At 43.2% G+C, this 144,179-nt stretch overlaps 1 protein-coding gene and 1 long non-coding RNA gene across 2 annotated transcripts; one reads left to right on the top strand and one right to left on the bottom strand.

The window, feature by feature from the left end:
- The first annotated feature begins 6,229 nt into the window (after positions 1-6,229).
- EPHA4 (EPH receptor A4) lies at positions 6,230-105,469 on the top strand. The gene is made up of 18 exons (XM_035544722.2): positions 6,230-6,353; positions 6,503-6,570; positions 10,369-11,032; positions 44,100-44,255; positions 58,166-58,504; positions 78,278-78,402; positions 79,578-79,737; positions 80,795-80,906; positions 86,087-86,145; positions 86,955-87,068; positions 87,249-87,434; positions 91,253-91,314; positions 91,857-92,066; positions 94,622-94,771; positions 97,173-97,366; positions 99,807-99,962; positions 100,250-101,145; positions 103,177-105,469. The coding sequence occupies exons 1-17, from the start codon at positions 6,263-6,265 to the stop codon at positions 100,362-100,364; spliced, it is 2,961 nt and encodes a 986-aa protein (XP_035400615.1). The 5' UTR covers positions 6,230-6,262; the 3' UTR covers positions 100,365-101,145; positions 103,177-105,469.
- On the bottom strand, positions 75,049-77,523 carry LOC118247047 (uncharacterized). Its single transcript, XR_004778282.2, has 2 exons — positions 77,407-77,523; positions 75,049-75,377 (listed from the first exon to the last, which is right to left on the bottom strand). It is a non-coding gene; the product is annotated as an uncharacterized LOC118247047 (long non-coding RNA).
- Positions 105,470-144,179: the final 38,710 nt, after the last annotated feature.

The raw sequence follows: 144,179 nt of genomic DNA on the forward strand, positions 1-144,179 counted from the left end.
TGGTTCCCCAGTATATGCATTTTTAAATTCCCTGGCAATCTCTTTTTATTTCCATGTCCAGACAAGCATGTGGGTTTCTTAGTGCCAACAAAACATAGAAATACGGTTTGTATGTAGATTTAGCCAGGGAAGGATATTAGACTGAGCTGGCTTTTGGTAGGAAGCCATTCTGGCTTTTTTTTTTTTTTTTTTTTTTTTTAGGAAAACTCTAGAGATGTTTGAATAATCCTTATACTAACAGATGTCACCACTGGGAATCTGTTTTACTTTTACAGCTCTTTATTGGAGTGACTTGCTGGCATTTTTGGATATTTTTGAACAGTGGGTGAAACTCAAACAAGTCTGCATTGTCTTGTGCTTTGATCTGTCCCAAAGATATATTATGATGAAAGTTTCTGATAGAAATCAAGAAAAGAAAAAAACATACATTTCACCACGCATGCTCCTTTTGTGCAGAAGCATTGTTTTCTGCTTCTATAAAGAACGGACAAAAAATTTACCAAGGGTCCTTGGCTTTTGTTTCCAACACGCTGCAAATGGCTGTTTTCCTGGTCCTGGGCAAGCCCCTGAAATGGGGGACAAGGGATCGCAATGGGTCAGGGCAAACAGTTAGTCACACTCCTCCTTAGAATTGAGCCCATTGTTCCAGTAGGTTAGGCGAGTTTTCCACTGCTAATTTTAGCTGATGTGAGGAACTGTGGCCAGTGTGGCAACGTGAGTAAAGATCGGTGGTGGTGGTGAGCATGGGAGGTTGCCGAGGGGAAGGGTGGCAGTTTTGTGCCGTACCAGCCATAGCAGTTGCACATTTCTCCCCAGAGATGACATTTTTGCTGTCTTCCTCAGGGTACTGTGAGAGAAAATATTTTGGAAAAAAAATGTTGTTGGAAATACCAGCTACATATGTATTAGGAAAGTGTGACAGTAGAGTGACTCAGTAAAGCAATACCGGTGAGTGATTTCTAATGGAAAGCTAGCCTCGGGGTCGAGTCCAGAGACGTGTTCCTGCACCCTGCTGCTGATATGGACCTGTGCACAGGAAAATCTGCTGGGGTTTGGGGCTGACTTCCACTGACGGAATGAGGTGGTTACTGCTAAGGAAAGCTTGGGGCGGAATGGGACTTGGCAAACAGTGTTGCAACCAAAGAGAAATTGTTTGATGGTTCCAGTGGTGTAGGAAGTCAGAGGGACTAATTTGTATGTCATAAATTAGAAAAATTCTTCAAATGAGGTCCATGCCTGCGTAACACAGGATGCAGGTACAAACCTGAGCATTTCTTTTGTTCTAATGCTACAGGGATGCTCAGCTCCCTAAGAGAAGGCTTGAGATGTGGTTGCGCTAGAAGCTGTACAAGAGTATCTCCATATATGACAAGAGCCAGCAGATAGGTATAAATAAAAAGAGAACAAGGAAATGTAGTGGCTGTGTTGCCAGCACAACAAACTTATTCTCTGAACACTTCCAAAATCAGTGGCAGTACTGAGGAAAATAATGGTTGCCATTTTTTTGATGTAAAATCATTTTTTTTCCTTTTCATTGTCCTTCTTGCAGGTTTTCATTTCTATATCTTGCTTCATATGAAGTTAATTTAGAATTCGCAATATTCCGCCATAAAATCAGTGTAAATATTGAGCTAGAACACATGCACATGCATGTACTCACTTTCCTCAGCTAATGGTTCCCCTGGAATACAACAAATCACTTCTTAGATAATAAATGACCATTCTTTGGTACCTGCAGCTTCTCCATAACAAGGACAGAGAAATGCAAGCCATGCGTCAGATTGAGATGAGCTCAGCATTATTGCTTTCAGGTTGGCCAGCCTACAGACCATGGGTATAAGGTCCCATAGTGCCTTATAAACGTTACTGAATGAAGCTGTACTTCTCCATCTTCTTTGCAAGAGTGGAGCGATGCCTGCAGATCTCTCTGACCTGATATTTATTTAGCATCTCTGTTTTAAGGCAGGCATTTGAGGTAATCATCTCCATCCAACTTCCAAAGTTTTGCTGTAACGGCTGCTTACGATCTCTCAAGGAATCTGTCCAAAAGTCAGAGTGCAGCCCTTCTCCTGGGTGCAAACTCCCAACCTTTATCTTCTCTTGTCCTGGGAATGTATCAGTCGATCCTACATTCATGGCAGAAATGCACAAATGCTTTCCACTTTTTAGAACAAAAAGCAAGGGTTTTATATTTCCTTCTACAGAAAGACAAAGACTCCTCCTCTGCCCTACTACTAAAAAAAAACACAGTAAAAAACAAACGATCAAAAAAAAGCAGTTGTTTTTATTTCTTACTTTACACACAGAAACAATTTCCTTCTATACGGTTGCAAAAAATTTTGTTCTTCATAATGGGTGGACTTTCTGAGAGAGCGTGGTTTACTTTGAGTTAATTAGGATTTACACTCTCTTAGAAGTGCCAGAAATCTTCAGGGCTCTGTAGGGAACCTGTCTCTGGTACAACTTGATTGGTACCATTATTGCATAAATAATCTCTGAAAAGATTGCTGTCTACAAACACACAGAATAACCATGAATTAGAGCTCTGACATGCTGTTCTTTAGAATATTTTACCAAAAAGACGATTCAGAGACTTTGCACTAAAACTATCTTTACGTCTGAAGGCATGTATACAGAATGTTTACTGGTACAATAGAAGTTACCCTGTACTTTTTTTTTTTCTTTAATAATGCCTGCAGTAAAAATGGTTAAAAAAAAATAAAAAAATAAAAAAATAAAAAAAGAGATCTCAGTATGAAAACAAATCTAGAACATAGTTGTTTTTCATTTATATTAATTTTAGATTTATTATGTTCCACACAAAGGGCCCAGTTCTGCCTACCTACGAAAGTTTCATAGCCAAACTACTACAAAAATTGGACTTCACCTTAGAACAGGCCAGAATCCAGTTCAGAAATCTTAAACTGTGACCTTGTTCTTGTCAGAGGAAACCCATGTCCGTCTGACTCAGTCCTTTCCCACTGCAAAAAACGGGTGTGAGCTTTTAAACTGGTCTGGATGTAGTTTGCAGTTCCCTGTGCTTAGACTCCAGCTTTACCCTTCACGTTCAACCAAGGTTCCTCTGAAATGGCTGCAGACCGATGCCCTGCACTGTTTGGCCCGGGCTGTTCAGCTCACCCTTGTTCTGTACGACTAGAGCAGCTCTTGCAGCCGCCCCATGGCGCAGTGTGAGCAGCCTCCTCCACAGCCTCCCCGGCGGGTGCCCTGCTGCCACCAGCCCTGCGCCTTCACCCCGCAGATTCCACGGGCGGGACACTGATGCTGCGCCCAGACGGTTGAAGATGAGTGCGGAGTGCAGCTGCCGGGGGCTGGCAGCACAAAGCTGGGGATATTCGAAAGCATTTTGTAACAATTAAGGTATCTGCAAACCGCCACAGCTTTAAATAACCTTTCAATGAAACGTGCGTGCGCTCATTCCTCTCCGGGTTGCCAAGCATCTGCGCTAGCACAGCAAACAACCGGCAGGGCCGTGCAGTTATTTGCACGGCTTTATTGGTCACACTTTTCCATGAAAAAACTGCAGTGTGCTGCCTGCCTCCTGGTCTTAATGAGGCTGGCAGCCGCAAGGAGCTAAGCCAAGCCTTACCTTGCGGAGCTGGGCACTTGTATTTACAGTGTTTGGTCTGCTTATTAGGTGAAAAGCTGGAATACCTTCTTTGACATTCTGGGGCATTTCTTTTTTTTTTTTTTTTTTTTTTTTTCTTTGCTAGGTCTCTGCTGCTTTTCAGGTTTTACGTTTTGCCAGTGCCCTTTAATGCTTGTTTATGTTCAGAAGCATGAACTGCATCATAAACACTCCTGTTTTGTAAATATTTTTGGTGACGGGATTTCCTTTCAGGGACCTGTAATAGCATAGTGTAAATTTTAGACTAACTGGGAGACTTGATTTATGTTGTAAGGAGCAGTGTAACAACAGCTCCTGCTTCAATTGTCATTAAAATCCTGTTACATTTCACTTATGTTTATCTGGCTTTCCTTGGCGGTGTTGGTTAGAAAAGGCAAAAAATCTATGTGTCTGTCTGTCTCTATATTGTCAAGTCGTCACATGTGCCTTGTCAGAATAAATACACTGTCACAGTCCCTGTAATCAGCATAAAGGCAGTAATAAATAGCAAACTATTGTGATGATGATCGTGGTTAAGAAAAGGAAGTGTACGTAATTTGCAGTGCCTAAAGCTCACTTTTTGCAGAGTGGATTTGCAAATGAACTACAAACCTGATCCTTTCCTTACTGAGGTCAGCTGCAAAACTCCTGGTAATCCCACCCGAAACAAAATCGTTCGGCCAGCTCAACGCGTGTAGAAACGCGTATTGCCTTCCCCTAGCTGGTCTCCTGGTGCGGCTTTTTGCATTACAGACCGCAGCTCCAGCTAACACAAACATCACCTGAGTGAGGAACCAAATCTCGCTCACGTCGTGCAACCAGCTGTTATTCTCCAAGAGCTAAAAATGAATTTTGTCAAGCAATTTATCTGCAAATGTTTTATACTCACAGGTGCGCTAAGAATTGCTAACTCCGGGCAGGGAAAGGCTGCCCCCCACACCTGCAGGGGCCAGCCACGGCCGCTGCTCTCGGTGCCCAGGGGTGTGTGGTGCCCTTGGGTGCCCAGGCCGAGCGCCTCACTGCCCACCCGACTCACCCTCTTTTCCAAAGAGCTGGCTGCAGCCTCAGCCGGGTGGGAGCAGTCAGTGGGCTCGCATTTTTTGTGGGAAAATGCTTTTCAGAGGAGCCAGGTGAATTTTTCCCCGCAGGCTGTGGAGTTGAATGCTAAAGGAAGATTGTGAGCTGCCTCCCCCCGCTGCTTCTTTGTCCTCCTTTTTTTTTTCCCCATCTCAACCTAGTGCTGGGCCCCAGGAGGCCCACGAGCACACAGAGCTTCCTACTGAGGTTGTCACTTGACTGACAGCAGAAAGCTTCTGGGGAGATGGACGAGCACGAGTGGGTGGACATAGGAAAATGGAGAAAGAAAAGAGAGAAAGGAGCGGTGTCCGGCAGAACCCCAGCCCTTCTGGGCAGCGAGGCATCGCAGTGTGCGTGCTGGGTCGGCGACTGGGCCAAACGTAAAGCAGCTACTGGTGCACAACGTGTGTGTGAAACAATTCTGTCCAGCAGAAACTGCTGCTAGAAATGCTGTTGGCTGCGGGGATGCGCTCAAGACAAACCACGTGTGCCAGTGGCCAACTTTTGGTACGCTCGTCTATTCCCTTGGTGTTTAGGGATCCAGTAGGATCCAACGCTCAGCCTGGCGTGGCACGTGCTGAAGGCGCAGATAGGTTCACATAGGCTCCAGGATGACAAACAGACGAATTTCTGTCCTTGGAGCTGTGCTGAATTGGCCCTTGGCGTGGTGTAAGCGGGAGCGTGGTGTGTGGAGGTCGGGTCAGTCCCCGTGGCAGCTCCCTGTGCCCGCAGCGGGTGGGCAGCGGGACGGCTGCGCCCTTCGGGGCCGTTAACAGAACGTAAGGGGTCTGGCGGCTGAAGGAGCGATTTAAGGAATAACTTTTGATGTCGGGTACTTCGCTGCAGCGGGGAGTTACTTGGTGAAGCTGCGGACAGAATTTAGGCCGAGTATCGATGACATCTGTCGAAACCAAGCTGCGCTTTTACGATCCGTTGAAATGACGGAAAGTATGGAAATTGTGCTTACTTTGGCAAGGCTTCTTAAAAGATCCTTTTCTTAGAGCCAAAACGTAGCGGGTTTAGTAGAATTGTGAACGTTTCATTTATTACATTTGCAGCTGATTTACTTTGTGTTTATTTTACGTGAAAAATTTTAACCAGTTAAAATCGCATCGATATACCAGAGATATTTCAAAGGGTTCCAAATATCTCGAGCTTTACGACAGGTGACTTCCCTGGCACGGCGACCACAACAACCTGGCCCCAAAAAAGGGACTTCTCGGGGCTCCGCAGCGCTCAGGGGCCGCGCCAGGGGGCGGGCCGGGACGCCCCTCACAAGATGGCGGGCGGGCGGCGCGGCCCGGCAGGTGGCGCTGCTGCCAAGCGGTGGGTCCGGGCGGGGCGGGGCGGGGCGGGGCGGGGCGGGGCGGGGCCGCTCCCGGTGCGGGTGGGCGGGGCGGGGGGCGGGCAGGGGGCGGGGCGAGCGGCGCGGGGCGGGCGGCGATTGGCGGCGGGGCGTGACGGGCGGGCGCTGCCCCGCCCCCCGGGCCATGCCGTGCCTATGCCCGCCGCGCGGCCCGCGGGCGGCGATTCCGCTGGGAGGGAGCGGGCGGCGGCGGCATGGCGGGGCTCCGGGTCTGCGCCCTGCTCCCGCTGCTCGTCGGCGTCTGCGGCGCCGTCACCGGCTCCCGGGTGTACCCCGCCAACGAAGGTGAGGCGGCGGGGCCCCGCTTTGCCGGCTGGAAAGTTGGGGGGCGCGGTTTGGGGTCCCGCAGCGTTGCTTCGGGGTCCCGCAGGTTGCTTCGGGGTCCGTGGGCGGCCGGGACTGACCGTGTTGTGTTTGTGCCTCCCTCTCCGCAGTTACCCTGCTGGACTCCCGCTCGGTGCAGGGCGAGCTGGGCTGGATAGCGAGCCCCCTGGAAGGAGGGGTAAGTCCCGCGGGGTACGCGGGGGGTTGGGGGGGTCTGGGGGCGCCCCTTGTGGGCGGCGGTCGGGTTCCTTCTTCCCCGGGCTCCCCAGGGAATCGCTCCTTGTTGGGGAAACTCCACGCTGCCCTGGATGGCTCCGTCAAGAGCCGAAGGGGCAGAGGAGGGGCTTTGGGGTTAGCAGAGCGGCTGAGGCGGGGGTTTAGGTGCCGGTCTGGACCGAAATGCCGGCGGGAACGCCGTCCGCCCTGCAGTCATCGCATCCCCGGGCCGGGCTGCGTCCAGCCGGGGCAGCGGGACCGGTGCCCGCAGAGCTCGTGGCCGGCCGCGCAGGTGTCGCGCCGGGGGCTGCCGGCAGCCCGTGTTCCCCCGTCCCAACGGGCAAACCCAAGCGCCCAGAGCTCGGCGGTGCAGCACTGGGGTCTCCTGTTACGTGCTTTTGTAAAGAGATGATTCGTAAGGGGCTGCTTGAATTCGCCGCTCGGTTGCGATGGGATGCCGATAAGGCTCATGCATAGGTGGCTGGGGCTTGGAGCGGCTTTGAGGGAGCTGCAGACGAGGCAGCTCCGCTAATTTCGCCCCGTGTCGGTGTCGGGGCACCTCACTGCCCTGTGCCCCGTCCCGCGGGGTGCCTCCGTGCGAAACTCCTGGGAGCACCGGGCTTGGACGGAGCTGGGGGGCCCGGGGGAGCCTGTGCTGCCTGGGCTCTCCTGAGGCTTCTTAATAAGCAATTAGGAAGGCTTGCTCTTCCTTAAAGTGAATGATTTAAGAAAAATGCCAGCAAAGCACCCTAAACGGTAATTTAAAAACAAAAAAACCCACCCAACCAAGTAACAAAAACTCAAATCCTTTTAATATTAAATGAATAAAGCAGCTTAGTATGCTCAAGGGAAAGTAACTAAGTGAAGCTGATTGAAAAATAAGTGCTGAGAGATCGGGACCCGTGCACAGCAAAGCACTGGGTTCTTCAGGAAACCTGCAAATTTAGTTTTGTGTGTGTGTGTTCCCACTTGTAATTAGATGGAGAGCTAAGGAAACAGCAGCGGGTGGAAGGAATCCGACGTTGCGTTGGCTGGTGATGCATTATGCATAAGCTCTGAATAGCCATAACATGGGAGAAAGGGGGATTGTTCTGCTCCCCCATTGTTGTTCTGCATGAACTTGATACAGCCCTGGCTCGGCAAGCCGCTCTGTCCCCAGACCTCGGCGTTTGACAGGGGACTGGCAGGGCCGCTGCTGGCAGCAGGCGTTTGTCCTTGTCTTCGGATGGGGTGGGAAGGTGCAGCCCTGCCCTAAGGAGAGCATCCCTAATCCTGTGCCCCCAAAAGGCCAGGCATGAGGACGGGCTCTGTTGTGGGGCTCTCCAAGGGATGCCCGTCCTATACGTCAAAACAGGACCCGGTGTATAAGTTTTATTAAGTCAGTAGCGAATAGATGACCGGGGACAGCTGTATATTATTAATAGCTGTTGGTTTCTCCCTCCCCCCCCCCCCCCCCCCCCCAATGCTTCCTCTGGAAGCTCCATGCAAGCTGGAGAAGGAAATGTGTGCTCTTCTTGTGGACGTGACTCGTTTCACTAAACCTACATACGTGTGTTCTATTTTTAAGCCAGTAGTGAAAAATTTAAGAGTACATGGTCTGTCTCTGAGATGCAGTGCTTGGAAAGCATTTGCTTTGACTTCATATGCTGCAGATTTATTTCAAGCAGCAGCAGTGAACTCTTTTCTTTATCTTCCCGGGAAGGCTCTGTCCTTTGGAGCCAGTTTTTCTTGAGCTGCATGCACCTTTTTGTGTCTTACAAAAGATATTTTTCTAGATCTGTATATACCAGGCGGTTCCTGCGGTGCGAGGGTTGTGTGAATAAGAAGGGCTACAGATAAACGTAGTCATTTAGCAGTGACTAACTGTAATCAAATATATAGGAGCCCTGGAGGAATTAGTGAATTGCATTATAAATATAATTAATGATTTACTCTTGCATTTCACAGTTGAAAAGCAGGTTTTGTGTCCAGAATGTTTTATTCTGCATCATTAAACCGTGGGAAGAGTTGAATTATAAAAGTTAACTTTTTCTTTCAAGCTGAAATTACAGCTCTGACCACATACTTAGTTACAAATCATTTGCAGTGGCTGGAAATTTTGGGGCTGTGGTCATTTTCAGCTCTGGCAATACGATGCGCTCGGGTTTGGTTTGTGTATGTGTGCTCCCGAAATGCGAAACGCTTCTGCTGGGAGTTGGGCGTGTTGAGAACCCGATCCCAGACTTGCTGAATTTAGTTGTAGCCTGCCCATTGACCTCAGCGGTCTCTATTGAATCCTAGAGCGGCATCCTCCATTGTCTGAACGTAGCAAAGGAAATCCCATCAACAAGTATTGTTTCCCTCTGCTTCTTCCTTTCCCTAGTACCACACACAACAGAGGTAGCGTGGACAGTCCGAAGATAGGCGGAATGGCAAGTGATGGATCATAAGGACAGTGCTGTAGCAGTGAGCTCCGCTGTGGCAGCTGTAAATTAAACAGCTCTGTCCTCTTACTACAATGTGTTGCGCTTTACATTGATAGATGACTTTTTAAGATTTGTTTTTTCCTTTTTCTGTGAAAAGGAGTGACACGCTATCGAGTCCCCCCCGCTTTTGCTTTAATTTGCAGTTATCTCGAGGCAGTAAATAAAATATTGTTCTCTCTGCTCCTAGTGACTCATGGTGCTAACTACTGTCATCCTATAAACGGATTCAGCTAAGCTGGAATCTTTTTAAGTAAAAATCACTTGCATAAGAGCAGTCCTTGTGAGAAGAATGCAGGATATTATACAAGAAGCCCCTTAATGTTAAGAAGGCTGCTGTTTATCAAAGCCACGGCTTCAGTAGTTCTGAAAGGCACTTCTGGGAAGACTCTCCAAAGTTACTGCTGTTTTTTTCAAGGATAATTTTTATATGCTTTATTGTATAGCTTGCAAACCCAGGCAGTATGTAGTCATTCTCCAATACACTTTTTTTAAAAAAAAAAAAGTTTGTTTTTTTTTAATACCAAAGCACTGTGGGGGTTTTGCTGGAAAGCTCTGTCTCTCTTGCTAATGGCCCTACTGCCTCCTTTCTTCTCACCCCAGGAAAGCACTGTAGTAAACTTTGCTTGATAATACTAAATACAAATAAAAATAATTTAAAAAAAATCAAAGCTTTTGTTTTTGTTTTCTTTCCCTTTATAAGTTCCTCATCCTGAAATGCTGATTTAGGGCCAGATGTCTTCTTTGCATACCTTCCTTGGATTGCTGTATTTTTGTTGTGAATTTCCTGTTAGTTTCACACTTCTGAAGAAGGTGCCTGAACTTGATTGAGGGGTGCAAGAGTTTGAAAGCATGCTGCTATCCTTGAACCTTCTGGTTTGTTTTAAGAATATAAATTTGATGGTATTTACTGAGACTTCTTGAGGACAAAGGTGTGTCCTTCTTTTCGCACCTTGCCAGTAATAAGCAGCTTTGTTTGGATAGCAGTGCTATGGCAGCGTGCTGGTAGAGCAGTGGTGTGGTCTCCTTGCCCATCCTTCCACCCACAAGTGCCACCCAGGCCAAGGACCTGGTTCTTCAGAGAGCTGCTCGGCCCAGCTCCACAGCAGAGGCTGCTCCATCTGCGTGCCTGGGATGTTGCTAGCCCAGCTTTGGAAGGTTTCAGAACTAATAAGGGGTGGCTTAACAGCTTAAGATCCATGGTAGCGATGCCAGAAATGTGGACGTTAATTTTGCTGTGAAGCTCTGTTACTCCATTTAATCCTGATGTATTTTTCTTCTCCTTTCCCTCTTCGCAGTGGGAGGAAGTGAGCATTATGGATGAGAAAAACACTCCGATCCGCACCTATCAAGTCTGCAATGTGATGGAGCCCAGTCAGAATAATTGGTTACGAACTGATTGGATTCCCCGTGAGGGGGCTCAGAGGGTATATATTGAAATCAAGTTCACGCTGAGAGACTGCAACAGCCTGCCAGGTGTCATGGGAACTTGCAAAGAGACTTTCAACCTCTATTACTATGAATCAAACAACGATAAGGAGCGTTTTATTCGAGAGAGCCAGTTTGCCAAGATCGACACCATCGCCGCTGATGAGAGCTTCACCCAGGTGGACATTGGTGACAGGATCATGAAGCTGAATACAGAGATACGGGACGTGGGACCTCTCAGCAAGAAAGGGTTTTACTTGGCTTTTCAGGATGTCGGAGCCTGCATTGCTTTGGTGTCCGTTCGTGTTTTCTACAAGAAGTGCCCGTTGACAGTTCGAAACCTGGCACAGTTTCCAGACACCATTACCGGGGCTGATACATCCTCTCTGGTGGAGGTTCGCGGCTCCTGTGTCAACAACTCGGAAGAGAAGGATGTGCCAAAAATGTACTGCGGGGCAGATGGTGAATGGCTGGTGCCCATTGGCAACTGTCTGTGTAATGCTGGCTATGAAGAGCGTAACGGCGAATGCCAAGGTAAGATGAGCCATATTGTCCTTTTCATTAGGGCTTAGTAGAATGCATAATTGAATCGGAGATGAGAGTAAATGGAATAAAGCCAGTAATTAGCAGCCCCTACGGGATGCAGTGGGACAGAGGGGCTTAATGAAGAAGTCCAGTAGCTCCAGGTGGCAAGGCAAAGAATCATACAGTGCAAAGCAAATGATACTGCCGTAATAGGCAGAAGGCAAAATGCACTTTCTAGCAGGCACCTCAATTTGAATTGGCTCACAGCAGTCACCAAAATGTGAATGACTGCAAAAACAGCTCAGCTGAGCTGCTGTCCTTTAAAGAGAGAACTCTTAAGTTTTATCTGGAGTGAGCTTTGTTAAGCACAGGAAACTCTGACAAAGTTTCCCTTGGATAATGCAGTGGGTGAGAACAGAGTCGGGATGGGGGAGTGGAACAGGAGCTTTAGCTGGATTACTTTCCCATTTTAGGAAGGGGAAGTCTTTGGTGTTTTACTTGTTGCAAATTTTTTGAGTGCTAAATAACCTTTTGATATTTGACACCGCTGCCTTTGTTAAATATTTTAATTTCTCAGAGGGTCTCCATTGTTAGCTTAATAATAGAGGTGCTAGGATACTCTTAAAAATGCAAAAAGTCCCCCTCCCTCCCCCTATCCTGTGCCCTGCTGAATTAGGGATTAAAGTTTGTAGAAAACACAGATTATCCTAAAAAAGAAGGGGAGGCAGAACAACACCTTAAAACCTATGTTCTATTCACTTCCCCTTCCTGGAAAAATAAATAGTAGAAGGTTAAGGTAGGAGAGAAGAGTTTATAAATAAAATATCTTTGGCCTCAGCTTCTAAACTCTTGCTTGTGTAAGCATAAATTAATATCAAACTGGAATGGCTTCTTGCACAGTTCAGTGGCCTTAACTTTCCTGGGTACTGAATTGAAGGTACTCAGCTCCTTAATGGATTTGAACCTGTTTTTTGTTGTTGTTGCTTGTTTTTTTGTTTGTTTTTTGGTAAAGGTGTTTTGGATCCCAGTGTACCAAATGTATTGGCCTCACATCCTCTTGGTGCATTTTTCGCAGGTCATTGACACAGAAAGAGGTAGCAAAGCAAGCAACTGACCGCCTTTGTGCTAGACTCCCAAGAGAACAGAGCCTTTTGAATGTTCTGCTTGATTTCTTTTAAATGATAATTTACAGTCAATATGGAGTTCCCTATTACACGTTAAAATTAAGCTTTGGCAGGAAAAAAGCACCAAGTATAAACCTCAGCCTCCATTTGAGCAGGATTGCCATGGGCTGTAGTGAGAGCTGAAAAATGAGCAGCGCGATGAGGGGGCATCCTGTTTGGCTTAAATTACTACCTATGGAGTCCTGCGAGACAGAAGCTTGAAAAGAAAAGCTGTGTACGATGAAAGATGCAAATCCATGGACGTGGTACTGAATGGGTGCTGCTGAGGAGAGCCATGGGTGGCTGAGGAGGTGTTGTTATCCTCAAATAGATCCGTAACTTCCAGCAAAGCTTCTCCACACATTTACAGCCTGGGAAGTGAGAGGAGGAAGTGAACGGGGGGATGTGTTTTGGTTTATTGCTCGGAAATTGTCCTGCCTTCTCCTGAAGGCCTGTTGGGTCAGCCTCGGTCACGCTGGTTGACACAGATCTAACACTTCTCCTCTTCAGCGGCCTGGACGTGATGAGCTAATTGCGCAGCAAGCGCTGCCATGTTCAAGGGAAGGCACTCGGGGTTTGCTGGTGGGCAGAGGTGATAGTGGGCTGCTTTTTCACTTATTCTTTTCTGTTGTTGAACTGAGAAATGAATGTGTCAGGTCAGGTTACCTGCCGGCCCTTAGCTGCAGCCGGGAAGGCTGGGGCTCAGGAAGCCCGGCGGTTGGGTTCCCAGGCTGGAGGCAGATCAGGTGGCATCGCTCCTAGAGCAGGGGAAGAAACTTTGTCTCTTGGATTCATTCGCCGGAGTGGAGCCGGCCTGTGCCAGCTCTTCTCAGAGGATTCGAGCCAGCAAGTAATTGGAAAGCGCTAAGCCCATTTCATCAGTGGTTACTTGCGGTTTTCTTTTCCTAACATCTGCCGTTCTCCAGCCAGAACGGCTCACCGGGAAGCTCCTCGAGCTCCTGAAGCCGAGCAGAACCACGCGGCTGGCTCGGGCCTCCAGCAAGGTGGTGACGGCAGGGCGGCCTCCGACACCGCGGGGTGAGCCTCCCCTCGCCCTGCGCCCTGCCCTGTGTCACGGCGGAGCCAGTGTTCTGCTCTGTAGCCTGCTGGAGGGAAGCGAGGAGGATTCCTGTGGATTTGGAGCACGGACGGGGCGGAGGAAAGAGGCTGAGCCTGTGAAAGGCTGTAGAAGGGTGCCGGGCTGGGCCCGGGGCTGGTGAGCAGGTTCCACCCCAATTGTTTTTCAATAGGCCGACTGCGGCAGGATGAACACAAGGAAAGGTCAGAGGTTGTCCGTTCCCTCATCCATCTTCCCCTGTGATCCTCGGGTGGGAGTTAGGATTGATTAAGATCTTAAAAGTTTGACAAGAGCTTGGTGGGCAGGAGTGGTTGGGGCCGGAGGAGCAGGGGCTGTGCTCCCCCTGCTCCCCTGGGACCAGCCTCCAGCTGCGCAGCCCCGCAGGCCCCGGGTGGACTCGTTCCACCCTCTGAGTGCTGTGTAAGGAGTGCTGTCCCTGGAGCTGCTTTTGCTTAATTTCTGCTGTGTGTAGGAGAAAAATAATGGGAAGCACTTCACTTCTGAAGTGGCTCCTGTAGTGGGCATTAATGACTCTCTGACCTTGGCGAGGATTTATTTAAAATAAAAAAATAATTGTGTGGTATGGAGGTGTTTGATTACACAAAGCCTGTCCTTCATTCAAACAACTGCTGTTTTTTTTTTCCAGCAGACTTTGATCATCTTACTGAACATCCGTGTATCTACATCTATATGCATGTGCATATATATATGTGCGTGGAAAAGCAGAGCGGGAAGGGAAAGAAGCAAAGTATTTAATTCATATTTATTTGAGAAACTTCACAGGTGTAACAAGGGTGGTTCCGTAACATTGTCTCGATAAGTAAAAATGCCAGATGAGCACTGATTCTTTTCTTACAGCTGCATTTGTAGCTGTGAACTCAGTACAAAAAGAGAGCTTCCTATTGTTCTCTTTTTTTTCCTGTATTTTTTTTCCCAAAAATTCTCGTGCTAATGGCTGTCCATTCAGGAGAGCGAAAATGTGGAATAGTGTTGATCGAATGAGAAACTATCCTGACTGGCGACACATCTTAAGGCTAAGGTAATTAGTGCTTTAGGGTAAAGTTGAGACATGAAGTTATTCTAAAATTTGCTTGTATGTATCATTGTTATGCAGATTGTTTTGTTACACATTAATATATTGTGGTTTGCATTTAGTTATGATTTCCTCATGATAAACTGCATATCTTTTTATCTCAAACATTGAAGGGGGAAACAAGCAGGAAGGGAGAAAAGACAGATTAAAGAAGCAATAGACTGTAGCCATCTGTGATGATTTTGATGCTGTGAAATTACAAATCTCAATTTTAGAGCTGCCATTTAGTATAAATATGTGAGACAGTTGAGATTTTTACTGTGATATTGTAAAGGTTATGAGAGCCAACAGCTTTGTCTTCATCTACACTTGCTTTTTTGAGTTGTGAATTGGCCAATTGGCAGAAAATCCAGTGTCATTTAAAATATGGCTCAATCCCGTTCTCATATCACTGCTGTTTTTAGAATTTTCCTTCTAACTTTGATAAAAGCATCCCTAAGAAGTAATAATTTGAATGATAAGATTCTTTTTATCTCAGAGGCTTTGAAGAGTGACTGTGATCATTGAGAGCAGCAGTTCAGTTTATATCAGAAGACTACAGTCTAATTATATTCTTTTCTGTGATAAGATTTTTGGATGGTGGGTTTTGTCAGGGTGGGGAAGTGAAGCAATTTGTGTGTGCTTTCCCATTTTAGTCATAGACAACTTTTTTTGTCAGAATAACACTGATGAACAGTCTGGCTGCACAAAAGGGTAATCAGAAGGGTGACTAAGACTGTACTGATTTGAGATTCCAGAAAGATTTTTGTTTTTTTGGGGGGTTGATTATTTTTGGCAGGGGGGAAAAAATGCACAGACTCAACATGTTAAGCTTTAAATGGAGCTGAGAAGAAGGAAGCTACCAGGAGGGGCATGGGAGCAATACTGAAACACAGTCTGTCTGAAACAAATTCAGCTGGTGCTTCTCTCTTCAAGAAGTGATTTGGTTATATTATGTTCTGGTGGAGCTCAACAGATCTTCCAAGGGTTGCTCCTTCAGTGATTTATTTTCTATTTTTTGTTATCAACTAGGGTATGTTATGATCCTTCATTTAAATGTCCTGCAGGTTCTGTAATGCTTTTATTCCTCGCCGGCCCCTTCAGAAGTCAAGCCACTGTTGTTATCAAGCAATTGTTCCTTTATATGTTTCTTGGAGAAAAGCTCATACTTCTTATCTCTGAATTGCTGACAAAATTGCTGCTGCTGCATAGGAGAGCAACACCTGCTCATTATTCTGCACGTTTTTGGTAAAGAGGCAGCTCACTCCTCACTATTGAAGACAGATGAGCTGTTGTAGTATGAATTTCGTGGTAGTTCTGGGTAGTCCTTGATGGGGCATATGACAATGTTTCTTTTGGTTGTTGTTGGATTTAAAAAAAAAAAAAAACAAAAAAACAACAACTTTCCAGACAACTTGTCTTGTGTGTGGTGACTTCAGGATTTAGATCTTGGCTGTGTAAGGGTTATTATCTGTCTAATAACATGCTCCACTGAGCTTGGTCTTTATTGCATTTGTGAGAAATGATTAAAGAAATGCTCATCAGTACACTTCAGTCTTTGGAGGCTGCATCAAAAAGCCCCCCAAACTTGTGAGATGAGTATCTTATCAGGTTTCGTGCCATTATGCCACATCCTTTTGATATGTTTTGGGGAGCAGGTGAGGTCACCCAGTTTTGTGAATCAGAGACAATTAACACTCCCACGACTAAATGGACACTTTATGAATATTCAGAGCCTGTTTCACCTCCCTGGGAAGCAAACACTTTGGTTCCCTTCTCTTTCCTCCGGCTGGAGACTGAGGAAGCTCTCCCTGTGAAGGGGGATTGGCAGCTGTCAGGCCATTTCGTCTTTTGCATGCAAGCAAACTCCTCATTTACATCTTTTGTATACACCCTCATGCAAAGTAGCACACCCATTTCCCCATTTCACAAAGGAGATAAGAGCTTCCTTTGGAAACGCCAGCCAAAATCTCCTTCTGTTTATGCGAAGCTCAAAGATCTGGATTTTATGCAAATGGCATTCCGTTTTGATTTAAATTCTTTGTTTAAGAGAGAGTGTAATACTTGCACAGCGTGCTCCTTGTGTCCCGGGTCTCCTCCCGACTATGACGGATTGTCGCTCTTCCCCCAGTCTCTGCAGCCCGCTTCCAGCCGGCGTGTGGGAAAGTGCCGTGCTCCAGCGCCCTGGGCTTGTTTGGGAAACGATTGCTGGAGGTGCCAGCAGCGCTGTCTGTCATGGCTGGTGGGGCCGCGGGCTTCTGGCTGTGATCCCCTCTAGCTGCTTGCCGGGAACCACAGGGCCCTTCTGTAGCTACAGCCTCAGCCGGGGGAATGACCCACATCAGGCAGCAGCATCCCTCCTGCCCCAGAAGTGTGCACAAACACACATAACGCCCCAAAAGCATTACGCTTCACGGTCTTTTCTGTGCCTTGGATCGAGGCTCGGCTCAGCCCTGGTGCGGTGCTGTTCATGTGGCTGGCCTGGCTGCAGGAGCGGGCTTGGCCCGTGGTGGTAGTCTGGTGCACAGGGGACGAGGCGGCTGGTAGCACTTGGGTAAACATGCACAAAGGAAGCTGCTGTCTTTATTTATCGCACAAAAATAATCTGTGAGAAAAGTTCTGCTTTCCTAAGCCTCATGATTACACAAGAACCCATGTTTTGTTTTATTTTTGGTTTTAGTGGCTTTCTGTTCTTTTTAACTTTTCTTTATTTCAACTTTACTGAAAATTGCCTTTGGCTTGAAATAAAGCTGAGGCTCATTAAATGCTCCCAAAACACAGGCTTGTTCAGAACGGATTTGTTGAAAGGTTTATTGATATAAGCTAGAACACATGCTGCATGAATGTACTGTATTTCTTTAAAGTACTAGTTTTCATTTTGTGTCTTTATAAATCAGTGGTATGAAATTAGGACCTTGATTGTGTTGGGGCTACATCCTATAACAAACCAAAGGGAAAAAGAAGGTTTGGGGGGGTGGTGGTGTTCTTTCTTTCCTTTTTTTTTTTTTGATGCCCAATTAGTGTTTAACTTGAAGGTAATTTCACAGGAGTAGTAAAGGGTGCAGTGTGAAACCTGGTGGCATAATTAAATGGAGGAAAGGCTCTTTAAAACAACAAAGGAACGTGCAAAAACTTTGGTTTTGCCCTAATAGTCACCCAGAAGGGGAGACCATGCTGTTTAAAGTACAATATGGATGGGCTATTAAGTTTTTTTTTTTTTTTTTAAAAAAAAAAGCCAGACTGTACAGTTATTTGCTTTAGTTCCATTAGTATGGTCTGTTTTTGCTTTTGTATTTTTGGGGGTGGGTTTAAATCTCAGTGGGTGTATGTAGACCAACTTAATTTCAGAGATCTGTGTAGCGGAGGGGGTGTATTTACTGGAGTCCTGCTGCAGGAAGGCACGTGTTGCAGAGGTCGTGCTTTCAGCAGGCTGGGCAGGGGTGGCACTCCTGGGGAGGAGGAGGAGGAGGATGATGACTGATGGTCTCCTGCTGGAGGTCTCCTGCTGGAGGATGGAGGGAGGAAGGTGAGGTGCCTTCCCCAGAGGCACATGGGGTGGCTGTGGCTGAGACAAGGCCAGAGGGAAGCCTGTCTGGTTCTGCCTAGACACAAGAAAGCTTTTTTTTTTTTTTTTAATTTTCTTTTCCCCCCTCCTCACTTATCAAAAGGATTTGGTCACCTTCTCCTCATAAGTTGCCAGTCTTGCATGCTGGAACTCCTTAAAATGCTGTTTAAATAAGGCAATTGATAACTATCATTTCTCCTTGTATATGTGGATACTTTGTACAGCCACAGTTCAAAGCTGCAGTACAGTGTCTTAATTACCCAGATAATCCTGTTTGCTTGTATTTTTAAACTATGAAGCGCTGGGTAATTATTCAATTCTTAATAGAAGGCAAATGGCAATGTAAACAATAATTAGGATGTTAGACTAATGCGCTTCAAAGCAAATTGGATTTTTTTTCATACCGTTCAGCATGAAGTCCCATAAAGCTAACAATTTAGTGGCAAGGAAACAAGTTCCATTTTGTTCATATTTTATGGCATTATCTCTCCGCACTGCGTTCCTGTGAGTAACTGTCTGCGCTAGCACGGGCTGGCCTCCTGCTGCTCCGTGCGGGCCCTGTGGGCCGAGGCCCGGCATCCCAGCCACCCGCCGAGCTCCCTGCTTGGACCCAAAGTCAAGCTGGAGCTTTTTGAACTTTGAAGGCAGGATCATGTGCCATGGGTAGAGCTACAGCCTCTTGTCTCCAGCTTGGAGGGCTCTCCTAGTTGTCACAGCTTGTCTTCGGTTTTGCTCGGAGAGTAATGCAGGCTGCAAATGCTGACAGAAAATACTTGATTACTTGAGATACTTGTCTGTGGATGTACCAAGCAAGATATGTTCCTTCCACAAGATTTACAGACAGCTAATTAAATCCTGTTGTATCCATACCTGGCACTGCATGTAGCTGGTGATCGAAGTCTGTGTGATGGTAGCAGAGGCCTCAGTCAATACCGCTGCTGCTTTCCTGAATATTTCCCTTAATATTTTAATAATGCCTCTGTCATGCAGAGGGCTTTGTCTGGCCTCTGCTGTGCCTCCTCATTGCTCCGAATGGCTTCAACAATCAGCATTATTTTCTTCATTGTCGACTTTAAGAGAGGCCAAAACGTTCTTCAGCACTGATGCTGGAGGAATTGAATTACAGAAACTTAATTTTTCAGTAGACTTCATTTTTATTCTGAGAAGTGAGCGAGTGGGGGGGAAATCAGTGGAGTACTTGAAGAGGTTTTAGTTGCATTTTTTTGATACTAATGCAGGCTATCTTTATTATAAAGTGTTACTTAAAGGGTGTGGATTTCTTTATTTTAAGTCCCAGAGGCCTCTTGCCAGGCCACATTGTAATAGCATTAATTAACGAGTCTGTCTTTCCGTACATAAAACATCTCTGTCTGGGGAGCTGAGGAGCGCTGTCAACCAAGGCTTCTGTGAACTTGGTGCTTGAATTCATTTGTTTTTGGGTTTAAGTGTTTTCTGTAGTTGAAAAAGACATCTCTGCTTTGAAAACAGTTTCCTTTTGAAGCTCCTGGCCCGGCAGCACCTGGAGCAGCCGGTAGGCATGGTTGTGTGTTGAAAGGACTGGATCAATACCTTCCTCTCCAGCTCCTGGGCTGGGCAGCACTGGTGGCTCTGGGCCCCTGCCCCAGCCTGTTTTGGGGCACCATCCATCACAGGGACACCCAGCTGGGATGGCGTGAGCCAGTGCCTGGGCTCTTTTGAGGGTGGCCATTGGAAAATGGATCTGAGGAACTGACAGCTTCGGAAAAATCAATTTTTATTTTTTTTTACCTTTTTTTTTTCTTTTACTGCTCATGCAATTCTGGAGAGGATTAGAGAAGAAGGAAGGGAGGGCTAGGAGATCAATAGGAGGGCACAAGTTGCCTGAACTACTCTTCAGATGTTGGAGTACTGCGTTTTGTTGTACTTAGCCAGAGTGTGTAGAAGATATCTTTTGGGCTTTTTCAAGAGACAAGTAAACAGAAATTAAGAAGGTGTGTGAGTAGTCCCTACTGTTTCAGAGAGATGCTTGGGGGCAGCGGCTGCTGGATAATTACAGCAGGAGGTGCTTAGATGCAACTGTGTTTGCTGACAAGCTGAAGAAGATGGTTCTGGCTTCCCCAGCCTGGTGTGTGCGCCTTAAAACCCACGCTGGTACCTGCTGGTAGCTGTGGGTCAGCTCCTCTGCCCCTGCCCTTGGCTCTCTGGTCCCCAAACTTGTGTGTGCTGACAAAAGCCTTTCCAAAGCTTTTGGGCATTGCCCCAAGACTGTGACCTGGGTGCCCTCCTGCTGGCAGAGACAGACCCTCCTCGAGAGCTGTGGTGAGAGTCCAAGACTCCTCCTGTATCCAACAACGTTCAACCAATGAACAAATGATTGCAGTGCCCCCAAATTGCACCTGAGCTATTCTGAAGAGGAGACAATTTCTTGGGAGGCTTCCTGTGGTCTCGCACAGCAGAGATGCTAGGAGATTAGCTAAACTCTGTTGTTGTTTCTTTTTAGTGGCTTTGGTATTTGCATTTTGCACACCTGCCAACCTCCTCTTAATCTCTGAAGTACCATAACACAGTTATTAGGTTGACACATTTTGTCCACTCGTAATTAGTTCTTGGATTTCCTCGTTTATTTTTGTGGTGATCAGAAGTGTCCAGGGTAGAGCTAACAAGACAGTTGAAATCAGGACAAGGTCCCTGTACACGCTCCACCTGCTCATTAATCAAGGATTCTGCAGTTAATGAGTACTTTCCAGGTAATATTTAATCTCAGAGTAGCAATAGTTACATTTAATGTGAAGTAACTTATTTTTTTTTTTGCAGTTTTCTACTGAAGTCATTCCCATGGCACGCTAGAAGCCATCTCCTGCACTGATCCCAGATATCCACTCCTGTCACGCTGACTCAAATTTAGATGACTTCTGAAAATGCGTGCCAGTTTAACTATTGGTTCCAGTACTGAAGGCTGGACACGACATTTTTGTGAGTGCTGGGTGAATGTGCATACACATAGACATGGCTGATAAAGTACATTGTTCAGTAACACTTTGAGGTTCAAAGGCCTGTCTAGGTAGGGGGAAAGTTGAAAGGAATCAACAAAGATGTGAAGGCAGCATGTATAGCTTCAGGTGCGTCATTAATCACCCGTGAGAGTATTTCCATTCTTTTGGCTGAATCTGCCTGTGCGCAGATGCTTTATCCATCTAGGTGATTCACCTTAAAGTTCTTAGTGCATCTTTGAAGACGAGCGCTTGGTACCTGGTTTTAATGTACCCAGAATTAATGTACCCAGTGACCTTGAATTCAATGCACCTAATAGCTTGGGAAATTGAGCTCAAAGGGTTTTGGGCACTATGAAAGCACCCATTCATAGTTTTAGGGTGGATAAAGGACTTTCCTTTGTGAGAGAAAGGAGAACAAAATCCTGCATGTCACCTGCAGCGGAGCTCGGAGTGACAGCAGAAGGGACAGGAGCACTGAGCAGGCAAGAGGCACTGACGGCTGGGAGCGGTGAGCAGCGCTGGCTCCCAGTGGAGGCTGAAGCAGGTGCACGGCAGGTCTGATCCAGCGCTGCAGGGCCACAACTGTGGAGACCTGCTCTTGTTTTAACATGATTGGTGCAGTCCCAGAAGCAGTATGTGGCCTTACTGAGCATCGTGTCTCCTTCCTTCAAGGCTGCACTGGATCAGTGACTGTGCAGAGCTGGTCTTTTGGGTTCAGGATGAGCTGTAATTGGTGTATGGAAGTGTGAGGTAAGGTCCCCTCTCCATCTTGCCTGTTTCGTTGGAGTTTGGTTTGTTCTTTAATGCAGTCTGAGGAGCTCTGTAGCCATGACTTGCACCGAGTTTTTAGCTGCTGCCTGCTCACTGTGGGTATGTTCAGGAGATGGAGCTCTGCCTACCATGTTGGTTTGCTTCTTAAAAGGTCACTATTAACTCCTTTCTTGTGGTTGTGCATTTAGCTAACCTTCTGCAGGGATCATGGTAATGTGACCTCTCTATATACCTGTATTAAAGTTTGAGTTAAAAATGCACTGTAGCAGAGCAAAAACCAGACATTTTTCCGTGGGATTGTTGAGCTCTTTGCGAATGCCAAATGGCTAAGTTAACTCTTGGGCAAACACTGCCTTTTATTTGACTTTGTAGTTTGCCCTTTGAAATACATATTTGTGTCAATCAGCAAGTCTCTCTTCCGGACTTCTGGTTGACCCTGCACAAAGAAATGTGACTGTGCAATTATTAAAGGTGAGGCCTTCGTTTTAACAAATGCTGAGTAATTGCTATTCAGTTGTCTCTGTGCCTCCGTCATAAATGACAGCAAACTGCCCTTCAGCCAGCTGAATAACAAGGAAGATAGGTGTTTGGAAAGAATAACTCTTCAGAAATTTGCAATATGTCATAAGTATTGTGTCATAGTAACTTGTGGGTAGGGCAAAGACAAAGCTTGCCTGTCTCAGCTTAGAGTGTGAGAGCCTTATTTGGGCTTTAAAATGTAATGGGGTCAAATATTACACCTTCATCTCTTGGACGGATTGATTGGGGGTCATCAAAGTACAATGGAGGGTGGGCAGAATTTGCCCATTATAATACGATCTGAAGCAAACACGGAAATATAATATCCTAGCACTCCTTACGATAAAAGAGGCAAAATCTTGCTATGCTCCCCTGCCGCAGTATTGGAGCATTAGCAGTTATTGGGGAGAAGAAAGCTTTAAATATTTCCCAGGAGTTTTTCTGCAGTCTGTAGACTTGGAGCTGGCTGGTGCTAGCACCTTGATGGATTCTGTAGTTGTCAGCTGCAGAGGTGAGGATATGGATAAGCTGTATGAAGCAAGCACTCAGAAAATCACACATCACAACCATGTTTGGAGAATATCCCCTTGTCCTCTTACAGGTTTTTAGTCAAGATCCTTTGAAGAAACGCAAGCTTGGTATAAAATTAATTTTGAAGTGTATGCAGTCTGTAGACTTACTGCCAATATTGTCCAGTGTTGCTCTGACCTGCCTTTTCTTTCTGTGTTAGCTGTTAATTCCTGTATCCTTCTTTCAGCCTGTATGTGATTTCTCAAAAGAAACTGTTTAATGCCATGAATTCATCAGTCATGAGTCTTGCAAGTAGACCTTTGATAACAGATAAATACACATGATATGGGGAACCTAATTTTCTTTAAGGGACTACTTTCCTTTTTGCTACTCAAAGTTTTTTTCCGAAGGTAGTGAATTCTGATTTTCCTATTCACATCACCTAGAATGTTTTTGGCTTTATTCCAGGAGGAAATACTTGAAATACTAGGCGGTGTCTTTAACTAGTTCAGACCTTGATTCCTGGATACACGGGCAGAAAGGCCATGAGGGCTATGTTAGCACTTACTGTTCAGATCTCTTCAAGGAGTTGGAGGTTCATACTTGCTTAGAGCTGAAGAGATCTTGAAATGCCTCTCTTCTTCAAGCAGAGGTGTGTATGAATTGGCTATGAAGAGAGCTGGTAATGGGGCAGGAAATAATGGGCTTAAATTGCAAAAAGAGCAGGTTAAGCTAGACCTGAGGGGGGAAAAAAAATCATAATTGTAGAAGTTTGTATTGCCAACACAGGTTGCCCTGGGACATGGAGGGATCTCTACACTGGAGGATTTTCAGAACAAGACAGCTGAAATCTGGTGGCATGGTTTAGGTACATGTTATTCTCCTGTGGGGCAGGAGAATAGACTAACTGAGGGGCTCACCTGACTTCTGCAGTAAATGCTCTTGGACAGTTGCTATGGGATCACCATCTTCTTGTAGCTGACATGTAGCCCTCAAGCTCTGACCTAGAAATAGAGACCTGGTCTCACTCCCTCATGGCTTCTTTCCTCCAAGAGAAGCTGTTTCGGTCTGACGAGGTCTCTGGGCTCTGAGAGCTCAGTCCCCACACTTCAGTTTCCAAGTTTGCTAACGAGGTGGTTCCAGCTAACCAGGGCTCGTCAGGCACCTGGCAGTGCCCATGCCTCCATCATGTTGTTCAGACGTGGTGCCGTGTGCCTTGCTGTGTGAGGCTGTGCTGTGTTTGGCTTAATTTTCCATTCCCTCCCACGCAGCTCAGGTATTTGGCAAATTTCTCTCGGCTTGTTGAAAGATGGCCTCCTGCGTGCAAATGGCGGCCTTTTCTTTGCATCCAGGTTGGTTTTAATGGGTAGCACATGCTCACTTACAAGCTGAATAAACAGGTACCTCCTAAGGAGATACTGGCTGCTCAGGTGCAGTCCTATATCTGTTGGGGTATGGAGAAGGGTGTTAAAATTGTTTACGAGGTCAGAGCTATAGTGAGCTTTACACCACCTTTGAGTTACGATATCATTACCTGAGCTGTGGGAACCAAGAAATAAAACCTCTTACCGTGAAATATGAGGAGTGCTTATGACTTTGAAGTATAGAGAAGAAGAAAAATGCACACTACATTCTAGCGCGTTTTTTGTTCTCTTGCAGTGGGGTTGATTTTGTTTACTGGTGACACGTATAGAATAGATATGGCATTTGTTAATAGCATTTTTGCTACAGAAATGCTCCTCTTACTAGTTTATTTCGTTTTGGGTCATGCCAGGAAAAATGTTGCTTTCTAACATGAATAAATTATTCAAGCTTATTTAAATAAACATGGCATTATTTATCTTCCTGGTACCTGCATTTGTGCAAGCTCAGTCCCTTGTTTTATTTTACCACGTTCTGCTTCCCATCCTTCACTTGAACAGTATTTCTGCCCTGTTGTAGAGGGCATTGTTATGTTTAAGCCAAATGAGAAGATGCATTAAAACATCGATCGGATGGAACATAGATCACAGAAGCAATATTAAGCTGATTATTCTCAAATAAACTGCTAGCTGTTCTGTCTGTTTTTGTCAGGAAAGCCACTAGTAGTTTTTCAAAGACCGAAAGCAGTTGATATCTGTATGCTCTATAGTTAGCGATCTATCAAAACACATTTTGGCAGTTTTAATGTTGTCCTTTACGGGTACTTGTCTCATAAGTCCCTTTTGTGGAATTAGTTAACACTATTACAAAGTTAGGTATCTGCAGAGGGAGAAAGAATGTAAAAGCCGTCAACAACAGAGAAAAATGTGTAGGTGTAAAAACTGGAATGAATGTGGGGTATCCAGATAGAAAGAAGCATTGCAGACAGCAGGAGATGCAGCAAGGATTGTTCCAGATGAAGCTGGAAGACAACTGCCATGACAAAAACCAGTAAATCAGCATTTATCGATGTTAATGTTGAGTTTCTTCAGAAAATGAATTTTGTGGTCTTGCTGGTCTACTGTTATGTCAATAACTTGCATCAAAACTTCCTCGAGTCAGAACATCTGTTGTGGCCAATGGAAAGACTCCCCTTGACTTTAATGTGCTTTGGATCAATCCCAAAATGCAAATAGTTTTTCTCTCATCCTTTGAAGTCTTTAACATTTCATGGACTCCCTTATGTTATTGGTAATTTGCACCAGAGGTATTTTGCATGCAAATGAAATTTCAGCAGTAGCAACAACTGCATTTGTGAATATGCATGTAAGCACGCACACACAAATATCAGTAAAGCAGATTTTACTGTTCAGCACACCAAACTTGAAATTTCTTTGTAGTAGTGGATTGTGCATAGTAACTAGAACTGCAATACAATGTATCGACAAATACATATAAAAGATTGCATAAAAGTGCCAAAATACTTTTTGATAAACCTGCATAGAACCAATTGACTTTCTTGGTAGCTTGTGCATGTTAATGCATGTTTTCTATATCAAAGTGGCATTTGTTGCTAACTTGTTACAGTACTGTGGATGTCATATGTTTAAACACTATAATTGAACCTGAATTCACTATGGATTTATTTCCCAGATCAAAGAGTAACTTCAGTCTACAGCACTCATTTTGTTTGGTAGCATAAACTCATGAGCTTAGTGAAGTGCCAGAGAAAGATTATTCTTTTGAATTAAGTGAATTCTAGCAAATGATAGGGCTTTAGTTTTTAATGTGCTGGTAGCGTATTTTGTAGCTGGCAGATCATACTGATTTTACTATGAACATTTTAAAGTTTCTTAACTCATAAAGACTATTCTAGAGTTCTGAACAGGCTCAATGTGTTATTTGCAATACCAGAGCAATGATAGATGACGCAGTTACAGTGACCCTGTTTACCTGACAGTAAAACCTCACTCTGTTCTGTGTAAATGTGAAGGGCTGAAGGTGCTTTGTGCTGAGTGCTTCTCCCATTAGTGCTGCCTGAAAACTCCCAGACACCGTCGGGGACAGCATGTAGACCTCTCAAGTTTTCTCCTGCCCTGCCTGCTGCGATGTTCTTCCTTGCATAAGCCCTCCTTCTTTGCCTACCTGTTCGGTGCCTTACTAGCCCTCCTGCCCCAGCTCCCACGTGCTGGTTAATATTGGTGGATCCTGCAGGCCACTTTTTCTGGGGACTCCTGAGGTGCCCCTCACCTCTGTGGTTGCCCCAGTCAGCCTGGAGCTGCAGGATGGGAAAGGGGAAAGCAATTTGGGTTTCTGATTGCCTGAAGACATTGCTAGAAACACCCTTCCAGAGAAAAACATCAGCAATGCAGAGTGTTGCGGGAAGGGATTGCAAGCGCTGTTGCGTGTTAGGGGATCTCCATGTACAACATGAAACGTAAAGAATTAGTCTGTTCTGTGCCCGAGGCTGTTCTTGGGAGCTCTTGCTGGGAATTTCATTCCTACAAGGAGGCAGTAGCAGGAAACGAGGGCTGGGGTCGGCAGGGGAACCTGCAGCAGCGCAGAAGGCCTGTCATGGCGGTGCCAGGCCTGAGCCTTGGCCGTGGGGCAGGTGCCAGGAGCGCAGCACTCACAGCCTGAAGTGTGCATGTGGGGGCCTGGCTCCGTCAGCCAGGAGCCCTCGCCTGCCTGTGGGCATATCTGTTTGTTTTCCTAAGAAAGGAGTGTGTAAATAATGGAAAACTGAAAGGGGACTGTTGTAAACTGACGTATGATTGCTCAACTCTAAAGAACGTTAAGTCACCAGAAATATTTTTCTGCTATCAGCAGAAAGTCTTTAAAGGAAAGAAATGTCTCTCTGGTTCTTTGCATTTATTTTGCAGTGACTAAAAATTTCTCGTTGAGGAGCGAAGACGAGGTATGGCTGTGAACACATGAGGGGGTAACATTGCAAACGCTGCATGTAGCTGCTGGCTGTGCTGGGGCAGTACCAGCTGAGCAAATTGTTACAGATAGCAAAGGTATTTGGCTGACACTGGTTTGGTCCAAAAATCCTGAAAGGCAGGGAGGGAGGGAGGGAGTAGGGCTAAGGACCAGATTTTGATAAGCACCAGATCTGGCAGCACTGTAAGACCCTGTGTCTACCACAGGGCTGTCCCCCACACGCAGCCCCGAGCGCCGCAGGGCCAGCACCTGCAGCCCCAAGGCTCGCAGGCTGCCGCTGCCCTCAGCAGGTTTTCTGGTCTGAGAAGCCAGTGCAGATGAGCACAGACCAGGAGGAGCCTGAGGCCGCTTCCTTTAATGCCTGGAGCCTGGGGCTCCTTGAGCAGCCCCTGACTTCAGAGGTGCTGTGCTTCCTCCTGCTTGGCCCAGCTCTGCTTCCTCAGCTCGGGGTGCAGCCTCAGGGAGGGCAGGTTGGAGCGAAGGAGGGGTGCGCAGCCTCAGCTGCTCGCTTCAAACCCCAGCTCTGGAGGCTTTCTGATGCATGGGCTACAACATTTGCTTAAACATCCTGCCTGCCTTCTCTGAAGGCAAGCGATGCCCCAAATTACTGCGTAGCATGGACTCTTTAATAGCATGAGTTTGAGGGCTAACTTTGATATGGGCTGCGTAAGTGATGAATAATAGCTGCTTCATTCCTGGCAGAGGCTTTGGTGACAGGTATTGACAGAGCATTTAGTTAATTTTTGAACTCTCTTCCTCCATCCAAAGTTAAAAGCTGATCTCAGGCGGTCAGTGACATCCAGCAGGTAAGCTAGATTGTAAAATCTCAACCTATCAGCTTGCTTTATGGTTCAAGAGCACTGCTCAAACCATACTGTGGCAACTAAGCGTGCTCGAAATTCACCCTGCAAATGCCCCCATTATGTTCCTCCTTCACTGGGAGTTAGCAAATGGCCGGTCAATGCAGTGAGAGCCAGGGCCTTTCCACATTAAAAACAAACCAAAACCCACAGAAACGTGAGGCAATATACCCTGTCTTATCTAAGATCGTGAAGAGCCTCTCTTGTGAGGGCCAAGGTTGTCTTTATAAAGAAGCATTATAAAGATGTCCTTAAATACGCATAGAATGTTTATTGATAATTTTAAACACCTGAAAAAGCCTTGCTTTTGTTATCTAGGAGGTGAGGACAGATGTATTGTATTCAGACTTGCAACATCTTTGAAACTTTAAGTACAGAAGTAGAATTATTTTTCAAGTCTGAGTTGTACAGAGCAAGGTGTAAGCAGTATCACTTGCCAAATGCAGAAAGGGGAGCAGAGCAGGGGAGGGCTCTCCTCCCTAGTAATGAGACAGATTTAAAGTACAGAAATAGGAAGTTTACATGCTGTTCTGTCCCTCCCGGCCTTGTATTTTCCTGTTGTTTTTTATTTTTAAACCCACTGGAGAATATTTAGGCTGTCATTCCATCTTTTTTTTTCTCTCGCTGCCAGGGAGGATGTGCATGGACTCTTAAATGAGAGTGACAGTGCCCACTTAATTGCCTTCAGACAGATTTTGATAATGCAGCACCTGCTGCACAGATCTTGCAGCACGCTCCTGATAGCTGGCCCCTAACCCATGCAGTGACATGTAGCACAGCCACTCTGCGATATAGTGCGTTGCACAAATCTGATTTCGTGTCAGTCTTCTCTGTGCACAGCCCTTGGGTCTGATTCTCCTGTCTTACAGCTTTTACATCAGTGAAACTCCATTAATTACGAGAATTTCAATTTGCTACTTAAATTTATGTTGGTGTCGATGTGGAGAGACTCAGACCGTATGTTATTAAGCTGGTTTTATGAGAGTAGTGATCAGGCTGTTGAGTCATTACATCCATTTTACATTTTGAATTTTAATTGGTTTATGGAGCTTGTTAATTTTTGTTTAGTTTGTTAGTAGCTTATAAATGATTATCTTCTCTATCAAAAAATGCTGCCAGTTCTTTCATCGCTGCTTCTGCACGGTACGACATCTCTTACAAGTATTCAGGAAGGATTTTATTCTAGATAACTGGATATTGTAGCTTCAAAAATACCGTCAGTTTTCTTTTGGTTTGTTTTCTTCTCCCTGTTACTAGGAACAGATATAACACTCAAACAATGTGAGTAATGATCAAAACTTCTCAAACATCAGCTAGTGCGGGAGATAAAACTACCCAGGTGACGAATTTATAAGCGCAAGCATATAAAGCCATATGAGAAGTCATTATGTCTACCTTTTAAAATCATTTGTTGAGAGGTGTTTTAAAGTTTGTTTAAATACCCTTAGCGTAAAGCTCCTGGGAATACACAGCCACAGTGTGGTATGCAAGTGACTCTGCATGGGGTTTTCCATAGGCAGCTGTTCTGTGACCTTGCCCTACATGAGAAGTTTAAGACTTTCATTTCTGGATTACTCATTGCCCCCTCTGTATCACACGTTCACCTCAGCTTTCTAAAAATGCTGTGGCAAATCACATTGCACTAATGGAAAATGCTGTGGCCTAGAAAACAGCTTTTACTGCTGACAGAATGGGCTGACGAAGTCTGGGCTGGTAAGGTATGCTATTTTCGACTGTGAAAAGTGTCATATTCTAAAGGTTTGCTGAATGCGGTAATGTGATTTCATGTTCTTCTTTGTTAGTCATCGCTAGCTGCTGGTGATGGTAATGGGGATGTTGTTAATGTTAAACATTTAATCAGCTGAAGTATGTCTTGCTTTTCTTTCTCAGAATTTGAGAGGATTGTTATCAGTTCCGTATATTTTCTAAAAAGTCAAAAGCAGCACAGAGAAGGTGAACAGAGATCTGCTAAATCCATTTGAGAAACCCATGAGTGCAAATGAGTGATTATGTGAAAAGAATTTGTTTTTTTTTTTCACCAGCTAAGGAGATGCCTGCAGTAACCATTGGCTTGTACTCTCTTTCTCCAACCTTGCTGTGACCATTTAATGAGGTCTGATTCAGACTAATTCCCACAATCTGTAGGTTTTATTCCCTGCTGAGGCTGGAATATTTGGATGTCTGCTCAGACATATATTTTTCTTTTTAATTAGCACATCTGATTTTTTTTCCAAGGCCACAACCTCTGTCCCAATCCAGGCAGGTGAAATTTCACAAGCACTTTATCATTGCTCATACCTCAAGCATCCGGACACACCTTTCTAATTGTCATTTGTATCCGCCTGTCATTGCCTCTGGCATTTGCTGAGTTCACATTTCCATGTGATTTACTGCAAAACATTTTGTTTAACAAGTCACTAACACACATTGACAGGGAAGTCCCCCTCAAGAAGCTGAAATAATGCTCGCCTTCATATTTGCTTTCCTGAGAGAGATGGTAAAAAATCAATCTGTTGGGATCGGTGCTTTAGACTCTGCACGTATGAAGAATTCTTGAGACTGGAAAACTCTGACCTTGAATCTGAGTGCTTTGATTTGCGAATGCTTTCTGTTGTCGGCTGCGCGTGTAAGGAGGTGGACGAGCTCGGAGGCAGCGCACCTAATCCCTGATTGCAGAATTCGGAGTGCCGTTGGCTCCTGAGTCAGCGTCAGCTCTGCCGGTGTTCGGTAACTATTAAAGTGGATGCTGAGGCTGCTCCTTTGCAGCAGTTCTGGGAACGCTCTTGGTGCAGCAGGCAGCTCTTCTGTCCCGTGTACTCGGTGTCCTTGGTCGGTGTCTGGGTGTCCTGTGCGTTACAGGGGTAGAAACTGTCCTGGGTCACCCTTGCCCATGGGATGGGGACATCATGAGCTGGTTTTTAAGGCCAGGGATGAGCCCAGCGTGACTGCTCCCATGTGGGAGCAACTTTCCCTGTTGCTTGAAGGCAATCTGGGGTAGGGGACTTCTAGTTTAGATGTGTCATTTCCTCTCCTTCAGTTACGTGTTCAAACGTCATACCCTTCTGAAGCCCTAAAATGACTGCACTGAGGAAAAGGCGTGTTTGTGTATTTCTGAGTAATGTCACCAGGCGTTCGCAATGTCAAAACCCACTTACTGTTGACAAAGGTGATTCATAGGGGTCTTTCAAAAGATTGCTTATGTACCATGATGAGTTGGGCACAACTTAAAAAATAGCTCTCTTTAAGTGGCACATCTACAAAATGTAAGCAAATGCATAAAAATAAAATATGGTGAAATATCCATCTCCCCCCTCCCCCAGCTAGTGGCTGATCTCATGCATTCGGAGCTCTGCCTGGCACAGTGCAAATTTACTGGCCCATTAGTGGCTGCTGTTTGACTGCACCTTCACAAAGGAAAAATACATCTAGGGAATAAACCTGACACATCAGACACGCCACAACCAATGCATTGCAGCCGCTGCTTTTCTTCACTCTGTGCTGCTCAACTGCCCCAATTTTTCATTATGAACAAATTTCTCGTTTTGGTTCTGTTAGAAAATCCCAAGTTTGCATGTTTGAGTGTATATCTCTTAACGAAAGAATGCAGGCAAGAAAAGGTTTGAAGTAATTGCAAATAATAAACAAGGAAAATTATTATACTGGTCTGAGCACTAGCATTCAAAAGTACAGATTCTCCTGTGTTTTCCTGATAGGCTAAGGCAGATTTTGGTCGTCTCATGATGCTGTGTTTGAAAATTCACGCAAACGGCGGTCCTCGAAGGAGTTCTGCCTGGGGAAACCTAACAGATTGACAGTGACTAGCTATTGGGGTCAGAGGCAAAGTGCAGGTCGCGCTGCTGTGGGGTGGGCACAGGGGAGAAGCCCTGATGGCCATCGATGGCCGCGGGGCTCTTCTCGAGGACTGTTCATCGGGAGTTGCACGCATGAAGCCTGACAGTCACAGGCGTACCAGGAAGGCAGCGAAGCTTTTCAGCGTGGCGCTCTCTAATTTGAGATGCGCTGACTAATAGCTGACAAAGGGAGAGAGAGAAAGGGGAACGTTTCTGCTCGGCTGAGGTTTGGAAGCAGAGGTTACTCGGTGTGATTTTGGGACCTAAAGGAAAGTGAGATGTGTGTGCTGAAAGGAGACGGCCTTGGCCTTGCAGACCCGCATGTCTTTGTGGAGCAGGTGTGAGGTTCCCTTACTGACGGTATTTTTAAAACTTCGCTCTCTTAGACGATCCAAAATGCAGTTGGGATACTACTGATAGCACCCTGTGTTAACTGTTGAGGCAAAATTAAGTCTCGATATGGTATAGTGCGTGAGATAAGTCGTGCTCATAAGAGCCGGGAGCTGATAGCGCTTATCGCAGCAGGAGGAGCGCGGGGCAATCGGCGAGGATGTGAGTCACGCGCCGGCGCGTGAGGCTTCGCTGAGACTCGGGGCCAAATTCCTTTCCTAGGGTGAATTTTTGTGGCCTGGATTGAAGTCAGTGGTGCTTTTGGCCATTTCTAAATAGCTGTTGCTTACCACAATTAATTTCTTTGTTTATTATCTTGCACTAATATATGTATCATGTAGATATTTGAATAAATAGATCCATCGTGTCAGCTATGAGGGCTTCTGAGCCAAAAATGTGATGTTATTGTCAGGCTTATCTGCCAATAGTTTTGTAGGAGATGCTTTTCCAGATTACAAGCAAAATTATGTTTGTTTTGCAACTTTCTCCTAATTAGCAGCCACATGACATCATGCAGGAATGGGAAAGGAAGCTTTTCTTTTACCCCATTGCCGGGTAGAGGACTGCTCACCCGGGGCCAGCCGTGTCCCAGCCCTGGGTTGTGCCCTTGCGGTCCTCCAGGGGCTTGGTGGTGCTCTGTGGTAGCTCCCCCAGGGAAACGAGAACTCTTCCCAGAGGGGAGAAACCTCCTGTTCTTCATCGCAGTAACCCAGACACCTGAGTAGTCTTTGCTTTGGTGACTGGGTCAGCTACGTGCGTCTAACTGCAGCAGGAGCTACTCGCCTAGAAATGCTGTTGGCCTGCCTTGGTTTGTACGCTTCTGTAAACACCCGGACCGTGAGCTCCATCTCCCCTGGGAGCAGCAGACACTGTCACCGTGTAAGCTTACGGTCAGGGTGGATTTGTTCAGGCCGGGCTGGTTCCTACCCAAGGTGCTTCACCTGGAGCGAGCCCAGGGCCCCTGCCACCCGGCTCCTGGTTCTGCATTCCCCCTGGCTCTGGCGGCTGCTGGGCAAAGGCTGTGCTGGTGGAGAGGAGACCCATCGCAGCGTTCATTGTTCATGTCAAACATCAGGTTCTGCAGTTTGTTTCCCTGAGATTTTGTTGAATTTCATTTACTTATATGTCTTATACAAAATGAAGCTTCTCTCATCCCAGAACTCTTGAAGAAAAGCTTGGCTTAAAGCGTTCATCGAATGGCTGCCTCCATTTCAACGAACAAACAAAAAAGCTTTCAAATATTACCGAGCAATATGCCTGCTGAACAACTGGGCCAAATCCTGTGCTCTTCGAGTAGCAGCTGCGCTGTAAATCTGTGGGTTATCTGGACCCTGAAGATGGATGGGCTGCGTCGCAATATGAAGATACTGTACATCAGCTAAAAAGAGTTAGCGCCTGGTCTGTCTCGTGAATTCAGGATAGGAGAGGATTTAAAAGCGAAGTTCGGCTCATGCTGTTATTTTCCTTATCCAAAACTCCTGGCAGCCACCCATAAAACCAGAGTAAGTCCGGTTATTCTCTTTCGGAACTTCATTTTTGCTGGGGCCATTAAAGCAGGTCCTGCAGGCCAGCCCGAGACTTGCAGCACCCGTCTCAGCAGGAGATGTGATGGTGGGAAGGGGTGCTGGCTGCAGACCCCTGCTCTGGGCACAGTGAGCACCGCAGCACTGCGGTCGTGGCGAGCTGGAAGCCATCCTGCGGCACGTGCCCGAGGCTTGAGCACACTGCTCCATCGCTCTTCCTCGCTGATCCCTCGGGGTGTCGCGATAGAAAGCCCTGCGCTGCCAGTCGGGACCTAACGCTGGGCATCTGTGCTCCGAGGGATGTCTTTCTCTGCAGATAATTCCCTCTCTTGCGTTTATTTATTGGTGATAAAAGACTGTCACAGATAAATAAGCGTGTTCGCACTTGACTTGATAATTTACATGGCATTGCTGAAGGTGATTTATAATTTATACACGGAAAGGATTTGCTGATCTCATTAATAACTTTCCAAACACCCAGATAAACGTGCTATTGCTCTAAATCAAGTGAACTTGAAACAGCCAAGGTATTCACCTGCAAGGGCTTTTGGCAGTCCGCTCTTTCCCAGACAAGAGACGTTTGACAAAAGAATGTGGGAACTGCCAAAATGTGTTTCCCCTCGCAGCCACCCAGATCACCCTAAGGTGGGAGATTATCTATTCCTGCTAAATTATTCTCTATTGAAAGGCTTGTTGACAGGAGCAGACTCACGGCTCTTTTGATTTTTAAATAGGGACAGTGTTTCACAGCTCGGAGCATTCAGCCCATGCTGGCATTTCTCTGCCTTCCTCCCGACGATCCTGCCAAAGCCTGTGATGCAAAAGAGCAGGTAAACAACCTCCGCGAGCTTCCTCTGCCGAGGCTGGAAGAGGAGAGTTGAGACAGCCCTGGATATTCCCTGCTGAGTCTGCCAGGCTGTTGCCATGAGATTTTGTTTCATCAGAAGTAATCACCTCCTCTCGTACGGGCGCCTCGTTATCTGGAGATCTCCGAGTGCTCTGTACGCACTTATTGCTTAATTAAACCTCACAACAGCTTTTCAACGCATCTATTGTGAATTTTATTGCCACTTTGTAAGTGAATAAACTGAGGCAGGGATACTGAAGTTTACGCTCTGGGTGTCTGTGCAGTTGCTCCCTTCAAATCAGGGGCCCCAAGGAACAGCCCTGCTTTCCCTTCTCTGCTCTCTGCTGCTTTCCTGCCACTAACTCCAGTGGGAAGGGGTTGTCCGCACCCGACGTCCTCAGGGAGATGACCTGGAGGTTACTGAGCAGAGGCTGAGGCCAGACCAGCTGGAAAGAAAAAGAATGGTTTATCCTCTTCAAACCACCATACTCGCCGGCCCCACGAATGTGGACGGGGAAGGTTAGGCACACTGTCCTCAGCGTCTGACAGAGCCAGGAGTTAGACCAGGGGGACCACCAAGGTGCCCCCATAGCCACGAGATCTCACCTTGCTGCGAGGCATCAGGCTGCAATGAGAGCAAGTGCAGAAGGACAGCTTCCAGATGCCTCCCTGAGTATTTTTGGTTTTGTGAATTAGACCAGTGTGGAGCAAATCTGCAGCCTCGCTTTCACATCTAGGCTAGAAGTGTGGAAAAAAGAGAAGCGGTGGGCGGTTTGAGTCATTCTCCTTCGCTTTCAGAACATCTTTGGTGGAGAACGCCAAATCTAAACAAGCGTGCACCTGCGCAGCCCCGTGTCGGGCACCTCCTCGGAAAAGGTGCGATCTGCATAGAATAAAGAAACCTACAGCTTGGGGCGTCGAAGGAGAAAAGGACAAACAACTGAGCTGCTGTTTTCCTCTCTTGTTGAAATTAAGCTTCATGATGATCTTTGCATTAGTAATGAACTAAAAGTGGTCATGCACTCCAAATAGCAAAGGGCAAAGAAGAGAGAAGCAACTCATCAGTGTATGACCCTCTCTAAAATGTCATGGGTAATCAAGTGTGAAGTACTTAATGGATCATGATTTGCACGCCACCATTTTGATTGATGTACTACTTAGTAGAGGATTGATAGTTTTTTACAGTGATGTTGATGGGAGGCTCCCAGAAGTACCTCTGCCTATTTTCTCTAAAGCTGGGCAGAGCCGACGCAGCGTGCGTTTGAAGCCATCGTGTTCCAGGGTCTGTGTGAGACGGTCAAAAATAGTGCAGTTGTTATCTTGTTGCATACACCCTGATCTCACCAGAACTGTCTATATTTAGGCATCTTCCAAAACCTTTGTGTCAAGCAATTCTCCGGGGAGATAAAAATAGCTTTTCTTTCTTTTTTAAGTCGCGTGGCACAGCCATTTAGAGAGGATGTGACGATTAAACCATATTAAGGCATCTTGCTGTAGCTCCAGAGCAATCGGCTTGAACTTTGTTCCGGACGGTTCCCAGTTAACCCAAGTATAAGAAGGAAGAAGCCGCATGCGTACGCAGATGTGTGTGTGCACTTGCAGAAGCAGCTAGTTTCTGGTTTGCTGGCAGGACTTGGCTGCGTCGCAGTGGTGATACAAGTTCAAACAGTAGCAGAAAACATCCCAGCTCTGCTGCAGTGAGCGGCATTCCTCTTGCACAAAGGAAACAGCATTAAAGGATTTATAGGCAGGATGAATCCACAAATTCTTGTCAATAGACAATTCCCTAGAGGGGATTAATGTAATAATTACTCGAGGCAAATTGCAATTCCTCATTAGCATGTATAAAGTAAGGGCACTTTTAAAATAACCGAAAATAACACGTTGGATGCGCTTTAACACCTTACCAGCACTCATTCTTTTTTAGCACAAGACTTCAGATGTTGACAGCTGATGCCCGGGTTAGGAGCAAACAGATGCATTAAACAGTAATGTTGGGGTTCTGTGTTAATAGTGTTAGGTCTTTCCATTTCAAGCTGCTACTACGCTGTATCGCAGGCTTTATCTAATTTAGGAAGTTTAATTGCCTTTTTACAGAGCTGTTAAAATTCAGGAGATGAGAGGTAATCCCAGGCTGGCCGGACAGTGCTTTGAGATAGAGATCTCTGCTCCCATCAGTGCTGGTAGGCGGCTGGGGAGAGGAGCTTGTAAGCAGGTCTCCTGACGAGAGGATTAGGGTTTGTTAATGTGGAGATTTAGCACAATTAATCAGCTTTCACTAGAGTATATTGTAAAACTTTAGTAATAATGTGCTTTTTTTTTCTGTAAAATTTAGTTTCTTAGCAGAACAAGAAATCCATTATTTTTCTGTTTCTTAAAAAAAAAAATCTTAGATTGGCTTAAAAATCTGTTAGAAATTCTCCTCTTGCTGCTTCTGTTCGGGGGAAACTGTCAACTTGTTTTTCTAACTGAGTAATTATTTGAAACTGATTAGTTGACTCATCTCCTAAACCTCACAGCTCGTAGAAAGGTGATTAAACTTTCAAAGTTAGATGAAGTCTGTGCCAGAGCACGGCGACAGCTCGCGCAGAGACGCAGAGCGTCCGAGGGCTTGGCTCAGCAGCCTCCCGACGATGCTCTCAGCACCTGCACGCGGCGTTAGCAGCACTTCCTGCTGGGGAACAGCAGCCCTGTGTCACCTTCTGGGACGAGGGGACTCACCACACCAGGGCTTATTGCTTGAATACACATTTAAACAACGTCTTAGCTCTGTTTTTATCGGATTAATAAATGAATGAGAATATTAATTCTTACGAAAACCGTGGAGGTGGTGAGCGCCCAGCGCAGCAGCACGTCCCTATTCATTGAGCTGCGTAAAGGCGCTGAAGTTGTTGTGCGTGCTGTGCCGCCTGGCCTCTGCCGAGCTGCGTGGGAAGCTGCCAGAGGGATGGGACACCTGCAGGTGGCCGGAGTGTCGGCCTTCTGCCTCTGCCACCGCTCCTAGCAAGCATCTTCCTGCAGGGAGCAGAGCAGCGTGGGATTTTCCTTCTGCACGGAAACTGCTGCCTTCTCACTGGGAAAGGATTTGTGTGTTTTTGTCATTGTTGTTTTTACTCAAACTGCAGATCTTTGGCTAATTTTTTTTTTAATTTCAGACAAAAAAATAAATGCGGCAAATATTAAATCCGGGGGCTGCTTTTCCTTTTACAATGTCTTGATGATGGAGCCTTTTCAGCCAAGCCTCCTAGCATGGGGCTGGAAGCAGCTCGTGCAGGCGGTGTTGACGGTGCTAATGGAAGATCAGGGCGGTATCAGAGATCAGTAGCGATCATGATGTGGAAAACGTCCAACTTACAAAGCATAGCAAGTAGAATACAGTAATAGCAAAGATGGGCGTTGCGTATGTAAGCTATTTTTTCTAATTCATACAAATATGGTATTTTCAGTGTGTATATTTTTGGAGAGGTGTTTTTTTTTTAGCAGTTGATCTATCAACTGCATGGCAAACTTAAGAATAATTCTTAATAGTTTTTAGAATAAAAGCTAACCCTTAATCTTTTAGTTTCTCCATGTATCTGCCTATTGAATTTATTTAACACATGAATTACATATATGTTTAATTCTTTCTTTTATGCTTTTGACGAGCACATTTCCTTAGAAAACGGTGACTGATAGAAGCAAGTAGGTTTCATAATTATATTTTTCATAATATTATATTATATTTTTTATATTATATTATAAAATTATATTTTTCATAATTATATTTTGTTTCTATGAGATACAAGTTTGAAAATTTTCTGTAGAGGGCAAGTGTAGTGTCAGTAAAAACCAGGAGAACTGATACGGCCTATGAAATGCAAACTCTGTCCCTAAACCACAGATGTGGGACTGTAATGATGCCAGTGATGCCCTGTCCTGCTGTGCTCGTGCACTTTGCTGAGCTGCAGGCTTTTCCTTTCCCCCTGTTTTACTTCATTGGAGTTCTTGCATATTAAAAGAATTAAAGCCCTGGACTTCATGAGATTTGTTCAGGACTTTGCTGAAGTAAGGAAAACCAAAGCTTGGCTGGGGTTGGACCTGGCGGGGGATGTGAAGGACACCTGCTTGTGCAGACACCAGAAGGAAGGCTGAGGAAAAGGTCGTCCCTCTGCTCAGTGGCTTAGTGACCCGGGGCACGGGAAAGGCTGAGGTATGCTGGATGCTTTGTTTTGCCGTGGTTTTCCTGATCGGGTTGGCTGCCTGGCCCTCCAGGTCCAGCAGAGTCTGTGCGAGTGAGGTGTTACAGGAGGCTGAGCTGAGGGGCACCCGTGTAAGTTCGTGGGACGTAGGCAGGTCTGTGGGACCTGATGGGATGCGCCTGAGGGTGCCGAGGGATTTGGCTGATGTCAGTGCAGGGCTGCTGCCCAACGGCTTTGGAAGGTTGTGGCAGTCAGTGGCGTGCAGTTAGCAGTCAGCGCCTCATCCTTTTTCTCCCGAGGATTCAAGAAGGGATCTTGGAAGGTGCCAGTGGTTCATTTCCCCAGGGAAGATCTCCCTAGTTCCTTGCTCCTCGTGTCTTTTTGCTTGTGCCACACAAGTAAGCAGTTGAGCTTCTTGTTCCCCAGGGGCAAAAAACATCTGGCCGATCATCGATCAGCCTCACCACGGATGCCAACCAGGCTGAGGCAGTGCATCGCTGGACTGCTGAAGGCTTCCACGTGCTGCTGTGACCCCCTACAGCCGCTGCACTTTCTGTGCTCGGGACACTGCCGCCTTCTTCCGCATCCTGCTGCCTGCAGCCAAGCCTTTCCTGCTGGCCGAGGAGCGGTAGCAGGGCCACCATCGTTCGGCACAGCTCCGCTGAGTCCTCCCGCGGTGCCTCGTGAGGGTGCTTGGGCGGGTGAAGGTGCCTCTGAAGCTCTGGTTAAGCCTCTCCCAGGTTTGCACCCAGTGGAGTAAAACTGCCCCAAAGTCCAACAGTCGTCACTCCCTAGTGGGGCTGCGTTTGTGTTCCCGCGTGGCGTTAGTGCCACAGAAATACAGGCTCAGCTTTTCCCATTGGAGATAGGAGTTAAAGACGTGGAGCTCATTTTAATTGGTAGAGATCATACAGTCATTATTAATAGGAGGCAAAATAGGGGGGTAAAGATCTTCCAGTATGAACATCAAAGGAATCTGACTTTACTTGGAAACAGCGTTTGGTACATCGCATCTAATTCTGCAACCTGACTTTTAAGAAAGAGAAGGCGCTTTTTTTTTTTTTTTTCTTTTCACCCGCTGGCTTCTAAGGATCTTTATTTATCACCCTCAGGGGCATTACAGTGAGTAATTAGATTGGACCAGGAGAACGACTTAATTTTACAAGAAACTCATTAATTCATCCTATTTAAAATCTTCTCATTTCACCCAAAAACCAATTATGCTTGTAGTGGCAATGATCTGGAAAGGCATTGTCTCGCAGGCATGAGGGGGGCCACTGGGACTCCCATGGTATTCATGTCGGGGAGACAAGGGTGACTCCCTTTCTTTGACTTTTAGGTCAAAAGAACTAGTCACTGGGACAGCTTGACAATTAGAAAACCCTGATGAGCATTTGGAACTAAAACAGCTGTACAATAACAGAGGGGTTCATGGTTCGGGGCAGAAAGCTCATCAAAAGAGGCTATCCAAACAATTGAGTTCTATAATTAACACACAAAAATCTGCTCAGAAATGGTAATAACAGTAAAAGAGAGCTGAGAAGATGCTGCCTACTTATGTGGCAGATGTGGTTTTGTTACAATCTGAGAGAGAAAATCCATCCTTTTAAAGAATAGGAAGAACATTAGGCGGGGAAAATAAAACTAACTTTTTATTCCTAAGGGTGCAATTAAAACAAGAGCTTAAAATGCTTTCACACGGGCAGGAGCTGTAGAAAAAGTAACCACTGATGAAAAACATGTAATACGCTATCAAAGTATTTGACGCACAAATTTCTTTTCTCGATGAAATTTATGAGCTTGACACTGACATATCTGTTCTTAAATTATTTGTTTTGTCCTTCAGTTAACCAAGAATATTATTCTAGGGTTTTTCATCAAAGTTGGCTACCCTCGTTGACTTTAAACCCACAGATTGTTAGCTGTGTTATTCGCTTGCCTGTGATAATAAATGTTCTTAGTGGTACGCTGGTTCCTTCTGGGCAGGGGGGCGCCACGGGAGCCCATTTCTCATTCAGTTCTGCTCCCACCCTGGGCTCCATCCAGGCTGCGGGCGCGTCCCTTGCAGAACGCGTTTGGAGGTCGCAGATTCGGCATAGTGATTGATAAGGGGATGGCTCTGCAGCCCGGGCTTCGTGCGCCCAATTTTTTTTTTTTTGAACAATTTTAAATATGCAAGAAGAATGCTTTTTAAAGGTTTTTTTTCCCCAAATCAGAGAAAAATCAAAGCCTATTTAAAATGGGTTTACGATTTATTTAATACTTAGATTTTATTGTAGCTATGACTAAAATGTGACTAGGACTACACCCATTATGAGATAGGTTTTTAAATTCTGAAATTGCTGACTGAAATTTTCTAATGGAAGATTCAGCATTTGGCGAGAGCAAGCAAGCAGACTTTCCAGCCCACACATGCATTCTTTTTTTTTTTTTAAATAAAACCATAAGAGTCAGAAAATCAGCTTTTAATGAGAAAATAGAGTTTGAAAAACAGCTTGAGGAAAAATTTGCATAGAGATTTGACTGAAGCTCCATGATTCTTTGGAACAGTTTTTGCAGTTAGAACATGTATCACCGGTAAATTAAAAAAATAAAAATAAAAAATCACAAAGTGCTGACCAGCAATGTTTGATAAATCCTGTCTCACTTTAGGAGAAATATAAATTAAACAGATTTACGCATTGGAACTCAAAGATACCAGCGTAATTACTTCATGCTGGTGTCCATTTAGAATCAATGTGGTTTGTTCTGAGAAATAGCCGAGAGCTTTCTCATATTGAAAATATTTTTGTTTGAGAATTTTCCTTGGATATAGTGCAGATGGTTGTAACCTTGTTATGGTTGTGGGTGATCTGAATGTGAGAAAAGATTTGTTTTGTTTTTTTTTTTTTAAGCTAACAGAAAGAACTAATTAAGGCAAAGCTAAGGAATTGAACTCAAAGTTTGCATTGCACATGTGAACTAATCTTTTTACAATGGTATCTTTCGAAAGCTGTGTAAGGACGCCATTCATGCCCTGTCTCACCCGGCAAATCCTTCCTAGAAAAGCAGCAGAATGGAGATTTGTCCTGAGCAAGCCGTAAGGAATTTCAGGGGACGGGTTCTGTCCAGGCTGCTTGTTTGCCTGCTGAACCAGTAACCTCCCCAAAAGCCTGTCCGCAGCCTGAGCAGAGCGAAGCTCTTCATGCGAAGAGCTGCTCCTCCAGGATCAGTTTCAAGTTTTTAAGTGACGGTACCACGGAGGTCTCTTGGTTTAATGCACCATGTTCTCTAAGGCTGTTTTGTGCCACGTGCTGACATGGGCACACTAAAATGAAGACGGCGAACTGCTCAGCAGCCGCTGATTTTGTACAGCTGAAGCAAAATGGCTGTGTGCGCTCTAGGAGCAGCCCCTGCCTTCAGAGAGCTTTCTTCAGGTCCTGAAATATTAATGATCTTGGCTTAATATAGTAGAAAACAAAATACAGCGCATGAAACAAAGGGGAAAAAATCCTTGGATTAGAGTCTGTTGACCTTGCAGTACCCACTGTATCCATCTGGTACCTGTAAAGAAGAGGGGGAGGAATGGTCCCAAAAACCTGTGACATTTTTCTCTCTCTCCAGTAACACATTACAGCCAGTGCTGAACCTTCCACTTTGTGCAGGGTTGTTTGTCTCCGAGTACTTGAATACTGTGAAAATGCAAAAGGCGGCTCATCATTTAATAATTTCTGTGAACTGTCATGCTCATGTTCAAAGTAATGTTAGTTTGCGTGTTTTATTTTAAAAAACTTGAATAATGGATGGGAGCAGTTAGCTTGCTCTCCTCTTGTACTGTTTTTTTCCCATCCCTTCTCTTTATGCGTGGCCGTAGGATCCCATCCATGGGTATCTGCTCCGGCTGTGCACGGGCCTGGCCATATTTCTGATCTGAGCTACAACAACAAAAACTGGGAGGGAGGTCTCAGATCAGAACCTGCCACTCGGCTGCTGCTGTTCAGCCAGTCACAGGAGGACATGTAGCGATAGCACAGCTCCTTCTCCACATATTGCAGTCATAGGATAAAAGGAAAGGTAATTGTCCTCCCCGCAATTCCTCCCTCCAGCGCTCCCCTTTCTGTTTTTCACAGGATCCCCAAGGCCATTGGAAGCGTGGCCAAAAAGCACCTTGCGTGTTGAACCTGATCTGATTGTGTGATGTATATAAACTCTGGGAGCATAGGTCCTAAGTGATGTGTTTCTGTAAGATCCTCTGGTCCAGGGGCAGCCAAAGCGGGTTGATGTCCCAGCGCTTTTACGGGTGGCGCACGGCATGTCCTAAAGTCAGGGCTCGGTAAGGAAGTGCCAGAAATGGCTTTGGGTAGCGTGCGAAGGAACTTGCCTCTTCATAAACGTATTCCTGAAATCCCTTCCCGTTCCCAGTTTGGACAGCTTCATAAAAAAAAGAGGGAAGCAGGAGAGGGGGCCCAGGGTGGGCACAGGGCAGGTGGGAGCTGCGAGCTGCGTCTGGCGAGCCCTAAAGGTACTGTAGGTGATAAGTGGCAAGAGTGAGTCATGCAGCGAATGCTGAAACAACCTTTCCTTTTTGCACGATTGCGTGCTCACGTCTTCTCTGTTCTCCATAGCGCTGAACGCCAGTGGTGATGGTGGGCTTTTATCTGTAGCCAAGGGGGTCGTTTCTGGGATGACATACCTGTTAGCCGCTATTAAAAATGTGTTATTAGTGATACTAATGAGTTTTTTTCCAAGTGATGTAGAAGTAGCCATCCGTGTAAGCATTGCATTTATGAAGATGATGTCACGGAAAGCTTGCCAAGCCGCACATGGGTCCTCGTGCCAGTGGTGCAGTTACTAATGGGCCCTGGCTTCGGGGAGGGAGAGCATCACTGATTTCCTCCCCGGGGGGGAAGGAGCCAAATGAATCCTGCCTTGCCAGGAGGGAGACGAGCCATTTCCGGGCATGGCAGGCTGAGGGCCTCGCTGCCACTCGCTGCCAATCGCAGTGGGTTCCTATCCTACTCCCTCTTCAAAATTGGCAGTGTTTGGCTGTCAGCTGCCATTCCTTAAGTGGTCATAGAATAAAGCAATTGCACCCCTTTTGTTGTGCACTCTGTGTGTGTGAATGCAGGTGGACATGGGTTAAGCGATGTGTTAACTCCATGGTAAGCACAAAGAGGCAGCTGATTTTCTGGCCGTGTCAACACAAGACCGTCATTTTTTTTACCATCTCCAAGCCAGCTTTTGGAATGGCTCTTCTTGGAATTAGAAATCAGTATATCCTGACATAGGAGTACTCATTAAGAGTGTGATGATTGTTAATTCTTCACCTGGGGCTAAGAGGACATCATTAGATCTTTTTGAAATGTCTCCTTCCTCGATTTTGAATAAGTAAGCCAGCAATTTATGATCGCATCCTGGGCAAGTAACACTCTCCCTTCCTGTTCCTCCCTGTAGCTTGCAAAATCGGATACTACAAGGCGCTTTCGACAGATGCTGCGTGTGCCAAATGCCCGCCTCACAGCTACTCCATCTGGGAAGGCTCTACCTCCTGCACCTGCGACCGGGGCTTTTTCCGAGCTGAAAATGATGCTGCATCCATGCCCTGCACTCGTAAGTTGGTCTTTAAACAGTCTTTTTCCCTTTCGTCATCTATTTCCTCTGTCTTTCTTCAAATGTGCATGGGTGACACATTGCCTGGAGAGCTATGTCTAGGAAGTGTCCAGCTTCTGACAGCAGTGTTCACTAGCGCCTGCAGTCCTTTGCAGTTGCAGTCTGCATTTTGGATCATCTTCTGGGAGAGAAAACGTTTAGTTTTCAGCCCAGAATTCCTAACAGTGACATGATTGCACTGACCCTTGAGAGCTTACAGTCTAAATAAATGAGGAGCTGCAAGAGGAGTGACTTGCAGACGTCAATAACAGAGTTGGGTCTAATTACAGGTCTAATTTCCAGTCTGAGCACCTGTCCCATAGATCACATCACCTTTCATCTTCTTAAATGTTGATATTTCTAGAAATTGTGACAGGTTTTCTCATATTACATAGGGTAAATATATAATATTTATAATTTCATTAAATACCTAATTTGCTCAAAATGTTGCTGGTGATCCTTAGGAGCATAAAAGCGTTCTTCTGAAAAGAATGGTAATAATAAATCTTAAACCATAATGAAACAAACCCAAAAAAGTAGGGTTTATTTTATCCTTTGTATATAAATACATCGTGCACAGCAAATGGAATTATGCTTTAGTTCCACCAGAACGTTTTCAGTATGGGGAATAAGAGGCGTAGCGTGCTGAGCACACCCGCAGAGTTACTGGAACAGCTCCTTGTCCTCTATGTCAGCTAATGGTTTAGGCAGCCAAAGACCTGGGATTCTAGACATGCCCTGGTGTTAAATCGTGATCATCTAGAGCTTTGGTTTTTGTTTCTATAGGAGTAGAGCAGTTTGAAACAATAAGTGAAAGGGTTGTGTTTTGCTATGGGATATCCATGTGTGGCTTTCCCTGAAAGCCATTGGAAATGCTTCCAGATTTTTGGAGCTCAGCTGTATATTTATGTAGTGTGTGTGTGTGTGTCTGTGAGGGAAGGCTGAGATATTTCTTTTGTAACGTTTTAATATATTCCAAATTCATTTTAGAGGGATGACTCACATTTGTTTAAATCTTAATTTCTCCCTTACAAGGGAGAAACAAAGCATGTCCATAACTCAGCAGCACTCATGCCTTCCCCACACCCCCTTGATTTGAGCTCTTCCTCAGCAATCTCCTTCCTTTCAGCTGTAAGCTCTGATAGGGTGGTGGTTAAGCAGGTCTGGGCATAGCCAGGAGCAGCTGCTTTTGCTTAGCAGGAAAGCAGAGAGGTCCCTGTAACCCTTGCCAAACGTTGACTGGGGATGGAGGTCTAGCTGTGTTGTGAAACCTCGCTGAAGTGGGTAAGATCATGCTTTTTATAACACAATTTACACTGGAAGATGTAAAGCCTGACAATTTTGTTAGGGAAAATGTCTTTTTGCAACAATAAAACCGTTGTCAGAAGATACATCCTAAATAACATTTTACCAGCAAAAGTTTCTCATAAAGCCCCGGTTGCAGTGAGTGATATCCTGACTAAACCAAAATCAAATTAGTAATCAGCTGGTTGGATTTAACTAGGCATGTGCAGGGACCGAAGTCTGAAGAGAGAGCAAAACACTTCCAGATGGGGGAATTGTGAACAAATGATATGTATGTTTGCTTGCAGCATGTTCTCCTGCAAGCTTAGCCCTTTTTTGTCAAGTCTTGGGCCTGCTTCTGGCAGCCTTCCCCCCTCTGGTCTTCGGAGGTCAGTCAAAGTTGAAGTCCCCGATCTTGGTCTTTTACACTGCAAATATGAAGAGTGAAAAAGAGAGGGCAAGGGCCACGGTGCTGCTCTCAGTCTTCATCTCTGCAGCAGTCTAGGAGGACTTGGCACGCAGAGGCAGGCCGACAGCATGATCCCACGGCCGTCTGGCCCTGGGAAACAGGCCTGTCTCTGGAGATCCCATTTCAGAGCTTTGAATTCGCCAGCAGCTTAAAAGCTGCTTTATCTGTGATCCAAGGTGAAGGAAGATCCAGAAGTTATTTCTGAGCTGGCTCGTGGGGGCAGCTTTGCTCCCCCACCCACTGCTTTGCTCACTGCTACCTTCTCTTTGAGGTTGCCTCAGCAGAGCTTGAACGTGGCTGTGGTGGTAGTACCTGCACGGGCACGACACAGCCTGTGTGGCGCAGGCCCAAGGTGCACAAGGACCTGGGGGGCCGCTGCTTGCCATGCTCCCCGCACCAAGTGGCCATCTCCCAAGTGTTTGAGGCAAGTGACAGAAACCGTTTAAAGGGCTCCTGCTGAAGGAATCACCTCCGGAAGAAACTCCCCGTTTGTCCGCCTTTCCTGACAAGATGTGGAGACAGAAGGGAGCATAAACATCAAAGGTTCATTCAGACGGATTCAGACTCTAGTCAGTTCTTACCAGTTGGTTAAACCAGGTGACAAACCCAATTCCCTTGTGCTGACAGCCATAATAATCAGGCACCTTCTTTGTTCATTATGCTCTCTTTAACCCTGGTATTCTCATTCAGCCCAGCATTTAGTAATCACTCAGTGTGACGGCACACTAATGAAGAAATAAAACGCAGTACCTGAGATCCATTCTTCTAGCAAAAAGATAGACTCTGCTCCACTGGCCTGTAAAATCAGGTTTCTGTTCACTTGGAGAACTATTTGACCAAGTGAATATAAGTAACATCAGGTAATTTGGGGAGAGCACCTGGAATAGACAGAGGATTGATACTTTCTTTATTATTTCTAAACAGTTTTGGAGATGAAGAACTTCAGGCTTCTTAGGATGTGTTTGTGTAGAGCTTTGACCTTTGGCTATTGATTTCCTTTAGTAATAGACTGGCTGGCCTCGTCACTTATCTAGCCTTGTGGGTTGGGGGAGGAGGACTGTTAGGACTTCCCATTAGCCTGACTGTGCTAGTGGATGAAGGGGAATTGGAGAATTCCCTTTCCTTTCCCTTCTCACAACTTCCACGGTAAGTACTGAGCAATACCCACTTCCTGATGCGCTGGTCAGAAGAGGTGCTCCAGCGTTTTCCTGCTCCTTAGCACCACGATCTGACATCTCTGTCCCTTGTTGAGTTGTAAAAACTGTACCTAACCTTCAGTTAAGCCAGGCATACAATCTCAACAAATAACTCGTGCTCCATTTTTAGCATTCTGCTCTATTTATCTCTGCTGAAGTGAGTGGTTATGTCTGCCTTAAATCTCCTACGAGAAAGGGCAGAACATGGCTGGATGTGAGCATAGGAGACAGTGGGCTGTGTCGAAAGGCCGGGCATAGAAACCCTGACATACACATTTACTGATGCCTCTTTTCCCTCACTCTTGCCTCATGGGGATATTCATCATTGTGTCTGTCACCACTGAGGAGCAGAGCCGCCCTGGATCTGCCTCATTGACCTAAGTCGGGAATTTAGACTGAGTTTTGAGACACAGTGGGCTTGTCAGCTGTGTGCTTGGGCATGGAGGTGGTATGATTGACCCGTAGTACACTCGAGCACAAACTGTGGAAAACACAGACGTTTTTCCCTTCTGGAAGCACTGCAAAAGTTGCATTAAGACAAATACTCAGACCTTCGTTATGTTTCAGTGCTTGCTGAGAGGATGGGCTTTTCATAGAGTTAGCAATCTAATGGGGAATAAATTGCCTTACCAGCACACACATCCCCAAGGCTGATGAACAATCAGTCTCAATCATGGTCTTCGTTCCCAAGTTTCCTTCTCCGTAAGGATGCGGGTAGGAGACTCTCTGAATCGCAGCCTGGTGCAGGCAGGTGCAGTTCCTGCCCAAGCTAATGGGCGTTGGTCCCACATCCCCACCATTAATGAGTCGAGTTCTCAGACTGTTTCTTAACAAACAATGCTCACATTATGAGCAAGTACGGGATGGTTTTGTATTGTTTATATTGTCCGTTTGATTCCGATTATTAATGATTTTTAATTGGAAGCCCTTTACAAAAGAGAGATTACCAGCACAGGCTGTCCAGCTTGAAATTTGTCTCAGTAAATGACCCTGAAAAATTTAGTCCGTTGTGCCACCCAAACAGTGACCGGTTGATTGGTATTTTGGCGTGGCCTGAAATATTTCTGAAACGGTTGCATTTAAGACAGTTTATATGAGAGAAGCTTAGAGATAATGAGGGCAAATTCAGTGAGATGCAAGAGAAAAGTGCCTGCTTTAAAAGGTCTTTCTCCAGTTTAGGTTATCAAGAAATCGAAGAGCCTGACTTGAAACAGCAAACGTCACTTAGTTGTCTTTACATTCGCCTCTTCTAATTGAATTTAGTGCACTGCTGTATTTCCTCCAGAAAGTATATTGTTTTTAAATTACCATTTCAGTGCTGTTACTCAAGGCCCCTGCTTCTAATGCTTTCTGACAGTTATCAGCATAATGAACCATAATGAAATGATGAGCAATCTACAGTGGAAACTCGATGTGGATTCCACTAGAGCTGTGTGACTGTGTTGTTAAAATTTGAATGCACATTAAAATAACACTGTCCTTATTTGTTTCCAAGGTCAAGGTTTTAAAAGAGGTCTGAAAGGTCTAAACACTTCAATTTCGTAAATATTACACTCTAATATATGCCCTTAGCTCAATCTTGTGTTGCATTTAATATATCTCGGAGATAAATATTTGACCTGCATTTCCAAAAAAGAGTGAATTTACCTACCTAATAACTGTGCTTGCAAATGAGTAATTACACGGGAGCCGATTATTTGAGCATATGTTTATTATGATTGCTTAGACTTCTAAATAAACAAGTGCGCTCTTTTTCCTTCAACTTAACTTGTGCCTCTTCTGAATTTCCAGACAGACGCTGATTATCAGTGCTCTGGCTTTTAGAAGAGTAAGAACGTAGGATACAGCACAAGGTCGTATAATGGCTGGTATGCTGTAGGTAGCTTTGCACTGGCTTTGCCTTGCTTCCTTTGCAGGGCTTTGCACACTTGTTCTGGCCCTGGTTCTATAGGAGCCCCCTCTCTATAACGTGAACTATCTGCCAGCACAGCCCCTGATCTTCAGAAGTGAAATGTACTGCGTAATAATTCTTCTGCACCTTTCTGTATGTCCATACCTCTAGTAAATGATTTTGTTCTTAAAACATCCTATAAGGTGGTTCGTTGTGTAAACAGTATGTCAGAGTGCCTTGTAAGGTGCAGTATGGCAGTTGCAACGTGAGAGAGAGCAGTGGGTGAGCGGAATGGAAAGAACAATTTTTCCAGGTAGGTTGGGAAAATAGATCCTCCATCGCTGCCAGACCGAGGGAAAGGGCTGGGATTGTGACTGACAGGTATCTCAGAGGAGAAGGCTCTGTCCTGTCGTCTGTGGAGACAGACTGAAGGAACTGAGTAAGAAGGGGAGTGGTTATGGCTTTAAGAGAGGAGACGGGCGTAATTTGACAATGCGTGTTTATAATCAGTAGATTTAAAACCATCATTCCTTTAAATACAGCAACTGTTTATTAGCTGTCTTCTGATTTTCTCTGTTCAGAGCCTTAAATTAACTGAGACATTTACTCAATTAAGTGGGGGCTTTGATTTGGTTAGTCAGGCCCCAGTTCTGCAGAGTCATTGGAGTAAATTAGAGGACTAACAATAAGAAATCCAGCAGTTGGGCCAGTGACAGAATGACATGTTTCTCTGGTTGGATTTCTTTCCTGTCAAACTGTCAGATAACCTTCTGGTATTCACAGTGGAATTTTTCTTTTTATCTTGCAAGAATGAGTGGACACATGTGACGTTGTCTGCAGCACAGCATATTAGAGAAGATGTAATGTGTCTTAGCATATGTGGCAATGCAAAGTGTTCCTGTTTGGCAGTTTTGGGGAGAGAAACACAGAGCCCACAGAGCAGCACCTGCAAGCATCAGTTTTCCCATACCTCTGCCAGCGGTAACTGGACCTCTTTGCTTAACTCCCTTTGCCTGGATAGAAGAGGAAATATCAATTGCATTGTTCTCCAAGTAAAGGAAACAAAGCCTATTGTGAAGCTAGTAACCAGGGTTCTTTGGCAACTAAATAGGAAATCGTACATGCCAGTGAAATGGGCATTTTATCACTGGCACCGGCCCAAGATCCCTAGCTTGGCAGAACTCCCGCTGAAGTCAAAGGAGTCTTGCCCGAGTAAATAAATTAAGAATTGTTTACCAAATCAGATGCCTTATTGAAACCCCATTGCAATGCTAACCATGCACAGAAAGGAGGGAGGGGGAAGCAGATGACTGATACTTCAAGTGGCTGCTGCATCTTGCAGACTGTTGACTTTAGTCTCACCAGTTGTAAAAACACATGATCTATAAAGATAAATGGTCAGGAGTAGCCAGCCAGACAAGAAGCGAGGGTTTCCCCAGCTGTCAGCACTTGTGTAAACTGGCCCACAGCAACAGGAGACCTGTCCACAACTGCTGAAAGAAGCAATTAGTGGCCACAAGATACACAACTGTCACAGGAGAGCGTGGGCTTTACTTCTGAGCTCAAACTATGCAGACCGCGAGTTTGCTCTGCATTATAACTTGTCTTTCAGATAGGTAGAGATCAACAAGAAAGGTTTATCTGAAGGGCTTCACATCTCACATGCTGAAGCTTTATTGACAGCACAACAGTTGTCCATGTTTAATGAAGCTTTATGAAACGGAAAGAGGAGGCTGAGGTGCTTTTTCTTGAAGGCTGTGCCTGGCACCGCTTTGCCAGACATTTCAGTAAGGCAACTTAAAGAGTTTAATTGATTATTTAATAATTACTTTCTTTGCATCCACTCCAAAAATAGTAAACTATTTCACACTCAGCCTTGCCTCCAGGGAGACAAATGTTCGGCTCATGATTGAGTTACAGTATTGATTAGAATTGTTAAAGGCTTGCTGTGCAGTAACGGCATCGTGAGGTCCATGGAGAGAGCAGCAGTGTGGTCACACTGACAAGGCTGACAGGACAGCAGAAAGCCCTCGTGCAGCCCTATTGCCTCTTGGAACCCCGGCTAACCCCTTCAAAGGGACGTGATGTACTTCACGTCACATTTCATTGCTCTCTGTAGATATGCTCCAGAGATCTTTGGAGTTGTTCGTTGTATGGATCCTTTCTGCTGCACACCTCTGTATTTGTTCTCTTTATTCTTGCTGTGTTGTACACAGAAGCTGGCTTTCAGATCTTGTATAGCAGAAGATGTGCTGAACTTCTCACTGTTTCTGATACTGCATTTCCAGTTAGGTTTTCCTGCTATTAGGTAGTTGGAAGCTTACTTCCAGGTGCCTGCTGTTCCTGTAACTTATCAAAGACTTAACTTTTGACTGCATGTCTGTAGTATAACCAAAGCCAAAGTTGCTGATTCAAATCAGTCCAGTTCATACTAGGCTGCTTTTACAGTACAGTGAGTCATAGTAGTCTTCCCTGTTGTACGAATCTTGTTTATTATATAGCAAATTAGCTCAAGATTTCTGAATACCCTGAGTTCCCTTTGAAATTATTGCAGACGAAGAGGGTCAGCTTCTCTCTGGTGCAGGCTCGTAAAGAGGATCCTTTTGTCAGTCCTGGTCTGAGGCCCATTGTAGCTTACTTGTCCGTCTGATTGATTAACAAACATATAATTGGCACTCTGCTGCACTTAACAGTACGTTTATAGAGTTTTCTCTGTTTGAGGGTGAAGTTAAAAAGCTTCCAACTGCAGCAGGCTATCATATTATTTTAGTGTTAGAGTAATTTTTAATCCTTATCAAGCTAAGGTCTGCTTTTTCTGCCTCAAAAAAGGGCTGATATTTTCCTCAAGGAGAGTGCGGGAATGGTTAAAGAAGATTAAAGTCTTTTCTACATGCTTGAGGTTTTCTGATGTCTGGTGGGAATTGCCAATGAAGCTTCCTTCCGATTTCACACTGTCAGGCAAACGCAGCCTGAATGCAGGGTGACAACCCACTTGAAAATAATTATCCATTGCCCTGGCTGCAGAGGCATCCGTTACCTGATAGAGAAATGTGCTTTTACATGCACATACAGACTAAATTATTTTTTTAATCATTTTCTCCTTCCAGGTCTGAAAAACCTCATCCTGCTTGTTACTCAGCCGCGTACCTAGGTTTTGAAAGCATCTTTCTTTTTTGAAAAGAGCCTGCACTTTAAATGCACTGATCTGGTGACTGACAGGATGCTCATAATGAAGTCTTGGCTTCTTGAGGGTATATATTTGAAATATCTCCATTAGCACTTCCGTGGAGAGTGTGGGTTTCAGCTTGCGTTTTTAATAGATGTCCTCCCACAGATATATCTTTCAAGGTAATAAATATTAACCATAACATAGGTTAATAGTAACCAGATGTGGTTACAGTCCAAATACTGATAAAATCTACGTAGTCCTTAATGGGTAATGTTGCTGCCAAAGTAATCCACTACCACCATCGGTGGTTGAGGACGCAGTCAGCACAAAGAAAGGAGCTCCTGGTGCGGAGCCCTCTGCCAGGGGATGGGCTGGGACAGCTGTGGGTGGCTGGAGAGAGCCTTACTTTCAGTGCCATCACAGTGGGTTTCTCAAAGTCCTGAATTCACTTTAAGTCGGTAGTGTCAGAACCTTCTGCTGAAGTGCTTTCTGGTTTGTTTTGTGATGTTTCTGTTTTTCAACCTGAGAAAATAGCTTGTAATGGTTACTCAGGTCCATTAAAATTGGCCAGGCCAAAGCCTTGCAGCTTTGTTGTCTTCAATGCTTTGTCCATGGGACCTCTGGGAAAAGAAAAAAAAAATTTTTTTTAGTCACATACAGCTTTGGTGAACAAAAGTTGTTCGTCACCATTGCACCTAACAGGGGATGAAATCTGCTCTGGCTGCTCTAAAGGCCTGACCAAAATATGGGGCTGCTGGTTGTCAGCGTTGGCGTTCTGACTTCTGTCAGCCTGGGGCAGCACAGGACCCAGCTGCAAGTTCTTCCTCATGTCTTGTTGTTTTGTGGGACAGCAAAGTCACTTGGGAGGTGTTTTGCCTGGAATCATTTATTTCTCGTCTCCTTTCACTGTCCTTTAATCCACGCCTTCTAACCATACACTGTTGCTGAACTAAATTAACTGGTTTAGTGAAGACAGTATTCTCTATGTCAAACAAGTCTGTCTGGTCTGGTTGTAGAAAACTGTAATTGAATTTACTGCATACACCCACAGAGGCTTTCAGAGAAGCACTGTGCTGGGCAGATCAGTAATAATAAAAATAAAAAAGCAAGATGTAAAACCGGTGATATTAAAACCTTTGTTACAGCCATTTAAATGCAGTCGCACAGCACATTTACAGTTCTGCCCTCAGATCCTAGGGCAGTTCTTTCCACAGGTATTTGTCAGTTGCCCAGGTTCGCAGCTGCAGGAAGGGCAGGTTGTGCCTGGCTGGCTGGCTGGGGGCCCTCCAGCTCCAGCACCCCCTTCCCCACAGGTCTGTGGTACACCCAGTCTGCTCAGGAGGAGGCTTTCTCCTTCGGGCTCAATGCTTAGCAAGGTTTACTGAGTGCTGGGGCACCTGTGGCTGCTCCGTCCCGGGGCGCACTGAGGGTCCTGTCCTGTTGGCACCTTCCCTTCGCCACGCTTGGAGGTCTGGGCGAGACGGATCCCCGAGGGCAGGAGGAGCTTTCACTCGGTTGCTGCTAATCTTGTTTGTGCTGTTTGCCTTTTGAAATTGTTTGCTGCGTTGAGGATGGGCTTTCTTTCCTGCCACCTCCACTGGGTTGAACCTCCCGTGGCTGTGCTGTTGTTTGGTGGCAGGAAGAAAGGGGCTTTGGGGTGACTTCCTCGGCAGGCTGCTATCTGAACAACGGGCACACCTTGAGCCTGCAACCTCTAGCGGTCCTGCAACGTGTAGGGCAGCTGTCTTAAAGGCTAGACATTATTCTCGTGCAAACAAACAGCTTAATGAAATGTCCTCATGTCTGCACGCTGCTTCACTTGACAGCTGTGTCCGCGCTGCAAAGGGGCTCCTTCAGTCCTGCAGAGCGTGCCTGGGGCTTCTCTGGGGAAGCTGTCAGTCCCTGGCACAAGGCAGGGGGCTCCTTAAGTTAGCTCAGGGAGACCTGTAATCCACAAAGATGGCTCAGATAAGGTAGCACAGGGCGGGAAGGAGGGAGCTGGTCAGGTGATGATTCGTGTCTTTGTCACGGATTTCAACAGCCTCTTATCAGCCTTGCAGCGGCTTGCAGGAGGCCTCTGACTGGGAGTGGGACCTTAGTACGTTGTAGGAATGGAGGGAGAGAAATAGCGGTGGATAGAAATGTTAAAATGCAGGTAAGACTGTGAAAACATATCCTTAGTGCAAGTCAGTGCTCATGCTGTTAACTCCTTAAAGACTCTAGTCTTCCTGAATATTCATTTGACATGGGGTACGTGTCCTTAAGACAGACGGATCCGTCTATCTGTGGATGAAAGAGAGATAAAAAGATATAAAGCTTGTAGCTTATTGCAGCAAGGGAAAGCCATACACAATCTGCATTGCCCAATACATTTAAGTAAATCTAATAGGAGGGTTGAGGAAGATAGCAAGATTAGCTTGACAAAGATTATTTGTTGCTAAACAGACTCTTCGGTGTTTCCCTGAGCACAGGCACACAGCGAAGTTGCTCCACCCAAGGCCTTTCCATTTGCTTCATGGCTCAGTTGATTTCGATGGGTTTATTGTGAAGCAAGATTTATGGAGCCCAAAGAAGGAATAAAATTAAAAACTTCCGTTCCCCCGTTTCTGCTCATGGTGCTGCTGAATAGGTGGGTGAGGGATACTGCTCTCAGGTCCCGTGGTCAAACCGGGTCCTCTTTGGGGTCCCCCCAGTGCCAGAGTGGGGCGGCTCCGCAGGTCCCTGTCTCGGTGCCCCCGTGCTGGCGTTTCCAGCCTCCCACGGCCATGAAAGGGTTTTCCTCTCCTCCAGCAGCAGTGGCTCTGTTGTCAGAAACAAAGCAAATCCTGATCACCATTGAAGGAGCAGATACGCCCTGTGTTTCAACATCTGAAACCAGGCCCATCAATCTGAAACTATTCCCCACTCCCGGTGCCAACAGCTCCATTAACAACTATGCTCCAGAAAGAAAGGAAATTGCTTTTCCCCTCGCTGCAATGTCAGCCCACCATTTGGAAACCCCCCCGCATCTTCCTTTTCATGCTGGAGGTGGTGCGCTCATCTCTGTGACCTGCAAGCATCTGCTTCCCTGGTTTTCCGCTTCGTTGCATCTCTGTTTAGACACTGCTCTGCCCTGTCCCACATACTAATTACTGACTTTTTGCTTCTGAGGAGCTTGATTCATTCTGGCACATTTTCCCACGTGAAACTGGACCTAGAGCCTTGGAAAATATCTTAATGGACGTCAGAGCAAGTCTGAGATTAACCCCAAATCGGCTGCTGTCTGTGAGCTAACGGGCACATCTTCTGGCCGCTGAGCAGGGCCGCCCTGGCAGGGGCCTTTGGCCCCACGCTGTCCCAGCCCTGGGCAGTGTGATGCGGCCAGGTAGCACTCTGTAAGAAAAAGCTATTTGCTTTTTCCTCTCAGGGTCTCACTGTGCACTAGCTGACCCTTGGGTAAAAGGATTTTGTCCCTAGGAGTCCCGTGTGCTGCCAGTGTATAAACCAAAATCCAGGCTTGCAGCCCCGTGGTGCGGCAGGCAGGAGGAGTCCCTGTTGCAGGGCCTGGCCTGTGCTCTGTCTTCTTGTGGCACTAATTCTGCCTGCCAGCTCTGCTTAGCCCAGAGACTGTGCTTCAAAGGTTTGGCAGGAAGGGAGGATTTCCCTCCTCTCAAAATGAATATATTAATTTTGTATTTGTGAAGTTGAGCACAGAGACACAGTCCTTGCTCAGCCACTTTTGCAGCAGAAGCCTTTCATCTAGGTGCCGAAGATACGTAGGTACATTTGACCTCTGTGTCATTTAAGACTTTTTTCCTTACGTAACTGCTGCTTAAAAAATCCAAATACTCTTTGTCCTGTTGAACATCTGTTACGTCCTGGCAGCTTCAAGCACAGACCCCAGGACACGATGCAGCCCTCAAAACCTCCACCTCTGCAGCGTGCTCAGATCTCAGCCTTCCTTGTCGAGGCCCTGATGAATCCAGGCAGCCAAAATTCATCTTCAGCACAGTCACCTTTAGACGGCTTAACCTCTTTGCTGCTATACTTCAGTCACTTCATGGTTTCAGCAGAATTTCACCACAATTTAATCAGTTATCCCAGCTTAGCCTGATGGGTGCTTTTGTACCTTTGGCATACGAGAGATTAAGATTAATTTATTTATATGCTTAATGAAGCTATTGGTGCTGGCTGAATTGTTTTTCAATTTCACAACATTTAACAAATAACAAGAATGAAAAACCTGGAATGAAACTCGTAAGAACTTTATCTTTCCTTCCTTTCTGCCTGCAGATCTAGTTGAATGTTTTTGAATTCCAACCATCAAATATATTTTGGGAAATTTAAGAAGCGTTCATAAGCTCTCCTGTGTCTTGAATAAAAATTGAATTTGTGACTTCCTACAAAATCATTTCCAGTATTTTGCCAGTAATAACATCTGTATTTAAAGCTCTAGCCATGCGTGATTACTAAGGACTGCCATTTTCACTGCATTCTGGTTTGGATCATTACATTTTGCATGCTTCATTCTCACTGCTTCATTTCTGTTCGGGACAGGACACAAGGTAAAATATTGTACCTCAGTATTGTGCGTGTAGTCAGAGAGCCATTGTGCTCAGCCCCAGAAGTGGCTGCGTTTTGATGATCAGTGAAGCTTTTTGTGTTGTATAAAATCCTTCATCTATTTCATGGGGTTGCTATGAATCATTCCTGTTAAATTTAAGGATAGAAAAAGTGTGTCTCACCTCAGCTGTATTGAAATTAGATTAAGGATCACAGGATTAGCTCTTCTGCATTTTTGATGTGCATATTGGTTTGGCGCCTGCGGGGACTGGAGCATGTAAATACGGTTTCTGCCTGTGCTTTGGCTGCGGAGCGGGCAGGGCAGTGCTGGAGGCAGTGTGCCTGGCTGGGCAGAGCCGACCGTGAACGTGACAGCAGGTTCCTGACGGGCAGCGAGGGGCTGCCGCCCTTGCCCTGCGCCCAGCGTAGCCCTGTCTGGTGTGGAGGGAGCCTTGCTGGATTCCTGCCTTTGCCTCTCTGCCCCAATCCCCCAGTCCCCATGCTGGGGCCAACTGGCAGCTACTGGGCAGCATGCTGGCAAGGCACAGGCCTCAGTCTCCTGTCTCTGTGGTGCCAGAGCTGATCTCTCTAAGGCTGTATCTCTGATGCAGCCTTATTTCTGAGCCTTCTGTATAGTTTCCTGTTCATTCTCGTTTTCTTATTTCAGCTCTTCTTTCACTGTGTTTTCTCCTCCATTCTTTAATGTTCTCCAGCACTGCCCTGTTGCAGCCTCCTCCCTCCTTCAGAGCTGTAGTTCTCTTTCTGCCCAAGTCTTCCTCCTGCATCCCACAGGTTGTATCTTGTCAGAGCGCCATGTCCAGCTCTTTGCTTGGTTGGCTTCAGTATTTGTTGAAGGTGATCCGACATCAATTTGTCTGGAAAATATTGCACTTCTATTGTTAAGAAAAGAAAAATATTGGGAGATCAAGACTTTCAGTGGGTGTATGCCTGTATGTAATGGAGGACCCTGAAGATTTCAAATAAAGTAGGAGTTTTGTGCATTTAATGCTTTGCTTGAGAGATCATGAAAACTGAGTGTAAAGTAGACCAAATACATTTTTAAGATTTCATAAGTAGTATAAATAGTGCAAGTAAAGAATACAGTTTTTGTTTGATTGCAGTACTGGGCTTTCAGGTTAATTTAGAGCTGGAAAATACTGTTACTTCATGAAGAGATTAGAGTTTGACTCACTAGTTAATTTTTCATCTTCATGAAGAGCACAGAAGTAAAATTCTGCGTAGTCTCCGCTGTCATTGACTTCATTGGGATTGTACACACAGTCTTTCCAGTTACTAATGATGTGGACATTTTCTTTCTAGGCCCTCCGTCTGCTCCCCAGAACCTGATTTCCAATGTCAATGAGACATCGGTGAACTTGGAGTGGAGCCCCCCGCAGAACAAAGGTGGTCGGGAAGACATCTCCTACAACGTGGTGTGCAAGAGGTGCGGTGTGGGTGACCTCAGCCGTTGCCGGTCGTGTGGCAGTGGTGTGCACTTCAGCCCCCAGCAGAACGGCTTGAAAACCACCAAGGTCTCCATTACTGACCTCCTGGCACACACAAACTACACCTTTGAAGTCTGGGCGGTGAATGGAGTGTCCAAGCACAATCCCAGCCAGGACCAAGCTGTGTCAGTCACTGTGACAACTAACCAAGCAGGTAGGAACCTAAATACAAATTTTATTCCTGTCTCTTTTGCCTGTTTATAGGAAAGCTGTGGTTTCCATTAAATTTAGCACGAGCTAATGAACACAAGGATGCATAACTGGGTCAAACCCTTATTTTCTAGGTTATTTATATGGATAGTTTAAATTCTGTAAAGCTAGAAAAACCGAGGAGGGTTTGACTAGCGTAGCTGGTTGCAGAGCTGCGCTGCACCACACTGTGAGGACACTGGGAGGCATTCTGCAGAAGCAGAACAGCACAGCTGCCGTGGGCGTCGTGGAGGGGACAGAGCTAGAGCCACTCAGCAGCTCTGCCCTTTGTCAGGGAGACGCTGCACGTGGACATGGACGTGCCCTTGGAGTTTGCAGAGGGACAAATATGTGGCTGGGGAGCGCAGCATTGTGCTTCTGCCTGCTCCCAAACAGCGCTGTGTACGATTCAGAAAGAAGAATGAGTCGGTTCTCGCTTGCCTGCATGCTGGCGCTCTTCTCCCTGCAAAGTCAATTAGATTCTGTCCTGTTGTTAAATAAATACCTCCTTAACCTGCTGCTAACAACAATTCAATTGATCAGACCTGGCATTACTTGAGAAATCCCATATGAGCTTTCATCTTCATGCTGCCTGATTTTTACATTTCGCTCATCTGGGAGAGTGAAACACTATTTCTGTCTATACCTGATTATTTCAGATACCCTAAATGCTTCCAGTTTTTTCAGTTCCCTGTGTTTGACCTAGCAAAGGCTGCAGCAGAATGGGGTTTAGTTTTGATGATCACGTCTTTTTTTTTTATTTAATTACATGAAAGCTTTTATTGTTTGCAGATAGCTAGGATTTCAAGCACAGGGTTCCGGTTCAATTTTTAATTTAATGCACAAAATTATGTACGTTTGAATATGACACTCTTCTATATGCAAATTAGATATCCAGACTGTCAGACTGGCTACAAGACTGTCAAACCTGTTATCTAATCACTTGCAGCACTGATTGCCTTCAAGTCCCATAAACATTGCAGGCATTCAGCACCTTAAAGCGTAGCTTGTGGGGTTATCTTTTATCTGTGGAGTTCTGGTGTATGGGACAATATGAATATTGTATGTTCTGAGAGTACTGGACTACATAAATACTGTGAGTTCTGTTTCCTAGTAGAAGCATGTGAAAAATAGGTACGCATAATCAAAACTTGCAAATCCTAGCTCTAGTCCACTGCACTTCAATATTAACCATGAGAGGTGTGTTTAATTTTGCAGTCACAGTTGAAAGTAAAATTGTAAAGTCCACATTGAAGCACCTTTGAAAATCTGGTCCTTTTCTTGTTTGTTTTTGTTCTTTACGCATACAGATGACAGTACAGTGATACAGTATCCCTTTTAAATTATAATTCAAAAATCCAAACTACTGTTTTGCCCGGTGAAAAGATGATTAATAGAGAACAGAAACTATTACAGAGATGTAGGAGAAAGCTCCGGGAGAATGCTGTCATATGCTATATGAAAAGAGAAAGTTGAGAACAGCAGCAGGGACAGTGTTTTTGTGCTACGAATGCCTAGCAAAGAGAGTATTTCTGACTGATTTTGGCATGTGTAAGGATTAGTGGATGCATATATGCATGAATAAGTGAGTGGGATCCATCTACCGTGTGAAAATTCTACCATCTTACGCTTTAATATGCAAACCAAAATCTGATTGAATATGCAAATAAGAATTGATTTTGTTTATTATCCATGAGTAGCAGTTCTTCACATCAGGAAATTTGTATTTTTGCCAGCATTTCCAATTATGAGACATGCCCAGTCTATCAAATGCTTCAGAGGGCTGGAGAGAGCTGTACCGGTACACATGAAAATTAACTTCAAGGTGCTGGTGTTCTCCTGTTCTTCATACATCTTTGTGTATTCTGCTGCATAGAAGATCTAAATAGAAATGTGTGATCTAAACGTATAGATCTCAACTAAGATAAATAGTCCTTACATATGCAAATAATCCTATTGATTTCAGTGAAACTACTTGGCTTGAGTATAGGTTTATAAAGTTGGACCCTTGGGTTTTACAAGTACTGATCTGTTTAATCATAGTAAATGTGTGTCTGGGGTGCAGTAAAATTCCAGTGCCACTCATTTTCTTTCACTATATTTCATTATAAAGAAATCATGTCATGATAGAGCACTGCCATAGGTATGATTTCGATCTTGCACCTTTCTCATTCTAATGTAAAGCTACCTTGGTTTCATTGCAGCAGTTTTTAATTTAAGAAAGATTAGGGCCAAACTCCTCCTTTAATAAAATTCTTTCCCTCTTTTGCTAATAAAAACAAGGCTACCAACACTGAAAATCTATAAACTGCTCTACTGTTCTTGCTATCTATGGTTGTGCTTTCCAACATTTGATAGAAATGAAATGTTGTTAGCATGGTTCTTTAGTGATGTGAGCAGTGTTTTTGGGTCATATCCCGGGGAATTGCTTGCAAGAGGTGCGTTCTAGAGATAAAATCAATAGGGATGATTGGGACTAAAAAATGCTTCATCTTACATACAGTCTCAAGCTGACCTCCCAAATACGCAACCATGTAATCTGAAGAAAATATATGGAAATTTTAGAACACAGTTTTTAATGTTGGAATCGGAAGTCCTATTATTTGTATGTTTGCTTGCATTGGTGCCAGCCCCTAAAGAAGGCATGCGTTTGGAGGCAGACAGAAAACAATGAGAAATCAGGTACTGGTGTATTCAGCATGAAATTGAAGAAATGTGTTGCAATGACATAAAAGGTGCAGTTGAAAGGCACAGGTGCTTTTTTGTTTGCTTTTGCCACTTTACTCCTGGAGATAGTGAAATGAGGCTGTTTACTTTCCACCTTTGTTTAGAAACTCTTTTCAGTTTCCAATTCTGTAGAAAAATGTTTAAATGAAAATAAGCTTTTGCCATTCAAAGTGGGATCAAAAAGCATTTGAAAAAGTATTTTTCCTGCTTCCTTTGAAAAGGTCCTGGTTTTTATAGTTTGTTTTTCTTTTTTTAAGAGAATCTAAATTTCAGGCTTTGAACCAAGTAAAAATTTCTATCTCTTAGTGAAACACTTCAGTGTTGTGACATTTTAAGAATTGTGAATGGTGAATTCAGCTCGCTATTATGCATGTTTAGTATAATAATTTTTTGATTTTTTTGAGATGGGAGCTGCCGCTCTTTTCCCATGTAAGATTAAAACAAAATTAAAAAAGCAAAGGATGAAGCGCTGAGCTGTGGAAACTTGCAGCTAGCACCTCATCACAGTGAGTACTGGGAAATACTGATACTGAGGCTCCCTACTAGCAGTGGTGGCTTTTGTGGCTGGCTCTTTTTGCTCAAATGAAATCAGCACTTTGCCCATCCCTTACAAATGTGAAACGACTTGTGGAAGAGATGCAAACCAGCAGTTCTCATATGGTGCTGCGAAGAGGCTGGTTTCAATGAGAAACCCTGCCAGGCAGCTGACTGAACAGTTCAAAAATCTCCAGGCTCTTTTTTTTTTTTTACCCTACTAAGGATAATGCTGCGAAGCTGTTCAAAATTAAAAGTAAATCTCTCAATAAAGAGACCTTGTTCACAGCAAGCAGGAAGCTATTTTTTTTTCTTTGCCTTTTTTTTTTTTTCCCAAAGAGGCACTGCACACTTTATATTTTAATAAAGACCACAGCCTGACTTCTTAGGTGTCCAGCCAGGTTCGCTGTCAAGTGAGCCGCGTGCGTGTCCGAGGGTGCCGCACAGCAAGGACCACGTTTCTGTACGGATGCTAAAGGAGTTGATAAGGCAGGGGAGCAATGGTGGGGGGAAACCTACACAAGCTCTAAATGAGATTTAAAATCCAAACTCATTCTGCTGCTTTCTTTCCTCCCTTCTTTTTGTTTGTGTTTTGTGAGGGATGGGCTTCCTTCTTGCTCCTTTCGTGCAGGAGTTAAACGCTTGATGTTTCTGAATAAAAGGCTGCCTGGTGATTTGTTGCCTTGTTAGGTACCTTGGGCTCGGTGGTCTTTAAGTAGACCATCTCAGCTAGGCAGAGGAAGGATGTGCCAATTAGGATGAAAAAAAGAGGATAAATAAATAAACTTCCTCTTTCTCCCCCTGCATAAAACTAGCAATGTTTACGCTGCCTGTGCTCAGGTTCAAGAAGGGATCTTTCTTATGAATATTTCAGGCTCCCCGTCCCATTTTTTCCTCTTTCTCTTCTCGCTTCCCTCCCCACTCCTTTGTCTCCGATCCCCCACACCTTGCCTGTCTAGCTGTCTGTTCGCCTGTCTCAGAGCTGCTTCATCTCGGCGGCAGAGCAGCGCGGCTGGCTGTGCCGCAGTCCTTCCCCCTCTTTTGTATGCTCCCCTGGTCCCTCACTGTCACTCAGAGCCCTGCGGTTGTTCAGCAGCCACTTCCAGGCAGGAGCTAAAGTGGGTCACGGTGCCACCAGGACCCGAGCCCCGCTGAGAAGACCCACGTGAATCCCGTGTTCTTCTGGGACAGGCGGCGCTTGCGATGACAGAGCTGCGGTGAACCCGAAATGCGGACATTCAGTGCAGGGAAGGAAAATGTCAACTGCTGCTCGGGTTTATTCGGCCTTTAGGCTTGCTTGTTTGTGGACCTTCTTAATTCCATTGGTAAAAACAACAAATCCGAACCCCCCTTGATGCTGATCGTGCTTTAAGTTAGAAATGAGGGGGGAAGAAGTGGGAGCTGCTTGCTTCCAGATGACCCGCAAGTTCCACTGGACCCGTTGGTAGGGGAATGTATTCCCATTTTGCGTTTCGGTGGGTCTTTGAAAGCCCACGTTCCCTTTCAAATGTTGATTAGCATTCCTCACGTGTTGTGCCGAACGGCACGGAAAATGCATATAAGGTCTTACATGCTGCCAGCGTGGTTTAGCCCGTGCAGAACTGAATTTGCAGTCAGTAAAAATTCATGGCCATACATTGCCCTTGGTCAGTGCGCACTGCATATATCGACAAAGTAATAGTTGCTCAGGCAGATCAAAAGCAAAACATGCCAAAGCCAGTAAACCTCAGGCTTTCGGTATTTTTTTTTTAAATGTGTTACTTTCCTAGATATTTATAGCTTATCTATAAAGAACTGCTATATAGCAAAACATCAAAAGCCATTGTTAACTAGATTTCAAGTGCAGAATTTTCTTTGTGTGACTGCATGAATACTATTAAAACTACTACTAGAAAAGAGAAATTAGCAGATAGTCCGAAGATCAATCCGTCCATCTGATTGTCTAAACTCCATCGTGTTCTTTGAGTACAGTCCTGGTTTCAGTAGAAATAACAGCAAATAATTTCTTTACCCTGAGAGGGAATATAAAATTTTTTGATTTTTTTACGGTGGAGGACAGAGGCAAAGCAGTGTCGAGCTATTGATACCTACGCGCATCTTGAGAATCTTACCAGCAGGGAGGTGGTCCAAGAAATTAATTTTGCTTGCAGAAATAGCAAGCTCTCTAGTTGTTCAGAGTCCTGCAGTTTTACGCTCAGCCCTTGCAAAGGTTTTCCTTTTTTCCTAAGAAATCCTGGGCGCTGCCAAGGGTGGGCGAGGGCCCCCGCTGCGGGGCAAGGCGATAGCTGGTCCCGGAGTTGATGTAATTTTCCTCAAAGGACTTGCTACCAGCACGGTCCCACCCTTTCCAGTTCCTTGTTCCCTGCAGCCAAAGGATACAAACAGCCTGTTCCAGGAGGCCTTTCCCCAGGCGCACAACCCGGGGGGGGCTCCTGGGGCTGGTGTCTGGGGTGTGTAAACACTCGCAGCGCCCTGGCTCCCTCCGTTCCCCCAAAGCCTGATTTAAAATAATCTCTTGGCAAACAACGGCGTATGTGCCAGATGTCCAGAGCTCTGCATGTGTTTGATACTTCTGGCTGCTGTGGTTTTTTTGCCTGCAAAACGCCAGGCTAATGGAAAAGGGGAGTTGCAAAGGGGCGTTTTTATTTTGCTTTAAAGGTGTTTGTACTGAGGATGATGGATCAGCAATCTCCTTGTTCCTCAAATGGAGCTGTGTCAAGCATCTATTCAATAGGTAAAGAGATTCAAAACTCGTAAGCAGAGACTTAAAAAAGGGGTGATACGTGAGCGTGACACTCCGGGTGATTTGTTGCAGCATCTTGCCGAATTCCGGGCTAATTGTATGCAACTTTCTCATTTTGAATCTCAACCGGTGTGCTTTCTAAGGCTTTGCACTGATCTGCTAGACATAATTAGCAACCGCTCCCCTGCTTTTCCAGCAGAAGGGCTGGGATGAGCTGTCAGCTGCCGTGGGGTTTCACCTGCCACAGCCAGCGAGGCGAGGTGCCAGTGGCGCAGGAGGACGAGCGGCCGTGTCCGAAGGAGCTGAGCTGTGCCTTCCCTCTGCAGATTTACATCCAAGGGAGTTACCGCAAGGGCTTCTAAAGCAAACCAAATAATGTCTTTTGGGAAGCCACAAACCTTTCAAATAGAAACGTGGTGGGAGATCCACAAGGAAGATAAGTGATCCCAGCACAGGAAATTTGGGAATTGCGTGGAAGCAAACGGTCGGGAATACTTCCAAGTCGGAAGTTTTCAGTGTTTAGTGTGAGATTTCTTAGTGTCTCGGGGATGTCAAGTGTTGACCATTTCAGATTTCTCCTCTTGCACGTTTAATTCCATGTGTAAGATAATGTTTCTGAGTAAGGAGCTTCTCCAAGCTGGCAGATGTAAGTGGGAGTTTCTTATTAACGACTCCGTGTTCTTGGCCAGGCTTTAGCTGATGGCCTGTAATAAATGCCTAGCTGTAAGTATACGTGCTACTGTCTTCAAAACAAAACCGGGAAAACTATTGTTGGGAGGGATTACATTATTATTTTAAGGTAACTGCAGCCTTCCACAAAGAAATAATAATTAAAATAACAACTGCCTGCTTGCTGGCAAAGCTACCTGCACCACCCATTTCCATGAATTTGTATTCAAGGTGGGGAATACAAGTCTTGCTCGGAAGGAAAAAAAAAAAAGTGCTTTCTAAAGATCCTTAGTAAATAACCAGCTTCAGGGTTCAGTGAGCAGCTTAGACAAGTTGCGTGTCAGAGAGTGCCAAGAAGTAATTGCAGCGTTTAAATAAAAGTTTGGTCACATTTTTAAAAGGATCTCATGGTTTGCTGTGGAAAATAGGGCTTGTTACCTCAGGAAAAAGGTGTTTAATTTCAGGACTGGTTAGCATTGAACATGCTTGTAATTATATAAATTAACTTTTAAGAGGCATCAAATCCGATCAAATTCTGGTCTCAGTTCTGTAGGTACAGATGAATAGTTACTAACCTGACAGAGATCAAGGCATGGTCCTGGAGCTTTCATTTGCAGTGGATTATTTAACTGCTCGTTTCCTTCCACCGGCAGCAGGCTGACATTTCGCATTCTCCCAGTTTGCCATGCAGCCTGAGCGCTCCTCTTAAACAGTTTGCAAGGAAATACTTTCATACGGAAGGAGGCTTCGCCTAGGAGTATTTGTGGCTACCAAATGTTTAGCTGGGCTTCTAACTTTTCTAGTTCTTTTTGCAGCTGACTAAATTAATTAGTTGGAAAGCAGCCAGAAAGACAGCAGAGTCCAGTCTGTAGTTGAGCAACAAGAAAAGGCTTCGGAGAACTTTATCAAAGCTTCCATTAACCCCCTGCTGATGTCCTCAAACAGGATTTTTTTTGAGAGAGTGGAAATACAAAAGCTAGGCTGCACAACTGTCCCTGTGCGTCCATTCCAAGGTTTTAAGTCCGCACAGTTACTAATTAAAATGCCACGCAGAGTAGCACAAATAAACACAGCTAGTCCCCGAGCGCCCAAGTTTCTGCCCTGGCGCACGGTTTGAAGGGCAGGATGCTGAGCTGGCCTGGCAAGGGTGGTACAGCAGCCTCGGTCGGTTCAGATATTCCGTCTTTGTACAAGGAGTTGCAAAAAGTGTGTCAAGCCCATCCATATGCATGAAGCCCTATTCCCAGAATGCCATCCCAAGGCAGCCAGTGATTTTTTATTTATTTTTTTGCATAGCATTGCGTTGAGCCATGAGGACTAAATAGAGCTGTGGCATGTCTGCTGGATCTCTGTAATCATGTTTGCCAGGTTTTGGCGGACATCAAAATGCTGAGCACACGAGTGAATACTGCTCCTTTCATTGAGAAATGTCACTTCAGATTTAGCCCCACGTGTGAACTGGCGTGCAGGGAGCACTTTATTATTACGGCAAGGCTCCACTGGGCTTCCCCTCCCAAACAAAGCAGGCAAATGTATAGACTCTGTCTGCAGCTACTTGAAGGATTTCATGGCGTCTCCTTAGATTAACGTAATCTGCCCTCATTACTAAATTCAAGAACCGGGATCCCAGCAGTCTTACAGTGCACTCGAAAAACAGGTTCAGGGTCTATGGAAGCTGTAATTTGTGAACTGCTAATAACAAAAGTTACGTGGTTTTAGATTTTTTTAATACAGTCTAGAGAGGCATAGGAAGCTACAGCATCTGTATTTTTATCCCCTAGGTCATTTACATTTTAAACCATCCCTTATAGAAAAATCCCTTATGAACTTAAAAGGAAATCATAAGTTCTTTCTCAGCTCTCTGAACTATTCCTCTAGAATTTATTAGGATTTTTATCGCTGCTATCGAGTTCTATCACCTAGTCTTAAAAAGAAGATTGACTGATTCTGATTTTTTATTAAATGCTTTTATTGTGCAAGAAAATCTCTTTGGTTTTGTCTACATTAAAATCCATTGAAAGTATCCATGGATTATTACAGAGAGAAAACCCCTTAAATTGTAATGTGCTGTGGATATAAATGTCTTTCAGTTCGGAAGATTTCTGAAGACTAAAAGGAAAGCACTGAAGTTTTTAATTAGCTTTTTATTATTTTTAATTTTCTATATGCTATTAAATGGTCACATCAATAAATAATAGGACAAGACAGTTTTGGCTAAGTAAAATAGGAAGGAATAGTGGGCTGGAAAAGATACCTCCTCTGTGAATTGAATTTTGTGTGGTGTCCATTTATTTTAGCTAACAAATAAAGGCATGATCTCGAGACAACCACTACAACAGCTCCCTGGGAAGATTGCACTTGTCTAGATAACATAGTGCGTTCTTTAAATCTGTCCTCTGAATCAGCCTCCATTTATCTTTCTTAGCATAAAAGGGAATGCAGATGGAATGGCTGCATCCTTCCCTCTCGTTTATCAGGTCCCGTGCGTGTACATAAATAAGGCAGAAGGTGAGTGCAGCATGCGAGTGGCTGCGTGTCCAGTCCCGCGGCTTGGGAGCTCGGTGGCGAGGTGGCCAAGCGCGGTCCTGGGGAGCTGCAGAGATCTGCGGGCTCTCCGTCATACTTCAGGCAGGACATGCAGCCCCGGCGGTGTGTTTCCAAGAGCATTTCAGCCGCTTGCTTTCACGGCTGCTGATGCTGGAAGTCAAAGCTGTGATCGTGCACGTGCTGGGAAGGACTGGTTTTGAAAGGAGTGGACTGGGCTTGGAGGGAGGCTTCGTTAGCTCTGCTTGCAAATGCACAGTTTGTCTTTAACCGGAGAGTATTTTTGTACACGGAGCTGCAAGCATCACTGGCAAGAGGGGCTCTGCAGCACAGGAGTTTCCTAGCTTATTTAGAGTCAGAATGATCCTTAATGGAGGTTATCAGCTTGGCTTCATCTGGATCAAGTAAGAAGATAATCAGATTTGTGGACCTGTAGATGACAAAACAGACCTGAAAGCAAAAGGATGAGCCTTACAGGGAGGGCACGCACAACACTGAAAAGTGCTTTGCATGCTGTCAGAGGAAGAAATTACTTCTGAATTTAAGATTTTGGGTGAAGATTGTACTTTTCATTGCAATCCCCATCCTGGCCACCTCTCAGTTGCACCCCATAAGTACCCTCCTGAGCCCTGCCTGCCCCAGCAGCGCCCCAGGGCTCTTCTCACCAGGAGCCGGGGAAGGCTCTCGGGGTCCTCCTCCCACTGTACCACAGCTTTGGCACTAAAAATGAGAGTCCCGACTCAGAATACAGAGCTGTCTGTGTGATGGCTGAGTTAATCTGAGATTAGTGTTTTCACAGGCTTTTATTTGCCTGGCGTACTCAGTACTCCTCTAGGAAATAAGCGTGGCAGATCTCTTTGTAGAACCCCAAATCTTCATAACCTCCTGAGGTTGATTATTTTTTTATTCCTTTTTTTTTTCAGGATTGAAACTGTTCAGACTTTGTAATGGCACTTGCATTGCACAGGAAGTTTTACCAGCCGTCTTTCTGACCATTTTCCACTGAGGCAGCCACTTTTAATATTTAATTGCTTACTCCACTTGGGGTTTTTCCAATTGACACAAGTTTTAAATGAATAATGCACTAGTTTTCAGTATCCGGCATAAACCCAAAATAATGAAACCCCTATGTAAGTTTAATTATGTGCCACCTATGATGTAGTCAGTTACTGACATCATGAGCTAAGATTTTAATTTCAAGGCTTGTGTGTTTCAGGAAGCTTAAGGCTCTTCCCCAGTTTGTCCCTCATCACATTATTTTTTTTTTTTAACTGCACAACAAACTTCAGGTAGCTTTGCTTTTCCAGCAGCACTGTGAGCAGAATATAGTTCTCTCTCTCAGCAGCTCTATTTAGGATTTTTAATTTCCTGAAGAAATCTGCCTGTTGCAGATGAAGGAAAATGGGCTTAATTCACTTTTGATGAGAGGACCTGTGAGAAGAGCTGTGGTTGGGAATGCCCAGGAGAACGTGGTGTGCTGCTCTCTAATTCTGATACTTTTCCAAAAGCATGAAGTATCTTCTTTTTCCCACTCAAGAAGAGAGGATATTTGGTGGCACAGAAGGGTTTGTTGCTGTATGTAGAAGAGCTGTGGGTCTCCAAGTGCTGTCAGAGCAGTGTCCTTCACAAAGTGCTACCGATGTGAGCACAGAAAACCTAAACCTTGATTCAATCCTGAGAGCCCACAGCCCAGAGACGGAGGTTGTATTGTGTTGAATCCATCTAACTTCTGTACTGAAGGTGCTTTACCGGAGTTCCCGTGAACTCTCTGAATGTCAAACATAATTAAAATGTACAGGTCATCCAGCTGAAAGGTTAGTGCAGAAATGCTTGGTGCTTCTGCACCAGCTTCTTCTGTGTGATGGACCTTAAAGTGAAGTTCCTTATCTTTGGTGACTTCAAAACAAGTTATTACACTCAAGTGTTAAAATGGGAATTATGTTTTTTATTGTCAGGTGAGCCCTGGGTTTTGGTTCTTTCAGGTGCCACAGGCTCAGGAGGGCACGTTTGAAACCCAGCCTGCAGTTGCCACTAGAGCCTGTCACTTCGGTGTGTCACCGTGGGAGGAAAATGTTTCTGATTTTATTATCTTTTCTTCCTCCAAGATTCTTGGCATTTCTGATGTTGGGTGATTGATCTGAGAAACCCAAATGGCAAAGTCTAACTCTCTGCTATTACTGAAGCACTTCAGAAGCCAGGATGAGACAACATGGCCAAATCTATTTATTAAAATAGCAAATGCTGCTTTGGGAAAATGAGTCATAACATTTATTTATTTATTTTGTTTAGAAGATGCTTCAATATTTCCAAAGCATGTAAGTGAGTAGGGACAGAGGTTTTTATTTGTCAGGATTTCAAAGAGGCTTTTGAGCAGTTCTTTTTACAAAACCTCATATTCTTAATGCTGTGAGTAAGTGACAGAGGAAGTTATTTAACAGGTGTATATCTAGACATTCATGTTTCGAGTAAATAAAAAGGAACCATGTGAGAATGAAGGAGACATGTTGCCTTAGGTACTGAATCCCCCATCTGCCCCTCGGTGGATTAAGCTTGATGCCATAACTGTTGAGGAAACTGCGTGCTCAGGTGGCTTGGGATAAGAAAGGACCAAGGAGCAGACGTGAGTCTTTCTCTTAACAGATGCAGGCATGAAGCATCAGAAGAGAGCTGTCCTTTGCAATGTGAGACAAAGGGTTGTCCCTTTGGGATAGTAATAGAGCAGAGTCAGTATTTTCAGTATTGTTTCATTGATTGTTGATGCATTATCGTAAGTGGTTGAACAGCTGCACGCAAGGAGTGGTTTGCAGGGCACAGAAACAGCACGACACTTCGCTGGCCCTGTGGAATTTAAGAACAGCGGTACCCCCACTGTCAGCTAACTCACGGAGCACGTGCGGACGTGGCCCACCTCCTCTGTGGGAGGACGGTGAGGAGGAGTAGCTGGGTGCTTGCTTGACTCGAGGAGGGGCTGGGGACACGGGCATCATTCGGGGGCACCTGGTGCATCTTCGAGGGTAGCTCTGGTTTCCTTGTGGAAGGAGCTGGAGAGGAGGTTGTTCTGCAAAGACAGCTCAGCAGTCCCCTCCTGTGCAGCACTGCAGAGGTGAAGGGCAGGCTGGTTCTGGGGAGGAACAGCAGCCTGGTGTGGGTGAGGTGGAGCTGCCCTGTGGGGGTGCTGGTAAGTGGGTCAGATTGCTCTGGACTGCTTGCTTTGAGAGGCTGGGGAATGCCCTGCTTCCAACAGCACGATCTGTTTTAATAACAGGAGGTTATGGTCTCCAGTCCTCCTTCTGCTTCCCCCAGTGCCGCTGCACCCCGGGGCGATGCACGCTGTGTCCCCGCCAGAGGCTTCTGGAGGTGCTTGCGGGCTCAGCCTCTGGGAAGTAGCAGGGTGATTACACTGTGTGCTTCCCAGAAGTTTTCAACCCAAATTTGGGTTGTGGGACCCTGCCTACAGCTGCAACTGCTCCGGGCCCTAAAGGAGGGCTCTGAGAGCTCCAGCACACTCCAACCGGACTGTGTGGCCCCTTCTCCCTGCGGCTCTCAATTCAGCGTAAGGCAGCGGAGCATCACTGTTAGCTTCTCTAGGCTAAAGGATTTATTTTTGTTTATGCTGCGTCAGGGTCTAACCTCAGCTGGAAGGAAGGCTAACGGCCGTGACCTGCTTTGTGACCAGCGGCTCTCAACCTGCTCAGGTCAGAGAGCTGCTGACTAATTCCAAATCTTAACAAATTGCTTACAGCAGTAGGATTTCTTAGAGCAATTTACAGCACTAAGTACGTTCACCCTCCTTGTGTTAATCATTCTGGTTTAAGCATTTAGAAATGTTTCTATGCTGATTTGTAAGTGATTGTAATGTTCAGACAGATTTTTATAAATTGCCTTCCAACTGAAAGCCTTGTTTTCCTGTTTGTTTTAAACTGGCATTCATACATACAGGAAATACACACACAGTATTATGCCATGTTTCTGTTGGCAACTATTGAGTTATCCTTGTCAGAACATGCCAACAGGATTTCTTAGCAAGCTAGCAGAAAGAAAACAAGCAGTTCTCAGACTAAACAGACCCCGTGCTTGAGCTGTAATAAGGATCTCTTGCTAAATGTTATGTAGATTCTTCTGCTTTAAGGCAATCCTTGGGATTGTGGGTTGCAGATTCAGATCTCTGGAGTTACTCCAGACGTGCATTGCATTAGCTGACATCACGATGTGGCCTTCAGAATTGGAGGGCCAGTACCTGAAAGCGATATATCGGTGTCAAGAGCTGGTCCCCAGAAATGGGCAGCCGGGGTGAGCCGTCTCCTGGGTGTGCAAAATCTTCTTCGTCACCCTTGTCTCATTGCAGTTCCTGATGTGAGCCATGGGGAGCTGTGGTCAGACCTCAGCTCCTGGATTGGGTTCGGTCTAAATGAGGGCAGTTTTGGTATGCTGAAGCAGTCTGTGCTAAAACTGACGTGTACAGCCCAGAAGATGCCCAGGCTCTTTGTGAATCCTCAGCAGTTGCTGCATGTCTCCAAGAGCTAAAGCTGGAGTAGGATGGTAAATATAAAGTACTCTAATAATCCTCAGCTACTACTATTCGTTGCTGCTAACAGCCTGTTTTTTTCTGCGAGCTTTTGATTTGATGCAAGTCAGAGCCAGCTTTTGTGGTTTGGCAAGATTTGCAGTGCAGGTTCTTTTGGGAGAGGCAAGAAATGAAAACTTTAAAACAGAGGAAATGTTTAAAACATAATAATGCAGTGTTAACAGTCTTTAAAATCTCATTTTCAAGCCCCTTCCTTTATGAACACATCGTTATAAACATAACTGATGAGGGCTGGTCCCTGGATTTGAGAGCTTGTCCCTTGTTTTTCTTAGAGCTCATAGGCTCTGGATTGTGGGCCTGGAAAGAAAGGAAGGATGCTGTGTGCTGTTCATTTGGGGATGAAGATGTCATGTGAGAGTATTCCTGGCTGAGCTGGATCTTTTCCTGAGCAGTGCAATTTCTAGTAACAAGGAAAGAAAGTTGAGTTGCAGAAGTGTTATGACTGACTGGAAGGACTGAGAGAAGCAGACCACGCTCAGCTGTCACACTGCTTCACGTTGTGTTGCCAGGATTTTCAAATGCGGGTGAATAACCTTAGGCGTTTTTCTCCAGTGGTGTAGACTTAAAGTCTGTGCTTTAAATGCTAAAGCTTGAAAACACTGGCCTGAGTCTTGGCGCACCTCCATTTCCAGGCTGGGAGATGTTCCTCGCCAGTTGTCCCTCCTTGGGGAGGGAGAGGCAGACGGTGGGCAGACAGCGGGCTGGGGAATGTCTTGGGAGCCTTCCAGGGGCTCGGTTGAGCAATCAGGCTTCTGCGTCCTTGTCCAAGTCCTGTCCCGGTCCAGTTATCACTGGGAGAAATGTTTGCTCCTCTTATTCGCAAAGATTAATGAAAAAAATTGAAGTGTGTGCACTGTTAATTGCTGAAGTGCACGGCCAGTCTGCAGGCTCGTGCCGGCCCCTAGGAGAAAGCCGTAGCTGTCGGCCTGGCGGCGAGGAACAGGAACGCCAGGTTCTAGCTCCGTTCCTCAGATGTGCGTCCGCATCTAAACTCTGTGTGCAGATAGGTTCACAAATGCAAAAACCTTCCATGTGCTTGTCCTTGGGCGCGCATGTGGGTTACACGTATGCTATGCGTATGCTTGGAAATTTGGTCATGGCAAAACGCATTCCCCTTCGTTTGCAAAGTGGGTTGCTGGGAGTACTTGGAGCTTGGGATGGTGGTACCCCAAAACGGGGGTCCTTGAGCAGTTCGATTTTTTCTGGGCAAGAGAGAGGTGTGGGTGTATGGTGCAGGGACTGAGAGTCTGGTACGTGCAGCTCTGTGGGGCTGGATGCTTCGCCCTTCACTTGAACTCAGCACAGCAGTTACTGGAGTAGGTTGCTCTCTTACGTGAATAAAATTATCAGGATCAGGCCTGGAGAATGTTGCCTTTAGAAATTATTAAAAGCATATTTGATTCCCTGTGTTGTATATCCTTTTCCTGCTGTGAGATTATTTGATAATATAATTTACAAAATGCCACGTAAAAAACCCACAATATTACAAGGTAAATATTTAAAGAGAAAACTTGAAATGTGCCAGGTTTCCCTAAATGTGTTTTGTTCCAGTTAATAGAAGATCTTTTATTTTCTGGTTTGGATTTCCAAAAGGACTTTTTTTCAGTGTTAGATTCCCAGAAATGTTCTTTTTTTCTTTCTTTCTTTTTTTTTTTTTAAAGTAATTAATAATGGAGCAAGCTTTTAGTATCTACCCTGGAAGGTAAAAACCCTTAATCACAGTAACATCATTAGTGCTTTCAAGCATTTAATTTTGATGCTTGACAAAGCGCATAGCCATTGATAAGAACAAATAAGTGTTGTTGTGTGCAATTGAGGGAAAAAAGAAAAGCATGAAAACCCCTAAGCTTCAAGTAATTAAATTTAAATATGTTATTTGAATTTAGCTGAGATAATGTACAAACTGTGGGCATATTTTTCAATCAGTGAAAGACCCCTTGAGTAAACATGATCCATTTAAATTCAAATCATGGGGAGTGGAAAGTAAACCCTGCTGTGGTTAAGAAGGCATCTTCACTAAAACACTGGGCATTGTGTATCTTCCATAGCCGAGTACTGATGTTCCCTAGTTTTATAAAGGGCTGTTTTCACTCATGGATGCCTACATGCCAGAGACTTTATTGCATCTATTTATTTCCTGTTTTTTTCCTTCTCTCCCCCCCCCTTAATTTGAACCAGTAATGAAAAACTGACACTCTGCCTCTGCCATCCTTTAAAGTGCCTCAAAACTGTTATAATTCAGCACTTATTAGCCTTGGGATATGGCTTTATGGCATTTGGGTGAAGTTTTTGTAGTACATCTGTGCTCCTTCTCTCTCTGTACGCCACAAGCTCAGAACTGCAGTAATAAAACTACTAGTAGGTGTTTAATGGTAGGTTATTGAGGAAGTAGATAAAAGAAAATTGCAACATTCACATCAGTAGGGAGTGAAGTTTTTTGAGGGAGAGGAACTGCTGAGCTTTGAACTAAGAAAAGTTTCACTCAGTGCTTTTGTTCAAGGGGACCACTTTTTAAACACCAAGAGGCCTCGTCATTCTCACCTGTGAAATGGACTGTTCTGGTGGGACTTGTACATGCTACCTGTGTGCGTGGGGCAGAAGAACTTGTGGGTACTCGGTTGTGCACGCTAGTCTTTGGGTCAAGCCATGCTCAGTATGTTTTCTGCAGGAACGCATGCGTATAACGAACAGCTAGCCCACGCGTGTATGAGAGACGTTTCTGCCTTTTATTCTGCTCGTGATCAAAGAGTCATTTTACAATCTGCTACATGTTTATCTTCACATCATCTCTGAGGCAATATAAAGGCAAAAGGCAGGAGAAAAAAGAACATAAATACTGTGCGCAAGCTCACGCAGGAGGCTGTCCCTGCCGGCTGGGTTGCTGTGAGAGCTGGCACGGTGATGCCCTGTCTGGCCAGCACTCTCCTGCCTGGCTTCTTCGCCCTTCTGCGTGCGGATGACCAAGGAGACCCAGACCTGATGTTCTCTCAGAAGCCCAGCCCTTCAACAGTAATTTTTACTGGTCACCTGGTAGATCTTGGAAAACACACAAACAAACAAACGTGAGTTGCAGGGCTATTTGCAGATATCAGAGTTGGTTAAGGAGGGTTTTATCCACACACTGGGATAGCTGTAGTACTCCCTGTGGCTGACAGTCCAGTTCCTTGAGGTCCACAGAGGTGTGGATAATCATCCTGTTGCATAGACCCCTCTAGGTTTGTGTTGCAGAAATGCTAAAGAGCTCCCAGACTGCTTCATGTCCTTTTGGTACTTTGTCCTGTACTTGGACTTCAGCACTCTGAGGATTTCTGTAGTGCGTGTGGAGAGGCAGGATATACAGCCAAAACAAAAAAATAGGTAGCAAATGGTCATCCGCACAATAAGAGGCAAAAGAATAGATTTAAAGTTAAGTAGCACAAAGTTGCGTAATGGTTAGTATTTGACAGGAGGGGTAAAACTAGGGTTGTTCTTACAACTCTAATAGTAAGAATTAACAAAGGAATTGATGTACAAGTACTTTCCCATCCTGGAGGCAAGGAGCAGGTCGTTTATTCCAGTATGAAGTAGTGCCTGAGATCAACTGTCTATTTTTGAGAGACCTGAGAAAGCACTTTTGAAACTGTATAAAACCGAGCATCTTCCACAAGGGCTGGAAGTTAATGCATATTCTGCTGCTGCAAATAGCCATTTTACAACAGAGGAGAAATGCGTTTCCATACAGCACTTACCAGCCCAACTTTGAAGGACTCAGTAAATTCCGATATAAATGCCTGAAGAAATGAAATGGGATACCGAGGAGGTTAAAAAGAGGATGAAGGAAGGAAAGTGAACTTTCTCTCTGCAATTCTTGAGGTCAGACCAGCGTAAGTGAAAGATTCTCAGTAAAATGAATTGCCTGTCTGCCTGGCATGAGGCATGGATTAACTAAGCAGATTTCTCTCTGGTTGGTTTATCAGTAACGTCATGTATGTTTTAGGGTAACAAATCTGATCTGTAATTTATTATCTGTGTGGCATTCTTACTGCGAAGGGGAAAAAAAGTCCTATTCTCTGTTGAGGAATGGTGAGGTTATTAAGCAGGTTTTCAGTCATGCCGCAGATACAACTTGATGGAGCACACCTGGATCCTCCCGTTGGCTGTGTTTATAGTCTCCTCTGTCATCCAGTATTTGCCTTTGCATGTGAGAGACAGACAGGGAGAAAGAGAGAGGTTCTGGAGGCATTTCTAACAGAGATGCCAAACTGTCAGATAGTAAATCAGGAAGCAGCTCCCTGATGGTTTCACATCAAGAGGAGACACCCTTTTGTGACTTTGTGGCGTCTACTGGTTATTTTCACTTCCATCAGAACCGTCTGATATGGTCAAGTAGGTTTGAGGCTTTCAACATTCAATTTTCCTTTCATTTATTGTGACTGTTTTATTTATTTGTCTTTCTTGGTAGTTTTCAAGGATATGTTTCAAGGATACTTTTTTCTCTCTTTAACGCTTTCATGGATCGTCATCCCAAAGTTAAGGGTAGAAAAAAGCAACAAAAAGAAAGGGAAGGAGGCAAAAAAGAGCAACATGTCTACAGCTTCAGGGGACAAAAGAAGAAATATATTCAATTTAGGAAGACCTCTAATCTCTGGTTATACAGGACAGCTTTGTTAGATAAGATTAAAAATTTCATGAATGTCCCTTTTTATCCCTGGAGACTCCACCATTTATTCCAGCTATTGTCAGCATCAAAAGAGCTTGATAACAGCTGGCTAGAGACGTGACCACACAGTAACACAACAGCAAGAAAGGGGCAGCCGGGTTCATAAATCTTCAGAAACCCCGTTCCTCCTGCACTGCCATGAATCTGCTGCTATCACAGTCAAAGGGAGAACGCATTGTCCTCCAGCCAGGCAAAAACCTGAACTTCAGCATTACCGGGGGCTCTATTGAGTAGGGCGCACAATGAGATGCTTCCCGTTATCTTCTGCATTGCAGCCCTTATTACTGCACACAGATACAGTTTAAAGGATCTTTGCGTGTAGCTTGTTGCCAGGTCAAGTTTTTCCCAAAACTAGGCAGCCCTTACCCATGGCAGCGCAGTCCTGCTTTTTCTGTTCCTCACATCTGTACAGCGCCACATGGGACAGGGTCTGGTTATGCCAGTTCGGTGCACAATGGGCCAGTCTCCGGTATCTCCTGGCTGGGAAGGAGCTATCAAAGGCAGAATCTGGCCCTTGGGCGCTGAGCTTCCTCATTCTCCAGGCACTGCTCACAGACATGGGCGGGTGTAAGCAGGGCAAGTTAGGAAGCACAGATTGGCTCAGACTCCTGAAATACATGTTTTCTGGTTTTCATGGGAGAGTCCCAGTTCATATGTATTCAGCTTTATTCTGGTCTTACTTAATTCAGTGGCAAAGTTTTCTCAGCTTTAGAGAAAACCAGATTGGTCTGTCAGGAATTTCATAGTTCCTGTAGAGTGAATAGCTGATGAAGTAACACCAGTTAATTTTAGGACATGGAAGAAAAGAATCATTATGGACCAAAACATAGGGACAAGTCTGTGTGCTGTGTCTAACAAAGGTTTAAAAACAAAACAAAAAACAACAACAACAACAACAAAACAGAATCTGTTAGTGTCTTAGCCTGTTGTGAAGGTTTGTACCTATGCATTATGAACATTATGGTGTTTAGGAAACTGCAGTGTTACTCCAAATCCTACCTGTCTAGTATGGCCCAGCATCTAAGAACAACCTTTATTAGAGAAATTAAATGCAAATTTGTTAGAGAAAACAGGAAAAACACTTAATGCTTCTAACCCCCGCACAAGAAAAACACAATTTCTGAAAGTGCGTATGTTGTGCTGAAGAAAAAAAAGTCTTATTAAAACTAAATTATTGCTTATATCTTTTTTTTTCTCTCTCTTTTTTTTTCTTTTTTTTTTTCTTTTTTTCTGGCAGCTCCATCCCCGATTGCATTGATCCAGGCTAAAGAGATAACGAGGCACAGCGTTGCCTTGGCCTGGCTGGAACCTGACAGGCCAAATGGAGTCATTCTGGAGTACGAAGTCAAATACTATGAAAAGGTACTGTTCAAAAATGGACAAGTGACGAGCTTTGTTTGAATTTGGGAAGAGTTTTTTACTTCATTCCATTTCAGTTTATTTCCAGATAGCATTCCATCATTTGAAACTGAACAGATTCAGTTTAATAATATCCAATTAAGGATTTCATGCACTTGAATGGTTGTTTGAAATAGTAAGACTTATAGGCTATTCCAGCTGTATGGTAGGAATTTATTCTGCTATTTTTTTCTTACCTAGGAACTGAGCTTTTGTAGCAAGCATATTTATAATGAGAATCAATAATGTTGGGCAGAAGTGAGTCATTAGCTTTACATCATAGACAGAAGTATAATAATGAAGTATATAATACGGTAATCAGATCTGTTTGCCAATAGCTTCTGCTTAGAGTAATGGTGTGGGCTGGATGGCTTTTAATAGAGAATAAGGAAAGAAAATTACATTCTTCATACTTGCCAAGTTACACAGAGATGTTATTCCTACAAATAACTTCTCAACTATGGAACTATGAAGAAAGCTATTTTCTTTGAAGGTCCTCTGCAGAAATGGACAATTACTTGGTCTTGCTTGCACACTCTCTCATGTATATGTGTACTTTTTTTTTTTTTTTAATAAAGATAATTGTGTATTTGCTTCCCTAGCACATACAGAAGAAGGCAACCGATTTTTCAGGGAAACTAGATTAATGCGTTTTCTGATGCATTTTCCAGCCGAAAATAGAAAAATTTTAAAGATTGGGTTCGTGGAAGACATTTTCTGAACATTTTCTTTTTTGAAATACATTACCATTTTTTTGATACAGCTTCTGGCTGATAGGAAGAAAAAGAGTGCCAGCATGTGTGAGTAAAATGTTTGTTCATCAGGAGGATCATATTTGAAGGCTTGGCTATTTTCCAAAGGATTTCATTGTGTGATTTCTTAAGTAATCAGTGATATATGAGCATCATACCTACTGTCTCACCACCCTTATTTGGCTTGCTCAGAGCTCCATGCAGCGTTCAGCGCTAGGGGTATTGAGCAAGGCAGAGAGCAGAAGCCCTCGGGACGTATTTTGAGAATTCCATTGTTGTTACTCATCTTCTTTCATCATAACAGTTTTGGCAAGGAAGTGGGATTTCATGGTTCATGGTGCAGTGAGGCATTTTTACTTGATCACTACAGTGTTCTTCTCTTGTTAGGACCAAAACGAGCGCAGCTATCGCATTGTGAAGACAGCCTCCAGGAATACTGACATCAAAGGTTTGAACCCTCTGACTTCATATGTGTTTCATGTGCGGGCCAGGACAGCAGCAGGATACGGAGACTTCAGTGGACCATTTGAGTTCACAACTAACACAGGTAGTAACATGCCCTCTGATATCTTTATTTTCTTTGAGTGAGGAGTGAAAATGTAACTGAGCTGTGTGTTGGGAGTCTCCCGTTGGTTAATTGGACTGTGGTGTATCTATTCTGGGAAAATGTTCCTCCATGGCTGCATGACTATTAGTGGTGTGATAAACCTGACCTTAGACATCTATGTTATGTTCTAGACACTGACAGTGAAAATACTTCAGAATGGCCTAAGGAGACATACAGCTTATAAATACTTGGAAGCTACTGATGCTTCAGAGATACATGTGCCTATTTTGTTTAATGTGTGCACATGGTTTTTGGAGCATGTCATTTGCAGGGGAATGGAACCCTCTTGCTCTCCTTTGCAAGCTGTTGACATAAATCACTTAGGTGTCCTGCATCAGCTCAGATATTTGCACTTTCCCTTACATAGTCATATAAAGACAAAATGTTTGAACTTTGTTGTTAGTACAGCTTTTCCCTTTGTTCAGGGTAACATGCAAATTTGCCCCCAAAAATGTTTGCTTTTCAGTGGTAGGAAGGTGATGTGACCAAGCCTGTTTTATTTTGGACATAAAAGTCTGTTTAAATCAATTTAAGGTCATGCCAGTCAGTGGCAACATCCTTCAGGATGCTAACAGCTGAAAATAATCAATCCAGCAGGAAGACGGAAGACATTTTAAAATGACTTACTCTTTGTGTCAGTTGGGGAGTGATCATCTGGCCCCACTGAGAGAAAATGAAAGAGGAAAGAAGAGTGGAGAGCAATTAGGAAGGTGAAAGAAATAGCCATTATACCCTCTGAGCAACACTGAAGGGGAGAAGGAGAAGGGAGTCCTTGTTCCCAGTGAACTGAAGTTCCCCAAGTCATTATCAAACATCATGTCTTCAGCTAATTAGGGCCCTCTTGGAAAATTGTGTGAAATGACTATATAATAAAGGCCTGAAAGTAGATTTGAGCCCTACTCTAAACTACCTTCACAAGCCAGAAAGCCTCATTGAGTGCTGCCCAGGTTGATATTTTGAGGGTGTCTGACGCTAATGCTCTCTTTTCTGTTTCCAGTTCCTTCCCCCATCATTGGCGATGGTACCAATCCCACAGTGCTGCTTGTTTCAGTGGCTGGCAGTGTTGTTCTTGTGGTCATTCTCATTGCAGCCTTTGTCATCAGCAGGAGGTAAGAACTTAAGCTTCTCTCCCCCCTTCTCTCTTTCATGAGGGAGCTTTTTGTCTCCTCCAAACAAAGCTAAATTCTTTGATTAGCATCATAAACAGTGCATTTGCATTACAAGCCTTCTCCCATGTAGCTTTGATCTTCTCAACATTAGTACCACAGCAGCATGTGATGTAATGGCAATAGTTCCAGCTCCATTTGCCCTTGAAATGCAAAGCTGGTTCCAATAACTGGCACTGAGAATCAAGCCAGCTAGAGATTTGTGGTTAGTGTAATTTGAAGTTAAGTTTAATGGGTATGGGTACAGTAGATTTTCTTGGACTGACTCCTGATACACAGGGAATAAACAACCACACTGTTACAAACTAAGCTATCAGACTGCTGTGCTTGTGATTTTGTCTTAGTCTGTATGAGTCTGCATTAGTCTTTGGGTTAGTCCTTCCACTGTGTGTGGAAATGACTGTAAAGCAGAAGCTGCAGTCATTCAGCATCATACACAGTAACGCAGCAGAATGGGTTGATGGTTATTTGATCAAAGCAGAACCGTAATCTTCTACCAAGTACTTGTTCATTCCCAAATTCAACCAGTGCATCAGGAGCAATCGTGCAAATGGGAGGACAGTGTAGCAGAAACACAGTGTGAGTGTTTGTCTTCAAGTTTATGCTCAGTCTCATTTAAAAAGATCAGCATGATTTTGCCTCAGTGTAATTCAGAGATAAAATTGGACGTATCGTTACTGCATCTGAGGCATGGGACCTGAGGGATGCAAATTTCCTCAATCTCTGTTGATCAGTTTAATGGCATCAGCCATAAATGCACACAAATTTTCTTGATTTACTCCCTCACTTTAAATTGTCTTAAAGAGCAGTTAAGTCACTATAGCTGTAATATCTGGAAAGTAGTCAAGCATTGTTACAGTTTTCTGTGGGTGTTCACCTCAAAGCCTCCATGCTGGCAATAAGAAAGAAGAACAGGCCATATGAAAATGTAATGTGGAGAGACAGGTTTATTAAAAGCCATTGCAACAGAAAATAGCATCACTGAGCTTGATGACTTAATCTCCTCTCCTCTTTTATTGATCACTTTATTATTTAAGGCAGGATTGATAGCAGGATGCATTGGATTTCTAATTATGAGTCGCCACCTTGGAGAATTGAGCCTGTCGAGTTGCTTTGAGATGATTCCTTCCCCTCCTCCCCCTATAAAAAAAATGTCACTTCCCAAGGCTGATAAACACTGCTTGGTGATTGGCCCTCAATGGATCACTTTTTAGAAAATGAAATGTCAGCCCCTTGCCCTCATATTGATTCTCTTTAGTATCAGCCATAAAGCTGTCAAAGGAAAGGCTGCCTGGAGCCAGGTAGCTGACAGACTCGCTGGTGTGGGTGCCTGCTCAGCCAGGTCTTCTCCCAGCTCAGGTTGTCTGTTCAGTTATCTCTGCCCACAAGTGTTTAACTTGGACCGAGTTTAAAAAAAAAAAAAACAAAAAAAAACGGCAGGTGGGCTGTATGGACAAGAGGTTGGTCCAAGCACTGGTGGGAATGGAGGTAGAAGTAGTCTGGTGGTAGTGGGTTCAGAGATGCCCTGTAGTTCCATACTGGTAGGTCTTAGGGAAGCTGTGGAAGGGGAAAGATATAATAGCAAGATGAATGAAATACCAGGACAGTGAAACTGCTCTGTGCATACTAATGCATGTGCCTTGTTAATTAGCAGCCTTCCTCAATACACAGCTCTCCAGTAGCTGGAAGTAGTTCTCAATAAACAGAATCGACTTTAATATTCACTATTACACAAATGATTTTAACCACATCACCAATGTCATTTAGAGGTGTGGGCTTTGGGGATATTTCGTGATGTTCCTATACCAGCTGAAGTTAATAGCAAAATAATTATACTTTGTTCCAAAATTACTTCAGTTGAGGAAATGCTTCTTTGTCCATAGAGTCCCCATGAGGAGGTTTTGTAATATAGCTATGACCTAGAAGTCATATTTATACAATCAAAACTGTGCTTTGGCCTGTGGACATGGCCTCTCTGCATCCATGAGCCAAGTGTGCGAACTGGACATATGCTGGCGGTGCCCAGTTTTGAACTCTAGGTTGTTATTACTAATTTAGCATTATGTTTTTTCAAGTCATTATTCAAATCCCCAAATTCATCTTCTCAACAGAATTTGTCAACAGACTTTGCCTTCAGGCAGCTCAAGCTGTTTGGGTCTGTCCTGCGACCATGATGTTTGTGTCAATGTGAGAACTAATCTGCCTAAATGTTAGTTTAAATTTACTGAGGTTAGGACAGGCATAACCATACAGCAGGATGCAGTAGAGGTAGCAGGAGCAGGAGGTAACAGGACCCTACCCTGTAGGAGCACAGAGTAAAATTACAGTGACAGAGTTTGAAAAGATTTGAGAAAATGTAAAACAGTAAGCTGCTTTCTGGAGGGGTTTGGCTGGAGTAAGTTGGCCCTACAGATTCCTTTGGTCATCCAAGAGTTACCGTCAGAAATTCTTCTGATTGATAGATTGCTTTACCTTCTGCTCCATACAGGAAGCTGAACACGCTTCTGCTCCCGGTTGTGGCTCAGCACGCCCCACCAGCTGGGTGCCCGAGCACTGCAGCACCCCCAGCCCTCTTCTTTGGGGTGGAGAAAGTGGCAGCATGGGCTGTGGGGGCGCGGGCTCCATGCTGCTTCACCTCAGTGTGTGCTAATACCTTCTGCCGTTACCTCCGGCTGGGCAGAGACCTTCCCCTCCTTATCTCCAGGCCCCACCTGTGGATTTCCCTATGTCTCTGACCCCTGCAGCTTCTGAAAGCTTCTGTGTTCTTTTCCTGAATACGGCTATTTAATCACTCTTGCCCAAATCCCTGTAATTACGGAATTCAAGCCTGTGACAAAGGCTCCCTTCTGCCATTCAGGTGAGGTGCCCCGAGCAGCCGCGGCCCCGCGGCTGGGGGACAATGGCAGGCAGGAGTGGCCTGCCCCAAGCCAGGCAGGAAGGGTCAGCAGGTGACAGGGGCAGGGGTGGAAGCAGGTAGTTAGTTTGGAAGGTATTATTTAAAGCTAATAAGCTACAATTATATTGCTTGAACAGCAATCCCTTTGTTACCCTCTGCTTTTTGCATGTCTTTGGGTTTTAGTGGGGGAAGGTTATTTTTATCTGTTGTTAGGGTGATTTTACTTTTTAGAAATAAGATTAAAAGCATTTTTACGTACTTAAAATGCATTCATGCAAAGCCATTTGTGTTTCATTTTCCCATCTGTATCTGAAGACTAATAATATGAATTTGAAAGGGTCCTGCTTAAATTGCAGGATCTTTTTTTCTTCTTTTTTTTCCTTCTTTTTTTCTTTCCTCCGAGAGAAGTTATGTTGTACCTGAAACCCTCTCTGCAATCCCCCTAAGCTGACTTAGCCCTGCATGGCACTGGGTGAGATTTCTCCTCCTAATTCAGGTCAGGCACTGGGAGCAGAACGTAGTCCCTCAGTTTCACTCAGCTCTTTTATACCAGAGCCGTAAGTCCTCAGGCAAAAAAAAATGGTTTAAATTGGTGTTTGGATCCAGTGTGGTTTTTAATAAGGCTTTTCTTGTGATTTGGCGTCATTTGTGTTTAATTGACTTTCATCAAGAAAAAAAGCTCCCAGCCACTTATGGTTGGGTATGTACCTGCTTCTTATGTCTGAACACAAGTCCTGTTGATGATGTTGGGAGCTGCAAGGCTTGGTTCAAAGATCACGTAGTCTTCACATGTTGAACTGGATTTTTTTCCTTCTGTTCATGTGCAATTTATAGTTTTCATTACTAGTATAGTGTATTTAATCCCAGACACTAAAGGGTTGCAAAGACAAAAGCTAGGACGTGGCCTTTCAGCTGAGAGTGACGGGAAGCTGCTGTTCCCTGCAGGCCGGGCAGAAGGGAAGTGAAACCAAGGCTCTCAAAGTCACATGTTTTCTCCAAATTTTAACCTCTTAATCTCGCATCTGCTGGTAGGTCTTTCTCTCACCGATTCTCATTTTTCTCCTCTATCTATTCACTGTTTTCAGAGGTCTAACCCAGTCTTGGCCTGGTGCCCCAGCAGGCCTGGTCGGCTCCTGCCCTGCTCCAGGCAGCGGGTTGCGCGTTGCAGGCACCACTGGTCTCACCGCCCTTCCTCTGGGCTTGGTTTCTCTTCCTTCCCTCTTCCTCACTCCAACCCAGACTCTTGTCAGTGGCTAACTGGGGTCTGATGTGCTGGGAGATTTGCTGTTGACTTCCATAAGGACAAGGAAGCTGAGGAGTAAACAACAACAAGCCCTTCTCTTTGGCAATGTCTGTTTTTGTGTCTGGTTCTGAATTTTCTATGAATATGCAAAATCAAATCTCTACATGTACATACCGTTAGATTTTGGGAAATCCCAATACACATTTGGTTGAGCTACATATCCTCTCTATTGGATTAACCTCTTGCATTAGCTTTTATGAACGCAGCTTGTCCATTGAAGTTTAAAGCTGGACTAATTAAATATGTAACTGGATACAAAATCATGTGTGTACTTGTAGAAATAATAATCTGTAGAACTAACATACTACACTGTATTATTGTGTCCAACTCGGGCTTAGCAGAGGAGCTCTGACATCAGTTCTTTACTCCCCTCAGTTGTACAGTGATTAAAAGAATAAACAAAATCCTCAGGATCTGCATTTTTGATGGTCAGGGTTTTTTTTGCTACCACCCTGATTTCTGCATTAATAGACTGCTTCCACCTTTAAATTTGCAGTTGAAGAAGTGTGTTGGTATTGGCATTTGCCTAATTGGGTTTGAAAATCAATCTACCAAAACACCTCTGTCGTGGCATCTAATTCTATATAAGTTCATGAAAAAAGGACCAAATTGCTTTTTAGCACAGTATTGCAAATGTGCATTTGAAGAAAAAGTAGCAGGAACACAAGCTTTCTTTCCTTTGTTTAAATGCCGAGATGCAAATATGGAGATCTGTGTTTCCCCTAATGCTTTGTTGATGCCAATAACACTTAGAGCAGTTTGAGGAGAGGAGTCTCCTACCCTTCTGGAAAGTATAAGTTGTGTCATGGGCTGTTGTAGGGGACCTGCCAAGCACAGCTCGAGTCTCGGCAGGTTAAGAAGACAGAGCTCATCTCAAAGTAAGATATTTATTTTGAACTGTAATGTTCTTTTTTGTTCTGACAGGCGCAGTAAATACAGTAAGGCTAAGCAAGAGGCAGATGAGGAGAAACATTTGAACCAAGGTAAAAGGCAGTGGTGCTTGGTGCGTTTTTGTTTTTTTTTTTTGGTTCGGTTCACAAAACATGTTCCATGTTGAGATGCTTGGCAAATAAGAGATGACATTCCTCATGAGATGAATATGTTTCTGTTTTCCTTGCTTCCCACCATCCTCCTTCAAAACTAGGCACTTTAGTAACAGGGGCAATAGAAGCATCTGGGTAAAATTTTTTAGTTGGGAGAAAGGTTCATGAAATTTTTCGATTATTCCTTTCCACTGAAAGATTTCTATTTCTATTAAAAATCATGCTATCTAGGCTGTCTAGGCATGACTTTTCACCACAATATTCTGCAGAGGCAGCTTTTGGATGGACCAGAGGCAGTCCTGCAGGAAAGGAAATGCGAACTTTGCTACCCTATTTCCAGGGCTGAATCCTAGTGTTACTTCCATCCCACTTATCCGCTTACTAAAACTATTACCTGAGCTCTTGGATCCCAAAAAGGAAATGTGATATCTTTTATTCTGACAGGTCTATGGCCAGGCTGTTGGCCTGGCAGTGATTGATGGCAATGACTTGTGAAATTCATTTATTGGCAAAAGTCTGTTTCCTTACGTCAATATTGGGAAATATGAAAGGATTACATTAAAAAAAAATCACGTTGAGGAAAAAATACATTAAGGCCTTCCTTCTTTCATCAGTCATTCCTGGCTTACAGTACATTTTTATTGTGCACTCTCTTTGCTGTTGTATATCATTAAGGCTTCAGTCTCATATGTTATGTGTTCAGCAGCATGTAGATCAGTGACTTCAAATAAAACATTTCTGCCTTGCAGGTGTTAGAACATATGTGGATCCTTTTACATATGAGGATCCAAATCAAGCTGTGAGGGAATTTGCCAAAGAAATTGATGCCTCCTGCATAAAGATTGAAAAAGTTATTGGTGTGGGTAAGTGCCAGAACTTTTGCATTTTTTGCAGTAAATATAGTTTAAAATTTGCCTTTAGGAAACGTGGGATCCTGTGATCTTTGTATGACAGTTTCCCAGAATGAACTGATTTAACATTTTGACAGTACAAACATGTGCTTCATGCTCATGATCATGGATTCTTGTGCCTTTTTGCTTAAGGGGAATTTGGTGAAGTATGCAGTGGACGTCTCAAAGTACCAGGAAAAAGAGAGATCTGTGTTGCTATTAAGACTCTAAAAGCCGGTTACACCGATAAACAACGGAGGGACTTCCTGAGTGAGGCCAGCATCATGGGACAATTTGACCACCCCAATATCATCCACTTGGAAGGAGTAGTTACTAAATGTAAGTAGGTCATTTTCATGACAAGGCCAATTTAGAAGTCACTAAGAAATAAAGTCTGTGGGTATTTTTTTCTTTTGTTTTGTTGTTTTTTTACCCTCTTTCCTGTGAAATGACAGATGGAACAGATCCACTGATAGCTAATAGGAGGAAATCAGTGTGGGACAAGTCATTAATCTCATTGTCAGCTATAAATGGGTTTATGGTTTCAGCTGGTACTCTATCTGTAGGCAGCTTGTACAAGATTTTGTAGGGGGAATTAATACAGCAGGGGTTCACATTTTTTTTTTCCTTTTTGCTATGCCAAGCAGGCATCTTTCACATCTTTGCTAGTCTGAGCTGATTGTTACAGGATAGGCAAAAGCAGATGGTGAGCAAAGAATTTAAAATAGTTGGGAGAAAAATCCCAAAACAAAACTACGGAGTCATATGTTTAAGGTACAAAGCACAGATGTAAGGAGCAAGCCTTTGAAATGAAGTATTCTGTTTTAGTATGAAACTTTCTTATTTGTTTTTTTTTTCTGATTTACAGGTGTGATAATTTCACTTTGCAGAAATTACTTGGCTTATTTTTTTGTTTGGTTGTTTGATTAAATTTTTGCTTTATTTATTTATTTATTTTTGTTTAAGTCTGTTAGCATTCACTGTGCCATGAACCCTGCCTTAGAAAGGCAATGACAGAGCTTACCGGATGCTGTTTCCAGGCTTGAGCTGAAAATACACCTGTGAGACAGATGCACTTGGGTCTGACTTGATGAAACACCACTGAAATGATGTAGTTATTGTCCCTACTCCAACCGCACTAGGTATAGTGTTGGCAAAGCCTGACACTGGTTGCTAATCCTAAGAGACCCTTTGCATATAGGGGTTTGTTCTCAGGGCAGAAAGAGCAAAAGGAAAGCAGACAGTGAGCTTGTGAGCTGCTGTTAGAGCAGGAGCTGGTTGCTTACTCTACCACGTAACGTTTCTGGACACCTCACCCCTCTAACAGTTGTGGAAAGGGGCTCGTATTGAGTGTCACTGTTTGCTTTTCAAGATAAATTCTGCTAGGGAAAATAGGTGCTTGGGTTTCTTTTGCCTGTCATTTACTGAAGGCCTCCCTCAAAACTGAAATTTAAAATAATGCTCTGTTTAAATTTTTCAGGTCTGATTCTCATCTCTCTTTTGTTGTTGTTGCTTTAACAAAGAGGGGGTGTTTGTGGTCAGCTCACAGTGTTTGCTGCAGGCAATGATTTTTGAAGCACCTCTGTAAAAGCAAGGCAACATGGGAATCTTTATGTTGAAAACCCACTGAGGCTTGAACCCCCTTAGCTATTACAGCTTTAGCAGTTATAAATGGCTGTATGCATTTGCATAATGCAGTTGTCACTGAATTAAAATGATTTGAAATTTTCACCGAGGAGGTAGCAGCCTGACCCAAGAACGCTTCATTGCCTGGCTCGCAGTGAGCACTGCTCCTGCAGCAAGCCAGCTTGCTTACCTCAGAGCTCGCGTGTTTGGTAAACAGGGCTACTTAAGATGACATTTATCTCAATTTCTCCATAGGTTTTCTGAATGCTGTGATAAATGAATGCATTTAATAAACTGAAAATTAAAATGTGAGATAAATAGTGGAGTAGGTGGGGGTTGAGGGGAGAGAGGCAGCAAAAAACCGTGAATACATTATTGGCTGCTAGTCAAGTACTTTAATAATTGACTCACTGATGGTAACTTCTCCTCTCTCTTTCCCTCCTCTCTGCTAAAGAAGTGCCTGAGTAATGGAATTATGTGTTAATGCACTGAAAGAGTCTCCCTTTCTTCCTTTCTACGTTGACATAGTGTCTTTTGATTGAGGAAGGTTAATTAAAACTCATTTAGCTCTATTTGTTCAGTGGAAGCATTCTGGTCACAGTTGCAAAGGATAAATGAAACAGTGACACATGCAGATTTGGTTGGAGTTTTCTTTCTTTTTACCAAAGAATGCTGGCAAAGGTGAATTAGAGAGAGGATATTATTGTACTACATCTCTGTCCTTAAGGATGCAAGTACTCAGCCAAGGTCACTAAGCCCTACATCCAGAATAGTTTGCTTTATGCCATACTGTTTCTCCCCTACTTTGTTCATGCAAGTCAGAAAGGGTTCAGCTGCCAGACTGGCATTTCACAGGCATGCCAGTTTGCTTGTGACCAAAACACTAAGATTTTTGATACTGGTTGGAAAAGGGAAGGAGAATCGGAACAGTAAGTGGCCTGCAAAGGCTAGATTGGAACTGGAAAGGTGAACTAAATTAATGATTGGTGAAATAAGTGATGTGTCTCACATATATGTTGGTCTAAGTGAAATGATGTAAAACCAGTCGTTAGTCCTTGTAGTACGTAGTTTTCTAACCCCCCCCAAAAAGAAGAAAAGGACTGCTTCAAAAAGGGAAATCCCTCAAAAATAAAGGGAAAATCATCTTGATGAAAAACTCACTGAGATATAAATGAGGATGGGAACTTTCAGTGCTAAAATATTGCATGTTTTCAAACCATGTTGTTCTGGAGCAAAGACTTGCTGGTGACAGTAGCATGGAAAAGTTGAGCAGTTCTGAAACGTGATACCAAGACAGAATTGAGCTATGTGCAGTCTGTGATGTGTCCGTAGATCCCTTCTGTTTTCATAATGTTTTTGTCTTCAGAGCTGCCACAGAAAGTACTAGAGAAGCATTTTTCTTGGTCAGTGCCTTTTATATCAGAAGAAACTTGCTAGTTCGAGTAGCTAAAGCAAACAACTGGGTTGCCATGCCAGCCTGGTGTTGATGATAAGGTGATCCCGACTTCAGGTGGGCTTAACAGTGGTCATCTTGGGACTGGGCTTCTGCCATTCTGTCTTTGACAAGTCACTTACCTTCTCTACTCCCATTGCTCACTTTTAGAATGGAGATGATACTGGATTCTTTTCTGCAAATACCCAGAAGCTGAATATGGAGCATAACGAACCCCTTGAAATAATTAGTGTTACTTGTATGTACCTAAATGCTTCCAGTTTCAGCACTGTATGACTTTGTAAAGCACTTGAGGCAACATCAAGCATTACTTAGATATCTGCTGTTATTTATAGGCAGCAGAGTGCCTAGAAAGCATCCCCATGTCAGCGAAGTTGCATCACATTTCTCTTCAGATCGCCCAGGCTTGGTTCTCTGTATTGCAGAGTGGAAAGCTGAGTGCTGCTGAAGCATCTTAACTCATGTGACACAATTCATTGAATCATTTATCCTGTAGTTGAATTCATGAGGCAAATGGCTTTGGCTTGTTTATAAATAACAAGAGACAAAGGATACAGACTTGAGACAGAGAAAGTTGAGAGGAACAGTTTGTATTTTGCACTCTTGTCTTCGAGTACCTTGTAGCTGCTGACAGCTTCTAACTCGCCTAAAGCGTTGATCTTTTGAAAGAGAGGGAGACGAAAGCGTTCATGAATTCCATTTTAGAAAAGGAAAGCTTTCTAGTCTGTAAGCAATTTAATTACACTAAAGATTTTTGTCAAGTTTGAACAGATCTTTTTTTCTGAGCTCTCGATTATCAATTCATGTATTCCTTAGAGACCAGGAGCCACTTTAGTTAAAGACCTTGTCAATGAGTCAGACGAAGGGTTAACCTTCCAGATGGGGCTCTTTGAATGTTCCCAACCTATAATATTTCTTCTCTTGCTCCCCACAGCTGAGGCATAAGCTTGGTGCTTTTCAAATTAAATGAGATTGTGCAAGACAGGTGTCTTGGCAGTAAAATCATGTGCAACCCATTTTTATCCCATTAGCATCGGTGTTCATCAAGAAATTGTGTTTTTCTTTCTGTGAACTCTAGGTAAACCGGTAATGATCATAACTGAGTACATGGAGAACGGCTCCTTGGATGCCTTCCTCAGGGTAGGTGATTTCTTCATAATAAGCTAAAGACATTTTGTACTGGAAAATGTCTTATGGTTTCTTATTCTGGTTCTGGTTTGCCGAGGGATACTGAAAATTCAGCTTTCTAAAAGAAATTATGTTTGTACTTGGGAAATTCTGTCTCTTTTCTGGTGTTGTTCCTATCAAAAACACAGAGTAAATGCAGTGTGGATGAATACAGAGTAAACATGATGTTTAAAATAGCAGGGTCTTAAATAATCCATGTTTAATGGGAACAGATTTGATTTCTCCATTTTTGAAAGCATTGCAATGCTGTAGACTCATTAAAACTGGATATATAGCAACCCAGATACTGCATCAGTGGAAGCTGTGACAAAATCTCTGAGTTTGTACTTTACAGGTGAATTATAGACGCTAGTCAGGAGAGTGGGGACATAACATTGCATTTTATTTGAGAGAAGATGAGGATCCAGCGATATTCTCTTGGCCAATTTCAGCAATGGCAATAATGTAGCTTTTAGCTTAATGCTATGTGATTTTCTTCCTTTTCCCATACACAGAAGAATGATGGCAGATTTACAGTAATCCAGTTGGTAGGGATGCTTCGTGGCATTGGCTCAGGAATGAAGTATCTGTCTGACATGAGCTATGTGCATCGGGATCTAGCTGCTCGAAACATACTAGTCAACAGCAACTTGGTCTGCAAAGTGTCTGACTTTGGCATGTCCCGTGTCTTGGAAGATGACCCCGAGGCAGCTTATACCACACGGGTAAGGAGGGAGAGAAAACGTCCAGTGGGTTTTCTTGCCTACCTGATATTTTTGTCTGACTGTGTGAGAGGTTACAGTGGTTTGTTTTAAAGTAATCTCAGTCATAAAGTTAAACCTATATCACAGCATAAAAATAAACATTGGCCCAGACTCCATAACTGCTGTAAATTGATGTAGTGTTATTGCTCCATCAATGGCTACATCAGTATTTCTTCTCTGAGATTGTGACCCATGTACTCATCTGGTTTCCTCAGTGTGCTAGAAGTGCGTGACAAGAATCTGATGCCAGAAATTAGAGCCTGGGCTTCTATTCCTTCTGATATCTACACATACGCATAATTATTTGCAACTGGCTAGTCCCAGTGAGGTTTCATACAGCAAGTCTAGATATGCTACCAAAAACAAGAGTTAAAAATAAATACGTAAATAAATCGATTTTTGCCCATCACAAAGCTCACCTCGTAACTTTGACTCCAAATAATTTGGGCTGGGAATAGTGTGGGGCCTGCATTCCCAAGTTTGGAGGTGGTAAATGCTTTTGCGTCACTTTTTGTTTGTTTATTTGTTTGTTTCTTTCCTGTTTTGTCTATATTTCCCTGCATAATTTTGCTAAGCCATTTTAATATGCTGCATGTGGAGTAGCGCTAATGCAAGTACTTCTGGGCACAGAACAACATCTCGACTGTTACCAGCCTTTGTACCAATACCTCTGTAATTAACATGTGCGTGGAAAAAAATCTCAGTTTATAAAGTCTCTTTTTTAAATTGCTTATTTTCTTCATTTTTAAATATCTGCCATTCTCCATCTGTTCTCCCTAGCACAGAGTTTGTTTGCAGCGTTCACATTTTGCAGTTTAATCCCAGCACACATCCTTTAATGGATTCACATTCATTACAGGGAAAGATAGACTTGTATAGTATTAAATGCTGGGCAACCTTGGTATTTCTCACTTTTAAGGATGGCAAGTGGAAAAAGCAGAAGCAGAGGTCTGCAAAGCTGTATTCAGGGAAATCAAAGTTTAGGCAAACAAAAAGACAAGAAATGATTGAAAAGCCTCCCTTTGCATTTATTGAGTGCAGATACAGTATTATGGTTGTTCTTGAGTAAACTAGAGGGAATCAATGCAATTTGCATTACAGTGCATTGTCTTCATTTGGTATCAGCAATGAAGGATCAGGAAAATTTGGATAAACTCCACTGTACTCAAACAGCTAAATAAAAGGAGCTTATTGACAATTTTTAGAATGACGACCATTTATAAACAATGTCTACGCATCTGTGTCTGAAAGGGGAATAGAGCTTTTTCATAACCAGAAACGATGCAGTCAAATGCAATTTTTAAAGCGTCCTTTCTTAAGAGAACGGTGCATTTTGCTCCCCGTTAGTAATATCTCATTAAAGTGATAGCATCCTGTAGCCCCATGAGGCACTTACTGCTACGAACTGATTCACAAAGGGCCTGATGCAAAGGCCAAAGGAGCCAGAAGAAGGACCCCTTTTGATTTCAGTTGGCTTTGGAACAAGTCCATATTAAACACTTGAGAGAGATACTAGGACAATTAAGCATGCACATGCTGCACTCAGTTTTGGATAAAAACTATCTACAGGATTGCTGAGAAAAAAAATACCAAAATAAACTTAATCAAAAAAGCATGAAAGCAAATGAAAAAAATAAATGAAATCTTTGTTTGGCTTAAGTCATTCCCCAGATGAAACTGCAGGAAACCAAAAGCTCAATTAAAAACACCTTGTATATTAGCATAAACAAGAGGAGAAATTTGTGGCCTGGGATCACTCAGCTAACGCAAAATCGGATAAACAGGATGGAGTGAACTCCTTTTAAAGCAGTGCAGGGCCTCAGTGGCCCGGGTCAGGTGCCCAAGTGTTCTTACTTGTTTAGAAAGTACTGTAACAAGAGGCACCTCCAACAGGTATCAAAAGCAACTCTGCAACCTGGCCTGGTGTGGTACTCCTCCCAGCCGGACTGGGAGAGCCCAGGGGCTTGCTTGCCTTCTCACATCTCTGGTAGGAGCTGGGACATTGCCCATGGGAAACGCCACAGTATTCATAAATCTTTGCAGTTTATCCTCTCTTTATTTTACCTTTTTGAAAAGCAAAACGTTTATAATCCCATTTCTTTCTGAAACAGGTCAAACAGGTCAGACAGGCAAGCAAGGAAATAGCAATTAACAGCATATTCTTATTTGTTTTGTCAACCAAATCTCTGAAATACACTTTGTACAACTCCTGGCTTTTTCTCATGCTTCAGCATAGCCCTAAGCAGAGATCTTGTAGAGGACTGATAAAAATACACTTAACAATGTACTGTTTCCCCTCCATGTGACTAAAGAAAACAGATGGGCGGCATTGCCTCCTGGTTGGATGTGACAGTTTTATGGCATGGAAAAGGGAAAGTGAAGGCCTTTTAAAGAATAATCTGGAATTGCATACAGGAAACCATTTTGTATTTGTAATGGCAATGTAGAACAGTGTCAGCCACGCACATGACTGGGTCAGTGACTCACTAGCCTGCGGTTTCTTTTATTTGTGACAGGGTGGCAAGATCCCTATCAGGTGGACTGCACCAGAGGCAATTGCCTACCGTAAATTTACATCGGCGAGTGATGTGTGGAGCTACGGCATCGTCATGTGGGAAGTGATGTCCTACGGAGAGAGGCCTTACTGGGATATGTCCAATCAAGATGTGAGTTTCCCTCTGAGGCTTCCTCTTCCTTTTCTCTCACTTTCTTCCCCCACACTGTTATCTTTTTCTGTAGATGTTCCCTGATGTGTTTCTATGTCTGTTGCTGTGCAGTTATAAAACACTCCAGGTTTTTAAAAGGTTATCATGAGTGGTGGATTCATTTTCCCATGGAACCTCTCCAGAGTAAAGAGTTCCCTGAATACTTCAAGTGTCGTCTGTGGTAAGGGAATAGGGGATTCTCTAGTTAGGATCTAACTTGTGAGCAAATCTTTCTTCTATTCTTTTTTTAAGGAAACCTATTAATCAGTTAAAGAAAACAGAGGACAGAGGAGAATGGAGAAAAGAGAAATGAATGTATTTAAACTATTAGATCATAACACTGTAAAGAGAAGGAAAAGTTGAATATTGATTCTAAATCTCAAGTTTATTGAAAATCTATATGAAAAAAACGCTTGAATTTAATGGGGTTTCCTATTAGTAGTTAATTCTTCAAACCTCAGAATGCTTGTAATTCTTCCAGATAATTTTATTTCTTGTAGGAAATCTGAAACAACACATCCAAAATCCAATTCTGGTTATCAGAGCATCCTTGTGACAATTGCATAGGTGCCCCTTGAGGACATTAAGGAGCAGCTTTCCTAAATGACCGTTCTTAAATTATGTATGTCCTGTTTAAGTGTACCATCTGGACTACTTCAGTGTATTCCAAGAGGGACCGCACACAATGGCTGCTATTCCAGAAGAATATTTAATAATAATATTAATAAGAGCTTTTGCTAATAGATTTTTTATTAAATTAAAAAAAAAAAATCAGTGGAAATGAGACATAGATTATCCATAATACTTTTCCCATGGAATTTGCAAACATACAAAGGAAGAAAAAAATGTTAATCTGAATATATATGGTCATGGGAGTGGTTAAGTCATTTTACAAGTCATCTGCTTTCTTATGTAGAGCCGAACATTTTCAAAGGGTGTCTAGATGTGATGGCATTTAATCTAAACAGGGGGATGTAATTTTAATTTCCTTCTGATGTGAAATGTCTCTTTTGGCACCCAATCTTGCCTTCCTTTGCTAAGAGGAAGTCATCAAGACTTAGCAAGAAAATAAAACAGCAGATGTGTCTGAGTTATATCAGGCATGTCTACACAACACAGTGGAGCTCAGTGCAAAAACCACGGAGCTAACATACTAGGCTGATACACACTGCTAATGTGCAGTGCTAGACCATGTCAAACAGCTAGTCTGAACAGGACAATCAAAGCCAACAATACTGTCTTTGCATCCCCTTTTTAGTACCTGGTGTAGACATACCATGTTTTTTCTCCTTAACAGCAGTAAAAGCCCTGCTTTCACAACAAAGCAGAAGTGGATTTGAAATTATTCTCCATGTCTGTTGAATAAAGAGGAGGCAAAAGGATCTTCTTACTTCCTGAATTTGTGAAAACCACTTTGTGGTCACTGATTAGCTGCTAATAGTGCAAGCATTTTCCCCCCACTCTGTTCTCCCAGTGGATTTTAGCCACTAATTGGACAAGACCAGAACGAGGGAATTTAGTGCAATTCAGTCCCTGTGCACTCTTGGCCTTTAGTCTCTTGGTGAATCCTGCCAGGAAACTCATATTGATTAAGGCCTGAAGGCTTCTCAGCAAGTCCCTGTCATCTCAGAATTGAGCCCTGGTCATGTCCCATTCTCCTGAGAGTACTAACAAGCCATCAAAGTACTGAGCTCTGGAGCTGTCTCTGGAGGATTTGAAATGCCAGCAGCTTGCAGTTTTTCTAGATCCTATTAAGTATGAGTTGCATAAGTGAGCTGCTGCATTGGACTACAGTAACTTTCTTGGTAAAGTTGCACCAAATGGTTCCTATCTCTGCATTTCTTTGAAACGCACAGTGGTGAGCAAACAAGTTCTGTACAGGCCTGTATTACTGACAGAGATGAGCTGGCCCAGGAGAAGAGGAAGGAGGGGATGATCTGCTGTCCCCTAAAAATGATGGGAAAATGTTCATCACCAACATAACTATGTACCCAAAATTGACGGATGTTAAAGATTTGTTGTAGATCTATTGCTTTGCCAACTTTCTGTCCATCGAGGACAGTTTTGTCTTTTTTTCTGTTTTGTCTTCCCTTTATCCCGTGATGCTCTTTCACGGTACATTGCTGTGCTGTATCTGATGCCTGCTTTAGATGCTATACCCTTTTAGTTTTGAACTGTTGAGGAGAAATGACAGTACTGAGACCACCAACTGCTTGAGTCTGAGTGCAATCTTCCATATTGTTTCACTTAATTGTGGATTTGTTTCCATACTTCTGATTGCCCTAGGATAAATGATACTCAGCTGGTAGATGTGAGTAGTGTCTGATGTTCTCTAATGTCTTCCTAATTGTGCCATTTGCAGGTTATTAAAGCCATTGAAGAAGGGTATCGGTTGCCACCCCCAATGGACTGCCCCATTGCTCTCCATCAGCTGATGCTAGACTGCTGGCAGAAGGAGCGCAGCGACAGGCCTAAATTTGGACAGATTGTCAACATGCTGGACAAACTCATCCGCAACCCCAACAGCCTGAAGAGGACGGGCAGTGAGAGCTCCAGGTCAGCTGTGCTTTTGTAACGGTGATGTATGGGGGAGCAGAGTGGAGGTGACAGGCAGAGCTGCAAGTCACCCAAGCTGCTGCTCCGGGATTAAAGCGTGCTCTGCCGAGCCGGGCTGCGCAGCAGGTGTTGTGCTGTGCAAGAGAGCACAGGCCGTCCTGGCACGCTGCCGAACCCAGCTGGGCACCTCAGACTCTCTTCGCTCTGTGAGAAGGAAAGTCAAATGAGCTACATCACACCAGTGCTGGCCAGGTTTTTAACACAGTCTAAAGTATGTCCTGAAAAAGTTGTGATGCGGGCAAGCCCTGTTTGCAGCATCTTTCCCTCTCCCACCTCAGTAAAAGGGCTTGAATGGGTTTCCTTAACGCAATGTAGGTAACAAGAGTGATGTGGTTTTCTGTAGGAAAAGTACATCATCAAGTTTTATAAACCCTAGATTTGTGTAGGATTTGCAAATGAGCATTACAGCCAACGCCTTGCGGGCATTGGGAAGGTGTGGATTAATTTTTATGTGAATTTGAATTTAATTTTGTGGAAAGCCAGTTTCATGTCTCCACTGATCCCACATTACTTTTGTGTTTTGTTTTGTTTGCTGAGCATGGTATACCTGGTACGTGCAAAAGAAGCACAGTAGGAAGGAAACTCCCAGAGTTATAGAAACGACAAATCTTCTTTGGGACAGATCAGCAGCTTGTTTGAGCTGATGAAACACTGCTGAAGTAATAGGAGCTATACTAATTTACACCAGGTTTGCCCTATTGTTTTCAAATGCCTTTGGTTTGTAAGGTGAATTTGCTTACAACAAATGTGGAAAGAAGCTTAGTAGGGAAGAAACAAAAGGAAGAGAAGAGGAAAATATTTTTCAGAAGAAGAGAAGGTGCAAAAAAAACTGTTGGGCAATACAAAATTCAGCTTCTTGATACAGTGAAGGAATGACAGAGGCCAGAGAGGTTCAGATTCAGCCTCCAACAGAAGCTGAAAAACATTCCGGAAAGGCTATTTTCATTTTTTAAACTCCCAGATCCTTTTGGGACCCCTACTTAAAATTACCATTATCAGAAGAGGGATTATTAATCCTGTGAGGCCACTGTCACCAGATACCTTCCAAACTGCCCTAATTGCAGTGGTAGCCTGGCAAACGTATCCGCCCTCAAGACTTAAATAATTTACATGGTGAGAATCACAATATGATCTGCTGTGATAATCTGGGAATTGCCGTATGAACCTACTCCATTTTGCTTTGTTTCCAGTTTACAGGTGCTTTCTGTAAATACACGTATTTTGCAAAAGTTCAAGGCTTGTTCAAGGTCATTCCATGTGCATGACTATTTTTAGATGCTTATATTTCTTTTCTTTGGAATACGAATTTCAAATTTGCATAAAACTTTATTAATATAATATATGACTTTATAAGTGAATCATAATTGTATATAATTAGGTTGCCATCATTGCTCTTGTGTTAGATAGTGTATAGTAAGAGAGCTGTACCAAGCATTACTGCCACGAACACGGTGCCTTAGGCAGCACATAACTCTGCTGTTGCACACCTAATCTTTGATGATGCGCGTTTTCAAACAAATTGCGAGATGATAATTGTTTGGGTTAGATAGACAGTAGTAATTTATAATGGCTTAATGAAACGGTGCGATTTACAATATACATGAAAAAATAAATGAGATACTAATAAGTGGAGTGAATTTTGTGAAAATAATTATTTGCAAATCTGTGCAAGGCCAAATGAGAAGCACATTCCGCAGTGCAAACAAAGATCAAAGCCCGCATCAGTCCGCCAGTCCTGGCACACGTGCTGGTCAGGAATGGGTTGATTAAAGAGGGGATTAACTCCCTGCTGGCCTGAGTTTGATTGAATGCACCCAGCTTGCCTGTGAACCTGGCTAGGAACAGGGCTTATCAGAACCTGCCCTGAGTTTTGCTCTCCAAACCCGTCTGTCGGGTTGTGAGCTCACCCTTCCCCTGCACACACTTCAGTGGGGTTTCCATAGCTGCCGAGCTGAGGGCTGACACACGCAGGGTTGGCTGGTCTTCCACTCCTGCCAGTGAGATGCAGAGCCAGTCGGCCAGACATGCCACGGCAATGCCATCTTTTTGGTGTTTGGAGTAAAGGCGTTTTCTATGACCTTTGTTGCATCTGAGGTGGAAACTAAGCAGCGTGGTGGTTCAAGTTACGTATGAAAGCAAAAATAAAAACCTAAGGTCAAGTTCATTCTTGGCAAAAGTTGGCCTATTACCTTGCACTTGGTTAAGTTCCTTGCAGTTGATCTACTTGGCTGTCCAGAGAGCTACAAGTTTCGCTAGGCACGACTTGTCGCCCTTACTTTTCCTAATAACTTAGAATAATCATTGCAGAGACCAAAGTTGGGTTTGAAAGTCACGTTCCGGCTGACGTAGTCTGTCTGTCCTTTCACTGTTTGGCATGCAGGCCTAGCACAGCCCTGCTGGATCCCAGCTCCCCGGAGTTCTCGGCGGTTGTTTCTGTCGGTGACTGGCTCCAAGCCATTAAAATGGAGCGATACAAGGATAACTTCACAGCTGCTGGCTATACCACCCTAGAGGCTGTGGTGCATATGAACCAGGAGTAAGTACTCAGCGCTATAACAAAAAAACTGGTAAATCTGGATTTAATCAGCCTCCTTTGCTTTGTGCTGCATATCATTACACTCATTAAAGGAATGGAATGCCTTTCATTTGGACGGAGTATAACTTTAAAATGCCTCCACAATGCCTTCACTTATTTAATTAAACATTTCTGTACATCTGCCTTGCTTTTGCTGTGTTACTTGTGGCTGACTCTTAATATTTGTCTCTGCATCAGCATCTGACCCACAGTTCTCAGCCCCCTGCTTCTTCTCTTGCTTCCTGCAGCGACCTGGCCAGGATCGGGATCACTGCCCTCGCGCACCAGAACAAGATCTTGAGCAGCGTTCAAGCCATGCGCACCCAAATGCAACAGATGCACGGCAGGATGGTGCCAGTCTGAGCCAGTACTGAATAAACTCAAAACTCTTGAAATTAGTTTACCTCATCCATGCACTTTAATTGAAGAACTGCACTTTTTTTACTTCGTCTCCTCGCCCGTTGAAATAGAGATCTGCAGCATTGCTTGATGTACAGATTGTGGAAACCGAGCGTGTGTGTTGGGAGGGGGGCCTCCAGAAATGACAAGCCGTCATTTTAAACCAGACCTGGAACAAATTGTTTCTTGGAACATACTTCTCTGTTGATCAACGATATGTAAAATACATGTATCTATATAAATATAAAGTCACATTCAAGTTTTGATGCTATGTTTGCTGCCAGATATTGTCCTTTAAAAAAAAAAACAAAAACAAAAAAAAATTACTTTCCTTCTCCCTGTGACCTGTAGGATTACAACCATAGTGTTTTATTTGTGGTTGAAACCACAGTTGTGCATCTTTCACTGGAATGAAGAATCTGCCCTAGGATATTTTTTGCAGACTTGATGCATCACTAATACCTTGCAGAAACCTCAGTGAGAATATCATTTGGCTAATCAGTGCCTGTCGATTAGTGATCTGCCCATTTACGGGCTTGAGACATGAAATGACCCACCTCGTGGATTACTGGGCAAAACTGGACTTCTGGGGAGATCATTGGCTGTTGTCGTGCTGTGCTGAATCCTACCACATAGAGACTTTTCATGAACATCTTGCCAGTAGTCAGCTGTGACAATCGTGGCTGTGGAGCTTTCGGACATCTTTGCTCTTTCAAGAAGTGATTCCCTTTGCCACATGGAGAAGGTCAGTGGCAGTACAGCATCCAACATGTTCATGGTGCTTTATTTCTTAATCTGTGCTAGTATTTCATCACTGTAAAAAAACAAACCAACCAACCTGTATGTATTATTAGGGGTTCCAGAACCCAGTCTTGCTCACAAGCTGTTGCAGGCTGGGATGTGCAGACAAGGTGCAGTAAAAGTGTCTTGGGCCTCAGACTGTTCAGTGCTCAGAGCCTGACCCCACTTCTCGGTGTAAGCAGTAGGGATGCCTTTGTTTTTTGGGGTGGAAAAACCCACATGTGGATCCCATAAAGAGGAAGAGCAGTGTTTTAAAGTACGTATATACATAGCTGTTCACAGAAGGAGGACCAAGGGCTTTTTCTGTCTATAATGGTAGAACCAGTATGTGTGATTCAGGAAGACCAGTCTCAGTTGCTGTCACTGGTTTTATCTGAGTGGGAGTAGAAGGAAATGTGAAAGGCTCTGTGCACAGTCCCCTTTAAGACCAACCCCATAGCCTGGATTATCAAAGCAGCTGTGGGTCTGAATGCCAGGCATATGCCAGGTTTGAACAGGAATATTTTTCACCAAGTGCAGCCTCAGTTTCTTTTACCACTGGCTGTAGGCTGCATGGCCGAGCACCCTTCTGTGAGTATGGCAAAGAAGGTGGTCCACAACTGCTGGAAAAGTTGCCTCCCTCTCCTCTAAGAAGTAGGTGGGAAGCCGAGTGAAAGCATCCCCTAGCTCGCTAGGTGGAGGTGACTGCTGTAGGAGTGTGTTTGTCCTTGTTAGATCACATCGGACAAAGCGTTATCCAGCAAAGCTCTGAACAGACTTGAATTTTATTTATATTGAGGCTTCTGTAACTCTTTTTGGTCAGTGAAAGGGGACCAGAGATTTGTACAAATCGGATGCCTTTTAAAGTCCTTTTGAGGACTGTATGGGTGAGATGACCTTAGAAAAGTGACAGGATCTTATGCTGTGATGGGGAAAAGGGGGACTTTTAGGATACGTGCTCCTGAAGAGACATTGCATTTCAGCTGTGCCAGGCACAATGTCAAGAAGGTGAGATTTATATTTTGATGGTGCTAAAACTGGTTCTTTGATCTGCAATATTTTGGTCGCACTTTGCACCTGACAGCAAATTCAGAAATAATTTAGCAGCTTTATATGTCAGATTCTTTTTAATGATTGCATTTATTCTAAATCCAAAACAGCTCACTCAGTTGGACAAGTCACACTTACTGCATCCACAGTGTTGCTCACATCATTTTTTGTCACTTTTAACAATAACTTGCTGATTTTAACCACTAACTTTCCCTCACCCCCAACTTTCTCAGAAAACAACTTGTTCAGATTATGGGATGCTAAATTCAGATCCTGTCATGTCATGACAGCTTAGTAAAAACTATTCTGCAGTATTACTTATAAAAGCTTTTCCATTTGGAGAACTTTAATATTTCTTTTAAGAAACTACTTAAACCAGCATGTTTTAATGTCATGTTGCCAGGCGACATAAGAAGCGGTTACTCATTATAAAGATCTGACACTTGTACTTTCAGCAGCAAAAATTCTTTTGCTTAAGTGCAGAGATACATTTAAGTTTCCCCTTGCTGTAGATCTGTCGCATTCTGTTGAGATTATCTTTTACATTAAAACAAAATACACCGAATTTTCTGGCCAATTTGAAAAAATGTTTTCTTGGAGTCTAGTGATAGTCATTCAAAACACTCCACTATTTTCTACCCAAAACGAAAAATTGTGTCCATATAAAGTGAAAACTCTGAAGGTGGCTCAGGTGCCTTACATAGCCAGTTATAAGGTGTGTCGTGGAAGCTTGACCTGCTCCCATGTCAGCTCTTCGCCAGGGCAGGAATGAGTTCAGCTCTTTTCCGTGGATGTGAAGGAAGGATTGCACCAGCCGAGGAGGTGCTGGCTAGCCCAAGGTAGAGCAGCAGCTTCTGCTGGGAAACCTCAGAGGAGATACTAGGGCAGGTGTACGTGTCTGTTGCGTTGCGCGTTGGTTAGATATTTGTGTTTTCTTTTTGTGCAGGGAAATTAGATTTTGCTTTCATGGCCTCATAGCCCATCCTGATGATCATATTGACCACGGAGGAACACAGACCAGACATGAAGCCTTCTGGATCCACGGTTGTGTCTTCCCTAGCACTGATCCTGGAAACCACGCACTGAACAGTCATTGGGCCCTGAAGAGAGCGTGACTTTTAGTTTCTCTTTTTTTTTCCTTGCCACTCACTCCATTTTTGATTAATTGAAAGATAACTAACTTGATGAGGTTCAGCACCCAGTTGTCACTGGAGGAATGTACTGTGTCAAAGCCCTGCAGACTTCTTGATTTTTTTTCCTCCCCTTCTGCTTTCTCTTCCTACCTTGGATTTTATTTATATATTTTGTTTTCTCTCCTTATCCCCCTGGCTGTCACTGCTGCATCTCAGACGGATGCAGGTGACAGAACGCTACACATCTTACCATGGACACCAGGCCAGGTGCCACAGCAAAGAACCCAGTTCCTGTGAGCTGCCTATATACATTGCTGAAGTGACATTTTACACAAAACGTGCCATTGCAGTGATATAAATATATTTTTTTTCCTTGAATGGATAATGGATTATTATCTCCTCTGAAAGGTGCGTATGTGTGTCTGTGTGCGTGTGCGTGCAAGTCGCCTCTTGTAGAACTGCCTGTGAATGTGCCGAAAGCACCCCTGGAAGCGCAGGAGTCCCGCTGCCACGTGAGCACAGGCCAACAGCTCGTGTCTGCAGTGGTAGCAAGAACACACACATTTGAAAATGTTGAAATTTCTGTGTCTATAGATGTATTTTTAACTGCCACACTACATGTAATGAGTAGTTCTGCGGCCTAAAAGAGGGACCATTTCAAGTTAGTTTTCAAGCTGTAGATTACAGGATCCATAAGGGTGCTAAAGGTTTTCGTAAATGTTGCTTATTCTTACTAATGCCCTGTTTATAATAAAGAGCAACCAGTTTCTCAATGGCAAGTTGATGGAGGCAGCACCTGCACATCCATCTACTGGTAACCCCAAACTGCATTCTTAAGTAGCCTTTTTTATCTGCGAAGGAGGGTTTTAAAGACTTGTTGAATGCAAACAAATATATGCAATTCTTCCATTCACAGGAGCACCTTGCTCTGTGTGCAAGCTGTGAAATCTTGTAACTTTAATGATCAAAACACTTCTTTTGCTCCCGGCACAGTTAAGGAACACAGTCACAACAAGACTGTTAAGGTTACAGTAGTGAGCCAGAGAGTTGCAACGTGTCCTGTTCCTAGCGTGCGGTGAAGTGCTGGAGGAGGCGCCCCCCGTGGCCCAGGGAGCAGTGCTACGACTTGCTGGTGCTGCCTACAGAAGCCTTCCACCTTCAGAGAATTCACTGCTAATTTACAGTAAACGAGTTTCTGAGTGGAGCCGCGTGCTAGAGCCCAGGGAGCGTGCGGGCGCTGGGGATTGGGAGCAGGGCGGGAGGTGCCACCGCGGTGCCCAGAGCAGCGCAACAAATGTCACGGGATGGGGCTCGCTCCCCGTGGGGGGATCCGGGTGTGCTGCACTGGAAGACCATCCTCCCCAGTGGCTGTGCTGGAGGAGGAGGAGGAAGAGGAGGGCTGGGCTGGGGGCAGCCAGGGCAGGCAGTGAGGGGCCGCAGGCTTGGGGCACTGGGGGCCACGGCTCCAGAGGCAGCTGGGGTGAAGGGAACCCGGGGCAGCTTCACCGCTGCCCAAGATGTCATCGAGAAGACTGGCTGGCACAACAGGCCTCTGCTCGTTAAGGAGTTGTCCTGCTCGCACCCCACTGGTTGATGTTTGTCCGGGTTTCTTGCTGTACTAATCTTGTGATGGATCTATGTATTAAAAAATATATGTATAAAATACAAAAGGCTGGTAAGTAACCAGTAAAGGGGACTTAAAAAGCAGTATTTTTCTTTTGTGACATTTTCATAACCAGAAAAAAAAAAAAGAACTGAAATACTAATCAGACAAATAAAAAGAGAGTGCATTTATTTTTTTGTATCACTGCAAGTATGTTGGAATATGCAAGGACTGTGGTTAAAATTAGAATGTATGAGGCATATTATAATTTAGTTCATACTGAAAAAATCTAACAGCATTTCTTGGTTCGTGCATTTGAACGATCTCTGGGTTAGATATATAGATTTTCTATTTTGTTTTAATTTGTAATGTTTTTCCCTTCCATGAATTTTAGGTACACATAACTTATGTCATTTATTTATGGTCTTTTATACCTAGTTTGTAAAATTGTAAAATAGCAATGCAAACATTTGCATTTGAAAATAATAAAGTAGTTGCTGTACAAACCTGAAATGGACTCTTTCTAATTATTACATCTTTTTATTACTGTTTTATTACTTAGTGCTTATCCACAACAAATATGAATACAAAACTCGAGGTAATAACCCTGCTGTTTGCCCTGAGGGGATCAGTTTTCTTAGGGAGATTTCAGAGGAATGCACTTCCAAAGTTCATTTACACTGCGCAACTCCCAGGTGTATCTTCAAGCACGTTACATGTTCTTGTTACTGTCCCAGGTTGTGCGGTGTGCTGAACGTTATAGAATCAGAGAATCATCTAGGGTGGAAAAGACCTTCAAGATCATCAAGTCCAACCATCAAACATACTTGTGATGTAGGAAGGATGCTGCAGTCAGGCTGACCTTGTGAACAATCTCAGTGATTTTTTCCTTGGGGACCAGGTCCCGTCTCTGGGTGCTATCCTTGACAAACAAATTGCAGGACCATGAGATTGTTTCATTTAACCTCTGGGGTAGTCTGAGTTATTCTGCACCCATCTCTCCCATTGCCTGGGCCTTGACATGGTCTCTTCTGGCCGAGGCAGTCTTGGAGGTTTTGCAGCTTCCTTTTGCAGCCTGGCTGCTGACTCGTGGCAATGCCTGCTGTGCTGGGGTCCTGGGGCTCCTGTAGGAGACATGGCCAGGGAGGGAGGAGAAGCTGGGGGGTGAAATGGGAACCGGAGGTGTGAGTGTCAGGGGGAGCAGAAAACAGAGGGAGCGGCGATGGCAAGGGCTCGGAGCAGAGAACTGGGGAGTGGGCGCTGTGTGTAAAGGGTGCTGCTGGGTGATGGTAACACCTGGGCAGGTGTGTGCCAAGGGTGTGATGTCCTTAACCACCCCTCCTGTGTGGTCCTGCTTAACTGGGGGTGCACAGAGCTTCTGCCATTGTAACCACCTAGTTATGGGTGTACGCAGTTCAAAGGTAGGGTAAAAAGGATGGTGGCTCTTCTAGAAATTGTGCCTAAGCTTTTGACTTGTCTGTCTGACAAATACTTTGAACCCAATTCTTCTTGGGAAGGGTTCCAGTGAAGCCGGGTTCCAGTGAAGCCAATGGAGCTGCAGCATGCAGCCTTAGTCCCCAGGAAGTCCTGCTGATGGCACTGGTTTAGCATATTTCAAAAGCTGGTTCATTGTTTCCTTCTGTACTTAAGAACACAAAGACAACAAACTGGGTGTTTCTCTGGTGTCTTTATTTGGCCAGGCAGTGTATTAAGAGGGAATGTCTCTTGGCTGGAAAAACAGATTCCATTTCACACACACAAAGAAAAACTTGTACAAATACTTCAGCTTTATTGTGAAATTAAAGCAAAACCTGTACATCTTTTTAAGAAACAACTGTCGAAATGTCCAGCAAGAATTGGACACCATCATTTTTCTCTCTTTGATTCCCCACTCTGTTTCCCTTCCAGTTCCCAAATCTAAGGAACCATCCTATTGAAAGTTTTTACCACAATGGTTTCATTTTCTTCAAATATACGGATTTTATTAAGATATTTCTTTACCAACAACACACTTGTTCTCTCTCTGCTCCTCATTTTGTCCACGTACTTGCAATGTAGCATGAGGCAAGAGACTCCAGGCAGATACAAAGCACACAGAGCCGCATCTCGGTGACGCTGCACGTCGCTGCCCATGGGCCGAGCAGGAACAGCGTGGGGAACGGGCACCGCTCCTCTGGCCACACTGGGGCTGTTCTAAGCATGTCAAGAAAAATTAAATGGGTTTTGGCAATTGAAAAAAAACCAACATGTTATAAAAAGCTCTAAATCAACACGATTAAAACTAGAGCTGTGTTTGAGGCCTTGACCTCAGTTATTTCACCCTTTATGTGTTAGGGAGTACCCTTGGGCCATTGACTGATTCTCCATTGAACGGGTTACAGACCTCTGACGTACCTCATTTCTGGCAGCGGCCCTGAACATAATTCTTTGTTTACAGCAGCCTCCGAGGAAGTTATATGAATATATAGATGTTTTCTTTGAAAAACAAAAATTAAAACCTGAAGTATTCCTTTCCAATCAGCTTAGTAAATGTTTTCTCCCTGGGAGGACAGAGAGAGTAGCCACAGGAACATGCTATCGTAACTTACTTTTTATATGTTCTAGTTAAATTCCAGTAATCTGCTGCGGATTACTAGCCTGTATCCAGACCAACAAAAGATAATGAATTCCTTGTTTTTTGATGCTCTTGAACTTACTCCAGACTCTGTTCTATAAAACCTTGTAACCAATTAAGTGGGCTGAGGCATTTTGGTGTTCATTTTTTGAAGACTTTTTTTTTTCTTTTTTGTTTGTTTTTGTTCTGTTTTAAATGGTCAGAAGAACAAAGCCACCATTAGGAACCCCGTTCTCCTCCCATCTCTGCCAAGGTGACTTGCCTCCCCTGGGCTCAGTAACTGAAACCCCAGGGCCAGGCGCTCTGGGGCTGTTAGGCAATTACAAGCGCAGGTCTGTGACTCCTGCCAGCTTGAAATGACGGCGTGGAGCTGCTCAGCCACGGCGTGCAGCAGCTCACAAAACAGACTCCCACATCCCAGCTGGATTTTCAGCCTTGCTTTCAACATCTTGCTGATGAGGCTCCCCAGATGTCTCCATTATAATCACCTGGGGAGGGATGTTTCAGAAGCCAGCCATCACAGTGAGAAGCTATATAAGCGAGGAGAGGTAGGAGAACTCACTGTCCTTCGGTAGGTGAGGGCATGGGTGGTCCCTGTCCTGGGGGATGTTCTCTGAGCTTTGCTCAGATAAAGGCCTGGGGCAGCATGAGCATTTAGGATGTTCAGCAGCTGTGGCTGGCCAAGTCATAGATGATTTGAAAATGCAGCCATCTGAGAGGTGAGGGAGCATCAGAGCTAGACTTTAAATCTGGAAGTGCCTTAAAAACTCAGTCCTCAACTGGGACTTTCAGCAATGCTTTGGTTCCGGGTGTCATATCATGCCACGTGCGAGTGGGATTACCTAGAAACTCAACGCTTAAAATTTCGGTACCAGAATCCCCAGGGAGGCAGGGGATTGGGCAGCTCACCTGCTTACCTGGTTAATCTGTCTGAGAGCTTACCCATGACTTTCCAGCCTGAAGATTTGTATTAAATGACAAATATTATAGAGCATTTACTTCTACCTTTTTGAAAAACTGGTTAAAATTCTCCTAAAAAAAACACTTTGGAAAAAAGATGGGAGGTTAAAATTTCTCCATACTTAAAGAGGCTGCTGAGTCGACTGAAGCAGCATAGTGTGAAGGGCCTAGAAAAGGTGACCCTGATAATAGTAAGAAAGTGAGGATAAAGGAGTTGATCTGGTCCCTCAGGTGGTATGAACTGGTTTCACTGGAACTGTCCAGATTTGCATCAGCTTAAAGATCTAATCCTTAGCTATATGGTATGTGAAACTTCAAGGTATTTTTTATTTATATTTTTTTCAAAAAAAAGAAACTATATTCATAAGTGTTTTGGCAAAGAGTTAAGTTGTGATAGCGTGTTCAGGTTGTCCTTTATTTTTTATGTGGCCATTACTCATGCAAATATTTGAAGTATATGTTTAACAATACAAAATAACGGTACCAAATAACAGACAGAAAGGCTTCTGTGGAGTCCCAGAACTCCTCTCTGTCAGCGTGGTTTTCAGGTTTATATTATGACTGCAAATAGGTTTGGTTTGACCAAATGCTTAGGACGGCATTGCAACATTGCATCCTCAGAGACCTTTCCTGTCATTTTTGCAGACTCTGAGGGCGCTCCACGCTGGTTGTTGAAGAGACAGGCCATTTCAGGACACCTCTGCATCCTTCACCAACTTCTGATCTCTGGTATGCACAGGATGGAGGAAAGAAACGGACAACTAAACAGTCCCCACATGCCGTTAAGACAATTAAGACATGACATTAAGGCATTCCTAAAACAAGTGTTACTGGCTTCAAAAACTGTCCAGAAATTTTCCTTATGCAGGTCTTGCTTCACTTCTCACCTGCTTTTGTGTTCGCACCAGGCTGCAGCCTGCTAAGAGCAGCTTTCCACTTGCCCAGGGTTTTGGAGCTGTTTTTATGCAGCCGTTTTATTATCTCAGCCAGGTGGAAGAGATCATCAACATTTTTTAATCAGCTTTGGAAGTGGGTGTAGTTGATCCAAGAATGAAACACATTCACGAACTGCTAAATCCAATCGCCTGTGGGTGACTGATTACTTTAAGCTTTCCTAATTGACTGACTGTGGGATTTCTGTGAAGGAGTTATTCTGGCACTCAGGAAGTCCACGCAACTATTTCAATCCTGGGAATAACTTGCAAGTTGTGTACTAAACTGTGTTTTACTTCAATGGTGCTGTGTTTGAGCGAAATACACAGATGGGTGTGCTAGAGCTGTGCTGGATTAGAGTGGGTGGTTTTTTCTCTCGTTAGTAACAATTTAGGTGATGAGAGAAGTAAGTCTGTGGAACCCTCAAGAAGAGCTTGAGGAGTCTTCCCCACTACAAACCTCCTGTAATACCTCCTGGCACGGTACTACACAATATATCCGCATCCATCTACATGTGTAAGAAATTTCTGCACGTACACACACGTGCACAGCAAGAGCGTGGTGCTGGCCGCCCAGCACGCAGCGCTGAGCACCGCGCTGCTGCTCTCAGCCTCGGCTGCTGCTGCTGCCACATTTGACGCTGCACAACTGAAAATGAACCCGTCAGGTGCTGAAGTACCATTTCCACGACAACTCGCTGCTGACAGCGAGTGTTCTAGAGCAAATCATTAATGCCATTATTGTTTGTTTTCAATGCAGTAGAAAACTCCAGCTGGGGATGGATATGCATAGTGCACAGGGATGTTTTTGGTATGATACAGAGCAACCTGCTGGAAGGTGACTCAGGTCCAGGTGAAGGTCCTCGTTCTGCAATCATCGCCCTCGGCTTTTGGACATGTCGTGTGAAGAACTGGGACCAGGGCTCTCACAGGATCAATGGAGAACATCTTCAAACACGCTTCTGTACCTGTTGAGGTTGTGCCATGAGCAGTCAGAGCTCCTGGGAGCCTTCCCTGTGAAGCACTCTTCCTGGTTCAGCCCCGCTTCTCTGATAACAATAAGAAATATCTTGGAAAATTTTTAATTAAAGTAACTCCTTAACTCTTCAAAAGAACATAAGTGAGTCACACCAATCTGTCCCTGAGTTACAAGCTGGACTGAAGAGTTTGGGTTGGGCTGACAACTGAGTGAGAGGAACAGGGTGCCCAGGTAGCTGAGAAGGAATAGATGGAGATGGGGGCCCTGGGAACACCTGCAGGATCACACGTGTCAACTCTGAGCTGTGGTGCTGGGATGATGATAAATAAGGGGGAAATAAGTCACTTGTGTTCCCCGTGCACCAGAGAAACAAACATACATAGCTCTATTGCTCATATATGTAGCGAACTAAAGAGACAAAAAGTTCAGGGCTCAACTTCAGAAGCACAGGGGATATCTTTTTGATAAAGTATTGCATGATTGTTTTTCTTGTATTTGCCCATCAGGAATCCTCTGGCTGCTTTGTTTTGTCCAGGTCAACTTGTGAGTGTGTGACTTCAGTCACAGAAGAGCTTGGTGGTGCTGCATGGATATTCAATACTTTGCTGTGTAGAAAATTACACACTCTGTTTCCTACTATTATCAGCTAAGATTCCTGGAAAAAAAAAAGAGAAAGTTGAAGAACTATCTATGAGCTCTTCAGGGGAATTCATCCCCTGACATGAAAGCTCCTTTATGCAGATGTGGAGCTGGATTTCTCATGCAGTGGTAGGAGCTTTGCCTACTGTGTTAGAGGGTGATGATTCTTCTTTTAGTTGTAACTTTTATCATTATTTTTAAACAGTTTCTCAGCCGCTGCACCTTCATGTCATCTACCCTCAGGGTATCTCTAAGTGAACCTTCTTGGAAGCCTGCAGTCCCTTTCTAAAGCATAGATGTATTTTGGGCCATGGATGAAATCACTACATATAACAATTACAGAGTTATGTTTGGTAACATGATTTATCCAGGGCTGCTTTTACTTGTTCATAGGGCTAGTGTGATTAAGGAGGAAAGACAAACACACTGTTGACATTGCATCTTTCTGCTACCCTGACTTCAGCCACCTTATTTTTGCCTCCATCTTAGGTAAACGCATCTGGTTGTCTTCAGCATTGCCTTTGAATAAGACCATCAATGGTCCCTGTGCATCTAGCCTTTGCTGGCTGCAGAAATTACCCAAGGTGTATCCCAGCTTGGGATACAAGCCACAGCGGTAGCGCTCCTGGCTAGCCAGCAGCTGCCTGGGAGGGCAGTAGGAAGCCGTGAGGACTGGGGCTCCTGAGGACTCTCGGACACTTTTCTCCTCAGGCTGGGGGTTGCTGTGTCTGTGCTGTACCTGCGGGAGCCCCGCCAAGCTCAGCCAGGGACGCACCTCGGGGATCCAGAGGGATGGTGTTTCGGGGCTCGGAGCTGAGGAGGAGCAGAGCTTTTGCAGCGGGTGTGTTTTGTATTGCAGCGAGCCTTCCGATTGCTGCTTATTTACCAAAGGGGTCGGGGCTGGGTGAAAGCAGCAAACAACAAAAAACTGTGGTTTAAAGCAGAAACACCTGTGAAATCACGCTAAGTTTGTGTATATATTTTAACTGACAGCAGGGACGAATTGTTTCTTCAGCTTGTAGATTTGCAGTGGGTTGAAAAATGACACAGTCTCCATGCCCTCCTCCCAAAGTCAATTGTTACTGAGAACTGAGCCAAGTGAAACAAGCTTTTGTTACTTGCAGTGGAAGAAGAAAAGCTCAACAAAATGATTTTGTCTTCCAAAAGCACATACGGTCAATTCTGGGCCCTGTGCTCAGATTTGTAGGGCACTGACCAAAGCAACCAGACAAAGCAATAAATAAAGCAAGGGCCTTGTTTGGGCTGTCAGAAGAATCACTCTGCACGTTTTACTGAAATTCGCTTTCTTTCCCAAGAAACCTGTATATTTTCATGTGGAAAACTACATTATCTGGTAACTACTCCACACACAGTTACCAGCAGTGCCTGTGCTGGGTTTCGCCACCTATGCTTGTCTCTTCGGTCCCTCAGCACGCTCACTCCTGAAGCAGACAGTCTCAAGTCAAGGTTTGTCTTACAAAGCCCTGGTTTATTGCTTCTTTTTGACTGCTTCCTTCCTGTGCTCATCCCATATTATTCATAGTTCCTATTCTCCAGCTCTCGGTTATGTCAGTTTCATCCTTTTCCATCATTAAACCTCCCTCATCCCCAACTCTTAAATTACCACTGGTGGGATTTTCCCATTTTCCCAAGTCCTGCCTATGCTGCGCTGCCCTGGCAGCCGTGCGCTCGTTACGGGACTGGAGAGACTCACGCTTTTCACGATTACACGCATCCAGACAGCTTAACAACACTATCTAATGCAGATACAAACACACTTCAGGAATAAATGAAAAGCAGTTCTATTTAAATGATTGAGGAAATAAAGACAGCATGCTATTGGGTACTGGAACGCTTACTCGCTTTGTTCACAACGAGAGCAGTTGTTGAACGTCACGCATGTTCCTATCTTATTGTTCTGAGGACGAGCCTGCCCCTCACATGTGTGTGAGGAGCTGTACGTGGTGGTGTCCGTAGGCATGGGACCGCTCAGGCAGCGCAAAGCATTCACATAACCTAAACAGCTTCCCGGCGCAGGACTAGCCACCAGATGATTTTGTAGCACTCAGTCTTATTTCCTTGCTGGAATATATAAATCTTTTGTTCATCAACCCTTTTCATTATTGGTTCTAATTTTTATTTACTGTCAAACAAACTTATGCTAATGCTAAGCCTTTCCTGCTTGTATTAAAGAGGGATTTCCATGGACTTATAAGCTTACCTTGTTGAATCAGAATGACAAGTTAGTTTATCTCATAATCTTTAAAATCTCATTATCAGCAGGAACAGCATATGGAATCTTAAATTGAGCAACTGGAGGTCCTATTTGTGAACAAATTGTGTCCATTGTGAAGGCTGAGTCTGTGCAAAAAAGCATGCCTCTCCCATATGTAACTGCATGAATTAGCGTTTAGCCCTGTAGATGAGGTGAGCTGCAGTTGCTTATTTACCTAGGGCAGTATTGGGCTGGTGTGATCTGAGCTGTGTTGCTCCATTTGTTTCATTTTGTGGCTTTTTCTTTTCTCTTTGGCCTCAGTGTTGCATGTTGGGGCTTCAGTTCAAATGAAACCCAGTTGAAGCAGCCTAGTTTCATCTGTGTTCATTTGTAGACAGTATTTGATATATATGGTGCTGCTCTTTTTGTTTATGTATCATTTTGTAAACCAAACCGGATTGTTTTAATGAATTTGCTGAAGAGTGCAGTGAAGCATTCAGCTCAGGAACTGTCCTCTCTGATTCATCGCTATTTGACATCCAGTGTGTGACTGGGCAACCGAGTTGCATGGGATTTTTTCAGGTTGCCTCAGTCAATCAAACTTTCTCAGCAAGAAACCATCACTTATAGAAAAGAAACAAAAACAAAACAAAATGTTCATATTCTAAAGGCCAGATTTCTGTAAGCACAAAGCAGCCTTTAAATGGCGGAAGACATCTGCTGGGGTTTTCCTAGTATTGAACAGCACAGAGCGAGCATGGTTTGTCTTACAGCACTTCAGTTCAGACCCAGCATGGCAAGCAGGTGTAAATCCAGTGAGTTTAGCTCTTGTCCTTGCTCTGCTCTGGGCTCCAGGCTGCGATGGGTTTGCCTGAAAGCAAAAGAAGGTGGCTGGGGCAAGGCGGCAGGCAGAGAAACAAAAGGGGAGCTGAGAAAGAGGAAGGGAAGAGGAGGAGAGGGACAATTTTTAACACAAAGCTGTGGAAAAGAGCATGCCACAAAGTGTTTTTCAAAGAGGAGAATTTGCTCATTTTTATAGTTTTCATAAAGAAAAGTGAAGTCACAAATTAACAATGTTCTGTCTGTTCTGATGAATTAAAGTCACACATCTCTATATTTACTAATTATTGAAGCAAAAAATAATCTAAGAATGCAAAATCTGTTGCGTGTTAAAGAGTTCAGAACATGGACAATGGCCCCAAGAAGTCTTTGGATGTGGCCTGAGATGCAGGGCAGATGTTTGTAATGCATTGCATACGTCCCCCCATGCACATCTGATTTGGAGCTGGCAGTCTGCGATGTTATTTCATTTGATTTGTATATTTGAAAAGCCCCAGCTCTTTCCTCACTGAAGATGAGGAGATTACTTTTTATTTTTGTTTTAATTGGACATAAGTGAAGCAGATTCCTGACAAAGCAAAAAGCCAAACTTTTTTTTTTTCTGTTACATTTTAGAGAACAAATATTTTTAAGGCTTCAGATGACTCTGCAAGCCAAGGGTCACAAATGGGAAACTAGAAAAGGTGGGAGATGGAGGGAGATTGTGTCGAAGAAGAATGGCAGAGCACTGGCCGGGAAACACAATAATGGATATTATTGCTTTCTGGATAGAATGAAGGGGCTGTGCCCTTGGCTGGTGTTAATTGGCCTAACTCCACTAAACCTGGTAAAGGATTGATCCACAGCAGCTGTAATCCTCAAGTTAAATCCCAGCCCCACTGGGAGTTTTATCAGTGCCTTCAAAGGAGGAAAGATTTCAACCTGTGTGTTATTTTATTCAATCACCTAGTGAAGCTCCTAGCAGTAAAGCAGCTCAGCTCAGTCCCGCTCCCCTGTGGGAGGCATGGGTTCAGACTGCTTTATCAACCAGAAGTGTGAAACTGGCTTTCAGAAAAAAATGGACAAAAACCTTTTGAATAGGCCTTTGTCTCATTTTAGTAATCTATGTTTTTTCATAGATGTAACTCAAAACTGCTGAATTGCCAAATTTTCAAATCCAAGCCAGGCGAGAACTTCAGGTTTTGGCTTGTTTCATAATAAAACATTGTGGCAATGAAGAATTTGGTTCACGTAATCATGGCAGACAACTGAGCTACTGCTAAGCAAACAAGGGGACACATGCATGGATCTCATTTTTACTCCATGCCATGTGCAGGAAGCAAGCGTTGATCCTTGCTTATCACAGGATAGATTCAAGGAAGCCAAACACTACACGATGTGAACCAGGACCTTGATTCTTTTGGGCCTGATAAGATTTACTGATAGGAATGACAAAAAGTACAGTCCCCAGATGGACTAAATCTCCACCTGATGGAGTCAACGTGGGATTGGCCTTCAGCTGTCTTTATGAATGCTGGTGTGAGTTCAGAGATGACTGAGAGCTACCACAGAGCAGACTGTATGAATTCTGAGAAACAGGAAAACACTGTGAGAAAGCTCCTATTTTTGCATCTTTTCTGTTGTTTTCACAGCTTGTAACTGTTGAGCCATCAGAAAGCTGCATTTAGGTTTGTTTCTGTTGTTTCAACCATTGCCTCCTTTTTTACTTAACTATATGGAGTTGTGAGTTGTGTATACAGAATATTAGCACATTCCTAATGATCTTATTTGTGTGGTGAATTTAAGATACTAAATTCAATTTCCCTTGGGAGTAAGCTGGGCTTTCTTCTTTGGGCTGTGAGTGAAATAGTGTAAGAAACATAAAAATCCCTCTGTCAACACTGCAGAGATGCACACAAAGCCAAGATAAACTCCCCTCCCAACACAGCAAATATCTCTGCACTAGTGCATGGGAAGTAGAAAAGGAAGAGCAGTGCGCAAGGTTCAAAGATAAGGATATCTGCAGTGGGGACCAGTTTGCTTGTTCAGATTTTTTTCCCCCAAACAGTTGTTCAATTTTTGTTATTGAAAAGAGATGATATGGGAAAGAATAGCTCTTTTGCTGTAGAAATGGGGTCTCTTTAAGTGCTGTTGTCAAAATACCTACCTTTGGGAGATGGCTTGTTCAAAAGTTGAATAGCAGTTTTTGGGAGGACTTCACTTGTTTGGTTTTTGGCAGTAAGTCAGAAGAGTAGCTGCTGTGTCAGAATGGTGGTATTTTAAAGACTTTGATAAAGCAAATTAAAAAGAAATATTTTTTTTTTTCTTTCTCTGTGTTTTCTGCGTCCTGTGCTGGTGAACCTTTCACTTGAAATCATTCCTAAGCTACTTTTTTGCAATTGTGCTCTTCTCAGCTTCACGTTTAGTTTCTGTTTTATTTATTTATACAGTCATTGCATGGAAAAATAAATAAATAACTAAATTCTTATTCCTTTCTTTGTCAGATTGCCACCGATCACTGGCAGCAATGATCTGAGAGCTGTAGTATTTCATCCTCTGATTGTTTTTTGTAATTGTGTACCAAATGCAACCTGCCTTTTTATTTTTCAATAAATGAACAGTAGTTCACAGCCATCATTACCTAAAAGCTCATTATAGACTTCATAATATTGGCAGTGCTCTCGCAGTAGTGTTAGCACAGGCTCACATCTCTAGCTGTAGCTTTGCAGCTCCAGCCACATTTGGTGGGCAGGGGAAGGGTTGGGGCTAGCCTCTAGCAGGGAATTAGGGTGAATAATGACAGTGGGGAGCGCTCAGTTGGGGTTGTGTGTTCGGGGTAGGCTTTCCTTTTGGTCAACTTGAAATGAAAGCCTGTTTTCTCTGTCAAGCCACATCCGTTCTCCTTAAAGCTCTAAGTGGCTAAATATGTTCTCAAATGAGGAATTGTTTGCTTGTTTTTTACTTGGATATTTAAAAAGAAAAAAGTTTTAGAGATACCAAAATGACATGTTCAGACTCCACTTTAAGGACAGTTTGGGGGCTTTGGCTGTGTAACAGAAGAATCTGTGTATCAGATGAACTTGCAAGACACAGTTCAGCCAACAGATGCGAAGAGTGGAAAGCATCCAGTATCAAATTGCCAAAGACTTTCAGAAGGACTAGCAAAGAGTCAAGAGGCTGTAACAGGAGAGTAGCTGTGCATGCTGATACTTCTCATGACTCTCCTATCAGCTGCGTCTTGAGAAATGGCTCACCAAATGCTGCGAAGACTGCTGCAACTATCAGTGCTAGTAAATAGCTGAAGCCCACTTAATTCGGGCTTGCTTAGGGTAGCTGAAGAATTCCATTGCATCACACCATGGCTTTGCGCTGCACAGGCACTTCATAAATCCATGTGGTCCTCTCCTTATCTGAATTGCAATGCAGTTATTAAACAAATTGCAAGTCTATTTCATATCCTTTTTAATACTTTGAAAACTGCACAATATAAGGCTTAATAACAGCTGAATGCTTCAAAACTGCTCTTAGAACTGAAAATATGACTACATCAAAAGACTTTACAAGGGCAGGATTTTAATGGCTGAATAATACGCTGGAACGGAGCAGTAATTTCTTCTTGAATGCTGGGATGAATTATTTATGCTTTGACAACATTATGTGTCTCTAAAGCAGCTTTTAGTTATTCGCCTATTCGAGGACACAGCTGATCCTGCTGCCCGCTCTTGTAATTACATTAACCTCTTGACACTACATGACAAGCTTTTCCTGTGAACTGCGATCAATAGCCCATAACTGCTACCTATTTAATAGGGCCATGGTTACACTTCAGTTCAGATATAATTAGCTCTTTTCCCCCTTCCTCTTTTAACAGAGCGTGGAAAAAGCCCCATGTTGTTTAAATTAAAAACAAAAAAAATAAAAATAAAAATACAACAAAATAAAGGCTGTTAAGGAAAAGAATAAAAACATTCAGATCACTGAATAGTCAAGCAATATGTTCCCCGAGTCTCTGTTCAGAAACGCACAGCCCTTCCATTAGTTCACATCTGCATTTAAATGGAACTGGAAGCCATAGGGTATGAGGGCTTGTAGGAATCAATTACAGAAGTGTTGGTACAGGTGGGCAAGGCTGTGACCTGATACAGTTGAAACACATGCTCATAATGAGATAAAGTAGGTTCATTTCTGCTCTGTTTTCACCCAGCTTTAATATAAGCATAGCACTTTGTTGCTACTCAAGCCTCTTCATTTCAGGGATGTATTTGGGTTTGGATAAATACATACAGGGCTGGAAATGAAGAAGTTCAACTAATTGCGTTAACACTTTAAAATGAGTAGTGCTTTCTTGTAGGTAATCTTTTTGCTGCTTGGCCTGTATTATGGATTATCTGAACAGACTAATGAATACTATGTGATAGATAAAGATTTATCTTAGACTTGATGTAGCAGAAATTACCTGTCCAGGAGCACATAAAACAGTTTTCTATTCCTTAATCTGTAGATGTATAGCCACAATCATGCCATTGGCCCAAAGAACATTGCTCAAGTTGAAATTTATCTGCTTATATTCACTACTCCAAATAGGTGTTTGTGTTTTCATGTGTTACTTTGCAAAAGGGCCTTTTGGAATTGAAGAGGGTTTTTTTGTTTGTTTATTTGGTTGTTTTTTTTTTTGGTTTTGCTTTATATTGGGGGCTGAGTACTTTATGCTGCAGCTTATTTTTAAAGGACAGGACAAGCACTTGTAATAAATCTTAATAATTTTTTCTGTATAGGCTGTTTGCAAGAGATGTGTTCTTGCACTTTATGAGACCCAAAGAAATAAAGTCCATGATGCTCCTTCTAGGGATCTCCGGCCAGGTCTGCACCAAGAACAGCTGATGCTATCAAAGCATTACAAAGCAATGTGGGTAGTGAAAGAACCTAGAGGGTTTCTCTCATCAGAAACACGTATTTTTATATCTATGAGCACTTCAGGCAAGGCTCCTCCATGTTTTTTAGAGACATGACCTGAATTTCAAACTTTCTGTGGGTTAGATGTTTAAATTTGCAATAAGATCTGGGTCTTAGGTCTTGCTTTCCCTTCACAGAAGTTACTGGAAAATATTCTTTATTTCCTTGATTTCAGTGGCAGAAAATGGTCTTCTGTGAGTGTACCCATTGTGAGGACAATTTTGAAGTGCAAAAACTACAGACTCTACCTTCAGCTTAAAAGTGGCAATTCTTAAAAGAAAATGCATTCACTTTAAGTATAATAATAGTTTCTGTTTACTTGTGTTTGGATATTTTACTTACTTAGATAATGCTACAGACTGTAGACGTTGCAGAGGTTATTGAAGGACTCATGGACCTGACAATGCTTTGATTTCACGGAAGCAGAACTTCAACTGCTTTGTGACATTGATTTCCCAGAGTCAGGGCAAGGTTTGATGATAAACAACGTATATTCTCAGGAAGACTTACTTTTGCTTAGTAAATATTTCATTTCCCATTTCAAGGCTGTAACATAGCCACAGTTTTACTCTGACCTTGAAAATTCAGAATGGAATAATAGATGTGTAAGCATATTTCTGCTATAAACTCTTCCTTATCAGTATGTGTAGTTACTCTGGATACAATTTTTCTTTTTTCAGGACAGATAGATTAACAGAATTGTTAATACTACTATAAATTAGAGTAATAACACTGTTTGAGATGGTAACTAGATGCTCCTGGGAATAGCACTGAAGTAATCAACCACAAGGCATGGGTTCCAAGGAAGCACTGAAATGCCTTCCCATTTCTCCCAAAAGACAAGAATTAGAAGAGCTGAATTAGCAGTTAATAATATATAATGAGTTAGAAGTTTGAAGTTTATGATGATTCATAATTATTGTAAGAAACCAGTTTGTCGATTCATGAATTCAAGACAAACTTGTTTTCCTGCACGCTGACTATTGCCATTTGCTGTAGTTGTGGTGTTGTACGGTCTTTCAACAGGGTTCAATTTTTGGAGATTTTTTTTTTTTTTCCTTCCTACAATAAATAGTAAGTAAGCAAAGGGTTTGGCTCCTCTGAAAAGAAAAGAAAAAAGAAAAAGAGGAGTCCAGTATGATTTTCAAAGACATTTTTGGTAACTGCCCTTCCCTTTCACAGATTTGTTGATCCCTGTAGCTGACAAGGTAGGTTAAAGCAAGTTCTTATAAAACCCCTGTCCTAAGAAAAATGATAGATTATCTGCCTCTCTGCAGAAGGGAGACATTCTCTCTTTATGACTTCTGAGAGCACCAGGAGTTCACCAAAGTGAACCTCTTGTAGTCTTGACAGTCTTGAAAATAGAGCGAATGAAAAGGTAGGAAGGAGACAGAGGTAAAGGACCTGAGGGGAGGGCAGGGAAGGGAGAAGGGAGAGGGCTGCTTCTCAGAGCAGCTCCCGGGCACAGGGCTGAAGCAAACACCCCAGCAGCAGAACCGATGAGTGTGCCTGAGAAGATGACATTTGGGAATGCACCAAACACAAAAAGTCATTTAGCAGTTTACTCGCCTCCACAGATAGCAACCCCTTGCCCCTCAGGTAAAAACAACACTTTTCTTCCTATTTTTATAGGTTAGTCATATTAGGATAATGTCAGGAGATCTGTCTTTATGGTGTTAAACACATAAGTGACAGTTCCTGTACCAAATATACACTTGCCTATTTATAAAAAGAGAATGTTTCATTATCCCCAGTTTACAAAGTAGGAGCTGAGGCACGCTGAGAGGTAGTTTTTATTAAAGGTCACACAGGCGTTATGTCACAAAGCCAGGAACAAAAGTCAAATCTTTAGGATCGTAAACCTGTTCCTTAACCACAAAGATATCTTTCCTCCTTCGTTTTTACTGTTTGAAATACGCTGAGAAACCCTTCTGAATGTGGATTTGTTTAATGGCATTACAAGATTAACACTAGTCATCTGGCCGGAATTTTCACTAGGAAGTCATATTACTATGTATTTATTTAATACAAGATAACCTTTCATTTTCCTGCCGGCAAATATTTTATTTCAGAAATACTAAGCTGACTAAACTTACAACTTGCATGAGTGATATGAAATCTGAAGTTAAACAGCAGACTGTTTGTTATATTTATAACTGATAGGAAAAGGGATTTCAGTTCATAATTAAAAATGAAAAAATCAACAGCTTGTCAGCATGAAAGTGAAGGAAGTCTGCACTGGAAAATACATAGCATAGCTAAAGAATTTATGCACCTACTTATTTTCTTGCACACCCTTGTGATTAATCTATACGCTATCAGCTGGGCTTCCGAGCAAGTATTTCCTCAGCTCTGCATTGCAAAGAGCAAGGCAGGTCTGGAAAAGAGTTGAGAGCTGCTTCAATTTTCTGGGCTTTTCTTCTTGCTTCTAGAACTGGCAGGCTCTGGATTGTTGTGAAGAGGGTGTTTCTCATTCTGCCAGGCCCCTTCCTAAAGCCACTGCCAATTTGACCTCATAGTGGGGTATACTGGTCTTTTAAGGCTGAATGAGCTGAGAATTTGGTTTGGGGGTGAGAATGTGGTTTCGATTACTATCTTTAAGCAGATTTGGCACCTTCATCTGACATGGGGAAGTAGAAATGGAAATCAAACCTGGAATCACCTGTATGGCAATGCAAAGCACTCCCACTTGGCTGGCAAGACATAAAGTCACAGGATACATCTTGAATGTAGGCACAAGTCCATTAAAACTGGTATTATCCTAGCTCAGGAGCTTCTTTTCCAGAGCACACTGGTTCATTCTTTTCTCAGTTGGGGTTCAGGCACTCGCTAAAAACACCTAAGTAAGTTCTTCAAGTGTTTCTCTGAGGTAACACTGGAAGTTATAGAAAAAATACTGTTCCCTTTTGATTCACAATCCATCCATTTACCTATACGTTATTTAACAATGGTCATGTAAGAATGGCAAGAAAGTCATATGTCATGACCCCTTTGAGATGTTATAGGAATAGTATTCCATTACAGTATGTAGTATCCATAATGGCTTGACAGATACATTTGCCATATCCAGTGTCCATTTTAAAAAGGGAAGGAGAACAACGGTAACATGAACAATCTATCCATACGCTGGTTCTCAGGATACAGTTGGACTGCTTCCGTTGAAAGAAAACCCTTGAATCTGACGAACACTTTGCTTCCAAATTTGTTTTTCTATTGCATTATTTCAGGAAAGAATTGTTGCTTTAAAACAGGATTTCAACTGCTGTGAAGCAGCTGTCTGCAGTAAGTAAGCTATGAACTCCACTGGCTTGATGAGGTACGCAGAGCACAGGCACCCTGAAGAGAAGACATTGGGAAGTCTGGGCCTGCCACCTACAAAGAACTTCAAGATGCTTTCCTCCAGAGCAGGAACTATCCCCATTCCTAGGTCTGGGACAGGAAGCAAGGTCAATGGAAAGGAGTTGCATGATCCCTCCAATGCCAGTGAGGCTTGCTGTGCTTTTAGGCATGAAGGCACTTGGCTGGGCATCTCCTATGGTTAGAAAGCTCCTTGCAGGATTGCTTGCCCAGACTTCTAGTAGGAGTTTCCTTCCTTCTGTTTCTCCTCACTGTTTTCATCCAAATCAAGTCAATTAAGATATTTTCCCTCAGCCTTATCTTCTCATAAGACTTCTTACCTGATTGTTGTGTAATACTGTGTAGCCCAACTTAACCTCAAACAAATGATAAGCAAATTTCCAGTAGTAATATCTTTCCAATGTCTTTTTTTTCTTATTTTTCTTATTTTGTCTGATTATTTTTAAAGCTCGTTCGTATTTAAAAATGTTTCATGAATTTTGCTTGCACTTAAGTTAACTATTTCCATATTTAGCAGTCCCTATCAGACTGCTTGTTCAGTTTGTATTCAGTCCTGTAGTCAAGGGAATTGACTTCCACACAGCTCTGCATGGATCTACGGCACAGATTACCACAAAGCGTATGGTATTATATTTAATTCTTAACTGGATGAACAAAATCAGATACCTGTATGAATGATCATGAGAAAGTTCAGATGTTCTTTCCCAATTATTCAGAGAAAATATAAAACTCAGTTTCAATGGTATTTATAAAAAGCAAAGGTATCACAGATGCTAATATGACTGGAGCATCTTTGTGTTTAAATTTGGATTATTTTTCCCATGAGATTTCTTGAATCCTTTTTACACTATCCACCCCACTCCAGCCCTGCCTATGGATGAGTACTGCCACCTGTTTTCCCCTAGATCAGCTACCCTTAGTCTATCATAACAGCATGTTGGGTTCTTGATATCTCTGCGTGTATCTTCATGTACTTGTGTTTGGGATAGAGAATTTACTGTAAAGATCTCAGAGACCTGAAAAATAATAATAGCAGAAAAATAAAGTGGACTGGAAGGACTGCGGTATAGAGGTAAACATACAGTGTTCTGGTAAATATTGTGTGCTTAGTGAGGTACCTGCTAAGAAGGGTGTAAAAGCAAAAAATTGTAATTGATGGATATAGAAGGTAAACAAGGATTCAGCCACTCCATAGAATATGTGATATAATTTGGAGCAGTAGAATGAACATAAAAAGGAAAAACTAATTTCAACATTAGCGAAAAACCTTGGCACTGGTGTTAGGCTTTCAAATTACATCCTGAGTGAGGTTGTGAGGGACTCTTGAAAATTGATCCTATAGGTATTAATTAAAGAACCAATAAACATGCAATAGGCTGCAATGTTGTTTCCCCTGGAGGGATTGCCCTAATGATCTATGCAGTAGTTTTGGGCCATAACACCTGTGACTTATGGACACTGATGAGAAAAAGCACTAGCAATGTCTCCAGCGTGACCTGGCCATCGGTAAAACACCAGGCCAGGCAGCTCTGTAAAGGCTGAAGGGAAAGGGTAGAGAAAAGAGGCACCTGGAAGGGTGAAGAGTAAAAGGTACAAATGTAATGCTCTTCTAAGAGTTGTGTCAAGGAAAGAGAGTGCAGTGGAGCATAGATGGTGGGCTTCAGGTTGTCTTGTCCCCAGGCCCTGAGGCAGCAGCCCCATGGCAGCTTCCTCCAGTCAGGACAGGACAGTTACAGACAGACAGACCAACTTGACAGGAAAAAGCAGGAGAACTGAACACAGCCTTTGGCAAAACTGAGAGAATTTTGTTTTAACCAGATGAAACAAAGCTGTGGGGAGAAAGTTTCCAGTCAGAAATGCAATGGTGGAGGCCCTGAGCAGGGCAGATCTGCTAGGCCATGCCTGAGGCGCAGCATCCGGCCTGGCTGTTGAGAGGGCCCAGTGCCTCCCACAGCACCCTGTGAGTTGTATTTTAATGGCCAGTGGCTGAACCCTTTTGGTTTGGTGCTAATGTGTACAATAAGCACATATAGTAAAAAGCTGTTGGAGGCAGGAGGGTGCTCTCTTCAAAAATCAGTTGCCCATTCAGAAGGCCCTGTCCAAGTTGCTGAGAAGATATGAGACATAAAGGAAAGGTGAATGGTGGTTTCACCTGCACAAAACATCCGTCCACCTGCCTCCCCTGGTATATTTGTTTATTTATTTATTTGGAAACAATTTAATTTTAGTCAATAATGTCTATTTGAGAGGTTAATGGCATTGTTAATGCCACAATACTGTCTTGACTCATGGGAAGCTCATAGCCCTACAGCAAAACAAACTTTTGCATGGGAGCAAGTGGCATTTGGCAAAGTGGTTAGGCACTATCTCAAGCTAAATGGGGTGCTTCCCTTCCCTGATTTCAGGTGTTTTTGCTGAGTGAGTGCACGGGGTGTCGTGGAGGTGCACTGGTCCCCCACACCCCTCTGTGTCTGCTGCCCCTCCAGGGCCAGGCCTTGCCTGGCAGTGGGTGCCTCTACCCTGTCTGTGGAGACTAACGCCTGCTAATTCCTGACAGGAACTAATTCCTGGACTAATTCCTGACAGGATCAGGTGAGAGAAGTGTTGAAAGTGAAGAGGTGTTTGCAGATATACATACGAAATGTATCCATGGATGTGTGTGTGCACGTGTTTGAGGGAGTCATGCTGAGATGCATGAGGATAAAAGGTGTTTTCTGTGTATATAACAGTAAATCCGACAAATGTATTCCCAAATGTTATGTTAAGTAAAATCAACAGCTGAAGCAGTCATTGTATCAGCTGCTGGTTGATAGGCTCATCAGGAGTCAGTGTTCCCAGTGTCATTGTGAAGGAAAATGTCTGTTTAGCTGTAAGCCACATGCTGCAGCTGATCCCTGGGTTGTGTGTCACATGTAAGTTTCTGTCTCAGCAAACACAGAAAGCCGCAAGGTGTATGTCTCATAACCTGCAGCAAATCTTCTTCCTGTTTAGAAATGGGATTTTTCTTCCCTTAAGAAACACCAGTTCCAACTCCTGTCTTGCATATTACAGAACCTTCACTTACTGAGGAAAAGGTTGGCTGTTCGTGTAAGCAGATTAGCCTGCTCATGGAAATTTCTTAGAACTACAAGAAGATAAGCATCATTTTGCACAACAACAACAAGTGTATTTTGTGAAATGATAATACTGTGTTTTCCTATCTGTTCAAGGCTTTCTTTCCTTCTTTTTTTTTTTTTTTTTTTGGTAAATTTGTCATTTAATCTAAATCACTACCTGTTTGGAAATGCACAGAAAACTGCAACTGTTGGTTTACTCTTTGATTAGCATTATAGTTATCATCTTTAATTTTCTCTCTGTTTTATTTATTGCATCTTTACTAGTGTGCAGGCAGGCAACTTGAGCATTGTACTGTTTTCTTGTACCAGAGCTTTCGGTAAGTGGATGAACAATATAAAAATGCTACTACTAATGCAACATTTTTTCCTTCACAATTATTTTCTGGGAGAGGGACTCTTATTGATATCACTTTCATTTGTAATCACATTGGCAAGGGTTTGATGGTGGGATGGGAAAGCTTTTAAACATGTGAATTCTCCAGTTGGCTATGAGTATCTGTAGTGAAAGTGCTTTTGAGGTCATGCAATGATAGATCAGCAGTATTACACAGTAACTTTTCTGACCAGGCAGCAACTAATTAATGCTACTTGTACAATGAGAAATGACTTTCCACAGTGACTGATAGCAATCAACCCATAATGTTAAATGAAAGAATTCTGGGAATTTGCCAATGAAGTGAAGATCATGCACTCTAGAGATACTTTGCAACAGAAAAAAAAGATTAAATTTCTCAGATAAATGACCTTTGTGAGTTATTCATCTAGCCCTCATCAGAGTGGATGCTGTAGTTTTCCTCTCTTGATATTCCCCAGAAGAAATTTGCTTTGTTTTTTCCCTACCTGATTGCTATATTCCTTTAGAGAATATTTATTATTAAGCCGTGGCCTCTGTTATTTCCTTTGCTGCTTGAGCTTACTCAGAACTCTGTGTCTCAGACATGCAATAAAGCCCAGTAGCAGAGGAAATAACAGTGCAGTTAACCTCCTTAACACTGATAATAAATAAGCACTAATAAGATATGTACCAGGGTAGCAATTGCCCTGACATAATGAAATGCACTAGTTTTAAATAAGTGGTAGCTGGTGTCATCATGCTTTTCAGTAAGGAACCTATGTAGGCACTATATTTCCTGGGTAATTTGTGTGTCAGATTTTCTAGGAAGCTCAGCTGCTGTTAAGACATTTAGTCCAAGTGGCTTAGTTTTCATAAATTCTTGACACCAAGCAGAACCCTTTGTTTTTACAAGCGCCTATCTGAGATCCAGGCTGTTTCTTTAAAAATATTACCTCAGGTGGGGGTGCTGACCATTCTTGCAAATCTGGTTAAATCTCTGTGTTAAAACTGCATTCACTGCCATCTTGATTGAGAATTTTGCTGTCCAGTAGCCACTGTGACTCTTGATTGAACATGGTATCTCTGCTATCAATTTATGTCCCTGCGAGCCAAATAGCTCTCGTCCTACTGACAAGCTATCATGACCAACTCTGTGGTGAATATACATACTCTGGAACTGAAGGGGAGGTTTGCTTCATTGTAAAGCAATTTTTCAGTGTAGTTAGTAACATGCTTTGAAGAAAAAAAAATAAGGTTCTCTTTGCAGGAGACCCAAACCAGGAAAATGCAAAATATAACCCCGCTCCAAGTACACTTAACTACATCACAGCTTGGGAACTGCTTAAAACAACCCATGCTGTAACTGAATTTCCATACCTACTAAAAAAAATAAATTAAAAAAAATTAAAAATGGTTGAACTGAATAACCAGGAGATGCTTCTAAGTACCAATATTAATTACAGAATCATAGTTTATAAAAGCCACACAAGGATATGATTTGTGAATTGTAACTAAGTCTGAGTGATTGTGCTAATTTACTATGGTTTGAAAACAGAAATGTAGATTTGTAAGCCTCATGCCTCATTATTATGATTATTGTTTTTTTTTTCTTTTTTTTTTTTCTGTCAGTTCCCCTGACACTTACTGTGTTACTGAAGACAAGAATAGTAATACCAGAAAATGGTTGTGTTTTATCTCTGTAATATTGCTGGTAAATTGAGACTGCATGGTAGCAAAATTATAGAGGAAATTTTCTCTGAGGTGCCCACTTCTATGCTTTATGGAACTTGTCAGATTTTCGTCATTGCTTGGTTGCAAAACCAAAAACATCTGTTCCTGTTTTTGAGAAACATTTACATCAGGATTTAATTACTGCCAGTGAATAGTGGTTGGGTGCCATACAGTACTAACAGATTTTCAACTATACCCGTTGATATCTATGAAGTGTAAATGACAAATAGGATCACTATTTAACTGTGACTTTAGTAACAAAGGCTATTTGCAGAAGAACTATGTGGTGAGAGAGTTCAAATGATGGGCAATGCTCAAAGGATTTGGTTTCAGAGCTGCTTACAGAGTGATGTGATTTGTTTCTTCTTGAGCTCCATATCAGAATGCAGCTCACTAAATACTAAAACTGTAAGCCACAAGAGAATCTCTTATGTGAACCTTGAGTGACTCTGAGATACTGGGAAACTTCTGAGCAGCTGCAGTTATGAATGCTTATGCTTTTTTAAAGTGCTGGCCACTGTGAGCTCTGAGTGTTCTGCTCTGATGGAGTTTTGTTTCAATAAATGATTTTGGTAAGTTTTAGTCATCCATCTGCTTTGGGCTGTTTGGGAAATATCTTCTTAGACATTTATGTTACTGTGAAGACACAATCTGATTTTTACACTGCCAGAAAGGGGGGCATCTCACTCATCTAGAAATATCAATGCAGAAACGTGACTGATGGCATTCAATGGGAAGATTTTCTCTGATAATGAAAGAGGAGCACTATACCTGAGGCAGCAGTAAGGCCAGCTTTAGCTCCCTCCCTTTTCTCCAAAAGCTTATCCTGTTCCAATTTTTGAAAGCCAACTTTTTTCTGTTCTATTAGAAAAATGAGCCTTTGCCCACGTTGGGTGACTTCCCTCATTTGCATTGTCCATGAATTCTCTGAACTCTTCAGCCTTGTCAGTTGTATTAGCTCTGGAAAAAGATAACCAAAAGCAGGCCTGCATTTTCATCTGCAGTGTGCATCTTCAGCTGAATAGCAACAAGGGGAGTGGTACAGGCATACAGCCAGGGGTTGTCACACACGTTAGTGAAGTTCCAGTTTGGCCTGGGGAAGCTGTCTCCTGTGGCTCCCTGCTCTGCTCACACTCTTTTTGTGTAGCATTTGCATGAGAAGGAAAGAGCCCAGCTTGGCTGGTAGTGGCAGGCCTGGGAATTTGTGGGGAAACTCTTCAGTGCTTATATATGGGGCATTATATATGGAAATCATAATATTATTATAGCTTATAAAAGCATTTATACTAGGGTGGCACCCACATACTCTGCTCTACATTTATGTATGTAAATAAGTGACAAAGCATTTGCAGTTTGCAACTGGGAAACATTTTTCTTTCCCTTTAATCTGAGCCCATGTTCAGTTCCTGCAATGATCTACCTGTGGCAAAGGTTCAGACTGTGGTATTTGAAAATAGTTTCAAGCACCTTCAATGTTTTTAGCAACACTGACATGCCTGTACAGGCAAACAGACTTAGACTGGACTTTCTTTACACTTGCAGAAAAGCGCATTTGCCAGTTTATCTTGTGTCTGGTTCTTGGATTGAAACAACCTATAGCCCTAGGGATATCTTACCATGGGTTTGTACGAGGCTTGTCTCAGCACAGAAAATTAGAACCCCAGCAGATACTGCTATGCTGGCAAAAGGTTCATGTGTCAACCTATATTTTCTTTAAAAATTCTTGGAATTCAAAAACCAGCCATCCTGCCTTCTCCCTTGCTTTTGGCTGCTAATGCTTTGCAGAAGGTTTGGTGATGGATTCGCTTGTCTAGGTGTTTGTTACACTCTGACATACAATAGTGTATGCAGGGTTAATGCCATGAGTTTCAGAGAGACTGAGAAATTCTCATTCAGCTTTCTCCTGAGCCCTAGGAACTCATTTCACATCTCATTCATTAGACAAACTAGCTGATCTGAAAACAGCATGCAAAACACTCCAGATTACTCTGATGCAAAAGTTTAGTAACCTGTTCCCCCAAGGAGTGCCAATAATTCAACCTTTAAACCTCAAAGAAAACCTGATTCTGAGGGTTCAATTTATAGTGGCTTCAAAATGAATGTAGGGTAGTGTTTGTGAAGGACTGTAAGGTAAAGACAGCAAGCGTTTTGTTAGTTTAAAATGGCAGGCCTGCCCCCTCAGCTGTAATCTCTGAAGATTACCAGCTCCTACCACACTCACAGAATTGACAATGCGCTGTTCATAGCATGCTGGCCTGGGGGAGATTCATAAAAACTCACATCTCTGCTTAAGGTATATAATTTCATTGCTTTGACACAAGCAGTTTTTTCAATAGCAAAGAATGATGCTTTTGCTCTGTCTCAAATGAGTGACAACTCTTGTTTTCTCTCTCTCTCTTTGTTGGGTCTTTTGCTATCAACTCTAATATGAATTTTCAGTCTCACATACATGTATTTTTAAAGTTAAACTAGCTATTTCCTCGTATGCATGGAGGCTACTGAGGAGGAGGTTTGCTAAAGTGATGTTCAGTATAAACACCCTGAATCCAGATTATTACACAAAATGTGAGACAGTGTTCAATCTATAAAGTTGACCAGAAATTTTTAGATAACATTTTCCTGCTTGATCTCTGGAACTTCGCTCAGGAATCAAGTAGGAAATTCCTATTTCTGAAGTAAGAGGAGGCCTTCATTAACATACATCTGGCATCAAGCTGATGTAGGTCAGAGCACCTGAACTGGCAGTTTTGGCATTGACTACCACCTCTGTTTGAGTGATACTTCAACTGGAAAGATTTGTACACTGGGAAATGTATTAGAAATGTATTCAAATGTAAAGAGTTCAAAGACTTAAGTGACTGAGACTAAACCATTCCTTTGGTAATGTCTTCTAATGACTTAATTAGCTTCTCTATTTTAAAATACACATTTTAGTTGTAGTCTGAATTAGGTGAATTACTAGTTTCTAGCTATTGCATTTCACTTTTTTTTTTTCCTGCTCTTATTACCACTGCTCTTTAAATTTATTTATTTATTTCTTGGTTATGCCCATGCATGCTTCAAACTCTTACCTGTTTGTAGTGTAGACAAACACTGTTTCCTCTCTGAAGAAGTACCAGCCTCAGTAAGCAGACCCAAGGCAGGTGGGGATCCAGGTGCAGGGAAGTTAGTGACACTGCAGGTGTGACACTCCACATTCTCACCTTGAGAGCTCCGGGCATTGCTTTTGCCCAAAATCATTTTGATCTGTTCCCAACGTAGCAGTCTTTTACAGATGAGATTGTCATCTATGAAACCCTGCATAGTAAAAGATTTTTTTCAGTACCTGTAACAACATAGGTTTAGGAAAATGCTGGGGGTAAATAGATTTTATTCCACATTGTCTAAACGGGCCAAACTCTCCCACTGATTTTAATAGCTCTTTTGCCTGAGTAATTGTTGTGTGAGCAGGTCATGATTGAAATCCTAATCCCCATTTACAGGAAATGTGTATGAAATAGAACAGAAATATCCAGAGAGTGCAGCAAAGTGATCATTGTGTGTGAAGTAAAAAGAGGTTGAGCATGGTGGAAAGTAGTTTTAGCTTTAAAGATAAAGCTACTGCACTGGATAATTTGCCTCTTCTGTTCATTGCCTTCCACCATTGCCTGTGCTGCTTTTTACAGATCTTTTTCCTTCTGTCCTTGTCAAATTTTTCCAGAGACTTGGAAGCTGAATGTTGATTTTGCCTACAACTCTGTCCAGCTCAGATTATTAGGGTTGGTAAAAAAAATATTTACACAAATTCCTAAATACATTAAACAATTTTCTCTTCTAATTAAACAGAAACCAGCCAAGAATCTAAAGTCCCCTTAGTCACACCCAAAGGCCTTATTTTCTCAAACAGACTGAACAGGCGAGATTTAAGAAGTACGGTAGGTGATTTTGATTTTTTTTTTTTCTTCATTGGTCCCTTGAGTTGATCAGATCCTCCTAAGATTCTTGTGCTTTATGTTTTTTTTTCTTTTTTCTTTTTTTTTTTTCTTCATTTGAACCATTTTTCATAGAGCAAATGCAATCTAAAGCTCTTGACCACAGTGACGGAGCATCATGGCTAACACTAGCAGATATCTCTGGTGGTCAACAGCTTCATCCTGCACTTGCATGAAGTAGACATACCGGTAAAAACTTCTCCCAGGTTCTGTGATACAAGACAGCACTTTTATCAATCAAGGAAGCACTTAGCTGTAGCGGAAGGATTTTTACCCTAAAATTCTTGGTGCAGAAAAAAGGTATGTTAAGATAAATATTCTAGTGCCAGGTGTATACAAGGAGGCCTCTGACTTTGTTGAACAATGTCATTAGATTAAAAAAATAAAACAGTGCAGCCTGCCCGCTGTTACTCCACTGTAATCTGGTATCCTTTGTCTGACTTTACAGAGAACTATTCCAGCTTTTTGCCAAGGCACATGGCAGCAGAGTTTGCCTTCTGTTTTCTTGGTATTATTTAGGCTATTTTATGCCTACATGTTCATTGCATGATTTTTTTTTTTTTGATAGGAGGAATGAAAGTTCATTTATTTCCTTGAAAACTATAATTTGAAGATAGGACAATCAAATTCCAGGCTACTGATACGTGTGAGCCCAGGTATAACATGGGCACTTTGGTGTGTGACCTGTGTGTGAACTTGAAGGAGAGAGAGAGAGAGAGGAGGGGGAGAGATGCAAGAGAGAGACGGAGATGGTTAAGGGAGGAGATGATCCTGGAAATGGAGTAACCTTGCCTGATCCTCACAGGAGAACAAATTCTCCAAGGGCCAAAGGATTACTGTGTCTACAAAAGTCTAATAAAGGGGAAGGCTGGGCTACCCATAGTGTCATCATAGCCGTAATTTTCAAGCCATAATAAAACCCTGTTACATTATTAATTCAGCTGTTCTGGTTGCTGTAGAGATGATATTCGAGTACTGCCATTAATTCATCTTTTTACCCACTAATATATTATTTTCTACAGGGATTCATTGTTTGAACCCTCAAAGTGAATTAGCCTGTGGCATATTTCAAAGGTTTCTGCCCAATTAAATCAGTCTGAGGACATCCACGTTGCATCAGAGCCACTAGCATTACATTAGCAAAGATAAAAACCCCAGTCAAGAGGGTAGGATATCTTTAATGGGACTTTATCACTGAGACTTGAAGTTATATATATGTGAAGCAAAATGTGCTTGGCTTTTCCTACAGAGATCATGCACTCTAATATTGCCTTAAAATGCACAATCACTAACAGCAGTATTTGTCACACTCATTGCTCGTTAGTTTAGACCAGAAAATTACTTCAAAATAAATGCTGATATGCCAAAGAAAATATATAAAGCAGTAACATGTAACTAAAAATGATCATCAAGCTCCAGTGTTGCTGGAACTTGTTTTTTTTAACGCTTTTGGCTGATGAAGTTTTTTTAGCTAAAAAGAAATGTGCATGAATAGCGCTGATACAGAGAATAGGGAAAAAGTAAGGTGGGATGAACCTGATATGGGGACTAGCTGAGCAAGAGTTGAGCAGCTCTGGTGGACCTGAGCTTGTCTGGGGTCTTGGTACTGTGTTCTGCAGAGTATAGCACCTTTATTGTTCATGCTTTTCCATTATCTACCATATCCAGGCTTCTTGCTCCTCTGGATTACAGAGAGCATTTTGTGCACAGTCCTGCCACTAAACTGGTCTGTTACCTGAACAGCAGGCTGCAGAAGATAGCAAATAGAAACAGCCATCCCAGATCAAAGGCTCTTCTTTTCTTCTTTGCCCTCTGGGTGGAGTGAGCACACCTGTGTGTTTAATTTTTGCTTATTATTACTTGCAGAAACTGGGATGAGGGTAGGTGTGAGTTTTGTATACCTACACTATTTAAATATCTGCCCCAAAATTCATAGCATGCCGAAATCTCTCGGTCTTCTACAGGTCAAGTACTTACCACTAGTGGTGGTTTATGCAGAATACCACCTATTCTTATTGGTACGTTTTTTTTTCCTACAAATTAAGGAGAAACATTTCAGAATATCATTTGTTTTCATGGCATTAGCGCCTGTTTTTATGACAATGCTGTTTGTAAGTATCAGACCCTGCTCAAATACAGAATTCAGCGGTAACAGAAAACAACAATGCAGAACATAAAGACAGGACAGATTTTTACTAGGTATTACACCACACTAGGGAAGGCATTTAAAACACAAATAGACAACGTGTAACACATGTCCTATTAAGCTTTTACAGGGCATTATTCCACTCAAGGGAGGCTTGTGGTGTGAAAAGAGAGAAAAACAACACAGGACACAGAGACCAAGACAGATCTTTATAGGGAATTAACCCACACCAGGGAGGCTGCTATTGTGAACAGAGAAAAGAAAAACAAGACAGGAGATAAAAACGAAAGATTTTTACTGGCTTTAATGTTTGCCCCTTTGTGATCTAAAGCAAAACCGGTAGCGCTGGGTGAAGAATGCACACTGAAAAGCTCATCTTGAGATCTCATTCTGTTTTCCCCCTTGCTAATTGTGAAGGTTGAGCGTGGCAATTTTTTCACCCACAGAAGTTTTTCCATGGATTTTTTTGTCTCAATCTATTGGATAAAATGGCCTGTAGGGCACTAGTGACAGTACTGAGAACAATTCTTTTCTAAATTGAGTTTTTTCAAACACTGCAATAGAGCTGTACAAAAAAAATAAACACCAGTGGGATTTTGATGAAAAAGGGAATTCAAAGAAAACAAAAATAGTTACTGAGTAAGGGTCAAGTTAGGTAAATAGTTTCAGAAAAAGGAAAGTACAATTTCAAAATGCCACTTTTGTTGTGAACTTAGATGTGAGTTACAAAATGTGCTTGCCCTCTCAAATATCTCAAAATCAAAAAGTTTATTCTCAGTTTGACAGAAAATATTTTGTTTTGATCTTGAATGGATTTTCTTGTTTTGTCAGTGAGAAACCTTAAAGCTGCAAATCTACTTTTAAGTCAGTCTGAATTATTATTTTTTTAAACGTTGCTTGTTCAGAAACCAAGCATGCCTTTCTTTGCATACTGACACTAGTAAAGTCTCATTTGTTCCTTTTGGCGTACGATCCTACAGTTTCCCACACAGGTATTTCACGTCAATGTTTGATATCTGAGGGGCACGAATTCTTCCCATGTCTGGGCATTTATAAAGTTTCTGTGCATTCCCTGGTGTCTAATAAGGAAATATCACGATGTGGCCCTTCTCAGAATGAGGACTCGTGACATCCCTCTTCTTAACCTGACTGAAATCTGCAGGAAATATTTTTTTTTTTTCAGATACCTTTCTGCTGTAACAAAACTAGTTGAAATGAGAAGACTGTTGTGAAAGTGCCAGCGGGGAAGAAAGCACATTCCTGTAGCCTTTTTCTCCCAGAGCAAACCAGACAAAAGTTGGTCATTGAACCAACTTTACATGGTGGCATTTCTCGTGCTCTGTTCTCCAGTGGTCCATCCCACGGTCTGAGGGGGAATTCAGGTATCTTAAGAGCCCTGTCAGGAAAGGAGACCTAAGCCTGGCAAGGAGGGTCACTGATCCATTGCCACAAACCCCAGGGTGACAAATAGCCTGCCCTGCCTTCCTTGCAGCTGCTGCATCTTCTTTTCTGCATATAGATCTTCTACCTCTAAAAGAGGGCTATTTGCTTGATACATGCCGTGCTGCATGCTAGAAATACATCCTTATTATTGACTAGAAGCTGCAGAGATACTGGTTGGAAGAAGGTGATATAAGCTGTTTTGTACAATTTAGTAGACGACGAATGTTTAATTGGCTTTCCAGGTCATTCTGTAGTATTTAACAGGCTATTATGTCAATATGAGACTACAATTTAAAACAAAACAGCAGAACCATACCCTAAAAAATCCAACCATGTGAAAATCAGGGTTTAGTTTCTCTTAATAAATTTTGCCATATAACAAATAACTCTTTTGGTGCGATGTCATGGCTGATAAACTCTAGGAGGCTTTTCCAAAGAAAGGGCAATTGCTGAAACAACACTTTTCTGAAAAAGAGGAAGAAAAAAAAGCAAGTGTGTGAATGTCACAAGGGTAGGAAGAGCTGACAATTAAAGATCAAAACAAAGGGAGGGGATACAGAAGGTGGCTTTTTCAAAGAAGTTGGACAAAGTCCTCAGCAGTTAAGAAACTAATAGTAATAGGCTAAAGAAATACTAAGGAGGGTGGAAATGAGAAGGAAACCCAGAATGTGGAAAACATTTAGTGGGTGGGGAAGGAACAATTGTTAAGATTTATGTGCTTTGGCTGGCACAAACGCTCCACTGTGCAGTTGCTAGTTTCTACGACTCATGTGATTCAGTAACTTACTTGCTTTTCCTTGATTTTGAGGGAAAAAGCCTCAAATGTCAATAACAGCACCTTGAACAGTCTGGCTGATTACAAGGGCAAGTTGGAATAGACTACATGTATATACGAGCCAAGAACTATATTTCAGTATTTATTGTTATCAACATAGCATCTTGCCCAAATGTTTATATGCTACCAATCAATAATGCTTCTGTTCACGTCATGTTAATCTGTGTATATATAATTTGTTCTGCTCAAAATGGATCTTGTTTGCCTCCAATTATTATTTTTCCCTGTGATCCATGCAAGGGTTCCAGGAAAGAAGACATATTATCTCTCTTCTTCCGAACTGACCAGTAGAGCTTCCTAAAGCAGGCTACTCCTGAGAGGTCATCAACAAAGAGAATATGCCATTGTCCCAGCTAATGAAATTAGGGGAAACCAGGAGCTGCATCTTGCATTATACCTTGTAAGTGGTACAATTTAAGCTTTGTCAGGATTTTTCTGGCGTCATTGTCCAAGGGACTGCTGCTGACAAAGAGAAGCTTTCCTTAGCCATGCCTGGCACTGCTCAGCGCCTGTGTGAGGACAGTTAGAGCGTTCCCACCTGACTCAGAGGTGCCACGGGGCAGACTCTACCTCTGACACTGGTACGCCCCAGCTGCTGAGTGCTTTAGCTTAAGTTCTGGGCTGATACAAAATGAATTGATTGCAGAGCTTTCTCCTAGCTGCCCTGTTACTGACTGCCAAGTGTTAATAGGTATTTGTCAAATCTTGTAACTGAGTAAATAACTATACTCTTGTGAGTAGACATGTCTTCAGTGGAACTACTCACAAAAGCGTCTGCTCTAATTCTCTCATGGTCGTGCTCTGTGAATTATGTTTGTCCATAGGAATGCCAGAGGTACCTGGCAGCCTTGTTTCCCTCTTCTGTGTACTTTCATCTAGAGACAGAGTGAGAGGCTGTCAGCAACCTCATGGGGCAGCTGGAGGCAGAGAAAAGACTGCAAAAGTAGTGATGATGAAAACCCCTACAGTTTTCTTCTGCTGTGGCACAAAAATGCTTTGTGATGGAAAGTGTATCTGTAAGAGCCAGAGAGATGTGTACAAAAACTTTTGCTTTCACATGGTCATATCTTCTGGCGTGTAACTTGTTCCTTCAGGAACTACTACTTTTGTCCTCAAATCCATGTTTTTGTTCTTAATGCAGCTGGATCGAGTGTCAAAAATATTAGGCATAGGCCTAAGAAGTTTGAAGATCCTGGCCCTAAGAATCTTATTCTACCAAGAATGATTCTTTGTGGTTGTGAAATAATATTTCTGAATATTTCAGTCGGAATGTGGCTGAATGGTGCCTGATGTTCAGCAACATCTTTTTGGGTCTGCAGCTGGCACACACCAAGTTTTGGTTGTGTGACCCATTCAGTGTAATGCATGAATAGCTCTCTGAATCGTTGTAAGTTTTGGATCTGCTTCGTCTCCTTTGGTGAAGTGATACAAGTAGCCTTTCAATCAGGATAATTTCATTCTTTCCTCTTAGGAGGGAGGGTGGAAGCTGCCGAGCCTCCCACCTATTGTGACCTGCTCAGAAGGAAGTGGTACAGCATACCTCGAGAAGCAGCAGTTGTGAGCCTGGTCTCTGCTACCACCAGGGGCATGGGATGTGGAACAGACCATCAGGCTCTAGACTACACTGTGATGGTGGGTGCGTGCAGTAATTATCTTGTGTGTTGTATGGGGCCAGAAGCTGTTCTCTGTATTTCCATGACCAGAGTAGATTCTGTGTGTGCATGCAGTTTTATTTACTAAATTCAATATTTAGGCTCCCACCTCACTGTGGAGGTGGGAGAGAGAGGAAAAAACTCGTTTTGATATTCAAATGCTCTAGATCTACTTTGCAGTTTGTAGCTTACTTGGTGTTTACACGTTCTTTTATTGGTGACTACAATAATTTTTCTATCCTGGTAGGAAAGCATTTATTCTCTGTGTTTTATTTTTCCATTTTTTTTTCTTACTTTCTACTTAATGCTGGGCTTACAAGTAAACCTTTCTAAATAGCAAACGAGCACCTGAATATAACCTGTGTGCAAGGAGGAACAGGACTAGGCTGTGTGCACCCACTCTTCCCTCCCTTGTCCTATGGATTTGGTAGAGAGCAGGTCTGGGTCCCTGTGTAGCACCACTTCTCAGTACATCAGCTCAAATGGGAGATCTGTGAGCTAAAAGCAGGCAGCCATCTAATATTTCTTTTCACTTCCAGATTTTCTGTGCTTACAAATATCAATTACAAGGTTTGTGTAAATTATAGGGATGATGAACTTGGAGTAGCTACGGTATGTTTAAAACGTCTGTACAGGGATAATAAGGAGATTGTGAAAATCTGCTCTAGGAAGTCTCAGAGACATTTCCAGATAATTAATGCAATGTGTGGAAACCTGAAATCAGCACTGTTTTTTTTTTTTTATAAACTAGTAATTTAGGAACACATTACGGGAGCACATTAAATTAACCATTATTAGATGAGGAAATGTTAAGATTATTAAGATAATAAAAACCAATTAGTGCAGGCTTTTTGTGTATAATGTGGCTCACATAGAAAACCTATTATATTGGAGGGGCTACAAGTATTTGGGAGAATTTCAGGTACAAGCCAGAGCTTAAGAGTCTTGAGCTTTTTGCTGCAGGAATAGCGTGCTTTATGAACAATGTACTCTTTGAAACACAGTGTTGTGAGGCCAGGATTGAAGAAGTGGTTATCCCAAGAGGATTTCAAGCAGTAGGTAAGAAGTTTGTCCATCAATCTCATATCCTTTGGGAGTAAGTTGTGGCAGCTTGAAGAAAAATATAAGTTTGTTTATCTGCGCATTTAGGTTGAAAACAATTTCTTTTGTTTGCCCATGTTATATATATATTTTTATGGTTATTGCCCCCGATTTTCTTATTTTCTTCTCTACAAGCAGTAAATTAGAAGTGTTTCCATTGTCACTTCCTAGTCAGTGCCTCAATAAAGGAGGACATGATTCCGTGTAGTCTTTACAGTGACTGATGGAAGCTGTCTTTAATATCAAGGCTGTACCTTTTCATAGCTGTTACCAAGCTTCTCAGACAGATTGTATTCTCATACTGTTTTAATTTTGCTCCTGTGACTGTGGTAAACGATTAGTAGTTTATCATGACTTTGGGCAGAAATTATACAAGGTCAATAATTTCTCCATTATAAATTTATGACACCAAGCACCCTCATAATCCTTGCATCAGATTTGTTTGGCTGTTTCCTTGGCCTTTATCTGAGCCACCACTATTGATTCTTTTTGGTTAGTTTGTTGCTGTGTCCAAACCCATTTTTTCAGATTAGCCTCAAGCTGGAGCCAATTAAGGGGACCTTCATAGCAAGTGTGTTTCCCATCTGGTAGTTTATTCAAATGATCTCTCTTCATTTACTAATCCCAAATGCCAGTTCTTCACGCAACAAATTCTTGTCCTTCAGAATGACTTCCATCCCTCAAAGCATAGTTATCAAACTAAATTTCACTTAGCTTTTCCATATGATAGATCTCTTGGACGTACTGGCCAAGATGGTATGGCCTTTACACACCTCCTACTTCAGGAAGAATTAGAAGTAGTTTTTGTTCTGACATGACCTACAAATATAATAACCTCAGCTTTGCACAGAAATGCATAACTGCACATCCTTTTGTCTGTATCATTTGTCTGCCTGTTGTTCTGCCAGGTGTATTTCTATAGCACGGCTCACTGAACTGTTGTTTTAAAATGAACAACTTTTTTCAAAGAGGAAACTAAATTCCAGTCCCCATGCTCTGTCTGTCTGCTGTGGGTTGTCCTTTTTTAAATCTTCTCTGGACTAGAGGTTCTCATTTGAAATACCCTCTTCAGAAAGACTCCAAAAGTAATTTTTTATTATTGTTATTATTTTTTATACTATTTTTTCAATCTTTCACAATTTTTGTATATGCCAGGGCCCCGAGTGCACCAATAGGCCTTACTTGTCCTGACTGGCCTCACCTGGGACCTCCGTCTACCCACAACCACTTGTGTATCCAGCAGCCTCATTTAAGCTCACACCTGGGCTTTGAGCTCTGGCCTGAGCTGGAAGAACGGTGTAGGGTGGTGATAGCGGCAGTCCGACCACCATCGAGGAAAAGAAAGGGAACAGGAGGTTTGGTCCATTGTAAGCCTGGGGATTTTAAGCAATAGCTCAGGAGCTGCAATGGAAACAAATATAATCTGTGATGTAGCTTGGGCCAGGACTGCAGATCCAGAGATGAGTTTAAATGATGTTCCTTCATGCGTGGGCAGAAGGTGTGGCAGTGCAGGTCCCAGGTGAGGCTAGCCAGGGCAGGCAAGGCATACTGGTGCAATCAGGGTACTGACAGGAGACAACTAAAACTCATGTTTGTGGGAGTTTCTGTGGGGTTTTGTGTGCTAAAAATGGTATCTTGCTGTTAGTGTTAAAGGAAATCCAGGTAGGTGTGTCTCTGGGCTCTGGCTTCTGTGGTGCCTGCTTTTTTTTTTTAATTATTTTTTAAATTATTATTTTTTTAATTTCTTTTTAGCCTGCTTGTTTTCAAAAATGATTGTGATACTTCATGAAAATTTTGTTTTATCATGAATTTGGAAGAAAATGAGTGGAAACCCATAAATCAACATTTGTTTTATTTAAAAATTAAACCAAGTTTGCCTGAATATACTAGTCTTATGTCCACCTTTGAAGAAACCAGGTCGAAGCTTTGTTCTTCTAACAAAACCTTAAATGAGGCCAAGGCTGTTACAGTTTGGTTTCATTGCTGACATCTCACAGTGCTCCCTTACGTATCTCTGTATAGAATATCTATGGTAGTCATTAACGTGGGCTCATTACAGCCTGCCATCTGTAGTGGTGACAAAATGAGCTACGTTATTGCCTCAAAATGTTGTGATCTCAAAACAGTTTTACCCTGCATCTTCCTCAAAGTATGTGTAAAGAAGTCAGGGAAATTACCACTGCAAGGAACTTCTCTTTGTATTTTCTGTTCTGCTCTTTTCACTCACTCCAAAACTTCCTGCAATTTTAAATTGTCCTCCAGGTTAATATAAGGAGTTGTGGTTATCTTCATCTCTTCTGAAGTTTGTGTGATTTTTTTTTTTTTAATACTTTTAATTTTATTTATTTTTGGCCACAGGTGACAGTTTTTATCACCATACTTCTTAATGTGATGCTGTAAGTTGCTCAGGCTTTGAGTGAAGGGTGGACTATATGCCTTTGGGTCAATACCACTCACAAGAGAAAATACATCGTAAGCCCCTGCTCAGACACAAAACAATGCATTTCTTCAGAAAGGGCGAAGGCATGAAAGAAAGCTAAGATAAGGATACAGACAGTTTCTGGGCATAAACAGGTAACCTGATCTTGTAAGATTATGGAAGATTAGTGTTCTGTCAAGGAACGGGGAATTCCTTTTGGGAGAATAAAACCAATGGATTAAGCAGAGTGGTACTTGGCTATGGCTGGGCTTGGCAACAGTGTTAAGGTTCTACTTAACAGGGAAATTATACAAAGACACAGTCTGCGCAGTCCAAAGTTTTCTGTTTGCTAGCATTACAAGCCTCAACAAAATCCTGGATACCTCAGAGTTTACAGCCTCACTAGGCTGGGGGAGTTCCTTGCTCTCTGACATAGTTTTACAAAGATTTTTAGATTTACAAAGAGTTTTAGATCCTTTTTCTTTTTTCCCCAAGCTCAGAAAACTTCGCCAGATCTATTGGTGTCCCAACCTCTTAACTCTCTTCCACATTTCTTCCTTTCTTTCCTGGAAAAAGCATGCTAGATTCTCACTTCTTAGTACAAGTGTACTAAATTATTCATTTTTTGAGTTTTAGGATTCAAATACTCATTTGTTTCCTTTTCTTGTGCTGTCAAGCTTCCCTTTTCTCCAAGATGTCTCACAGTCCTGGTATCTCTGCTATTTTTACCTGAAAACTCTTCTGTGCTTGTCTACTTCACTGCAGTTTCTGCTTTAGACCTGACAATCTAACAGCTAAGTTCAAAACATAAAATTTTTGATGATGCTGTGAAAATTATAAAAAAAGGTAAATTAACTTGCTTGGGGTACATAGGAAGGGGTTAAGCTTTATATTGCGACAATTAGAAATTGGTACATTCCAATATCTGTGCTAAGACATCCCAAAATGTATCATATTATTGTCATCATAAGTGGCCCTACTGCTGCTACTCTTTTATTTATTGTTATTTTTTATTTAAGCCCTCTTAGACTGGTTTTCAAAGCTTTTTCTCAATGAAAATTAAAAGTAAGGCATAAATTTTCCTTTGGCTGTCATCTGAATACTCTAAACTCCTATGTTTCAATGTTTCTTAAAAAAAAATAAAATTCTAAGACCTTATATAAAAATGCAGTTGAGTACGGTATTGTCCTCCATTGCTTCACTTACCATGGAGTAACGAGCCATGTGGAACCGAATCACAGTGTATACTGAAGTTATAATTGCTTTACTTCCTACGTACCTATCCCACAGTTCCTGGAAATCATTATTGAGTTGTGTGATGGGAAGGTATATTGACAAAGGATACCAAGGCAATGTGTAGGAGGTACCTACTCTAGACTACAGTTGGATCATACCCTACATTAATGGCCTAGACCTCACTGGATAGCCTGTCAAAATCTGAATGTAGTGGATGCATTGTATCAAATCAAGGTTGCTGTGGTAATGATTGACTTTTATTCATTATTATTTATGGGAGATATAACTGAGGCTTTAGGAATGCTTCCGCTAGTTAGTTTGCAAGACAGCCAGAGATACCTTTCTTGGAGTGCTTGCTTCTCTCTGTTAATCATAAGCGATGTTTTCAGCAGATAAAAGAAATTAAAAGGGACACATAAAGCTACCTCAGAGCTAATTCTGAACCTTTTAAGTAGAGCTTAAAGAGGGATTTACTTTAAAAATATTTCTTCCCGCTTACTCTGGCAGGATTATATTGACAAATGGAGTGTGTTTGTCACTGGAGTTGGTGTTGAGGGCCAAAGGCAAGGATATAACTTGTCTGGTTGTGAGGAAGTACGGCAAACTCATCGGAATGGTTGGAGCCAAGACAGTTTTCTAAATTTCAATCCAAGCTAAATATGGAGCTTCTGCATAATGCTGGCTCTTTGTGCTTCTAACAGAAGTGAGGAGTACCCCCCAGGCAAACCAGTAACCAGATCCACTGACTTTACTGTAGTCTGGATAATCTTTGATCGATCATACACTTTTAAAATCTGTGTCTCGTGATTGCATTAGAATGTGATTAAACCTGTCTCATCTTGAGTCTAAAGGAAACTAATGGCTGAACTGTTACAGGAGGAGCCAGTAGATTTTCAAGACAAATACATGCAACAATGCTGTCAATCTGTCTCCTTCAGTTCTCAGTAGGTTTGAAAATTAACGTTTTCAGCCAAATTTGACAGAGGGATGTAAGTTTGAAAGGTGTTATGTTGTGCATGTTGGTGGTTCGGAAGAGGCCAGAGTGTGTGTCCCTCCCTTAAGGGGAACAATTGTAATTTGGCACTTTCTCCATTCCAAAAAGCAGCAGCCAGCTGGCCAGTCATCATGCGTGCAACTTGAGTTTGACAGCAGCAACTGCTAATCAGTCTGGTTTAAAAAGTTCTCTGTAATGTCTTCAGCTTATAGCACTATGTGGCTCTGGGGACTAAGAAGGCAGGTGTGATATGGCGAAGGCATGGGGGAGATGAGGAGCTGCTAAAGGATGTAGGACACAAATGAGTAGGAAACTTCCTTTACTTAGTTGTGGTGCCCATAGGATAATTTTCTTTCGTTTTTAAAAAAAAAAAAAAAAAAAAGTGAAAAACTGCCTAAAGAATTATTACAACCTGAAAATTGTCTGATGTGATCTAAGAAGAAAGCACACTGCAGATGTCCATACAGGACAGTAATGTCTTTAGCAGCAGAGCTTGAATAGAATAAATTGCAGTAAAATGTGAAAGGTGGGATTAAATCAGGGATTACAGTACATAATTGAGATGAAACCAATATTCCCTCCTAAATTGGATAGTACAAGTGTGACAACTGCTTATGGGGCTATTGATGGGAGTGCTTAGCCTGCTACAAATACAAGTGTATTTGTGTATGCTTTTCAGTACAATGGTGAATGGTCTCGGTTGTGACAGGACTTTTTTAAAATTTGCCTTTACTGCCTAGAATGCCTGGAAACCAAAGCTCTAGGGT

Source organism: Cygnus atratus, chromosome 9, assembly GCF_013377495.2.
Source record: "Cygnus atratus isolate AKBS03 ecotype Queensland, Australia chromosome 9, CAtr_DNAZoo_HiC_assembly, whole genome shotgun sequence".
In the NCBI taxonomy this organism is placed as follows: domain Eukaryota; kingdom Metazoa; phylum Chordata; class Aves; order Anseriformes; family Anatidae; genus Cygnus; species Cygnus atratus.

Coding starts and splice junctions, on each gene's coding strand:
- EPHA4 (XM_035544722.2), top strand. CDS start 6,263: ATGGCGGGGCTCCGGGTCTGCGCCCTGCTCCCGCTGCTCGTCGGCGTC. Junction 44,256..58,165: donor TGCATCCATGCCCTGCACTC/GTAAGTTGGTCT, acceptor TTTTCTTTCTAG/GCCCTCCGTCTGCTCCCCAG. Junction 91,315..91,856: donor CCTTGGATGCCTTCCTCAGG/GTAGGTGATTTC, acceptor TCCCATACACAG/AAGAATGATGGCAGATTTAC.